We start from the raw sequence: 144,179 nt of genomic DNA on the forward strand, positions 1-144,179 counted from the left end.
GGAGAGGACGTGTCGCTACCCCACTGTCTGGGCATGAAGCCGGCTTGTGCTAACTGTGAAAGGGGCAGGGCTGGTGCCCCTCCCTTCCCACAGCTGCCTCCTAGTCCCTGGGGCCCAATCACCTGGCCTCTCCCCCCCTCCCACGCTTGGCCTTCACACTGTGTTAAGCTCCCACTGAATCACACTCCAGCCTCTTCCACCCTTGATTTGAGGAACTCTTTTCCATCCCCGTATTCTCACTGCTGTTCCCCGAGAGGCTGATGGGACAGGCGTGACTAAGCTCAATCACCCTCATGTGGGAGGGATGTTCCTTCCCTCAACCTCATCAGAGGCATTTTATAGGGAAGATGTTTACTAACTCCAGGGAATCTCCAATTCCTTAAATTTCCGGAAGTTCGGCAAACTAAAACATTTCCAAGGGGTGGGGGGCTATGTTAGAGTGGGGGATACCAGCTCTGCCTAGAAACACACCTCAGAAAAGTCCCCCCATGTAACGTTACTTTACACACACTTCCTCAACAGCCCCATTTCTAATCCATAAAATCCCAAACGCTTGGGAGGGTTTATTTTGTTTTTTTAACAACAGCACCCATAGTTGCAACAGTCATGGCGGTCACCTTGAACACTTCTTCTGTCGTTAGCTTTGTATGCGGTGCAAAACAAACATTTCAATTACACGTGACTAAGAGTAAGAAAAATATACAACTATATTTAAAACACTTAAATTAACAAGATAGTACTTTTCCATTCTAACAAAATATCATACATTCAGTTTAAACAAGAGTTAATATCCAGACACACTTTTCCAAAATACCTGATGCTACTTGAAAATTTGTGACCGTGAGGCTTTCCAAGATAGTTCTAATTAGCAAAACATGTAATATCGGAGAACTGTCCGTTTTTTTCTGGAAGACAGACATTGAACAGCTCAAATGCAAACTGATGTCTCTCTCACAAACTTAAGTCCTGTTGCTTCATGTTTCTTAATGAAACTTTGGCTATCAGCAAATCTTACAGCTTCTTTTCCCTCAGAGACAAGAATATACAACAATGACACCCCTCAGAACCACAGACTTCTCTGCGTGTAATACGCCCAGTATTAATCGACCTATACTGGGATTGTTATGAAAAGGGTGTAAGAGATCTCCACTTAAACCTCTGCTCTCAGAGAGTGGCAGACACTTCTGAAACATGCTTATTTCAAAGTCAAAGCTGCTACATGTAAAATCAAAACCAAAATGTTTTCTCCACTGGCTTTTTCAGGTCAAGAAGTTGGACCACACACAAACCCATCTGTGTGACGATGGCCACCCACCTTATCCTGCCCCCCCAACAACAATGCCCCAGTGCCTCCTACTGACCGAGACGTTCCCCACAGAGGCTAGTTTGTAGAGTGTGTCTCTGTATTCCGACTCGAAGGCGACAAGAGAAGCAGACTCTACCCATCTCCTCCCTCTGCCTGGACGAGGCAGCCCCTAAGACCCCTGGATTCATTCCCACCCACTGATTTCAACATTCTGAGAAGCGGCATACATTTTCCAAAAATTAAAAAAAAAAAAAAAAAAAAGAATCTGCAAAGGTGTCTACATAATACTGTGCATGAAAATCAGAACAGGTCGTCGACTGAGGGAGCAAGGCACTTGGGGGCAGGGGGCCGTGGGGCGTCCGGGGAGGGCGGGTTCAGTGCGTCAACAGTTTCAGGCGAGCCAGCCAGCTGACCACCAGGGACGGCTCCGCTGATGAGGACTTGGCCCCGGAGGAGGCGGGCTTCTTTTTGGTCCCTTCCTCCTGGAATGGAATGGTGGCGCTGCTGTGGAGATCCGACTTGAGGTAGCACCTGCTGCCCCGGATGTAGTCTGCGCCCCGGACCAGCTGCCTCTCCGTGGGGGGCCTGGAGAAGCGGGGATGGGGAGAGGCGCTCTCTTCGATGATCGGAGGGATCCGCTCATTACTGAAGTACCGGCACAGGGCATCCTCGCCTGTGTTCAGACATAAGACCACAAGTCCGTTAGAATAACGCTGCTAAGTGGGCCCTAAGCCAGCATGCTCACACTTCCGATGCCCTGTGATCGTGGGCCACATACCCTGCTCTCCTCCAAGGGATGGATCATGAGGCCTCGCTGATGGCCAGGCATCCCCACTAGCTGCGCAGAAAGCAGAAATGGACCGGGCCCACCACATTTCAGACTGCCTTGGCACCTGAGAGGTGACAGGCGGGCAGAGTGGCGTCAAAGAGCCTGCCCTCCTTTAACAGCGGAAGAATTCTCATAATTCCACTTGAAACCAAAAGAACAAAGAGAGAAAACTGCATAATTCTATCCCTCCTTCCCCATCTGTCCTTCTGCAATGCTTGCAGCACATACCACATGCTTCTAGAACATGGTTCTTAACCTGGAGGGTCCCTATGGAGCAACCAGAAAGGTGGGGGTGCCTTTGGCGGTCACTGTGAGTAGAAGGCAGGCACTGCTCACTTCAGTGGGTAGGGTCCAAAAATTTTAATGCTTCTGCAATCAGGAAAGACTGATTCCACCCTTGGTGCCAGGAGAACCCCTGGGATGGGCGGGGTGTTTATGAAACCGAACAGAAACCTACCATGCAAGTCAAGCATTACTTACGATTTGAGGGGAAGGGAATAAAAACAGAAATAATCTAAATATCTGCAATCACTGAAGCAATAGGTGTTATAGCCATAAAATGGATTACTAATGTAGCTATTAAAAAATGTTCTAGATAATGTTCAGCTTACATAGTATCAATGAACATCTGTTTCTTCCACTCTGCACATCTTTTTTCTGAGTGTATAATTGCATAGATTAAGAACAACTGGAAGATACACAAAACACTCCCAGTGATTACTTCTAGGTTGGGGAAGCAGATTACAGCTGAGTTTTATTTTCTTGAACCATCTAGATGTTCTTATATTGTTTTTCTTTTGTAATCAAAGGGGTAAAGTTACTTTTAAAAAGTGTCCATTGTTAAAAAGTCACATAGTGCACAGAGCTGATTGATATGAAATGTCCAGAATAAGGAAATCCATGGATACAAAGGAGATTAGCTGTTGCCAGGGGCTGAGGGAAGAAGGAAAAAGGAGTGACTGCTGAGAGGCCTGGGGTTATTTTTTGATGTAATAAAATGTTCTCGAATTAGTGGTGATGGACACACAACTCTATGAATATACTAGAAAGCATTCAATTGTACACTTCAACAGGGTGAGCTTTATGGTATACGGGAGTTAGTATTTTTCTTAAATGCCCACTGTGGAGACACCTTTCATTCTAACATGATTATACATGAAAAATGTGGAAGGTGGGACAGGGGGTCACGTATGTTTCCACTGGCTGATTTCACATGCCCACCCCCACTCCACATCTCAGTATGTAAAGGAAAAAGGCTAAATCCGAGCTTAAAGGGCTAAGAGAATGGCAATAAAGATGTTGACATTTCCAAATCTAAACATAGGACAGCCCTGCCACCTGCTGACTGCTCCACAGATTGTCACATGTCAACTCAAGGTGTCTTGGACTTTAGATAGGTGTCTTCCCCCTTTTCCACATTAGCATAATCCAGGTGACACAGTGCCTGGGTGACAAACTTCACCAAGTCCTGGGGAGGTGTCAGGGCTAATCCCTTTGAAATTTGGGCTTCCAGGATATTTTTCTTCTTTCTTCTACTATCTAAAGCGTGCTGGACTTCAACATGTCCCGGGCTTTGTTTCAGCATTGCAAAAGCAATGTTACAATGTCCTGTCCGTGCTGATATAATCATACATAAACTGGCAGAAAAAGAATATTTATAAACATTTTCCCTCAAGATTAGTGTAATAACCAGGGTGAGTTAAACACAAATTTCTTTTCCAACAGTAATTACTCTCTAACACAAGGGGGATCTGGGAGGGGGGAAAAATCCATGTCTGTTCATGAAAAATCAAACAGACTCTAATGATAAAAGTCATAAAATGTAGGGTGAGATTACATAATGAATAATTTATTTCTGCTTGTTTAGAAATTGGACCATTAATGTCTACAGCCTTTTCAGAGCACACACTTGCTAATCAGGCGATTTACAATCACTAATAAGATTACATAATCCCATCATTCCAGAAATAAGTAGGATCTGGGAGGTCTTCGGCAGGCCTGACTTTATGGATGAGAAGATGGGACCCAGAAAGGGTAAGTCCTCTATCCAGTTACCATAACTACATTTAGGAATAGGGCTGAAACTAGGGCCTGGGTCTTTCAATTCCTTCTTTGATGTGATTTGCTTAAACTTAAACTTACCTTTCCTCCCATGACCTCGAGGTCTAGCAAAAGGGTCCACGATTCCCATCCAGCTCCCATCAGCAGGCATGGACAAAGGGCGGGGCTTGCCTTTAGAGGGAGGAGAAGGGAGGTGACAGTGGATGACTTTTTGGCTTAGAGAATCTTTCCCTTTATTTGTCACTTAGACCACCAGCCCCCATATCACACCAAGCGGAAGCAGTAACGTATTTTAACGTAGGAAAAGTCTTTTAAAGCGTGGTATTCCCATAGCAAGCATTTGAGACAGGGGCGTGCTGAACTTGTGTCCTGTGGGTGTACCGAGCAAAGCAACGCCAAAGTTAAAAACTCAGGCTCTGAAAGTTAAAACGGGAACATGATCTCACCCACTGGGCCGTGATGCCAGGCAGAGCAGTGACTCAACAAGGCTTCGCTTTAGAGAGATGAAGAAAGGTCTCATACTTAGAATTTCATGGAGGTTTATGTTTTCCTCAGATTACCCTTAGAGTTGGCCAAATTCACCCAACAGTTCCAAATAAGGAAGGGGGTGGAGAAGAGAAGAACAGCAACTGGGGGAAACAAAACAACATGCAGCAACCTACCATAAGATGGTGTTTTCTGTCTCATTTTTGTGGGCAGAACGTTGGTTTCAGCTGAATACCCAGGCAACTGATCAGAGTCCGCAATGGTGAATCTCCGTCTTCTGCTCTCTTGGTCCAAGAAGGAATTTGGGGACTCAGAACCCTTGGGACCAGGCACTGGTTGTTTACTCTTGCTGAATCCTCCGTAAACAAAACTCCCGTTGTCATCTCTGCAAGACAGTGGGCAATAATGAAGTAGCTTACAAAGATCCTCTCGTACTGAAGAATTACAGGAGACAAACAGAAGACAATGCAAATCACCTTTTCCGCTGGGGGAAAGATACATGACTTTTTCAATCCTAGTTGTTCCTCAAATACAGAAGAGAGATCCTATTAAGTAAGAGTAAATGCCATGATCCTACTATATAAGGGAAAATAAAATTTTTTCCCCTATGTGTTCAAGCAGTACCATTACACCTTTGAAAAGATGGCTCTGCCCTGGCCAGGTAGCTCAGTTGGTTAGAACATCATCTCGACCTGTCAAGGTTGCAGGTTCGATCCCCAGTCAAGGCACATACAAGAGTCAACCAATGGATGCACAAATAAATGGAGCAACAAATCGATGTTTCTCTCTCTGTCTCTCTTTCTCTCTCCCCCCCTTCCTCTCTCTAAAATCAATAAACAAACATTTTTTAAAAGATGGCTCTCATTTCCCTCCCTGTGCCTCTACCTTTCTCTGAATCACCTATTTACTCCGGGAACCTCAAGTTAAGGTGTGATCTGTTCAGCCATTCTCTCATGGCCAGAGGAGTGTCTCTGCCAAGATCCAGGAAACAAGACACTTGATGTGTCATGGAGTTGGTGGATTTTGAAAATTATGTCAAAAAATACAAAGGGGCCTTGATAATCCCCAATGCAGAGTTATCTGTTTTCTGAATTAAGCACAGAAATTGGCAAAAACTTGGATCTTCAATTGCAACTTAATTCTTTCTAAATGTCAGCTTCTAATAAAAGTGAAAATGAATTTTAGGTGAGTCCAAGTTCCTAGCTGGCTCCTTTGTTTGCATTGAGTAAATTCCGTAGGTGATCCCTGTAAAAACCACTAGACAAACTACAGCATCAGCTGAGTCCAAACCAGTCTGAAGATCAGCCTAGCCTGTGTGGTGTTCCCAGTGAGCTGGCTGGCTGCGTACCCCTTCCCTGTAAATCTACCTTCTTCTACACTTTTAAACCTGGCATAAAACCCCATTCACAAAGCTTCCCTGACCCACCACTCATTCTCTATAACCACTGGCATTCTCATTCCTCAGACAGTACCCTGCATGAATAGTGTGTGTGAGTGTGTGCGAGTGTGCGTGCACACATGCCTAGGTGCCCTCCCGAGCAGACTGAAGCCGCAGTTCCTCTTCTCGCTCGCTCACTATGCACATCTCCTTCGTTCCCACCACTGCTCTGCGACCCCACACTGAGATCCAGGCAAGAGCATTTGGGTTGGGGGTTGGCTGGGTGTCCTCCCTACAGTTTCTGACAGAACAACCCACACACTGGTCACCAGGGAAACTCTTGCATTCTGATGTGCAAAGGTAACTACTTGTCTCTCTAAACACACTTAAGATCCTGTGGCCATGTGGCTCTGCTCTGTGACTACAAGGAAGACTGTTGACTACCAACCAGAATGTTCCTGATCGCCTAAGGCGACTGCTCTACGTGCTGTTATAGTGTCCGGGCAAACTGAGACTCAAAGAAAAAGAATGGCATTCATTCTCAAACAGGACATGAATTCTTCCTTTGCCAGGAAGAAATACAATGGAGGCAAATAGCTCAGCTTACAACAAAACAAACAAATGAAAAACTCCAATATAAAGTCAACTATCCCTCTCAGTTCAGTCTGAACTTTGCCTTATGAAATACTATAGCATAAATACATCATTTCTCAATTTATTCTTGAACAGCTGACTAAAACATTGGCAATTCTTTGGGAGCAAGAACTGAATCTGTTCTGTGCATGATGGTAACCCATCCCTGAGACCCGGTGAATGTATGTTGAATGCGCCAGATTCTCGAGTTTTACCAGCATTTGTAAATATGTAAAAATAAGCCTATATTTCATACCTAAACCATCCCCTATATAACATCTAGTATGGCCATCCCTGTTACACCATAGAATAGTTAAGGTAGCCATTAAGCAATGATCTTTAAGAGTTGATAATAGACACTCATATAAAAAAACATGCGTGCAAATAAATATAGCATGTCCACATTTACACGCACAATTTTTTTCCCTCCTTTTCCAAGTGAGGGGAGGGGAGATAGAGAGACAGACCCCTGCATGTGCCCTGACCATGATCCATCTGGCAACCCCCATCTGGAGCCAATGCTCTGCCCATCTGGAGCCATGCTCACAACTGAATTATTTTTAGCACCTGAGGTGGAGATTTCATGGAGCCATCCTCAGGACCCGGGGCCAATGTGCTCAAACCAATCGAACCATGGCACATACACATTTTTTTAAGTGCTATGAAGGATACATCTCTCTCAGCAAAATAAAGCTGTAAGTTTAGTTAATGTCCCAGAAATACTTATCTTCTTTCCCAGAGATGAATTTATCATGTAAATTCATTGAAATGTCATGAAACTTCAGCTTCAGGGACCCCCCCCCCCAAATAGCTCCTTCCGATATCTAGGGAGGAGCCAAAACAGTGCATTCCCAAGAATACATGCCTTTATGAAGAAGCCCTTCCCTCCAAGTCTATAAAACCAGAAGTATCATGAAACCTGGATCTTGAAGGATCCCCTCACCTTGAAGGACCACAGATTTCTCCCCAGTTTTATGGAGATAAAATTGACATAACATTGTATTAAGTTTAAGGTATACAATATAATGATTTTAGATAGATATAGATAGAAATGTTCATAATTAGTTTAAATACCATCCATTACCTCACATAGTTACCAATTCTTTTTTTCTTGTGATGAGAAATCTTAGGATTGTAAACTATCGTCACCCTCCTCCCCATTACATCCCTGGGATTTACCTATCTTAAAACTGGAGGTTTTTAGGCCCTGGCCGGTTGGCTCAGTGGTAGAGCATCGGCCTGGCGTGCAGGGGACCCGGGTTCGATTCCCAGCCAGGGCACATAGGAGAAGCACCCATTTGCTTCTCCACCGCCCCCCTCCTTCCTCTCTGTCTCTCTCTTCCCCTCCCGCAGCCAAGGCTCCATTGGAGCAAAGATGGCCCGGGCGCTGGGGATGGCTCCTTGGCCTCTGCCCCGGGTGCTAGAATGGCTCTGGTTGCAGCAGAGCGACGCCCTGGAGGGGCAGAGCATCGCCTCCTGGTGGGCAGAGCGTCGCCCCTGGTGGGCGTGCCGGGTGGATCCCGGTCGGGCGCATGCGGGAGTCTGTCTGACTGTCTCTCCCCGTTTCCAGCTTCAGAAAAATACAAAAAAAACAAAAACAAAAAACTGGAGGTTTTCATCTTTGATCACCTTTATCCACCATGCCCCATCTTCACCCCCAACCATCCACCCCCAGGATCACATTCTTTAACAGCAATTTTAAGATTCAACCCCATCACACTTGAACTCAGCAGCTTTTTCCATCGAGATCCTCGTGATCCTTTCCCCCACCTCAGAATCTCCACAAGCAGGAGGCACACACCACAAACACGGACAGGGACGCTGTCTCACCGGGGAGAGTAGGGAGTGGCTGGCGGAGGAGGAATGTACAGGTCCAGGATGGCGGGCTTCTCCTTCTTCAGCGAGGTATCCATGGTGCTCTCGGGGGACTGGGTTGTCGTGGGCGGCGGCGAGGTCTGAAACAGGAGCAAGTGCACAGGGTGGGGGTGACCTCGGGGGTTATTCTTGGTGCACACTGGCCCCTCCCTCAAGCCAGCACCACCCCTCAGGTAAACGGGACAGAGTCGTCAGAGTATTTACAGCTCTTAGCAACATTCCGCTTGTATTTTTCTTTGAGACACTCAGCATTAAAGGGGAGTTCTGAAAGACTACTCCGTGAGAAACAGAGCCTTTGGAAACCAGGAACCTGGGCTAAAAAATTCTTGCTCTGAGCAAATCACTTAAAACACCTGTGCCTCAGTTTCCTCCTCTGAAACACAGCCATACTGACAGTACCTCTTGCACAGGGTGGCAGTGAGGATGAACTGAGTTAGTGAATACAAATCTCTGCCCACACGACCATCGCCTAGACACGTGGGCCAGGAGCTCAGCCAGTCTGGGTGTGATCCTGGCTCCATACCCATAGCTCCCCTGATCCACAGACGGTGTGTTCCGAGACCCCCAGCACATCTGAGGCCTCAAACAGGACCGAACCCTAGCGATACTTTGTTCTTCCCTATACACACTTATGGTCAAGTTTAATTTACAAACTAGGCACAGCCACAGATGAACAACACTAAGTAATAATAAAACAGAACAATTATAACAATATTGTAATAAAAGTTATATGAATGCGGCTTCCCTTCCTTCCTCTCGCTCGATACATCTGCCAGCCAGTCTAGCAGCTGAGGTGGTAATTCAGTGACCAGAGGGCAGGAGTGTATGCCACGTGGCTACATTGGACAAAGAGAGGAGTCCTGTTCCGGGGAGGAGGGAACAGGAGGATGAGAGAGGTCATCACCGCTACTCGAAGGGTGAGCAGTTTAAAACTGATGAACTGTTCACTTCTGGAGTTTTCCATATAATGTTTCTGGACCATGGCTGACCACAGGGAATGGAAACCATGAGTAATTAAAGCCATGGAAAGTTAAAATGTGGGTAAGTGGGAACCGGCTGTGTATCTCTCTGAGTGAGTCACTGAACTTCTCTGTGCCTCATCTAAAAAGTAGAGATCAACAGGGACAAGAACAGAAGCCACAAAGGGCAGCAAGGAGCATTAAGTGAGATAATACACGTCACTGGCTTAGCACTCTGCTTGTCACACAGCAAGTGCACAGCCTGCTGCTGTTTTATTTAGTGTTATATACATCCGCACACACATACAAGTTAAGGTTTAAAATGTAAATTTTATACAGTTTTATTTTAATTATGCTACTGGTGTCAAAAGACCTATGTTTTTAAATCTTGTGTGAGAACTTCAATCTTATCTCTTCTCTAGACTAACGACGATAACCTTAAAGGAAGTCGCAGAGCCGAGGCGTGAGGATGTTAGGGGAAGGCCGGAGGGAGGAACCACGTGAGAACTGTGCTAGGCTCCGGGCAGGCACACAAAGGCACCTGCAACCCTACCTGGCCCGGGTGGTGATAGAAGGCCTCAGAGTGAGACAGGGAGCTCGAGTCTAAGGACTGGAAGGACTGGAACAGCCAGTGCGCACAGAGTGACAGCCCATTTTCAGGGGAGACACAGAAAATACGTCTTAAGAAGGGTGCACTTCCCTTCTTAAGACTTAAGACTAAGTCTTTAGTCTCCTGTAGCGTAATCTCCGCCTCCTGGACTTTGGCCAATAATGCATCAGCCATCAACTCTGCTCATGGTGCAATTGACAAACACCCCAGTCTGTTTATCTTGGCCAGTGTCTGAAAGCACAGCGCTAGGATCCAGGTCCTCGACCAGTAAAAGAAAAGCACACTAGAGCGTTTCCACAGACGAGGCACTCTGGAAACGACAACACCGATGATTACCTCTGCATCAGTAAGCCTCGTTTACCAGGACTGTGATTTAAAAGCAGAAGGATGACAGTGACAGGAAATCACTAATGAAGGTGACAAGAAGGAAGGAAGCTCCCTCCTAGGAAAGGCGGGCAGCCGGGCGTAAAGAACCCTGAAGAACGGCACAGGGACCGACGGGGGCAGGGGCTGGGAAAGTCGAGGGGCCCGGCATCGACTGGGGTGCGGACCCTGTGGACACCCCGACTACCTGTGAGAGCGCGTCGCACCTGAGCTGGAAAACGGCCTCTGCACTTTGAGGGCGGTTCTGTCCCTTGGTCAAAAGCAACATGGGGTGTCTCATCCCTCAGCATCACCTCTTCCCCCAAACTCCGCACCAGTGGAACGTGGCGTGAAGGTTGACAAATCCGGAGAAAAGGGAAGTGCACCCTTCTTAAGTGAATTTCCAGAGCTCAAGGGACAAACACCAGCCCACACTTGGAAAGAATTGTCACTTCGCTTCCGAACACATCCACTTAAATCCTCCTCTGTCACTTCAAACTCTGTGAGGCTCAGAGGACCTATCTATCGTCTCTGCTTTCCCGATGGCCCTTTCTTCACGTTCTAGGTCTTGTCACTGACCTCGCCAGCCGGGTTCACTGTCCCATTTCACACCTGCCACGCTGGGTTCCCTCACCCGTCACCCCAAAGTGAGCGAGGAGTGAGGTTTCCAAAGATTAGGGACCTTGTCAAAGGCCCCACAGCTTACAAGTGGCAGAGCTGGGATCTGAACTCAGAGTTCAACCCCAGAGCCCCTGTCCTAACCACTATGCTGTGCTGCTTTGTGAGTCTTTTTCCAAATAGCCCCTTACCTTAGTCTTTCACTGGACTCACCCCTGTCACCAGCCTGTCCCAGAACCACATCACCGATCACCTAGGTACACGACAGCTCCCACCTACTGTTTCTTTTGTTAGATTGTGTCATGGGCAGAACTATGTCCTCCTCAAAATCCATGTTGAAGTCCTAACCTCCAGCAGCACAGATCGTAATTCTACTTGTAGACAAGGTCTTTAAGACGTAATTCAGTTAAAATGAGCTCATTCGCTTGGTGCCTAATCCAGTATGACTGTGTCCGTACGAGAAGAGACTGGGACACAGACTCATGGAGGAAAGACCAGATGAAGACACAGCAAGAACGTGGACATCTGCATGCTATGGAGAGAGGCCTCAGAAGGGGCCAACCCTGCCCGCCAACACTTTGATCTCGGACTTCTAGGACTTCTAGTCTTCTGCATTGCGAGAGAGTAAACTTCGCTTGTCACCAGCCTGCGGTACTTTGTCATGGCAGCCCTGGCAAACTAACGCAGAGATTCATGTATGCAACAGCTGTCAACCTGTTGCCTGTGGGATGAAGTCCACGCTCTCCCCACAGCCCCCAGCAGTCCATACCGTCTCAGCCCACCAGCCCAGTGTCTCTCCTGCCCTCTCCCGGGGGCCCTGGGGGATGTGGGGGAACGAATCATCTACACATGCTTGCGGTAGGGCGATGGTGCCCGAACCCCTACGGCCCCTCTGCCAGCCAGCAGACCCAGCCGTCTGAGTCAGCCGCTACCAGCTCACGCCTGGCCCCTTCTCTGCAGACGGCCCTCCGCTGACAGCTCCTCTCCTGAGCACAGTGACGGGAGCCTGCCGCTCTGTGCTCACGCCTGTATCACAGGCCAAGGCTAGACGTGACCCGAGACACCGCCTTGCTGCCTTCCCACTCCTTATTCTGTCTCCCTTCCTCCCTTACAAGTTTGACCCGAAGCACACGCCTTCAGAAATCAGTTTCACAAGAATTTCTGTCACGGTTTATGCTTCTAGGAAACCTTGCCCTAGACACCACCCTTCCCTGATGGCATGTGTGGTGCGTGTCTAAGGAACAGCATTCGTCTCCTCTGTGGCGTGCCCTCCTTTCTGCCGAATGCCACCTAGTGATCCAGGCTCCAAAGTGCTCCCACCCCACGGGAAGGGTGCCTCCACCCCCCGCGGCTCACCCCTCCCCCCCCCCAGAGCCCAACACTTGGTCGTGTGCCCCGAGGAGCCACTCCATCAACTACCAAAGATGAGGTGAGACCCCTGTGACGTTCAGTAACGCAGTCTGAGAATCCCCCCACCCCACCCCGTCACTTAAAGATGCTCCACTTCGCACAGAGCAATGCTCACAGAAGCAGCTGGGGTGACTGCTTTATTATTTAAGAAAGAACGTGAGTCTGTGCCGTCCTTGCGTCACCCTCCACGTCCTGTTATTCACCGCCACCGCTCCGCGCACACATAAGGAACTTACGCGGGGGCGTTGCCAGTGCTCCGTGCATCACGCAGTAGCCAGCTGGATGGCTGGAGATTGCTACCACCCCTTCCGCTCGAGCATACGCCAAAAATCACTGTTACATCGAAACTGCAATCCCAATCGTATCAAAGGGCATTCAGATGTCATTGCTCTTCATTCGTGGTTTAGGATATAAATACCCAAGAATCACCCCCAAGACGGGCAATTCTATCCAATGTTTCAACAATGGAGTGATACTGCTCGCCACCATGTGGATTATTCCCACGCTCCATACCCCTGACTCAACCCCACCTGGTCTCTCGAAGATGAGTGTTCAAACCGGCCACATTACATCAGCGTGCATTTGAAACGGGAGAGAAGGCTGCGAATGGACTTTCCGCAGCCATTAGCCGCATGTGGCTACTAAACAACGGAAATGTGGCTCACGAGACTGGACTTTCAATTCTACTTAAACAGTCACATGTGGCTAGAGGTTTACTGTACTGTTCAGTGCAAACCCAGCCTGCATATTTTCATACACATAATCAGGATTACAGGAGAACGAGGCAGGCACAGACTCCTGAAACCAATCTCCTTGCCATTTTCCTCTTGGTCTTCAGAGACCAATCAGACATCTGAGCACCGTTCGTGCCCGGACACCAGACAAAGGCTGACAACACGGAACGGAAGCAGGCCGATACCTGCACAAGAGGCGGCTTCCACCGCAGGTTCTTCAGGGGCGCCGGAGTGAAGTAGAAAGAACACGTGGGGCGCTTCTTAAGCAGCAACACGACTCCTGTGGGGTTCTCCCTCAATTTCTTCACCAGGTTTTTGAGCTGCCATCCCACCTGCAAAGAAAGAAAATGAGGGGAGGGGACTCACTCGTGAATAAGGAGAAAAGAATCAAACTTATGACTGGATCTCACGGATACCAGCTGTGAGCAGATAGATACCAACAGGCTGATACAAATATGTTCATTTTTCATCACTTAAAATTAGGAAAGATTATATATAAATTGCAAATTTTAAAAATTCAAGCAAAATGGTTTTGGATTTAGTTAAAAGTTCTAGAGAGGAATATTAAGTCTCAAGTCTCGAAGCAAAACTCACCACGGTCTGCCGATTAACCTGAATGACTTCATCACCAGCATGAATCTTCTGAGATCTGTCTGCAGGGGACTGTGGAAAACAGAAACCCATCTTACTGTTTAAATACTCTCTTTCTTTCTGCTTCTATTTTTTTCTTCTTTCTTTCTTCTGTAGACAATCAGCAATGTAAATATAATTTTCTCAAGAAATACTACAGTGTGTGTGAGATCCCGGAGACTTCAATGTTAGTAGAACCCACTCCATGAGTATTTGTGTATCTATTTTATTGGTGGTCTGTTATAACAGATAATCTGTCACTTACAACAGCGGGTTCATGTCACCTACCAGAGACAGTAGGGACACCCTGTCCACATGATAAGCTGATAAAAGGCGGCACTGGATCATCTAAAAAATACCTTGAACACCTGACCTGTATAGATACTTCTCAAAGAAGACGTACAGATGACTAACAGACATATGAAAAGATGCTCAACATCACTAATCATCAGAGAAATACAAAATAAAACCACAATGAAATATCACCTCACACCAGTCAGAATGGCGCTCATGAACAAAACAACACAGAATAAGTGCTGGTGAGGATGTGGAGAAAAGGGAACCCTCCTGCACTGCTGGTGGGAATGCAGACTGGTGCAGCCACTGTAGAAAGCAGTATGGAGTTCCCAAAATTAATAATGGAACTGCCTTATGACCCAGCAGTTCCACTTTCAGGAATTTATTTGAAGAAGATTGAAAGAGTAATCCAAAAGAATATATGCCCCCTGACGCTCACTGCAGTGTTACTTACAATAGCCAAGACTCGCAAGCAGCCCGACTGCCCAGCAGGAGGTGAGCAGATGCAAGGCTGCGGGACATACACACAGTGGAATACTACTCAGCCACAAAGAGGAAGGAAATCTCACCCTTGGTGACAGCACGGATGGACCTGAAGAGGAGTATGCTAAGTGAAATAAGCCAGTGATTTGACTCCTATGTGGAATCTAATGAACAAAATGAACTAACAAGCAAAATAGAAACAGATTTATAAATTTAAAATAAATAAAACAGAGCAGACTCACAGCTGTTGGGAAAGAAGGGCTTTGTGTATGTGTTGGGGGGGGGACCTATAGGAACTGAACAAAAAAGAAAAGAAAAAGCTTATGGACACTAACAACAGCGTGGTGATCGCGAGGGGGCGGTGGGTGGGGTGAGGTGGAGGAGGGAAAGGGGCTAAACGGTGACGAACAGAGACCTGACTGGGTGAACACACCATACGGTGGACAGAGATGTGTTGCAGAACTGGGCACCTGAAACCTATATAATTTTGTTAACCAGTGTCACCCCAATAAATTCAATAAAAAAGAAAAGAAAAAGTTTAAAAGAAATTTTTAATTAAAAATAACTTACCTTTGCACCTTTATCAAAATCAATCCTGTAAAAGCTGACCCACCGTGTCACAATCAAGAGCAGGGGTCCCCAAACTTTTTACACAGGGGGCCAGTTCACTGTCCCTCAGACCATTGGAGGGCCGGACTATAAAAAAAACTATGAACAAATCCCTATGCACACTGCACATATCTTATTTTAAAGTAAAAAAACAAAACGGGAACAGATATAACATTTAAAATAATGAACAAGTAAATTTAAATCAACAAACTGACCAGTATTTCAATGGGAACTATGCTCCTCTCACTGACCACCAATGAAAGAAGTGCCCCTTCCGGAAGTCCGGTGGGGGCCGGATAAATGGCCTCAGGGGGCCGCATGTGGCCCGCGGGCCGTAGTTTGGGGACCCCTGATCAAGAGCATTTCTGTCCCTCTGTCATCCCACTTCCTTTTCGGCAATTATTAAGTTTTACTTCTACTCAACCTTGTTTTACGTGTAATCATGGTGGTATTAAATAGAAAGATGGTGAAATGAGCAACGTATTTAAAGAAAATGAATTAAAATTTTTTGTTTATTTTCAGATTGAATTCATAATAAACACATTTCTAGTATCAAAACAAACCTCCAGACTTTGTTTTCCCATATAATACTTTACTATAAATTTGCAGATATAGATATATTTACATAGGTGAGTATATAGATATAGTAATGTAATCTACTTTTCTAATGTTTTGTCCATAGTGTTCTTGCTCATTTAATTGAACTAAAATTGTTTACGATTAAGATATCTTATATGAGCAAAAGAGAAGGAAAAGATAAACTTTAGATTTTAAATGATAATCAAATGTTATCCAGGCCAAAGTATTTTATTTGTTAATTTATGTGACTGGCTGAATCTTCCATTTACAGCTATCCTTAAAAAAATTGCACCTTTAAACATGGTGAGGGCGGTACAGCAATTAAATTCAAGACGTACTTGATGAATTTTCTCATTCAACTGTTGTGACAGGCTCCACAAGAAATGAGCAAAAGCAACATTACAATGTAGAAACATTCCCTTTGATTTATATAGGTCCACAAAGCACAGGTGTGACTGCTATTTTTGAAAAACATTTCACCTGCTGCCATAGCAACCAGCAGCACCTCACCCTAGAGACTAGCATCGTGGATACCAGCGGGAGATGGCCTAACTCAAATCTCTCTTGAGGCACTTAAAAATAAATGAATCAGTGCTCCTGTTTGCTCCTGTGTGTCTGATACTTCACCCATAGTTATAGCCCAACTTTTCCTGTTCATCTTCCTGGGCTAAGGATTCATTTCAGGTAAGCTGCACATGATAAAAGATGTCCCTGAGGCCAAGAAAGTCCCTGTGTATCTTAAAAAACAAGTCCCAATGTCCTCAGTTGACTTCCCTGCCTAAGGAGTCTCATGCATTCATTTCTCAAATGTCCTACCAGGTGATTAAGAGTTGTGCTTGGCAGAACACTGGAACAGGGAGAGCTTGATACCAAAACTCTCTGGAGGGCACCAGCTCTTGCCTATCTTCACCATGAGTGGGGCTGCTGAAAAACGATGCTTGTTCTGGTTTGCAGCCGAAGGGTGATGCCCGAAGAAGAATGTATCCATTCTTCAGAAGCTAATCTAATGCCCACCTCCTCTGGGGCTGGGGAGGGGTGGGAAGTGGGGAACAGGAGGACAGATGGGATCCTGTCAAGAGTCTTGTCGAGGTCTTAAACAACATCAAAAAAAAAAAAAAGGCCAGATAAAGAATCACTAGATAACTGTTTATTCTGACCTTGGAATGATTGTGGCTTCTCAGATAACCTCAAAAAAAAAAAAAAGAAAGAAAGAAAGAAAGAAAGAAAGAAAGAAAGAAAGAAAGAAAGAAAGAAAGAAAGAAAGAAAGAAAGAAAGAAAAGAAAAACCAAAAAACACCTGGAGGACTGAGATGGCCTCTGGCATTGCGTCAGCCTAGAGTCCAAGGTAGATGAATATGGAGAAGGTCAGTTCTGTCCACTACCACCCACCACGCCTGGCTCTCGTTAAGACATTCTGACTCTTTAGTCATAGCAACCTTAAGTGGAGCTGGAAAGTTGTCTAGTAGCCGGCCCTTTCATCCAGCACGAGAAATAGACTCTTCCTCCACTTCCCTGACAAGACTCAGCAAGTGTCAGCCCATTCCAAGTCCCCAGTGAATGCAGCTGAACGTCTGAAAGAGTGAGTGGCATTCTCAAATGGATTACCGATGAGAGAAAGACAAGTTTGCACTTTTCCATCTTTAACTGGATGGAGACCGTGTTGCTCTGGGTGACTTACATACAGTTCTACACTAAGATCAACTATATCCACATAAACCCTGATTACACACTCAGTCTGTTTTCTTCTTTTCCAAGTAAGAAAAGGAGAGACAAGAGAGACAGACTCCTGCACGCACCCCAACCGGGATCCACCCGGCAACCCCTGTCTGGAGCCGAGGCTTGCAACTGAGCTACTTTTTAGCACCTGAGGTAGAGGCTCCACAAAGCCATCCTTAGCGCCTGGGGCCAATGTGCTTGAATGAACTGAGACATGGCTGCGGTAGGGGAAGAGAGAGAGAGAGAGAGAGAGAGAGAGAGAGAGAGAGAGAGAAGATGGAAGGGAAGGGGTGGAGAAGCAGATAGTCATTTCTCCTGTGTGCCCTGACCAGGAATTGAGCATGGGATATCCACACACCCAGACCAACACTCTACCACTGAGCCAACTGGCCAGGGCTTCACCCAGTCTTATAGGTTTGGTAGGAATTCTAGAAAATGTATCATTATATTTGACATTTAATTCAATTCAAAAGCAGCTTGTTGAGTCACTCACTCAACTCTTGTCTTTAAAGCAATAGAGGCGTGTATTTTGAAAACAAAAGAATCTGTGTGCCTTCTGATAGCAATATCATAGTACTTTTCACATCTGTCCAAGACTGAAATTTCTTCAAGAAGACCAAAGAGAATTTGGGACCATACAAGTCTGGTTTACTTATGCAATCACTGAATTGCTAGATGCAAAACTTCAACTATAAAAATTGCAATAACATTCACCATCCTTCTGCATCCATCCAATTCTAAAACAATGCACCGAATGGCACAGACTGTATTCCTGTCATGGTGCTGCTGAAATATATGAAATCCCAGAGACGGGATGAATGTGTGATGCATTATGCATCTTTCTTTTATACCATCCCCTGCCTAAAAGCAGAGCTACCTGTGTTGTTACTGCCTGTCAGGTGAGATGGTAGAAAAATTCCTAGTAGTTTTCAGTGTGTTCTCAATGTAGCTCAACAAAGGAGGCTTAAAGACACTACCACCTTCTACTCAGTCATCTGCCAGAACCACAGTTTATTTATAATTCATTGACCGCCTTAAGCAATGTCATTGTTTTCCTAATACAAAAATCAAGTGTGTGTCACAAGCCCTCATCAAAAATCATGCCATTTTATTTTATCAAAAGATCTAGCAGCTGAGCTCAAATGTCAACATGTATTTCCACCAGAGTAGAAAAGTAGGTACCAAATTTCTTCTATTTTAAGAAATGATTTCCTCTTGTGTTAGTTGATTAAACAGTAGGTTAATTCCATAGACACATGCTTCTTTTATGCAGATCCTGGAAGCTAGTCAAATACTTTAAGCTTCATACCAATGCCATTGAAAAGCCAGCCGTACTGCAGGCTGCAGAAGAAAGCCCTCACTTAGCTCTCCTTTCACAAACTCACGAAGTTTGAGGGGCTAAAGAAATGCCATTCATGTGGCAGAGTTCCCAAAAGAAAGATAACGGTGTGCAAAGTCCCTCACAGTAGAAACAGCTTTGTTTATTTCTGTTCAAAAGATTAAGGGGGGGGGAACCCCTCAATTTCAATACATGACAGATATTATGAAATACAACTCAATAAAAAGGACCTGTGTCACTCAAAAATTCCAAAATAGTTGCTTTGGTGACACATAAACTCCATTGAAAAAAAACAACAACAGCAGCCCACCATATTTTAAACATATGCCTCCCAACTCCAGTCCTTACGAGCGAGGGTGATTCTCAACAGCAAAGAGATCATTGCCTTTGTCTTTATGCATTAATATTTCTAGGGTGCAAAAGCAATGATTAACACAAAGGAGGGGGCAAGAACTAGGCATGGTGCACGAACAAGAGCAATAAAGGACAATTTAAATAATAAATTGACAACAGCTGGTGATGAGCAGTGCACTAGCAACAGCAATAAACAAACAGGCACCCACGCTCTCACTGTGGATAATAAAACAGCATGCACACATTTGAATGAAAAGTATGAGGACTCTGTCCAGTTTGTTTAAATATGCAATAGCTTTTACATTGAACGAACAGGTACTTACATTCTCTGTGGTTCCAGTAATCACGTGCAATCCATCGTAGGTAGATTTGATGTACATGCCCTAGAGTGAGTCACAAATACATTAACTCCAATGTCTAAAACAACAGCCGCAAGTGTGACTTGAACTTATAAAACATTAAAGGCAGTCCCTGCAGCACAATGCTCATTTTTAAGCCTCCAGAAACATTGTGGAACAAGATCCTAAGAGCCGTGAAGGGCAACTGAACAAACCGAAATACTAGTGAAAGAAATCAGAAACGAGATCTCTTTGATGCCGTCATTTGTGTACCAGGCACATCAAATTTTGCCGTAACTCTGGGGACTCGGAAGGAATCTTCTCAGTCCTGCAGAATGAATGAGGCCTTTCAAACAGGGACTCTTCTCCCCTGAGCATCTCTTTGTGGCATCACACAATACAGTCAGTTAAATTTGGTATCAGCAGTCACTGCAGGGTGACTTACTCAGGCCACTAACAACCCAGACCAGCATGTAGGAAGGAAGGTCGTTAAATAACACCACATAGGAAGTAAGCGAGAAGCCGGCACCCTTCCACTTTAAGGGAAGTATAGGACAAATACATTCCTTCCTAAAAGGCCTGCCAGGCAAACTTAGAGGTAAGTCTGCCATGTCGTCGAGGACACGCTTCTGCAGTCTGGCACATCATATATAAAAAATGTTTATAATTTTTATAGGATAGGAAAAGAGAGCAAAAAGTAGATTGGGCAGAGTAGTTCCTCGCCCTGGCATTAATACCACAATAACGCAGATGCCCCCCGGCAACCATCTGGACCCGACCTTGCCCTGCTCGGCCACCCACACGCTCTGTGATGAGGATCTCCTGAAATAGGACCCCCCCCCCTTCACGATTCTCCACAGTCCTCTCCGTTCTGGTTCCTCTCATTCTCAGAGTGACCAGCTTCTCCCCACATGTGCTACTCCTCTGCCCAGAGCGTATGATCATATAGCCTTACCATCTCATCACTATGAACCCACCGCTGGGGAGCCCTCCCTGTCCAGGCTGTTCTCATCGTCATTGACTGAAGCCGTGCAGTCTCTGTAGACACATTTCTACTTCCTAAGAATGAAGGCTTGTCGACATGTGGTTGTGTTTTGGTTTTCTATCTGGGAGCAGAAAATGCCTTGATATTCTCACGGCGGCTAGGCCCTCCTCCTTCTCCTCCTCTTCTTCCTCCTCCTCCTCTTCCTCCTCTCCTCCTCTTCTTCCTCCTCCTCGTTATCATCATCATCAACAGCAGCTATGGTAGCTCTAGCCACCAACTCCTGCACATGTACTATGTGTGCAGCCACTGGAGCTCAGCATCCACCATCTAACCCAGGGGTCCCCAAACTTTTTTCACAGGGGGGCAGTTCACTGTCCCTCAGACCGTTGGAGGGCCAGACTATAAAAAAAACTATGAACAAATCCCTATGCACACTGCACATATCTTATTTTAAAGTAAAAAAAAAAAAAAAAAAAAAAAAAAAAAAAAAAACGGGAACAAATACAATATTTAAAATAAAGAACAAGTAAATTTAAATCAACAAACTGACCAGTATTTCAATGGGAACTATGCTCCTCTCACTGACCACCAATGAAAGAGGTGCCCCTTCCGGAAGTGCGGCGGGGGCCGGATAAATGGCCTCAGGGGGCCGCATGCAGCCCGCGGGCCGTAGTTTGGGGACCCCTGATCTAACCAAACACTTTCAACAACCCTATGGAGGCAGTTACTATATCATTACTCACTTTGGACAGACGAGAAAACTGACATGTAACGAGGTTCAGTGACTTCAGGGCTGGGATTCAACACTGACACAAAGCCTAAGGTATCAATGGGAAATTTCTTCACTTAAATTTCAGCAAATGAATCTCGTGGGCTGCTTGCTTGGGGACTGGGAGGTTAGGTGTCTAGGTGCGGATCCGGGTAGCTAGACATCTCCCTGCATGTACTTTCAGGGCCTATTATTACAGAGCTTGTATGTTACTGACGAAACACTACCGAACGTTCTTTAGGAATCATTTCCTCCGGGCGGCCTCCCCTCACAGCCACCGTCAGTGCTCACAGGGACTTTCTGAACACAGGCTGTTCGGCACCCAGAGCCGTCTTTCCCTTGCGTAAACGTTTCCTAGTTCCTTGCACTGCTAAGCCCTAACAATAAAACTTTGTTAAGACAGTTCCTTCAAGGGAGGAGTGGACAGTTCCTAAATTGTATTTCTTTTTACATTTTGAAGACATAAAACATTTATCAACAGTTCAAGACGGCAAATTCCTAACTACACGATAGAAGGTGGCCTGATGTAATTCGATTCGGAATTATAGTGACAGCAATAAGGAATTACATGTATAAAATATAACAGTACAAAACTGGCTTATAAAAATGAAGGCCATGCACCCTCATCTGAAAATGTGCGTGGCTGGACCGCTTACCAGGCCTTCCCCGGGTTTGACGTTCGGTAAGTGCACCTCCAGCAGGCACGCACACTGGCTCATGACGGGGTCCGAGGTGGCCCGGATGGTTTTATCACAGATGCCGTTTAAAACCTTGACCTGGCGTTGGAGAGGCAAAAATTCAGGAAAGGCTCATTCATTAACCAAGTTTCTCTCAAGTTGCATTTTAAAGAAATGCACTTGCCCTGGCCGGTTGGCTCAGCAGTAGAACGTCAGCCCAGCGTGTGGAAGTCTCAGGTTCAATTCCCGACCAGGGCACACAGAAGATGTACCTATCTGTTTCTCCACCCTTCCCCCTCTCCTTTCTCTCTCTCTCTTTCCCTCCCGCAGCCAAGGCCCCACTGGAGCAAAGTTGGCCCAGGTCATGAGGATGGCTCCATGGCCTCCGCCTCTGGTGCTAGAATGGCTCCAGCTGTGATGGAGCAACCCCCCAGATGGGCAGAGCATCACCCCCTGGTGGGTATGCCGGGTGGATCCCGGTCGGGTGTGTGCGGGGAGTCTGTCTCTCTGCCTCCCCGCTTCTCACTTCAGAAAAAGACAAAAAATAAAAATAAAAGAAATGCATTTGACCTATTATCTTTAGCTCTGGTCAGCAATCATTCTGATAGTACTGCTCAGTGAACTCAATGGCACTTGGACTCCATATTTGCAACCTGTAGAAATGGTGCTACTATTTCAGCTTTGTTTAAAAACTGCAAGTTTTTCTATGGTGTCTCGTTTTACAACCACTAACGAGCACAGCTGGGCAGGAATCCCCTTAAGGTACTTCATGAGAATCACTGATTACAATACCTGTAATTTTTTCAGTGATTATTCATATTCTCTATATACCAAATATTGACAAGGTTAATTTTTTTTTCCTGCACCTGTTTTATTTAAATACACTTTATTTAAAGCAGTTTTAGGTTCATAAAAGGATTGAACAGTAACTGCAGAGTTCTTATATACTTTTTTTTCTGCCCAGTTTCCAATAGTTATAATGTAGTTAATAACAAGATATTCACTTATTCCATTAGTGTGTTGCATTTGTTACAGTTGATTAACCAATGCTGAGAAATGATTTTTAACTAAAGTCTGTAGTGGACATTAGGGTTCTCTTTTAGGCTGTATGATTCTAGATATACCACAGTTCACCCATTTTCCTACTGAAGGAAATCTTGGTTGCTCCCAAGTTTGGGCAATTATGAATAAAGCTGCTATGACATTCTGTGCAAGATTTTGTAGATACAAGTTTTCAATTCATTTAGGTAAATACCTAGGATTGCAACTGTTAGATCATAGGATAAGAGTATGCTTAGTTTTGTAAGACACTGCCATGCTGTCTTCCAAAATGTCTGCACCATCTTGCATTCCCACCAGCAACGGGTGAGAGTTCCTGCTGCTCTACACTCTTGTCAGCACTTGGTGTTGTCACGTTTTAAATTTTAGTTATTCTAAGTGCACAGTGGTATCTTGTTGTTTTAATTTATAGTTCCCTAATGAAATATGATGTTGAACATCTTTTCAGATCCTAACCTGCCGGCTGTAGAACTTTTATGGTGAGGTGTCTGTTCAGATCTTTTGCTTACTTTTTATTATGGTGGTGTTTTCTTACTGAGTTTAGGAGTTTTTCGTATATTTTGGATACGATCCTTTATTCGATAGGTGTTTTTGAAATATTTTTTCCCATTCTGGGACTTACCTTTTCCTTCTCTTAGCTTCACATTTCATGGGGCAGAGTTTTAAATTTTAATGAAGTCTGCCTTATCAATTCTCCTTTGGTGGCTCATGCTTTTGGTATTCTATCTAAAAACGAACTGCCGAACCTGAGGTCACCTAGAATTTCTCGTTTATTTTCTAGGAGTTTTCTAGTTTTGCATTTTAAATTCAGGTCCACGATCTTTTTGATGATGGGGACGCTCACATTCTTTGAATGCTGAACAGTGACAACGTAACCTTTTAGAGACAACGTGAGGATCCTTCTTAAACCTCCACCACGCAGAAATCACCGTGCATACATGCGGGTGTTTCCCTCAATCAGATCCATCTGACCTTTCAAAATTAAACAACCAAAACAATCAGGAAATTCCAAAGAGTGATTTTTATTTTCCCAATGGGGAGAATCCAACAAATGACACTTTTTAAATTCCTCCAATTTGTTTAGCCTCCCTATTTATGGAAAATATATTTATAGCAGATTCATTGCTAAATTCCTCAACATCAGTAGGAGGAAGGGCCTTATCAAAAGAGCACAGGCTGGCTTATGTCAAAGGAAGGAAGTGATGATGAATCATTACAAAATACTGTTCAACAGTCACAGTACACTCCCCTCCATCAGAGAGTTATTGCCAAGAATTTTTTCTTAAATCAAAATGGTCCTAAAGCGAACTTTGCAGATTGGTTTAACCCAGATTAATAGACTAGCTATTAATTTAAGTATATCTGCACACTGATAAAATGTTCATAGGAAAAAGGAAAAAGAAAGCAAAAGAGAGACCCCTTCCATATATCCAAGTTCAACACCAGAATTTTTGCAGTAGTTGGTTTTGTTAAATAACTTTTATTCTTCCCTTTCCATCTAAATTAATAGGCCCATATCCCAAAAGCCAATATTTCAAAGTATGTCCTGACCACAGTACATGTGCTTTAATTAATGTTAATGCTCACTGTTTGGAGAAAAGGAATTTTATAATAACTAAGAATGTATACTTACTATGGTTAGAACTTTATCTTCCATTTCTGCTACAAGACAATCCTAAAGAAGGGAGAAGAAGAAAAATGAAAACTAAGTATGAGAACAAAAAACTTTCAAAAACTGATGGCTTCAGCTCTCTAGGTATTTTCTGGTGTTGAGATGATCGCTGACATGTCACCCCCACCCAGTAGTCTGAGCAGTCCTGGACGGATGGATGGATGGGGAAGGGACCCAGACAGACAGAGGGCAGAGTGGGAATGGAGCAGCCATTCGACTCCTCCTAAAGCTCTCCTCAATGCTGACCCAAACCACTTATCATCCCAGAAAACCCATCTGATCGATTAATCTGAAAACCTACAAAAACACGGAGCTGAAAGCCACCCACTGCCCAGACTGTGTGGAGCGTAGTAAGCCGGAAGTCCAAGTTCACGAAACCCGACGATGGCTCCCAACTGTGACTCCGGGCTCAGCCAGCACCGGGCCAACCACCCAGACGTCTTTAGCTCTGGGCCTGCCTATAAGAATAGCTTTGCAATAACGGCTCAGCCACAAAAGTTTATTTTAAGCACCACTGAGATTAAATCAGGTATTTCTGTCCTTAATAGATGAAAAAGCCTCAACAAAACATTCATTTAACGCAGTGCCAAAAAAAAGTGGTCTTGAGGTATGCTATTAATGACATTAAATAAAGGGTTGGAATGCAAAGCATTATTTACTCAGTTCAAGAACAAAAGACTTGAAACTGTATGAACCCACTTAGCTGATTACAGGAATCACCATTGTTCTGCCCGGAGCAGCCGGAGTGAAACCACCAGGGCAGAACTCTCCCCGTTTCCCGAACCGGACTGCAGCAGAGGACGCCCACCTAGGGGGCGGGGCGCACGCAGCAGAAAGGGGGCACCCACCCCGTTCTTCAGAGTTCATTCAGCTCCATCAGGTAAGATCCCAAACTGGGACAGTCTAAGGAAAGTGCTGATTATTTTACATACATGAAGGATGTCAACCCTGTCAGCGTTTCCCTTCAATCAGAAAGTCCTTTTAGACCCGAGAAACCATGTCAACGCAATAAATTATAAAGAAAAATTAAAGAAGAAAAACTTGTTAAAAAAGCCACGTGAGGCCATGCAGGAGCGGGTAGGGAAAGAGCTGCCGAATTCTACCCTGTGTGATTTCATAATCAGATTCTCAGTGTCCCCTTAGCATTTTTTAAAAATTCTCTATGCAGAAAAGAAAATGTGAGAAACAATAATGGTTGCTTACTGCTCCCAAAATTTACCCAAATGAGAAAAGGCTTATAAAAAGAAATTTAGACATGTCTCTTCATATGCGTGAGCCTGATATAAATTCAAACTGCAGGAGCAAGCTCTGTAAAACATGAGTAATTGAGAGCTCAGAAATGCTCTTTTCCTCTTCCAATTTGTGCATGGCATGAAACTGACAACCGCCATGATGGCTCAGCCCCTGTTACCACCACTTGACGGATGCATTATTAAATAAATGTCACCTTTAGGAAAACAGAATACATACTGCAGTTCTATTGTGGTCCTATTGCAGTCTTAAGCTGCAAATGGACTAATCCTTTGTATTGGTGGTCTTTCGGTACAATGCCGAAAACGCCACGAGCACTGTCACCATTGTGCGATAATCACAGGCAGGCAGGGATCTCCTCTCCAGAAACCAGTGCCCAAGATGGAAGGTGGATGTGTGACCTCACGGTTCCCCATACTTGATTCTTTGCTGGATCCAAGATGCCTCCCCCCAAAATGGCTTTCTCGTTGTGGTGACAGGGCGATTGGGAGAGAGGAACACTCCAGCCATCCTGCATGGTCCAAGTCGGCGTGTGAAACGGCTCCCTTTTCACCTTCTGCCATCATGAGCGCGGGTTCCCACACCCACTCCTCCTGAGAGGAAGCAGCTGCAGGTGTGATTTCATGTTGCTGGGCATGAAGGCCGCGGGATGGGAAAACGGAGTCCTAGAACCAAGTCACCTCCCCATGAGCCAGGCAATGGCAGCTGAGCTTCGTCACATTCCTTGGACACCTGGGTCAGCGGACTCGGGCCAGCTGACCTGGCAGTGACCCAGCCTGGGCAGCTATGAGGTGCCCTGTCTCTCTGTGCCCTGCCTTCCTCCGCCTTCTCATGAGCTGGGGGACCTGGACAGCCTCTCTAACCTCTCCCTGCCTCTGTTTCCCTCTCTGTAAATCCGGGGTGATACTCTGCCTCAGACACCTGTTGAGGATTGTACATGCTGCATGTATCAAGCACATAGTCCACAATGGGTTCACAACCGGCACTCCAGAAGTGACCTCCTGGCTTCCTCCTCCCTGCTTTCATGGCTCTCTTTGTCTCCACTCTGTTTTCTTGGGCCTTCCGTTTCTCCCTTCTTTCCACACTGCGACTCCGCACCTGCCACTGTCATTTTTGTCTCTCACCGGTGTGATTCTAGCTTTCACGTCATGGCAGCTTTGAGAGGATAAACTGACGGTATATATTGCAACCCCTTCCCGCCTCAGTTCCCTTCGTCGGAGATGCTAGCCTGGACACTGGACAGAAGACGTGTCCGTGGGCTGGGTGCGGGCTGTAGCCAGTGTGTGCTTACACAGTGTACGGTTTCCTCACACATGTAGAATCACAGAATTTTAGACCCTTCCTTCATTTTGGAAGCCTTATACATTACTAGGGGGAAAGGGACAGAGAACGGAGAAGAAGGACCAGATGTCTGTCTTCATAGACGGGGGCGCAAAAGATAAAGGCCCCAGTGGAACATGCTTCTTGCCACTGGCAAGAAAGATGCAGCTTTTCTTCCTTCGATTCCCCAGGTAAAGAGAATGAATGGAAAAGACGGGTGTCTTCTGAAACGGTCAACAGATCTTCTGCCAAGAAGTGCAGAGAAAGATTGCACTTCGCCCGGTTGTGAGAGGGTGAGCTCAGTTTGGTCCTGCTGCCGCCATTGCACAGACATTGGAACAGACGTCAGCGCATTACTTACTGTTTAATAGAAGCTACCATTTCTAACGTGTGTGCATGAACAAATATTGCTATTTGCCAAAACACCTATGTTCTCCAACCACAACAGAAAACACATGGTCATCAAGAGCTCATCACGGTTTTTCAATCTAAGTTCATACAATCATATTCCCATATATATTTATACATTGCCTGGCTTAATCCTCAAAGATTGTTTAAATTTAAATAAATCAAAATATACCAGAATATAAAAGAAACATTTGATAACTTCCTCTCTTTAAAAAATCAAATTTGGTTCCAGAAACCCCATATAATGCAAGATTTTTATATTTCTTACAATAGGCTACTATTTCTTAAACGGGCACAGTGCTTTACATATGTTGTATTTCATTTAATCTTCTAACAACCTCTAGAGGTAGATATTTTTTTTGACAGTTTATATTACTTCTCTATTTTTCATTTTAGGTGAGTATGTAAGTGTGGTGATGAACATGCTGTTCGTAAACAAGCATATATATATGTGTGTGTGTGTGTGTGTGTGTGTGTGTATATATATATATATATTCTTTGACTTGGCATCCATGTGTCCTCTCAATGTCTTTCCCTAAGATAAACTCCATTTTTCTTCCAAAATGACCATTTTGTTTATATATTCCTTTGTGTATAGTTTTTAGATGCATGTATATATTGTAAATACAGATATACATACATATAAAATTTCTTGTTTGCCCTGTCTTTGTATTACACTTTTCCCCCATTTTTCTTCCTCAATAGTACCCTGTAGAAATCCCACCAAATCACTTGGTTAAGGTAAATATTAGCATTTCCAATTTACGGATGAAAAAAAATTGAGGTGCATTAGCTTTCAGAGACTTGTCCAAGGTCCTGGGGCTAATTAATGGTAGAGGTAGGATTTGAACCTATCTGTCTCTGATGCATATGGTCAAGGAACACCAAAGGGAAAATAAAATAAAAACAAACCACAAACAAACAAAAACAATACCTCTTACACCTCTTAAGTTTGGGTTAAATTTCTCCTAAAAGACATTCTTATCACCTTCTTTGTCAAGTGTTAACTCATTCATCTAAACATATGTTTAGAAGTCACCATTAATCATGTGAGGCTCCAGGAAGAAGGGACAGTTTGTTGTCCTTCTCCTAACATGACCAGATCCAGACCTCAACCTACCAGGGGGAGATATCTTTTTATCATCATCCAACCATCACCTCTATGGCTATAGGGAAAACACCATCTGAGACAATGGAGTGAGCCCATTCTGTCCAGACAAGCACAGTCATGCTGGCTGGAGTGCCCAAATGTCAGCTTCTCAGTGAGGGCTACTCTAGCCATGTATCTAGGACTGGAATCCACTCAATACTTCCTGTACCAACTTCTCAAACTTCACCTAACTTGATAGGTATTTTGCTTATTTATCTTTTCCTTTTCTCTCTCCCCCAGAGACTGCATGCAAATTCCATGAGGTCGGGGATTTTTTCATGTTTATTCACTGATATCCCCACTGTCTAGCAGAGCGGTAGACACATTTTAAGTGTTAAATAAATATTTATGGAAGGAACAGTCTAAATACCGACAAAGCCAATGTCAACCTGCTTAGGCAAAGCAGACTGGTCCTCTGAAAGCAAACACCACCCCTGCCTTCAATTTCGTCACTTTCCCTACACTGAATCAGTCATATAGTCTAGGACCCTTTAAATAAAACATAGAGGTACCTGTGAACCATGAGAAAGAAGATATCTACTAAAAAGCGCTCCCAGTGGTTAATTAAGCTCACATTTTTTTTAAAAACAGAGCCTAGCAGCCATTTCCATATATAGCACTCTCATGCAAACTGCATTTCAGGGAGAGGCCTGCACTAAATTACATGCCTCTTCATTGAACTGCCTGCCTGCACTGTGTTTCTGCCAGCTGAGCCAGCCCTTATAAAGGAGTTCCTGGACTCCTATTCTAACCAATAGGACTGAGGCATTTCCCATCCAATCAGAGCTGCACAACTCTGAGCAACCAGCTCTATTCTGACCAATCAGGACAGTGCCTTTTGAACCAATCAAACTGCAAGGTTTTGGAGTCTTCATTTACATGAGGACAGACCAATCAAGGACCAGGGGCAAAGACTTCTATATAAGCCAGCTCCCCTCTGGCTCAGGAGAGTGCACTTTTCCTCTCCATGGAAGACTGAAGGCTGCATTTCTCCAGCTGAGCTGAAGCAGTGAATGTCTCAGTGATGGTCTCAGTGATGTGGAGGGGAGCAGACCAGCACAGGCCAGAGCAGACCAGCACAGAGCATAGCAGAGCTGTCTAGCCAGAGAAGGCCCTGGTCCCAGGGCTGCCTCATAGCTGAGCTGTATCACCATTGAGCTGTTTGGCAGAGTCAAGTTTCCTCCTTCATTTCACCCCATTGAATTGGTGCCAGTGACCATCAGTTGACACATTCATGAGCAAAACTTTCCCATTTGCTAATTAAAATGTTTAACTTTAATTCTGACACTGTCATTTTAATTGATCGCATGTAAATTATTTTTAAAAAGTCAAACTAGGCGGCAGAATAGAGTGGGGAGAGGGAAGCAGAGAAGGAAAAGCAAGTGCAAGGTGTCAGAGAAATAAATGTCAGACATTAAATAAATGTCTTCCAGCACACATGCCAGGACTCGGTGGTTATATGACTAATGTATCACAAGTGGTATCGAACTGTTTTTGTCAAAACTATGTATCATAAAAAGGAGCAGACACTCAGAGCCACTTTGGTGGTTCTGAGCTCCTTTCTAAGAACATGGCCTCAAAAGCCTGTGGTGAAGTCACAAGCGCCTCAAGTCCAATGGCTGCTCAGACTGGACCTCAAACAGCTGCCCCATGCCCTGCCAAACTTCACTCTTCACGTTCTCGGAACGAATGGACAGACAGCACGCGGGTTTTCCGAACTGCACCTGTTACACGGCATAGGCAGGACTGAGAAGAGGATGTTTTTTCCTTGTTGCCAAATCAGCAGTGGGAACAAATGTAGAAATAGACTTTTGGAACCAGGTGCAATGTGAAAAAAGAACAGCCTCTTTCTTTTACTTTATAGCCTCAATTCAATTAAAAATATTGTACGGTGTCTGCTAGGTGCCGTGGAATATGTGACCTTAAGAGCTGATAGTCTAATAAGGAAATTTTTGAAAGTTCGGAATCTAGTTAAGTTACAGATTAACTGATACAAATCTTCGTGGCCCTAGGTCTGGCCAATGAACTGTGAGTAAAATGGACACATGTCATTTCCACACCAGAGCTTTTCTCAGTGTGAAACCCTCCAAGGTTCTTTGATCCACTGCCAGGGCACAAGAAACATGAGCTCCTGGTTGTTCCACCAGCTTACAGCCTGACCTGAGGACAAGCGGAGCAGATCCCCACGTTGACCCATTTGGACCTAGAGCAGGGGTAGTCAACCTTTTTATACCTACCGCCCACTTTTGTGTCTCTCTTAGTAGTAAATTTTCTAACCACCCACTGGTTCCACAGTAATGGCGATTTATAAAGTAGGGAAGTAACTTTACTTTATAAAATTTATAAAGTAGAGTTATAGCAAGTTAAAGCATAAAATAATAATTACTTACCAAGTACTTTATGTCGGATTTTCATTCAGTTTGGCAGAATAAATCTTTATAAAACAACTTACTATAGTTAAATCTATCTTTTTATTTATACTTTGGTTGCTCCGCTACCACCCACCAGGAAAGCTGGAACGCCCCCTAGTGGGTGGTAGGGACCAGGTTGACTACCACTGGTCTGGATAATCGAAAAATAAACTGCTGAGGTTGGGCTATTTGTTACTGCATCATTGCCTAGCTCATCCTGACTGATAAACCCAACCACCAGAGGTCAAAATGAAAAGAAAACTAAGAAGAAAAATTATAGCAAAATTTAGTTACTAGGAGTCCTGGGTTTGATTCCTGGCCAGAGCACACAGGAGAAGCACTTATCTGCTTCTCCACCCCTCCCCTTCTCCTCCCTCTCTGTCTCTCTCTTCCCCTCCCGCAGCCAAGGCTCCACTGGAGCAAAGTTTGCCCGGGCACTGAGGATGGCTCCATGGCCTCTACCTCAGGCGCTAGAATGGCTCTGGTTGCAACAGAGCGACGCCCCAAGATGGGCAGAGCATCGCCCCCTGGTGGGTATGCCGGGTGGATCCCGGTCGGGCACATGAGGGAGTCTGTCTGACTACCTCCCCATTTCCAGCTTCGGAAAAATACAAAAAAAAAAAAGTGAAGTATTCTAACATTTTAGAGAAAGTACAGGATGATTAGCTTGACTACTTTAAAATAAGAGAAGGTAATCTTTGGGGCAAAGGCCACTGGTTATTTTTTTAGGAACCATCTATACAATGCCTATAATCTAAAGGCTTTGTTCTCTCCCTAGTTCTAAGGTGGGGAAAAAAATGGAGAGAGAGAAAGAATGATACTTCAAACCTGCATGTCAACCCTTTGAAGAGAAAGAGAAAGAGAAAAGGGAGGAAAAAAAAAAACCAGATAGGAGGTACTGACCTTCTGGACTATAGTGGTCAGGTCCAAGCAAAGCTGAATGATTTTGTTTTTTGTGACTGAGAAATCGTTGATCCCTGTAAATGGCGCCCTGGAAAGCAACAAAAATTCTCTTTAAAAATGTGGAGGGGGGAGGCCTGGCCGGTTGGCTCAGTGGTAGAGCGTCAGCCTGGCTTGCAGGAGTCCCGGGTTCAATTCCCAGCCAGGGCACACAGGAGAGGCGCCCATTTGCTTCTCCACCCCTCCCCCTCTCCTTCCTCTCTGTCTCTCTCTTCCCCTCCTGCAGCCGAGGCTCCATTGGAGCAAAGATGGCCCGGGCGCTGGGGATGGCTCTGTGGCCTCTGCCTCAGGCGCTAGAATGGCTCTGGACACAACAGAGCGACGCCCCAGAGGGGCAAAGCATCGCCCCCTGGTGGGCATGCTGGGTGGATCCTGGTCGGGCGCATGTGGGAGTCTGTCTGACTGCCTCCCCGTTTCCAGCTTCGGAAAAATGAAAAAAAATAAAAATTTAAAAAAAAATAAAATAAAAAATAAAAATGTGGGGGGTGGGAGAGGAGAACCCCCTGGGATCCTACATTATGCTAACAAGCAGAGCTCCTCAACAAGCTACCTTAAATTATTCACTGTGTGACTGCTTCCGCTCAAGTAACACACAGAACAAGAATCAGAATAGAAAATAGAAAATTTTAAAAAAACACACAACGTCCCCTCAGAAGTCAACTAACTGCCTTCATACAACCAAACAACCATTAATGTTTAACCTCATGATAAAACAACTTGCCCTGGCCGGTTGGCTCAGCGGTAGAGCGTCGGCCTAGCGTGCGGAGGACCCGGGTTCGATTCCCGGCCAGGGCACATAGGAGAAGCGCCCATTTGCTTCTCCACCCCTCCGCCGCGCTTTCCTCTCTGTCTCTCTCTTCCCCTCCTGCAGCCAAGGCTCCATTGGAGCAAAGATGGCCCGGGCACTGGGCATGGCTCTGTGGCCTCTGCCTCAGGCGCTAGAGTGGCTCTGGTCGCAATATGGCGACGCCCAGGATGGGCAGAGCATCGCCCCCTGGGGGGCAGAGCGTCGCCCCTGGTGGGCGTGCCGGGTGGATCCCGGTCGGGCGCATGCGGGAGTCTGTCTGACTGTCTCTCCCTGTTTCCAGCTTCAGAAAAATGAAGAAAAAAAAAAAAACAAAAACAACTTAAGCTGTTTCATTCTTCTCTAAGCTGAGGTTAATTTGTTCCTGCTAGTCACTTCTCAATAAATAAATTCCAAAGGGGACCCGAAAACCTGCCACTGACACAAGAATAATTCCTAGACAGGTCCAGTGGAGGGGACAAGAAAGGGATAACGGTTGGTCATTTTCCTAAGACAAAGTATCGGGCCCTCCTTTCAAAGGACGGTCAAGCACGCCCGTGACTCACCGGTCCAGCCACGACAACAAGGCCTTCGCCGCACCAATGAGCTCCACCACAGACGTCAGGAACTCATTAGGGGGCTTGCGGGACGTGTTCCCATCGTAGGCTGAACTTTTCCGCCGGCTACTTATGTAGTTCTGTAAGTTGTGGGACGATGCTCGCAATTTCAGGACCAAGTTCTTCATATTGTCGGTTTCAAGGCCATAATTCTGTAATAAATAAAAGCAAGTGAAAAAATGCAAAACAATGAACAATGTCCAAAATCTCATGATAACGCAAGAGCCCACTGAGGAACCTGTAGCGGCCACCAAGCCTTCTGTCGTCCACCCGCAGTGCTGACCTCACCCACGTGGCCACAGTGACCTCCCACAGCCAGCTCCTGCTCGAGGACTTTGTTCTTGCTAGTTCCTCTTTTCAAAATGCCTCTCTGACAAAGCCTGGCAGGCACAGCACCTTACCACCTACATCCAAATAAGCCCAAGGGTCCCCCTCTTCTTTGAGGCTTCCAGAACCATCTAGAGCAAAGTTTCTTAACCTGGGTCCTACCAACATTGAAAGTCCGGTGATTCTTGGTTTGGATTGTGGGGGGAAGACTCCTGACATTGTAGAATGTTTAGCCGGTCTATACACATCAGGTATCAGTAGCACCTCAAGCCAGCTGTGACAACCAAAACTGTCTCCATACATTGCCAAATATCTCCCAGGTCACTTGCTGGCACCTCACTTGTCACCTGTCATCTCCCAGAACCACCTTATCTGCTGTTGTCTTCCTCCCTGGGGTGCCAGGTCTGTGTCAAAGGGGTGCCATGCCTGTCGTTCACAGCGGCACCTCCAGCACAGCAGACAATAAAGTAGGGATTGAACAGACGAACTTCCATCGATGAGACTGTCACACAGAAACAGACCAGTACTAACTAAATGTCAATTCCCCTCAAATGTCATTTCCGTCTCGGGAGCTTCTAACCTGTGTTCATTCTGAACCACATCCAACTTACTTGGGTGCTTCAAAAAAAAGATCAATTTCATGTGACAATATTGTCTAGCCTCCCTTGCAGAAAAAGAAAAAAAAAATGCTGCCTGACCAGGCGGAGGCACAGCGGATAGAGCGTTGGACTAGGATGTGGAGGACCCAGGTTCAAGACCCCGAGGTCGCAAGCTTGAGCGCAGGCTCATCTGGTTTGAGCAAGGCTCACCAGCGTTAGCCCAGGGTCACTGGCTCAAGCAAGAGGTCACTCGGTCTGCTGTAGCCCCCCGGTCAAGGCACATATGAGAAAACAATCAATGAACAACTAAGGTGTCACAACAAAGAATTAATGCTTCTCATCTCTCTCCCTTCCTCTATGTCTGTCCCTATCTGTCCCTCTCTCTTTCTCTATCACACACACACACACACACAAATCAATTTATACAAAGCACAAATATACCAGGGAGTTCTTTATGGTGTTTTATTGGGGGCGGGGGGGAGAGCAAGATGAACAATGTTATATAATAACAATAAGACTTTATCTTAATAAAAACTTAACTAGATTTTATATGATGTTTAAATGTATGTTGCCCCTCAGTAAAATAAAAAGTAATTTTTAAAGTTTAGATAGAAAATTTGAGTCAAGTACAAATATAAAAAAAAAAAATCTTCCAGATCTATTAACTGAAAACCCTTCCGCAAACCTTAAAAATAAACCAAAAATTTCGCGATTAAAATGAGTGCTCAGTATTGACAGAAACATTCTATCTAAACCTCACATTCATTTCCCCCCTCCCTGTCCTTTCCTAGGAACCGAACCATGATGCCGTCCTTCAGTGGAGAAGACAAACATCAAAAGATGGATTTCCATCATGGCTTTTTCAGTTCAGAGAACCAGCCTCACAAGTGAATAAAGACCCGCATGAGCCCTGGCCGGTTGGCTCAGCGGTAGAGCGTCGGCCTAGCGTGCAGAGGACCCGGGTTCAATTCCCGGCCAGGGCACATAGGAGAAGTGCCCATTTGCTTCTCCACCCCCACCCCCTCCTTCCTCTCTGTCTCTCTCTTCCCCTCCTGCAGCCAAGGCTCCATTGGAGCCAAGATGGCCCTGGTGCTGGGGATGGCTCCTTGGCCTCTCGCGGCAGAGCGATGCCCCGGAGGGGCAGAGCATCGCCCCCTGGTGGGCAGAGCGTCGCCCCTGGTGGGCGTGCCGGGTGGATCCTGGTCGGGCGCATGCGGGAGTCTGTCTGTCTCTCCCCGTTTCCAGCTTCAGAAAAATACAAAAAAAAAAAAAAAAGACCCACATGACAGAGCTTGTCCTCAAGGGCTGGTGACTATGATTAAAGGGAACTGTCCCCTCACTCAGTCAATTACTCAGCCTGCCAACTCTATCAAGAGTTCTGAACTAAAAGCAGGAAAGCCAGCTTTCTATAGATCAATGTCACCATAAATTACTCGGGGCTTTCATGACTACACACAACATTTACTTCCTGAACTCAAAGTGGATTAAATGCATGTTTTAAACCTCAATCTCCTATAAACCTATCACTTTTAATATAAAATAAAGGGGGGAGTGCAGCTTCTTATTGACTGGTTCTTTCCATTTCCACTCAATTTGCTCTTATTTTTCTTGTTCTTTCCCTAAAACAAACCATGGGACTGGAAGGATGGGTAGATATAGCTATAATAAAAAAATAATATTTAAAAGAAGAGAGGAAGGAGCAAAGTCAGAAAGGGAAATTCCTCCCCCTACCACCCCATTGCACAATAACAGGAGAACAAGAAACTGATTATACTAGCTCGAAAGAACCTCTACTGTAGAAACATAATCAGGAAAGGATTATTGACTTAGGAGTCCCACAGTGAAAGACAGAAAATGAATAATTTCTCAGAGTAGATTTGATTACTTTCACTATTCTTTTCCCTAAAACCTGTCTCCTTCAAAAATTGCTTGAAGATAAGGTATCAAGAAAATACAAACTAGGTAAGAAATGAAAAGCGCCTCTGAAAATCTATATACATACTAAAAACTTTCCACAGAGATGCCACTTTATTAGACGTTAGCCATCAGGGGTCATTTCCTGGTCTGGCAGAGAAATGATACCCGAGACAGGAGAAAAGAAAACAGGCAGGTTCTCACCCTTCTGTTAAGCCCATTTTAGGGACAGGAAGAACACTTAACACAACTTCTCTTCCACCTTCTTTTCCCATTCCTACTTGCTCTGTTTAGGAGCCAACGTTCGTGGTTAAGGAATCTGGGAGGCACAAAATCAAAACCATCCTTTTGACTTGGGTCAATTAAGTTACAACCTGAGAGATATACTCCCAGTTTTCCTGAAGGCACTGACTATGCTCATAAGCAAGGTCAGGTTGAATACTAACTGCCATATGATTTCTCCTGTATCATTTCTCCCCATAAAAAAGGATAACACTTTTTAATGTGAGCTTTGCCATGTGGCTAAATGATGAACGAGGAATAATCACAGGGGCAAGCACCCTGGGCAGCCAGATACATTACAGGTATCTCATTTAATCACACATTTCGGTGGCATCACTTAACACATGGACTAATTCTAACTTTGTTCACTTTCTCAGCCTACAATGACCTTAAAAAAATTTATCTGTTCCTGCCTTGGCCTTAACTAGGTCTGGTTGAATTGGCAAAGAAAATGGGCTGCAATTATACATTATTACTCTCAACCATACCCTCCAGCCTAACGCTGATCCATAGAACTTCCTGCAATGATGATAATGTTTCCTGTCCCCACTGTGCAGACACTGTAGCCAGTGACCACAGTAGCTATTGAGCATTTGCAATGTAGCTAGCTGGACTGAAGAACTGAATTTTATTTTATTTTAATGCATTTTCATTGAAAGAGTCACTTGTAGCTAAGAGCTGTCTTACTGAGAAGAGCAGCTCCTCCGTCTATCCCAGCTGCCCTCCGCCCCAGGGACAGGAGAAAACTGGGCTTGGACTCCAAATTCAGCCCTAGGAAGTGGTCCTGGTTCTGTCCCATAATCCAAGTCATTCTCCAACGCCACTCCAGCCGGCCAAGGTCAACGGTCACAAAGGGCGGCTTCTCTCCCGTCTGTCTACCTGTGACCGACTATTTGTGGTCCCTCTGCTCACTGGATTTGACATCTTAACCGGGACCAATTCCCTATTTCAGGTTCTTATCCATTCTGCATGCCCATTTGTTTCCAAAACTTTCCAATGGCTTGGGTTCTTCCCTCCCCCCTTTCCTTACTTCTGATTCTATTCATTTCCTGCCCATCATAACATCAACATCCGCTAAACTAAGTTTACATAAAAACCCCTTTTATGACACCAGGGCCCACTGGGGTTGGAGTCGCCGAGGCCAAAAATCACCACCAATTTATAGATACAAAGCTCCCTATGGTGGAAATGGATTAAATAGACAGTACAATTAATATGTTCATTCTAGTAATATTTACAAAGGAGGTGATCTCAAGCCTCATAGAGATTTCAGTCAAGCTCTCTAAAACTCTCCCCAACCCTGAGAAAGCGCCTTCGTTTGCAAACCCCTCCTCCGGTGACCCTCCTGTCAGAGGCATTAGCTGGCCCTCTGCACACAAAGCATGTCCAGAACGAGTCTGAGGTCAGAACTTTGTCTACAAAGGAAATGAGAAGGAAATTGTAGGAGATAAAACACAGCTTTAGGTTCTGGCGATTGTCCAGCTTTGTTCATTTCAGCCTAATAGTCTGAGGGGCAGGGAAGGGGGAAGCGCAGAGGGCGGCAGCTGTGATGTTTATTATGGCAGTGGCCGTACACAGCGGTCCCCCCGCGCCCCCTTCCTCCTTCCCCCTTCACTCTGCAGATTTCAAAGAGATTTACCTGTCCTCCCAGTCCCACCGCAAAGCTGAAAGAGACGGTGCAAAAGAGCGGAAAAGACTGAAAAGCACTGTTCCCAGAAAGCACAGTGCAAGTGAACTCAAAACATGGTTCACTGAATTTAAAAAATGCAGTTTTAATAATACACAGGACTTGGAGACGTCTTCGGGGCAGTGCAAGAACTCACGCCAGTGCCCGGCCACGGCCCAGGGAACGGCGCTGCCCAGATGCGGGGAGCGGACACCCCCGATTCCCGGGAGGTCGCGGAGGGCGGAACGTGTGCACAGAGCCGGGATCGGAACCCAGAGAGCCTGCCTCCCGGGCCGGCGCTCACACCGCTTGGCCACGGTGTCTCCCTGGTGGCAGCTCATTTCTCAACCACAAATAATTTCCCCATTCCTTTCCTAAACCAGAGCGGTGCATCTCAGAGCAGAAGACAAGGCCCTGTCCATTTTAAGCCAAAGAATATGCACAACGCAGCAAGTGTTATATAATCAACGGAGCACAGGCCGGCAATGGCAAAATAATCGGGAGCACATTCTTTCCCGCCCTTCTCAGTGACGTCATTGTATCTACCCCTGGCTCAGGCTCACGGCATGACTAACCCCGCTTGAATGCGCCCCGGCTGTCCAAACCCTGACAGTTTAGGAAACTGCATCCTTAGCATGGCACCACGACAGACAGATGTGGATGCCACCGTATGCCAGCCAGTTTATAAACACAGTGCCCTTACAGGTACGTTTAGCCCACACCTAAGAGCCAACCCCGAAGCCACGGGGGTAATGCAAGAGTCAGAACCTGGCAGGATTCACCTCTGTCACAGTCAAGCCAAACCTCAGTCATCTGCAAAATGGAACTAAGTCCACATTATTTCCCATTTAGCTACCATTTCATAGGTTGATTATTTCGAGCACAAGCATCAGTTATTTAAATATCACAAATACCTGTGAAGCATAAAAATGCTTTTCACAGTAACAAAAACAGACACGGAAAACAACCCATTTGTCATTACAATGTAGAAGGCATCTTCATTCAGGCTCATCGCCCTCCTTTTATTCTTTAGAAAAGATTTAAAAATTAGACTAACAGATTTTTCCATTGCAAGTCACACTGTTCTTATAAAGGGCAAGGTAATAGTTTAGGTTTGGGGAATCCCACAATCCCTGTTAAAGATACTCAAGTCAGCCATTACTGCATAAAAGCTGGCACAGACAACACATAAATGAACAGGCATAGGCCCTGGCCAGCTGGCTCAGTAGTAGAGCGTAGGTCCAGCCTGTGGATGTCCAGGTTTGATTCCTGGTCAGGGCACACAGAAGAAGCACCCATTTGTTTCTCCACCCCTCCCCCTCTCGCTTCTCTCTCTTTCTCTCTCCTCTCACTTTCTCCCCTCCTGCAGACATGGCTCAATTGGAGCAAGTTGGCCCTGGACACTAAGGATAGCTCCATGGCCTCTGCCTCAGGTGCTGAGAAGAGCTTGGTTGCTGAGCAATGGAGTAACACCCTAGATGGGCAGAGCATCACCCCCTCGTTGGCTTGCCGGGTGGATCCCGGTTGGGCGCATGAGGAAATCTGTCTCTCTGCCTACCCTTCTCTCACTGAATTAAAAAATTTAAAAATGAATGGGCATGGCTGTATCCCACTAAAAATTTATTTATAAAAATAGTAGACCAAATTTAACTCACAGGCCACAATTTTCCAACTCTTAATCCGTTAAATGATTTCTTTTCTTCCCTTCCTACACTGTCTTCTGTTCACGTCAACAGATCATTAATAAAATGATAATATGCTCAATGAAGATTTAAGAGAACAAAGTTCTAAAGAACATCATCCCGGTACAGAACACCTTCTCCTGAACTAACCAGTGCACAGAGAAGGTCGACAGCCTCCAACACGAGTTCCTGGTGTCCAATCCGCGTGACACCCAGCTCCTCCAGGTCCTGATGGGCGATCCGCAGCAGCTGCTCGCCGTTAATCTTCTCCCGTTCGAACTTGTGGACGTACTGCTGCAGGCAGTCGTCTAGGCCTAGCAGAAAAACAAAAGAGGCCGTTCATGTCGATTTGTGCCTTTACGCCAAGAAATCACCAATTATGCTGCACTGTTGGATCGTCTATACCCCATGTCTCCCACCTGATGGCCACCTTTCCAGTGTGCCCCCATCTTCTCATCTCAGACAGATCTTAAATGTGCAGCTTACACTATCCAAATGGATCCAGTTAGGTTACATGACAGTGACCTCCTCCATTCCCTTTCAACTGAAAGAATAAACACTAAACCCTTGATCAGGGGTCCCCAAACTGCGGCCCCCTGAGGCCATTTATCCGGCCCCCGCCGCACTTCCGGAAGGGGCACCTCTTTCATTGGTGGTCAGTGAGAGGAGCACATTGACCATCTCATGAGCCAAAAGCAGGCCCATAGTTCCCATTGAAATACTGGCCAGTTGGTTGATTTAAATTTACTTGTTCTTTATTTTAAATATTGTATTTGTTCCCGTTTTGTTTTTTTACTTTAAAATAAGATATGTGCAGTGTGCATAGGGATTTGTTCATAGTTTTTTTTATAGTCTGGCCCTCCAAATGGTCTGAGGGACAGTGAACTGGCCCCCTGTGTAAAAAGTTTGGGGACCCCTGTGCCTTGATGACTTGAAGTGCCCATTATCCATACTAGACACGTTTGTTTGCTAAGCAACTCCTCCATTGGGACCCCATCCGTCTCCCAGCCCATGGGAGTCAGCAGGCCTGTCAAACAAGGTGCTTTGCCACAATAGTTCATCTACCAGACCATATTAGGCTCTGGGATGACCATGTGACTCAAGGTGAACCAATTAAAATCTCCCTTGATATTTGCTATATGGACACAGGAGACTGAGGCTCTTTCTTCCTCTCCAGATGAAAGTCATAAAGACACCACCTTGCAGATGCTGGCCATCATTTTTCTGATTAGTTTTCTGGAAATAAATCCATGTGAGAGAGAAAAAGTAAATGCTCCAACAATATCCTACATGTCTGTCCGTTGCAACTAAAGCACATTTCTGATAAATACAAAATTCAAAGGAGAAGGTACTAGCAGTGGTACCCGAGAAAGGCAATGTTAGATGGATTAGCTTATGGGAATTTTCCAGGCCAAATGGGAACAAATCAAATGCCGACAGGGATGTACTCTGATATTTTTATATAATGATTAAAATAGGTGAGCCAAATAGAACTTGGGAATCTTTATTCCTGGACAGAGAACTTTATAGTCAACTTGTTTCAATGGTTTTGCTAAATAAAATTTACCTGAATCACTAGAACTATTGAAGCCTAATACCAAAAGCCATCTAGTGTTTTTGAACGATGAGATTTATATCAACTCAATCCCAACACAAAGGATAAAAACTCAATTTCAGTAGAACAATGCATGTAGCAGGCATGCTGCTCTCCCTTACCCGCCTCAAACACACACACACACGCACTCACACACACGTGTGTCTCTTACTCCTCGCTAAAGCTCTGCGACGTGGCTCCTCTCTGGACTAGGAAACACAGACAAAAGCTTAGCACCTACTTCTGAGAGAACTGAAGTTCATGGATCCTAAAGTCTGATGTGCCAGGCTCAGTGACATCTCTGCCCCACAAACTTTCCCGATTTGCTTCCTTATAGAATATTAAAAAAAAGGAACAATTTCCTGATAACTATTTGGGGCAATTAAATGTAGAAAGAAGAAGTAAGAAACAATTAATTTTATGGTAACCAGATGAGTTGGAATCGATCCCTCTTCCCTGAAATGACATCTGCCTAACAGAAGGGCTCCATCACACAGCCAACGAGGCTGGGGACACTGACAGAAATCTTGCTCCATTTGACCACCTGAAGCCACAAATGGTCTCCATGACATAACAGTTGAGCAGGCAGTGGAGGCCACGCAAGCAGCAGGTATTGACAGCAATGTTCCTGCTCCACCTGGCCTGCAGGGGTCGGGTCACAGCTCTGGGGCCACCCAGGCGTCTGCAGAGGGCCAGTATCCATCTGCAGCAGGCAGCAATGACAATGGCCAACAGCCAAGGGGAGCCTCCTAGCACTACAGACATGGCTAAATTAGGGCTCATGGAGGCTACCTAACCTGTCCACAGTCACGGAGCTTGTAAGATTCCAAGGAAAGGGTGCTTTTTAAGCCATTTTCTTCCCCTTCATACAGAAGAAAAGAGACTGAATTCACACCAAGGTCCATTAGACACAAGCCCCGTTCTTTTGCATCGCACCCAGCAAACACAGGAATACAAAAATTCTTCTCCAAGCATCTTCCTAAATAAGCAGCAAGAAGCATGGAATCTTAAGAGATATTTAGAAACTAGTACTTCAGATCTGACTGGGTCCAAAAACTTGGGCAAGTATAGACAAAAGACTAATTATTGTGAATTTTACCCTAAATGCCTTTGCCAGTTCTAAGCCGGATCATGAACAATATCCTCCACTCTCCCCTCCCTCAGAGGTTTTCTTCCCTTGCCTATTACGGCTGAATTGTGTCTCCCGAGATTCATATGTTGAAGTCCTAATCTCTAGTAGCTCAGAACATGACTATTGGGAGGCAATGTCTTCAAAGGGCAGATTGAGTTAAAAAGAAGTCATATGGATGGGCTCAAATCCAATATGACTGATAGCCGTATCAGTCACATTGATTGAAGAGGAGACACACAGAGGGAAGACCACGTGAACACGCAGGGAGAAGACAGCCATCTACAAGCCAAGGAGACAGGCCTCAGAAGCCAACGCCGCTGATACTATGATCTTGGGTTTCTGGCTTCCAGAATTTCAAGAAAAAATCAATTTCTATTGTTTCACCCACCCAATCTGTGGGGCTTTGTTATGGCAGCCCTAGCAAGCCCACATAAAGCGAATACCATTTTATTTCATATTCATCCACACGTGATAAACTCTTTCCTAAATGAAAACACACAAGGTCCAGTGACAGGCTGAACTGTAACTCATGTTTGCTGTACCAAGTAAGTCCATTGCTCAAAATACACGCATAAAACTGAGAGACTTGTATTAGTCTTCATGTGCAGACTAAATTAGTCCTTTAGAATTAAAGTAGAGAAACCATGTACGACAGAATTTCATTAGACTAAAATAAGCAGAAATAAAGATGAGGCCAGATTTCTCTTCTAACTAACCGTGAAAAGTTTCACTGAAGACACGGGACTGCAGAAGCAGCGTTAGCGCAGTCAGGAAACGCTGCAGACACACAGAGAAGAAGTTGAGATGGGAGGTGTGATGAGGGTTCCAGCTTGGACATGCAAACGTTCCAAGCTTGTATAATACAAATGATCAGAGACTCAGAACTGAAGAAGAGGGCACATTTCCCCGAGAAGGGGGCCAGAATCTGCTTGAGGATTCTGAAGGAACATAAATAATCTACTCTCAACTAATCATTAGATCCCCGAGATGCAGAACTACCAAGCATAAGTATCCTGTTCCTACCAACCTGAAAACAAAATCCACAGTGACCTAAGGACTTTCCCAAGGGACACATATATGAATAAGTTAGGTTTTAAATAGTGTCGCCCCCAGTTTTATTATTCCAATACATTGTGGCCTATTGTTCGGTTATCCTATTGTTTAAAATACAATTAAACATTTATAAATAGCTAAATCAAACTATTATGCCATCCTGCAGAGGAGGGACGGAAAAATGTGTGATTTCAAGTAAACTGGTTTTAAAATTTGCAATAAACCACAATGTGCCTATCTGCCAGTTCTTTGTTTTCCGTCAAGGGAACTTATAGAAAGTCTAGCAGGACTGAGAGAAACACCCAATTAAATAAAATTAAATACATTCCATTTCAATTAAACTAACCAGACAAGGCAACGGGAAAAGAATCATGAAGGGAAAGTCGGGCTCCCACGGGATGGGACCCAGAGAGAGAAGGCACCCAGACGTCCTGCATTGTCACTAGCTCTGGCTGTAAACACCCCTAAACTTCCCAAGAAATCCCAAATGCAAAAGGAAAGAAAAAGGTTTTATGATTTTAAAAAATACAGTTTTCTGATTTCCATCAGAAAATGGCAGGATCAACAATCCCAGTCCCACTTCTTGCTAACGGGGTTCCTGGCGCATGTCAATCAGCCGCCTCGTTTGTAAAACAGAGATAGTAATACTGCCTACGACACAGATCGGAAATGAAAATTAAACATTAATATGTAAAAAGAGCTTAGAAAACGGTGAGGGACATAACTCTTTCTGTATTTTGTGGGGGGAATGGAATGTGTTCGAGTCCGGATGTTAGGCAGCCCTCTCTGGGGCGGAGTGCATCGGAGGTAGACAAAGCCAGAACTGTCCGTGGCGTTACCTTCCGCGGAAAGTGCTCACGAATTTGGGGAACGGTGAACGTCACGGATTTCACCTGAAAACGATGTAGGATTTAGACCAGAACCCAGTGCCATGAAGAACAGGCTCCTTTCTGTTCCTGCGTGTTTCCCGGCATCGAGGACACAGCTGGGGCCCAACAGGACTTGGGAAATAAACAAATGGGAGCATAAAAAAGAAGCGAAAGAACTTCACAGACCCGTTTTCAGGGTCCATTGAAGCTTCTTCGGAACACACAGTTTAAATGTTTCTCCCTCGTCTAAGCCCTGCTGCCTTCCCACCGCACGGGGCTACAACCCCTGTCCCCAGCCTAGTCCAGACTGGCCTGTCTGGCTTCTGCCTGCCTCCCCAGCCTCCTCCCGTGCCACAGCGCACCCCCAACCACTCTGCTGGACACCAGTTACACCTGGGGGTTCAAGACCTCAAGCTCCCTTCCACCTCACGACCTGTCCACGTGCTCCTTCTAATAGAACTGTCTTGTCTCCTCCTCTCCGTCTCAGCTCACGTATTCCCTAGCAGGGAGGCCCTGGCCGATCCCAGTATGGAGAGGAGCCCCATAACCTCTGCTCTCCCGTGTGTCCTGCTGTCTTCCTTCACGGGACTCGGCGAATCTGTGTGTATTCATTCACTGTCCTGCACGCACCTACCTCTGCCCTTCTCCAAACCACGGGGCTGCAGCCAGGCCTGTCCTGACTGGTCGCCATCACACCTCGTGCATCACAAACAGAGGAGGTGCTCAGTACTGGCTGGATGCAGGAGCACAACAGCAAGCTGAAGACCACAGCTTACAAGCTGCAAACCGATGAGGCCGTACGGCCCCTGCAACCTGTCAGTGATTCTCTTTGTGAACCTGTCCAACCCTCCCTTTCTCCACACCTTACACTGCGGGCAGGCGGCAGAGGAAGACTCTTTAAGGGTCGTCAACACAAGATTCCCACAAGGTTGCCATAATCAGAGCTTGAGACCATGTCAGCCCTAGTTCCTGGAGTTATTAAAATACAGCTTTCTCCTTGTTCTCCAGAAAGCCCAGTTGTTACTATACTCTAGGAGGGGCCAACAGGTGCCCCATGTCCTGTGCTGAGAGCAACATTACTCGCATAAGTTCTCTTTTCCAATGAAGTCACCTTTACATTGTGAAGTAGGAAGAAGTGCGTGTGGGCCTGTGGCTCTAAGTCTTTCCAGCTGTGTGACCACGAACAGACCACTGCACCTGTTCACCAAAGTGTGAAATGCAGGGGCTGGAAAGAGATCCCGGGGACCCACCAGCTGCACGTCTATGAGGCTGCAACCCTTGGGCACTGCCTTCCTCCTCCCGTCTCCAAATTAGTAAGGCACCATCATCCCCAAAGCCCTGTTAACAGAGAGGTCAAGGGCTCAAATATCAAAGCCAGCTCCCATCAACAGGGCAGGTAATTGGCTTGTGACAAGGAGGACTTCTGAGGTTACACATTCTAAGATCCTATAGGCTCAGAATTAGAGCAGACTGTTAAAGATTAGATTGTTTTTGTATCCTACTTAACACAAGCACCAGGTCCTGCACAGGCTCAGCTGGGACTGACTCGGGATTCAGAGCAGTCAGAAGAGAGGACGAGGCAATGTCTGAAGGGCTGAGTTACTAAAATATAAAATGAAAATAAAAATTCCACACTCAAGAAATATGCACACTGACATACAGTACAAAGTTTTAAAAGTACACTAACGAAGCCAAAGGCCTGAGTGAGCCCTGAAACCCAAGGTCCCAGCGTCCTCTGCAGAGCTGTGTCCGGTACAGGAGCGACTGGCTGCAGGTGAAACCCCAAGCAGGCGTGCATTTGGTGGAAAAACAGACGACTTTCGGTCTTGGCCCTGCAACATGGATTGCTTCCAACCATGACGAACGTCTTTAATGCGAAACACAATAGGAAGGATACAGTTTACCAAATACTATGGAGAAGAAGAAACTGCACCAGTTCTGTGTGACCCAAAAATTAACAATGAACTAGAATTTGGGAGAAGAGATATATGAAAGGACACGTGTAATGATGGCAAATGGTTAAATGTCAGTGACTGCATGGCAGCCACCTCTAAAACTGAATGTGTAGAAACCTCTGCATCTTCCTAATGTCCCCACAAGCGTGGACCGTGGAGTCCCACATTGGAGACAAAGAAGTGAGTCGGCACAGAGAGGGGAGGTGACTTGCCCAAGGCCACACAGGACCGGGGCCCACAGCTGGGGGGGACTGGCCCAGGGTCTCTGCTCCTCACCTCCAGACACCATCTCTCCACCCTCTCGTGCAGAATGTTCATGGATGTCCCCTCAGCTGACCTAAGGAAAGGAGGGTTTTAAGTCACAGGAAAGTACACTAGTTATTAGTGACTTAGTTTGCTACCTGTGATCGCCCTCAGAAATTTCAATGGTCATGTAAAGACAATGAGAAAATTAAGAAACTGGTGACACCAACTCCTACTCCGGTGGCATATTATCCACAAGTGTCGGCAGGATCTGATGTCCCACAGTCCTTAGTAACTCCAAAATACAGGTAAGATAAATTCTATCTCTTCCCCCAAGAAATCTGGATAGAATTCCTTTGTGGCTCTTTCACTTTTGAACGTAGGTCTAGAAACTGGTTCCATTCGCCAGTGGTGACCACAGAGGACAGTGACACACCAATAAAATCAGCTGCCTTTAAAGGATTAAATATTAGTAGAATTCACAAAACTCTCCACCCATAGTTCCCAAAGATACTTTCCAAACACTTGAATTGAGTAAGAGACAGTGTGTTTTCTGTGTGCCACAAGCATCCCCCGCAAAAGACAAAGGCAGAGAGAAACAATACTACAAAAAAGAGAAAACAAGAAGCAGCTAGCAATGCAGGTCTGGGCTTTTCTGTATATCCTGAGGCTACGGGAAAAAGGGCAAACAACCCATCTGTGGTTTGCTCCCAAAGCAGAGAACAGTCCAGTTCACTCGCTCATGTGCTGACTTGCACTGAAGCACCAACAAATACGGAGGGGGCGCTTCCCTGCAGAAGCGGGGGGGGGGGGTGCCACAAACCCGAGACATACGGTAAAACGGGAGGGTCCACCCTCCCAGAGTCGGGGCTCTGGCACTGCCCTCGGAGCATGAACCAAGAAGGTCCTGAAAGAGACCTGTGGGGAGCAGGGAAAGGACTAGTGAAGAAAGATGCGTGAAGCTGTTCTCCACCACGAGGACTTGTTTTCACCGAGAGCTAGAAAATGTGGGGGGAGTGCTGCTCCACGAAGAAGAGTTAACCAAAGAGAGAGCAAACAGGGTCGGAATGCAGGAGGCAGGAACAGGACAGCGAGGAGGGAGGGGAAGCTTTGCGGAGAGTAAATGCCGCTTCTATGGGTACTGTGCTTCCACAGAGCCTTGACAGTCACTACCGAGACTGGTCTGTAAGGGAAGCAACAGTCCTGACACCTTTCCATGGGACCTCCAACCCCACCCTCACCAAACTCCCGCACCACCACCCCAGAATTCAACGATATCTGGCTTCATCTTTTCATTTGTCTGTTTCTTGTCTTGGAGAGGCATGGCATTACCAACAAAACAAAAGCTTTCTCCTTGGGAGGTCTAGAAAAAAGGATATTTTCCCCTGAACGAAGACTTCATTCCATCTGAGCCAACTTCGATATATATATTTAGCATCAACTAGACATAGCCCTCCAGCCCTCATGGGAGGAGGGGGGCTTACAAAAGCCTTCAGGGATTCCCATGAGACACATGGTCAATAGGTGGACACGAGGCAGGCCAACAAAAGACGCCGTTTTCTTATGGTCAACACATCTGTTTAGCCACCCGAGCAAAAACCATAGGTCATATTCCTAAGAGGGAATTTTGCATGAGGCTTTGCCTCACAGGAAAATCACACATGTGGAAATAATACTTTTCTATTGAAAAAAAGTATTTAATTTGAAATTTTTATTTTTATATTTATTATTTATTTGCACTATATATAACATATGTGCATATACACATACACACATACACATTCTGCCAAAAAATAGAAAATGACGTGTATACAGAAGAAGACTAGAACAATGGTTTCATTCAAGTCTCACAATTTGATCCTATATGGAACACAGGAAACGCTAAGGACATGCACTAAATGTTCACCACCCTAGAAAAGTCTTTGCCTGGTCGCCCTTCTCAGGCACTTCTGGTCTCAACTCAAATGTCACCTTTCAGAGAACCGTTTCCTGTCCATCCAACCTAAAAAAAAGAAGAAAAAGTCCATCTATGTGTCAACTGATAGTCACTGTCACCAATTCAACACCAAGAGAAACCCTCATTTGGGGTGTGGCGAAGAAGAAACTTTATTCTGGGCAAACAGCACAATTGTGGTACAGCACAGCTAGGGGACAGCTCAGTCGGGTTACGGCCCGGCTGTGGGACAGCACGGTGATGAGCAGCAAAGGCTCTCGGGCAAGGCCCCAGCCCGGCTCTGTTCCGCTCTGCTCTGCTCGGGTCCAGTCCACCCTGCTCTGCTCTGTTCCGGCAAGAAGTCTTCTGTTTGCACTCCGCCTGTGGAATGCAGTCTGCAGTCTGCAGTGGAAAGGGAACTGCGCTCCCTGAGCCAGAGCATAGCTGACCTAGACAGAGAGAAGTGTCTACCGTGGGTCCCTGATGGATCCATTCTTATGCAGATGTGGGTCCCTGATGGATCCATTCTTATGCAGATGAGGGCTCCAAATTTCCCAATTTGATTGGCCCAAAAAGCAAGGTCCTGATTGGTCTGGATCGAGGCACTGTGATTGATTGCTAAAGATGCTAATGGAGTTATTGCTGCACAGCTCTGATTAGACAGAGAAAGTCTCAGTCCTATTGGTTGATACACAATAACAGAAACTTTTTTTTTTTTTTCTGAAGCTGGAAACAGGGAGAGACAGTCAGACAGACTCCCGCATGCGCCCGACTGGGATCCACCCGGCTCGCCCACCAGGGGCGATGCTCTGCCCCTCGGGGGCGTCGCTCTGCCGAGACCAGAGCCACTCCAGCGCCTGGGGCAGAGGCCAAGGAGCCATCCCCAGCGCCAGGGCCATCTCTGCTCCAATGGAGCCCTGGCTGCAGGAGGGGAAGAGAGAGACAGAGAGGAAGGAGGGGGTGGGGGTGGAGAAGCAAATGGGCGCTTCTCCTATGTGCCCTGGCCGGGAATCAAACCCGGGTCCCCACGCCAGGCCAACGCTCTACCGCTGAGCCAACCGGCCAGGGCTCCAGAAACTTCTTTATAAGGACTGGCTCAGCCAGCACAACACAGTGCCGCCAGGCAGCTCAGTGTAGGAAGGAAGGAAGGAGTTCAGGGCAAATGGCAGACAGTTTAATGCAGGCTTCTCCCTAAAGTGCAGCCTGCATGAGAAGCCCCAATTCAGAAACAGCTGCTAGGCCCTATTCTTACCTTGGAACCCAGTTAGCCACAGAAGCCCTTCTCAGTAGGTATCCAAATCACTTCTACCATACTACCTTTTTATTTTCTTCTTAAAGCATCACTATTTGAAATTACTGTGCTTATTAGGCTAATGGCCTCCTTTTTGTCTCCTCCTTTTAAACTGCTCCATAAGAGTGAGTATCCTTGTCTGTCTTATTACCTACATATCTCCAGTCCTGTAAACAGATTCTTGCTCAGTGCAGACACTTAGAAAGTAATTGAAGGAATGAAGAATGAATGGATCTACACACTCCAAAACAACCAGAGGGCATAATAAAAGAACGAAAACACAGTGGACATGTCAGACAACCTGCCCGGAAATCCAGCCCGGCTTCTTACTGCCCTGTGTGTCCAGGACAGTTTCACACCTCACTCTCCTTAACTTCAAGCTAAAATAACATGAAGGGCTGCATTTAAGAGTGCTTTGTGGCCCTGGCCGGTTGGCTCAGCGGTAGAGCGTCGGCCTAGCGTGCGGAGGACCCGGGTTCGATTCCCGGCCAGGGCACACAGGAGAAGCGCCCATTTGCTTCTCCACCCCTCCGCCGCACCTTCCTCTCTGTCTCTCTCTTCCCCTCCCGCAGCCGAGGCTCCATTGGAGCAAAGATGGCCCGGGCGCTGGGGATGGCTCTGTGGCCTCTGCCTCAGGCACTAGAGTGGCTCTGGTCGCAACATGGCGACGCCCAGGATGGGCAGAGCATCGCCCCCTGGTGGGCAGAGCGTCGCCCCATGGTGGGCGTGCCGGGTGGATCCCAGTTGGGCGCATGCGGGAGTCTGTCTGGCTGTCTCTCCCTGTTTCCAGCTTCAGAAAAATGGAAAAAAAAAAAAAATTAAAGAGTGCTTTGTAAATTGTGAGATACCCTATTATTGTTATTAAAGACATCTGAGTCAATATTTGTAAGTGGCATCAGTGAAAGGGTAAATTAGAATACAAATAAGTGAGTTAATCTGGCAAGAGTAAACTTTCTCATCTTCAACCCCATTTTGCAGCTCTGACCTTGGCCAGCTGCCACTCAAGTATGTGACAATTTGTTTATAAATTATAGTAGAAAGCACAGTATAAAGACCCAGGTTCAAGTCTTTACTCTACCATTCAACTTCTTTAAGTCTCAATTTCCTCTGTTATACATGAATTATATATGAGTAACCTACATATTTTAGCATACTACTATGAGGATAAAAACATAATGTTATGCTTTGCATAGAAGGATAGAAGCCCCCCATGTAGGTCTATGTTGGAATTCTGATTCCAAAGGCCACATGGGCACCACTGGATAAAGCACAATACTAATAACAGAAGGGTAATGGCAGAAGTCCCATCCCATTGCCCACGGTGACAACATGAAGGCTTCCATGACCACATTAAGACAAAATTCACATAGCAAAAACTGCACCCTTTTAAAGTACATAATTCAGTGATGTTTAGTATAGTCAAAGTTGTGTGACCGCTATCTAGCTGGAGAACATTTCCATCATCCCAACAAGAAACCCTGTACCCACGAGCAGTCATCCTCCACTCGCCCCTCCACCCAACCCCTGCAACCACCAACCTACTTTCTAGCTCAATGAATGCGTCTGTTCTGGACATTTCGTATAAATGGAATCATACAGTACGTGACCTTTGCGTCTGGCTTATTTCACTTAGCACAAAGTTTTCAAGGTTTATCCACGTTGTAGCTTCGTTCTGTTTTATGGCTAATATCCCATTGCATGGCAATACCATATTTTTTAATCCATTCATCAGCTGATAGACACTTTGGGTTGTTTCTACTTTTTGGCTATTATAAATAATGATTCTATGAGCATTCGTGTACAGATTTTTATGTGAACATATGTTTTTAATTCTCTTGAGTATATACCTAGAAGTAGAATTATTGAGTCATATGGTAACTCTATGTTTAACTTTTTGAGGAATTGCCAAACTATTCCCCAAAGGGACTGCCCCATTTTTCATTCCTACTAGCAATTTATGAGGGTTCCAATTTCTTCACATCTTCAACAACACTTCTTATTATCCATCTTTTTGATTAGAGCCATACTAGTGGGTATGAAGTAATATTTTATTGTGTTATCGGATTTTAACATCCAAATTTTAAACAGGCTCTCAGAAATAGAAACCAAATGCCAGATGACAGGAAAAAATCCAGATTACATTCAAGAACCAACTTCACAATTTTGCTAAATTTGAGTGTCATTTTTACTGTTATGTACTTAATTTTTAGAAATCAATTCATTATTAGTTTTTTAATCACTGCTATAAATTAGTATCATGTGTCATAAATAGAAACTATCACAAACATTTATTTATTTATTTATTTATTTATTTATTTTTAACAGGGAGGCAGACAGGGACAGACTAGCAGTAAGGGAGAGAAATGAGAAGCATCAATTCTTCATTGCAGCATTTTACTCATTCAGGGCTTGCTTTCTCATGTGTGCCTTGACTAGGGGGCTACAGCAGAGCTAGTGATCTGTTGTTCAAGCCAGTGACCTTGGGCTCAAGCCAGCGACCACAAAGTCATGTCTAGGATCCCGTGCTCAAGCCAGCAACCCTGCGCTCAAGCTTGTGAGCTCATGCTCAAGCCAGTGACCTTGAGTTTTCGAACCTGGGTCCTCAGCATCCCAGGCCAACGCTCTATCCACTGTGCTACCACCTGGACAGGCACATAAATATCATTTTAAAGAGCAAAGTTAGCTGGTTGTAATTGTCTCCCAGGGCCTACTTATTCATGCTAAAAGGGAAATTGCAAATAACAGGTGCTGAAGAAATGCTAGCTACAAAGAGTCTTTCCTTGGCCTGGTCAGACAATTTAAAGTCATCTCGAGAACTGCCACCAGGTTCCTCTCTTTGGAAGGCTGCTGTAGCATTTCAGGAAACACCTTTCCTGAAAAAAGAACATCAGAAAAGGATTGATGTTCATTACCTAGTGATCATTACCTGGGGCGGGGCTGGGGGTGGGGTGTTAAAGGACAATGGCCTAGATAACTGTTACATCTTGGTAGCCTGCTGCACATGGCTAGTAGTATCCCTTCTTCATGTGCAATTTTCCAGTAAAGCCTGACCATGCTCTAGCTGCAAGCACCTGGCTCTTCAAGTTTCAACAAAAACAACTTTCAGAGCAAATATACATAATACAGATTAAAGTAAAGAGCACCTGCCTTCGGGTAGGCAAGCCCAGACAGCGCGACCTGCAATGTGACAAGGCGCTGGATGGGCTTGACAGGCAGCACTGGCTCGGAGGGTAACGAAAACACAACGCCTGATTGTGATCAAATACTTCAGCCTCCCTCACCCAGCCCAACACACACGCACTTATTCACAAGTTAGATAAAACACAATCAGGGACGGCCTATTTGGGCATCTCCAGATTTGAAGACTAATTATCATCTGTCCTCATCCAAGCTCAATAAAATACTAAGTAGCATCTTACGTTCAAGAAAAAGAGTGAGTGTTAAATGTGAAGGTATTCCGTTGACTGGTTGGTAGGACACGCCTACTGGGCCCTCAGCAACCACACCCCTTCCAATGGGAATATTTCTCTGGCTCTCCACACTAAATCCTGCTTACTATGAATTCTGACACTCTGCTTTCTCTTCATAGCACATCTCACTTTAAAATTTAATATTTGCATGGCTGGCGTCTGTCTCCTTTACATGACAAGCTCTGTGAGAACCGGAGCCAAGATGGCTTTGTTCATCTTCACACCCTCAACATCTAGGACAGTTCTTGGCACAGAGTGAGTCTTCAGGAATCATTTGTTAAACGAATGAATTCAAAAAATATCAAAACTGTGTTCTTCAGCAGAAAGGTTGGCCATGTTTAGAACAACCACCAAGAGTACGTTCAGAAAGGCAAAAGGACACAGGGCAGGAGCTCTCCAAGTTCTCCAGTTTCCTGTTAATGGACCACAAGCCAGTCCACCCCCACAACAGAAGCCTGCCTTTCTTCTATATCATTTCCAAACAACAAAGTCAGATTCTTGAGTCTATTGAAAAGCTGTTATGGAGTTTCTGCTGGTCGGTGGAGGAGGAGTTGGTGACAAGGGAGTTGGTGACAAGGGAGAGAAAAAGGCAAGAAAACTGAAGTTTTCTGGGTGCCTGGAATGAGTCGCATATTCCTTATTTAATCCACCATAAGCCTTTGTTATCACTCTGATACAACTGAGGTTTGTAAAATTTAGCAACTGGCTCAAAGTCACACGGCTAATAAGTAGTCAAACAGGAACAAGTGTCTAGTTCTTTGTAAGTTGAATAAATTACACAAGTGCCATAGAGAACATACAAAATGGAATAGGCCTAAAAGAAAAAAGTTAGCTGAAAGAGGCATTATAATAGAACCACTTGTAAAAGCTAATGTTTATTGACCATTTCCCACATGGTAGACACAGGACTAAAGCATCTGACACACTTCATATAAACTCTAGTGAAGTAAGCATTACTATTCTCCCCATTTAACAGACACAACCAAGGTCAGCTCATTGGTAAGTGTCTGAGGTCTGAGCCCCAGGCTAAAGGAGGCAGCAGGAAAGTACTTACCCCTTCCTCCATCCATCCCATCATGATTCTGGGAGAGAGTGGCATAAACTAGAAATTCAGAGAAGAAAGGAGGAAATTATGCCATACATACATTTAGTAAGTGCCTACTGTATGTAAAGACAATGCATGGAGTGTGGTGAGCAGAGACAGACAACACAGCCCCTGCTCTCTTGGAGTTTATACGGATGGAAGACAAGGGAGATAGAGTAGGTCTTAAGAATGTAGGGTCTGGAGCCAGGTCATCTGCATTCAACCTTGATAAGTTATGCAGTCTTGGGAAATCACTTGATTTTCCTGTGCCTCGGTTTCCTCCACTACAAAATGCCAAGAATAATAGTACCTCTTGGGGCTGTTATAAAGAAAAAGGGGCTAACATTAAAAAAAGACCTTAATACATACCTGGCACACAATAAGCACAAACAAATATTACCTATTATTATGCTCAGAACTAATGAAAAACAAGGTTAGACAGAGCAGGTATGGCCAAATCAAAGGACTATGGAAGGAGAGGGATTTCAGTAGCATCTGAAGAATGTGCTCAAAGGACAGTGGCTGGCTAATATTAGGGATTCTCTAGGTCAAGCCTCTGAGCAATCCACGTGAGAGAAATGAATGGGAACCATGGCATCACAAGAGAAAGAAATGAAGAGACAAGACAGGTGACAGACTAGAAATGTCACATGAAAGGCAAAAATTAATCAAAAATGACACCAAGAGTTTGAACTAGACTAACTGTAAGAATTCAAAGTCTAACCAGACTGAAAATGGCAACATAAAAGGGTGAACAGATCTGAAAAGGGAGAGAAGTGTAGGAAGATGAGGTAATGCGCTTCCTCCTGCACCTGCTGTGCTGACAGTCGGTGAGTCAGTAAGTGGGCACAGCCTGTGGGCACCAGGAGGCTCCAGACGGGCCCTGAGTAAGGACTGATCCAAGAAAATTACCATTTACTGGGCACACTCTAGGTGTCTATAGTACATGGTCAAATGCAGGTCCCATTTATTCTTCCAAAGAGTCAACAAGATCAGTCTTATTATCTCCCTGCCTTTTATGAGGGAGTTGATGTTAGAGGGAAGAAGAAAACTGCTGAAGATGACATCCCTAGAAAGTGGCAGAACTGGTCCTGAGATGCAAGTGCCTCCAACCCCAGAACCCATTGTCTTCCCACCGAGAGGCTCAGGGAGAGAAGCTGGAAGGCTGAACAAGCTCTCCTGAGAACAGAACACACCAGAGTTACAACACACACCTGGCCCTTCTCCACGCCCCCCCTCCTGGACATGGTGCTCTTCCTGGCCAGCCTTCCCTCGCCTTCTGCGATACAGCAATTGTACTCATTTCTCAAGATCCCACTAACCCTCCCCTCCCATGAACCGCCCCCTCCTCACAAGGAATTGATCACCAACTCCGTAGGCCCTGTGGTCCACACCACCTGCCAGGCATGCGCAGACATGCCTGAACTTGGGTACGCTGAGCTGGACACCTCCTTAGACACCTCTGCCAAACAGGGCTGGCCCCACTGCTGCCTTTCCGGGGCCTCTTCCCCTCAGCTCCATCCCGGTCATCTTGGAAGCTCTCCTCTCAGCTGCTAGGCCAACCTTCCAGAGAGGATGACTCTTGTTCAGCCACAGGCTGTGCTCCTCACTGTGCCCTCAACAAATCCCAGGCACCATAGTTGATTCTCTTCTTTTACTTCCTCTTACAAACTAGAGATTGAATTTCTAGGAAGATGTCCAGTAAATAAGTGTTACTTTCAGAGATGATAAAAAACAAACCTTTAGCATAGTAACACTTCCAGTGACCTCACCTCGCACACCTGGGAATCCAAAGGTAAAGCCAAGAAGAGTCTTCTAGACAAACAGTTCAAGAGGTCTGGGGTTTTTAGGCGGGTTTTTTTTTTTCAATCTGCAAACTCAGCAGTGCCAATAGAAATAATATTACAATTTCTCTTCAGATGTGGATGATGTAATATTAGGAAGAATTGAAAAGTATGAGTCCTCTTTCTTTGAAATGTTAAGCCCATGTGATAAAGCACATTCACCAGACTTACACAGGACTTCCCATACGGAGCCTCACCCAAAGCTTATTTGCTCTCATTTTAGAAAGCAAGTAAGCTATTTTGTTTCCCAGCCTTCAGAGAGACAAGCTGAGTAAATCCAGGAAAGGCACGCCGGGGTATGCTGGCAGAAGCACCTGCTACCTACACATCTGGATCACTCACCAAGGCAGTCACCAGTGTCAGCACCCCAGCCTCACGGGCATCACGTGCTTCAAAAATTAAGCAAGATTCATAGAATAGGGACTGCACTCTGTTTATGAACACAAGAAAGTAAATAATTTGTTTTGAAAAGATTTCTATCTAAAATGAATGAAAAATTAAAAAACAAAATTCAGGTCTTAAAGTGATAAAGTACGGTTATCAGGAGAATGTATGCATGTGGAACAGTTCAAGCCCAGTAAACAGGACGATATGACCTACCATTTATCTCAGAAGAACTGCAGGGTGTGTACTTTCTTATCTTTTTTTAATTTTGCAGACAACCTAACTGCAAGACACAAATAGGTATGACATCAGCTGCCCTGAAAACTATTAAAACCTAGATTTACATAAAGAACCCATTTGCTATCAAAGCATTCCATGCATGTCAAAGAAAGACAATTAATTGGGATTTCTCAAATCTATTACTGAACTGTCAATAAATGAAGAAAATGATCATACTCATGCCCCACTTAACAGGGATCTGTTTCAAAACATGCATCATCAGGCGGTTTAGTCTTGTGTGAACATAGCGCGCACTTACACAAGCCTGGCTGGGACAGCCCGCTACACACCTAGGCTGTGTGGGACAGCCGGCCACTCCTAGGCCGCAAGCCTGCACAGCATTACTGTACCAAACAACACGAGGTTGAATCAAGCACAGGAGAAAATGCTTCATTCAAGAGACGCGGTAAAAATGAGATATCCGAGGCTGCTGCTGGCATAACGTGGCATGCTGTTTTAGAGCAGACTCTTTTTATATAAGTATAAAGAGTATACCCTAAAATAACAATGAAATACACAGTATAGTACACGCACAAACCAGCCGCAGAGTCATTTATTACCATTATCAACTACTATGTCCTGTACATAATAATTCTGGACACTGCCACTTGCAGGAGTGGCGGCCACAGGAGGGATTACAGCAGCTTGATGAACAAGCACGTGAGTGACGCACTGCACTACAACGTGACAATGGCTTCAGCATCACTAGACAATAGGAACTTTTCGGTTCCATTATGATCTCACAGGACCACCACAGTATATGTGGCTTGTCACGGACCAGAAAACATCATTGTACGGCACATGCCTGGCTGTGCAACGTCATGACATCGTGACCTCTGTTGGAATGCCTGGGCAGCTATGGGCTTTGTAGAGTAGGAAAAATAATTCTCAGAGCTCCTCTACCATTTTTAGTACAATTTTAAAACATCTCCAGTAAAAGGAGGTGGATGCTAGCTATTGATAATGAACCAAGTCAACAGAGCTTGGGCCCTCGTCCAAGGTCACCGAGGAGGGGCACCTCTGACACACCTCCTTCCCTGGCCCCCCACGTGCAACAAGGGCTCCCTTCCAAGAGGCTCATCTTCGGCTGCGTGTGCGTGCATCCTCCTCTCTCTCACACCCAAATATACTTATGTGACCCCCACCCCATGCTGTTAGTCCCTTCTGAAGGCTCCCCAACACTCAGAGGATGAAGTCAAGCTCAGCAACACTCAGCGCCGACACCCTGAGGCACCGGGGATACGGTCACCCCAGAGGCAAGTCCGTGCTCTCACGGGGCTTCCATCCGAGTGACAGGACACAGGCGACGAACACACCGACCTGTGACAGGTCAGGCGCTAGGAAGAAGGCTGAAGCAGAGAAAGGAGATAAAGAAAGATCCTACTCAGAGAAGGCCTCTCGGGTGAGGGACCAAGACCGCACGGCATGCACCGGCCTCCCAGAAGTGGCCCTAGGCTTCCTATCCAAGGTCCTCACCTGTCTCTCTCCCTCCCGCCCTACTGCTCCAGCCCCTCTGAGTTGGGGTGCACTGTCCTAACAACCCTTGCTGCTTTTCACCTCACCGTCATGCTTCTACAATGCGTCCCACGCTCCTATCTGACCGGGCAAACCACCTCCTGATCCTCCAAAACTCACCTGAAGCCTCTCCACCCCGTGGAGGCCTTCCCTGGCCCCAGCCACACCATCCTCCAGCCCGGCACGAATCATCAATCCCCCTTCCTGCCACCTGGACCATGTATTTTTATTCACGTCTCTGACTCCGTAGTAAAATGGAGCTCCTTAAAGGTCAGTGTGTGACCCTCAGCCCTTTGTCCCCAGCACCTGGTCCTTCCAGACAGCTACACCTTTGGGGATTCAGTTAACGCACGGATGAAACGCACGTCCTCTTTTCACACCATCTTTGCGATCAGCCCACGAGGAAAGCATAAACTCATGAATGCCCTTTTATTTAAACTGTCTTCGCAAAAACGGACTCTTTTCCCGAAAGCTGCATGTTTTAAAAGTCCTTTTGAATTTTTTCCCCTATAAAACGATCTTGACACCCAGCCATGCGTCATGGCACATGAAGCAGCTATAATTCTGCAGTTGGAAAAACATTATGCTGTGAAGGAAGAAACCCTATCTGCCAAGACACTAAAAGGATTGCTCAAGATATAATGAGAATGTACGGCTGGACGCAACGAAAGCAGCTTATACTCTCTTTTATAGCCTGGGATCCTTTTCACAAAACGTTCTTTTTTAGGAGGATAAATGATTTAAAAGGGGGGAGGAACACACACTCTTGTTTGGCTTTACTTTCTCTACAGCTAAACTCTGGACCTTTAAATACTCGGCCTACACCTTCCCCATCCTCACGGGATTCCAGCAGAAGAGCAGTTGGAAGAGAATGAAGAAAAACAAAAAAACGCAGAGACCAAGACGCAAGACACGGCTCTCAATAACAGAGGAGGCACGTTTAGGTTACGCAATTCTTCATTCTTCCTTCGGTGCCGATTCCTCTACCACTGTTTTAGTCTCCGTTTTGTTTTCAACATGGGGCACCTCAACGTTTTAGAAGGGTAAGCCTCCCGTTTCAATGTAAGGATGCTGGGTCCAGAGTCGGGGGTTAGCTGCAGGAAGGTCAGCGAGATCTCAGGGGGACCAGCCCAGGCCACACGGCCAGCTGTCCCTCCTCAGGCCCAAACGACAGCGAGGAAACTGAAGACCCTTTCAAAATAACAAAGGGAAACTGCAGCACAAAAGAAAAGAGGGGGAAATCGTTTCCATATTTCACGTAAACACAGATCTGACTGCAGCCCAGAGGAATGCATGAGTCAAACAAGGGCTGACAATGATTACCGCACAAATCGCGCTCCTGCTAAAAATCCACGCGAGACTGTACACCGCGGAACTGCCGCGACGGACCCCCCCCCCCCAGGCGTTGGTGTGCACCTATTTCAAAACGGCATTTTTAAAAATATCATGTCCTTTCCCGTGGGAGTCTAACTCTTTTGGTTCCAGAGGAAGCACCTGGAAGAGACTTTCAAATGTAAAACTTGTGCCAAAGTAATTCAAGACAATGTCCTTGTAACTCACTGTAACTGTATACAGTCGGTGCCCCGACTCCTTCGCACTGTGGTCTGGGTTAGTTCTGCCCCTGCACAGATCCGGGTCGCTGCAGCCACAGTGATCGCGATGGGGGAGGAGACAGGGCAAATACAGCACCGCATGGCCGCAGCTCCAGGAGGGTCATTTTGGGATAAGTAAACTTTCTCTTGGTTGACTGTCAGCCACAGAAAGTTATCCCTGGTGAACAGGGATGAGAACCAAGCACCCAAATGTCTGGGGCCAGAGCCATCTCCTTTCATGACAAAAGAATACAAAAGAAAAAGAAATAAAGAACTCAAAAGTAGCTTTTTCTGAGCCTTTTTATATTCCCTAACATGACCTGGACACTCACTCCCATGTCTCAGGAATCCTCACAAGAACCAGATGAGATAGATAGATAGATAGATAGATAGATGGATTTTTTTTTTCATAATTTTCCTAAGTGAGAAGCGAGGGGGAGGCAGAGAGACAGACTACCGAATGCACCTGACCGGGATCCATCCAGCATGCCCAGTAGGGGGCGATGCTCTGCCCATCTGGGCTGTTGCTCTGCTGCAACCGGAGCCATTCTAGCACCTGAGGCAGAGACCATGGAGCCATCCTCAGCACCCAGGCCAACTTGTCTCCAATGGAGCCTTGGCTGCAGGAGGGGAAGAGAGAGACAGAGAAGGAGGAGAGGAGAAGGGGTGGAGAAGCAGATGGGCACTTCTCCTGTGTGGCCTGGCCAGGAATCGAACCTGGGACTTCCACATGCTAGGCCACACGCTCTACCGCTGAGCCAACCGGGCAGGGCCCAGATGGTATATTTTTAGCCCCATTTTGCAGATGAGGGCTCTGAGAGGCGAAGTGTTCAAGATCATACCACCAGGAAGCACTGGGGTGAGAACTGTCCCCTCTGTCCCAGCTGGCTCTGCCGTCTGGGCAGAGTATGACTTCTCTGGGAACGTAAAGCCTCCACACATGTGTGTGGGGTGGAGGTGGGGGAGGAAGGGGTCCCTTGAGCAAGATGGATATAGAGAAACAGCTGTCTGCTCGATTTGTGCTCTGTGTGATCACATTGGCTGATGCTTAATAAATCAACGAATGCAGAATGTAAATGTAAGTCTGAAGGACCCATATTAACCCTTGAGTGAGCATGTCCCTAGTGTCCACTGTCAAAGAAGACTGAATTTACTGAACTGTATGTAAATGAGCAATTTCACGTCCAACAGAAGATACCATGTTCTTAACGTCCTTATGACCCACAGCCCCAGCATCCTTGAAAGCCAGACTAAAATAATGACCTTCCTGTGTATGCGCCACCATAGCTAGAGATCATGATTTCTTCATAAGGCCATGACATAGGCCCACATCCTCAAGAAATCCGAAGGTCCTTCTAATGATGCTCATCTGGCAACAGTGAGTTCCAACAAAAGGTCTGAGTAGCTGACCATGCAAGTCCATCTGCCCTCTGGGATGTCCCTCGTGAAGGCAGCAACTGGCAATGTGAAATATAAGAAGTGTGATGCCTTCAAGAACAGAGAAGACTAGGGGAATGAGCACGGATTGCCATGTGCCCTTCATAATTACATCATTTTTTAAAGACATAGTAATTTTATGCACGCCTGGGTTATTTTTAAAAGCTGACCCGATCACCAGGTTCTGATAGCTTTGAAAGCGCTGAAGAAAGAGAATGACAGCAGGTGGCCACCACACTGTCAAGCTATTAAGGCGCCATCTTCCCCCTTTGTCTAGACAACGTGCGCCGAGGTCATAATGACAGCATTCCACTAGCAAGTGCTGCCCCTGGGAGGACTGCCGTCGCCCTTTGGGGAGCAGCCCCAAAGGCCCGGGTCTCTTAGGGTTTGGCCAGCTCGGATACACAAGACGATTTTTATCAGGCTGTCATCAAATGCTTCCCATGATGCCAGCAGCCAATAAATGTATCAAAACAATGACCTGACCCATTTCCTCCTCCAAAGGGTTTCCCTGAATCAATTCTGGATCCCATTTCTCAGCAGTAAAATGCAAACAAGTCACCTCATTCTTGATCAAATCTCTCTTGGGCTTTGTAAAATTATGAAGCAAGCTTTGGAGCAAGATACAAGTCCGCCTTCTTTTCCTTTCTCAGAGATCTCAAAGACCATGTATCAGGCCACCTCTCACTTGGGTACGATCCTGGCATAAGAAAAGGCTACAGGCCCTGGCTGGCTGGCTCAGTGGTAGAGCATTGGCCTGGCGTACAGGAGTCCCGGGTTCGATTCCCGGCCAGGGCACACAGGAGAAGCGCCCATCTGCTTCTCCACCCCTCCCCCTCTCCTTCCTCTCTGTCTCTCTCTTCCCCTCCTGCAGCCAAGGCTCCACTGGAGCAGAGTTGGCCCAGGCGCTGAGGATGGCTCTATGGCCTCTGCCTCAGGCGCTAGAGTGGCCCTGGTTGCAACAGAGCAACGCCCCAGATGGACAAAGCATCGCCCCCTGGTGGGCATGCCGGGTGGATCCCGGTCGGGCACATGCAGAAGTCTGTCTGACTGCCTCCCGGTTTCCAACTTCCAACAACAACAAAAAAAGAAAAGGCTACAAATTTGTTTAAAGCAGAACTAGAGCCATGGTAATAAACTATCATAGCAAGAGACCAGTTCTCTGTCATCAGGCTCACCCAAGAGGTCCTGCCAGGCAGCCTGCTGTAAAATACCCCCAACCTGCGGCTCAGCACCAGCATGGGGGGGCCAGCACCCACTCCCGTTCCCCCCCCCCGTTCCCGTTCCTAAGACGCACCTGGAATTTCATACAGCCATTCTTAAATGACCAATAACGCGAATTAAGTTTGTCTCAAAACCACTCCTAAAATGTTTGAGGTTTAACTAAATAGAGTGATGTGGAAAGATCTTGAAGACAGTATTAAATGTTAAAAAAAAAAAAAGTAAAAAAAAGAACTGTGGGTCAGATTTAAACTCTGCTCAAATCCACTTATATGAATGAAAATAATTAAGCATAAATATGTATAGCACTTATGCAAATGCCTAGGATGGGTTCTGTTAGGTGCTCACACCCACCTCTACAAAAGAAAAATTAAAATATTTTAATTATCTATAACTAAATATATACTTATATCTTTATGTAATGATTTTATTTGATAAACTTTGTAATGTTTTATAATGCTTTTACGATGTTTAAGTTTTATTAAAAAGGTAATTCCTGGACAAATAAAAGTAAAATCAGCGGGCAGCTGAGACAATGGGAGGAGGGGTAAATATACGAAAACAAATCCCGTCCCCATGGTCCCCGAATGTGCAATCAGCAAGGACTTTCCATTAACGCGCTGTGCTGACCAAGTTGCTCCGTGAGGCCGCATTTCTGCCGGCCACGTGAGAAGCAGCTGTTTCCTATCACCCGTTATCTGTTTCCTCCAAGGCCGTGAAAACTGAAAGGAAGTTCTATCTGGTTCCAGAAGCCGAACGTGTAAAACTGCACCCACACAGTCACCCCGATGGCATCCTGGAGGTAGGGCGGGAAGGCTCCAGACAGAACCCTCTTGCCTTTAGATTTCTGAGTGCAAGGCAGAGCACTATTCCTGAACCTTCCTTCTGATCCCACCTCAAAAGTGGACCCTCCGGGCACATGACAAGCCACACTCATCACGACAGCAGCCATCATATTCAAAGACTTTAACATTAGCCTAACAGAAAACAGAGGATCCCTGGTGAACTCTCGACACCTCTTCCCATTCTGCAGCAGGCTGGGGAAGGTGAACAATGTGACTACAACCTAGTGACTTCTGCAACTGGCCCTGATCCCGTTCCCAACCTCCCCTCCACACTGCCGCTGGACTGTTCAGTTTCCTACAGCTCTTCACCTAGAAGGCCCCACCTTCCACCCCGGACTGGTTGGCAAACTCCCCTTTAACCTTTAGAACCATCCTCAAACAACTGACCCTACACACACACACACACACACACACACACACACACACACACACATGCCAGAGAGCATTCTGTGCTCCTCTGAACAACTCCCAGACCTGCAAGCATGCCCACTCTGGAACATACCACACCCCACTGTGTAATACCATGCTTAGTGTTGGCATCTCCCCACCAGACTGAGGGCTCCCGATCACCGAGGGGCCCACGAAAGCCGACCCTGAGTCCGGTACTGCACAGATGCTCAGCAGGATTACAGGGCTGGGCCGCTGCACAGACGGGAAAGGGGCCATGGTGCCCACGCTTCTGCCGGTGGGTGGGACCCACGAGGCCATAAGTCATATAAGATCTGGGGGTAGGGAACCATCAGGGTGAGGCTGCGAAAATATGCTGAACTGGGAGTCTGGAGAACTGAGTTCGAGTCTAGCTCCCATCTCTATGTCTTAGCCATGGAAATCTCTGGGCCACGGTGTCTTTATCAAATGAAACAATGTGCTCATTCAAAAGAACATGTACTGGCCCTGGCCGATTGGCTCAGTGGTTGAGCGTCAGCCTGGCGTGTGGGAGTCCCGGGTTCAATTCCCAGCCAGGGCACACAGGAGAAGCACCCATCTGCTTCTCCACCCCTACCCCTCTCTTTCCTCTCTGTCTCTCTCTTCCCCTCCAGCAGCCAAGGCTCCATTGGAGCAGAGTTGGCCCAGGCGCTGAGGATGGCTCTATGGCCTCTGCCTCAGGTGCTAGAGTGGCCCTGGTTGCAACAGAGCAACGCCCCAGATGAGCAAAGCATCGCCCCCTGGTGGACGTGATGGGTGGATCCCGGTCGGGCGCATGCGGGAGTCTGTCTGACTGCCTCCCCGTTTCCAACTTCGGAAAAATACACACACACACACAAAAAAAGAACATGTACTGTATTGGGACTTGATCAATGGTCCCCAATCTTTTTTGGACCACGGGCCGGTTTAATGTCAGAAAATATTTTCACAGACCAGCCTTTAGGGTAGGATGGATAAATGTATCACATGACCGAGACAAGTGTCAAGAGTGAGTCTTAGACGGATGTAACAGAGGGAATCTGGTCATTTTTTAAAAATAAAACATTGTTCAGACTTAAATATAAATAAAATGGAAATAATGTAAGTTATTTATTCTTTCTCTGCGGACCGGTACCAAATGGCCAACAGACCGGTACCAGTCTGCGGCCCGGGGGTTGGGGACCACTGGACTTGATGATCTAGGGCTATCACCTCAAAGTTATAGTGGAGGGGGTACCATGAAAATCGTAGTGCCGGAACCACGGCCCTAGGAGAAGTCGAGAACTTCCCCCCTTTTCCGAATACACTGGCCACAGTCTGGGTGAAAAACCTAAACAGGACTAGCATCTTAGCACTGCCAAACACCTGACATTTCTTCCCTGTAAGGACTGTAAACTGTCTGGTGTGAATGAATCAGAATTATACCTATTTTTTGTCAGACTAGCAAAAAATATTGTATATTTTTTTGGTGTGTCACAGAACTTTAGTAATTACTTTATGTGCGCTATGCGATGGGAAAGGCTGAAAACTGTTGATCTAGAAGAAAGTTTCTTAGGGTAGAAAGGGCATCCTTTGCCTATTATATCAAGTATAATTTTCCCCGACACCTTCCTCCAAATAACACGAATAAAAGTGTGTAAATAAAAATAAACTACTGTTATCTCAACTGAGAGAAAGGCCTCTGTGGCAGATTTAAGGAGCAAAAGACACTGACAGCAAAGCCTGGGTCTCTCCGGCTTGTAAACAGACCATAAATCAGCCCCAAGGCCGGTGGCTGCTCCGGGCTGGCTGTCTCAGGCCTCCGGAGGTGGGGGTTTAGCCTGACTCACCAGCCCTGCTTTCTTAGAAAGCAAACTCGCCAGTTCCAAGGAAGACCGTGCTGCCGCTGAGCCTGGATCTCAACCTTCTCCGAATGGCATTGTCTCTGAATTCTTTCAGCTTTTAAACCTGGTGTTCAAGTTCGAAGATGAATGGGATCTCAATGATACTGTGCGTTAATCCGTTCATTACGGCTCACATCTCCGCACACAGAGTTCTCCGGCTAGGACGCCGTTGGGGGGGGGGGGGGAGGTACAGATATTCTACAAGTGTATTTTTAAAGTAGTACATCAGCATAAAATAATTAGGCCAATATATGTTCATTTGGAAGTGGCAACAGAACAGTGATTTTCAACCGGTCTGCCATAAGAATTTGTACAATATGCACTACCTGACTATTTCGTCAGGGGCACTGACCTCTTTTCCTTTAGATAGTAAAAAAAAAAAAAAAAAAAAAAAGACAACAGCCAACACAACAATAGCTGTCTGGTGTGAATGAATCAGAATTATACCTATTTTTTGTCAGACTAGCAAAAAATATTGTATGTTTTTTGGTGTGCGACAAAACTTTAGTAATTATATGTGCCATGAGATGGAAATGGTTGAACATTGCTGACCTAGAAGAAAGTTTCTTAGGGTAGGAAGGGCATTCTTTGCCCAGTACAGGTTTATTCAGTTTTAAGGCACCTGCCCTGTATCAGTCACTGCTGAAAGCCTGTTCCTGTTCGGGAAGCAGGCACACACGGGCTAAGGTATAAAAACCTCCCCAACCCCCGGCATCGGCTCAGAGGTGCCTCCTCGTCTATTCCCTCTATAGGTAAGCAAATCAGGTGAACTCTTCAGCTTTTCGCTAACTCCCCACTCCTCTCCACACAAGCATCAGGTGTGAGTCTTGCTCAGAACCCAGGTGTGCTGTGAGCAACTGAGGGCAGGTTTCACCTTGCTCCGGGCGCCTCCTCGAGACCCATGGGGTGTCATTCTTTCTCCCCCTTGGCACGTGGAACCTAAAGGCCTTTGAGAAATTTGCAACTTTCTGTGTTTCTCAACTTGAGGGAAGCGACTCTGGTGACTACAGGACAGAAGCAATCTCTGTGCTGAGAGCTATTCCCACCGTGCGGACAGAAGCACATCTTACGAAATAACTTCTTGGCTCCCGAGAAGAAACCGGGCGGGTTTCCTTAATTGGGCTTGGCAACACCGAGCGCCTTCCGTTGGGGTTGATGGGCCAGATGATGACAGAGGACTATTACTCAGTGGAGTATGTACTACACCGTGGACACACCCAAGGATGACTGTCACACCCACTAGCTATCCAAAGCCACAGAAAAGCAAGAAATGTCATAAGTTGTGGACATGTCTTTGGTGACAACCTTCCCTCTTGACATTTAACAACTGTACTCTACACATCACTATTAGCCTCCACCCAGCCTCAGAACACTATGTTAGTGGACTAACCAAGGAGAGAGGTTTAAAGAATCATCCACATCCCAAAGAGGCAGGATTGGCATCTCCGCTTTTCAATGTAGTTTTATATCAACATACTCCCCCCAGAGCATGTGACCCAACCTTCTCTTTACCATTCTTCACAGGGCTTGTAATTTACCATTTGTAAAGGGCAGGATATCTTTGTTTAATTTGAAACTATTCTGTTGGAAACCTGGGGTTTTTCCCCCCAGGATATCCCCACAGTCTAAGCAACAGGCAATAGCTGGATTTTCATTAAGCACCAACATGGACTGTGGTCAATGTTTCACTTCATTCTCTCACAGCATCCTCAACATAAACCTGAAAGGTTAGTACCAGTATGACCCCCAAATTTAAAAATACTCTAGCTAACTAAACAATGTACACAAACTGGCCAACATCACGTCTATCAGTGATAAAGAATCCAAACCCAGACAGCCAACCCTGGTCTTAACTACTAGGTAATATGACAGCGAGCACAAATGTTTAGAATGAGGAATGGCCCACACACAAACACACAAAGGGTATATACAGCTGAGAGAGAGAGAGAGAGAGAGAGAGAGAGGGAACGTGCAAGAAAGATATGAATGAATGTATGAATATATTTTCTTTCCAAGCAAAATCCTTAAGAGAAAACAATTACTCCTCCATTTCTGGCAGTTAACTACATGCATATGCTCCTACCTTCATCGAAAGCACTCACATCACTGAGAGCCACATTTTACCTTCCGCCCTATCAAGTGTTCACCAAAGACTTTCACTGCACAGCCTGATCCTATTTTGAGTAGATACACAGACACCACCCCTAACCATCTCAAATGCAAATGTTAATCCTATCATTTGGCTTTGGGATACAAATTCTCTTTTTTATAAGAGGTAAAAGAAAATATTAACTACACATAACAGCAACAACAAACTATTCCTTACATCTCATTGCAACAATATGCCACTTTCGTTATGACTTTAGATTTATAAAAAGCAAATAAAACCAACAATTACAGTAATAAGATCTATGGTATGCAGTCTACTTTGCGAAGAAAAACAGTTTTATAATGGTTTTATAACATTATAGTTATATAGTTATCTCCAGGGATGATAATTACCTACCTTAACCCACAAAATTGTTTTCAGTTCTTCTGAAAATGGCAATTGAAGTCATTGTAAAAGACTGGTTTCCCTGCTTTGATCACTTCCAGGAAGACTCCTGCATGTGCCTCCAACCACCCAGCAACTCCCCTCTAGGGCTGATGCTCAAATCAATCCAGCTATCCTCAGTGCCTGAGGCCAATGAGCCACTGGCTGAGGGAGGTAAGGAAAGAAAGAAGGGGAAGGGGGAGGAGGAGAGAAGCAGATGGTGGCTTCTCCTCTGTGCCCTGATCAGGAATCAAACTCAGACATCCACATGCCGGACGGATGCTCTACCACTGAGCAAACCGGCCAGAGCCCATTCTGGTGCTTCTTTAAGAAAAGATGAAAGAAAACAAAACCACCTCGAAATGTGAAACAAACCCACTGATGCAAAAAGAAATCATAAAACAGAATGTCAAATTGCTACAATAAACAGAGAAGGATGTTAAGTTGATCAAAGTAATAGCTATAATTGTCCTCTCCTCCCAAGGGATCATATAATCCCAAGTTATGGTGTTGGAGGAGAAAAACTGGCTGGCGTTTGTTTTTCCTTTTTTTTTTTTTTTTAATGGTAACTGTTAACAACTAAAATTCTACCTTGTTCAATTACTTTAAAAACCACATTCCCGTGAATTATAATTGCGGCCTGCTGAAGATAGAAGCTTTCCCAGAATGAGTGTGTGTTTCCCTGGGAATGATGTGACAGCCGTCAGCCACGCACAACAAGCTGGGAAACAATGCGAGCGACAGGGGGGGGGCGGCCACGCCCTGCAGAGGTGGGTTCTTATGTCGCTGCTTTTCAGCCTCCCATAATCAAGCCCCATTAGTTTTAAGTATAATCTGTGTGTTCTTCCAGAGTTCAGGACCTCAGAAATGAGTACCCTCGTGGCTGCTTCTGGAACTGGTATAGTAAGTATGATTCCTGTGGCCTGGGTCTAAACTGTTCGAGGCCAAGTGTTTTTAAGAATTAAGGAGGAACTGCAGCACACTGAAAGCATAAATGAGGGGAGGGGAGGCCGGTGGTCCTACGTGCTTGGACATCCTTCTGATGTCCGGGGCGGAGGGGCCTTCCTAAACCATGTGTGATATTGCTGACCACTCTACAGAATAAATTCCTACAAACATTATGCTACACTCCAGCTCACCCACAAGAGTGAAGGCTCTGAACACATAGAGACTACATTATATACAGTGAGCTAGAAACAGTGATTAATCATTAATCAGCTACTGGCAGCACGATTACAGATGATAACACACACAACACCCCCAGAGCAAGGCGTCACCTCCAGGCACACCCCTTCCGCACTCCCTTCCTCTGTCCCGGGCTATTCCTCTCCATCCCTCCCGGCCCCCTGTCCTCCCCACTGCCAGGCAGCCCAACTCCTAGCTCCTCTTTAATTCAAGGCCATGTTTTAGCAAGTTCCTTATGTTCCCTGATGCAAAAAGTCCATTCAGTGTCACATTCCACAGATCAAAAGGAATAAAGACCCAGGAAGTCAAGTTAATTTTTTCTTTTTAACGAGTTTTTTTTTTATTCTTTTTTTTTAAGAGAGAGAGGAGAGGGAGAGAAAGAAAGAGAGAGAGAGAGAGAGAGAGAGGAGAGAGACAGAGGGAAAGAAGGGGGGGGGAGGAGCTGGAAGCATCAACACCCATATGTGCCTTGACCAGGCAAGCCCCGGGTTTCGAACCAGCGACCTCAGCATCCAGGTCGACGCTTTATCCACTGCGCCACCACAGGTCAGGCTCAAGTTAATTTTTGTACATGGCCTTGACTTGATCGTTCTCCTTGAGATTCGGCAGTTCCCCTGCCTTAGAATGACTCGTTCACTCGGTGTTGAAAACCCACTATAATGCTATGTTCCATAAAGAGAGGCATAGCGCCTCCTTAATAGAACCCTGAACCAAATAACATAGGAGTCTCACAAAATACATACACATCTATGTGTAGCATATGTGTATGTGTCAGTATATATGCAATATGTAGATATAAACGCACACACACACTTCCTCCACAGAGGACGGTCACTCAAAGATATAAGTCCTACCGTGGTTTCCATCTGCACGGGGGCACACACCAGGCCCTGGAGATCGAGGCTCCTCTCCACACACCCACTCTCCAGCTTCATCTCCGTCCACTTCGCTTCATGACAGACATAGCACAGTCAAGTTCTTTCAGTTGCCCATAAATGCCGTCCTCTCTCTTGCCTTCCTGTTTTCTGACAAGTATTTTCTTTTCCCTACTCTACACCTGACTACCTCCTCCTCATCCTATGGGTCTCAATTTGGATGTCACTTCCTCCAGGAAGCCCTCCATGCTGCGCCTGTTCAAATCTGAGTTAAACTCCTCTCTGCACTCCTAGAATACCCTGTAACCTAAACGCCTGTGGACTTGTCTGTGTACTCCACTCGATAGAAGGTACCAAAGATACAGGGACCCTTCTGTTCACTGCAACTGGAAGAGACATTATAAGTGACTGGTGCTCAATTCATATTTGATGACCTATGTTTAAAGTTGACTGGTTTATCTCTATTTGCACCAATTTTTTTGCTAAGAAACGGCTTCCCCCTAGGGGCTATAACAGATATCATATGCATGTGATTTCATGGCATTCTAAATATTTCAGATAAGTCTTACAAAGAAGGTAAATCAACAGCAACAAAGAATTCTTCCAAGGTTTTGGATCCATCCATAACAAATCTTTTCTGTCTAAATAGCTAACGTATGGAAGAACACAAAACTCAGGTAGAAATCTGTTTACACTCATTCCCAAACAATAGAGTTGAGAGAGAGAATTCCTACCGAATAACTCTCTCCTCTACTGAAGCCACAATATACAGTCATTCACTAAATGAATGGTTATTTTAGTATTTTTTTTCCATAGATTTGAGAGAGAGAGAGAGAGAGAGAGAGAGAGATAGGAGGGGCAGGAGGAGAGGGGGGCGGGTATCAACTCTTTGTTCCACTTGGTTGTTCCATTTAGTTGTGCACTCACTGGTTGCTTCTCACATGTGCCCTGACCAGCGATGGAACCTGCAACCTCAGCACACAGAAACAATGCTCTATGCTCTACCCACTGAGCTCCTGGCCAGGGCCTAGCTTTGTTACTATTAAAATTAAGAGAGTGAGCCTGACCTGTGGTGGCGCAGTGGGTCAAGCATCGACCTGGAATGCTGAGGTTGCCGGTTCGAAACCCTGGGCTTGCCTGGTCAAGGTACATATGGGATTTGATGCTTTCTGATCCTCCCCCCTTCTTTCTCTCTCTCTCTCTCTCTCTGTCTCCTCTCTCTAAAATAAATAAATTTTAAAAGTTTAAAAAATAAAAATAAAAAGAGCGAGTGCAAAATCTGCAGTGTACTGTTACCCAGTCCCAATTTATCAAATATTTATCAATCAGTTCTCTATTTAAAGAGTTGACTATAGATTTTAAAAAATTAAATAAGATGCATTTGGTACAGGTCCTACTGAGAATAAAACGGTGCTGTGTTCATTCACAAAGGTGCTGTACGACTGGGTGGTCTCAGGACGTCAACTCCCCCTCTCCCATCTGTTCCTGAGTGTACTCTGACTTTGACCCCTTCAACCCACCAAAACTACCCCATCAAGTTCACCAATGTCCCCCACACAGCTCAGTACAGTGGTCACTGCTCAGCGCTCCTCTGGTGGCCTAACAGCAGCACTGGCCCAGCTGCTCACTCCTCATTCTGGGGACATTTCCTCACCAGCCCCCAGGACACCACCCTCTCCTGGTTTCCGTCTACTCACCAGAAGCAGCTTCACAGTGGTCTTGGCTGGTCGTTCACCTCCCAGACTTCTAAAGGTTGGAACACCCGGATTTCCTGTCTCCCCGCGCTCCCTCATCTGGTGACATTATCCAGCCTCACAGATGTAATATCCATGCATACCCCAATGGCCACCCAATGTCTATCTGGTCCCAACCTCCCCCAATCATCCAGGCACTTAAATCCAATGACCTATTTCATTTGATGGATTAACAAGCATTACAAATTAAAAATCTGGTATTCCCTTCACCGTCTCCTCCTGCACACTTCCCCTTCCATAGAACAATCCTCCCAGGCCGAAAACCTCACAGGTATCCTCCCACACCAATCCACGCTCTCAGGAACTCCTACTGGCCTCTCAGAATACCTACGTGGCACCTTTCCTGGTGGCCATGGTTACCACCTAGTCCAAGCAGCATTGCCACAGTATCGGTCTTTTGTTTTTAATTTTTTTTATTCTTTAATTACAGTTGACATACAAATATTAAGTTAGTTTCAGGTGAACAACATAAAGATTAGACATTTCTATAACTTAAGAAGTGATCACCCCGATATTTCCAGTGCCCACCTGACACCGTACAGAGTTATTACAATATTACTATGTTCCCTGTGCTATACTGGACATCTCCATGCCTGTTGTATAACTGACAGTTTGCTCATCTTAATCCAGAGCATCTTAACTGGTTCCCTGACTCCGCCTTTGTCCCATCAAGTCTTCTCAAAAACAGCAACCATTGTAACCTCAAAATGTAAATCTGATATCACTCCTTGGCTCAAAACCTTCCAACGGCTCCCCAAACACCAAACTAAAGCCAAAACAGCTCGAAGGATCTCTAAGGCTCCGCACCATCCGGTCTCCCTCTCCTCTTCGATTTCCTTCTTTTCCTGCTTCTTCCTTTTCGCTCACTTAGCTCCTGCCCCACTGGCCTCCTTGCTCCTTCGGCGTGTCCACAGGCATTCTGTCTCAGGGCATTTGCACCTGCTGTTCCCTCTGCCAAGAACACTCTTCCACAGGTCAGCTGCTTCGCTCGACCAAATCTTTCCCCAGTCACCCTAGTTAAACGACATCCCCTCTCCCTTCCTGCACCCACCTCTGGGCGCTCCCCACCGCATACACCGTTTCTTTGTGCTACGAATTCTCCCTTGTGCCTGTCTACCCCCCTGAAAGCCCAGCTCCAGGAAGATGGGAACTGCTACCCGTTTATCCTCTGCTGTTTCCTCAGCTCTTGGAACGGTGCCGTACCACCTTACGCACTCAATCAATACCTACTGAATGAATACATGGTGACTATCAACTCGCGCCAAACTCGGTAAAATTATCAGTCCACAAGTCACTCTATTTAACAGACTGAGGGCGTCAAGAATTAGAATATCTCTCCTAATGGGTCCCAGTGACACACCCTTCATTGAGAACTTCATTTCCAGAGCTAGAATCAATGAGAAAGACAGGTAGCGTCATTTCAAAACACCAGATCCATATAACTCATATTCATTTAAAAATCTTAAATGAGAAATTAGCAAGTGTTCATGGAAATGTCACCATGCAAAGCCCTGGGAAAGATTTTTTCTTTTTCTTTTTTTTTTTTTTAAGAAAAAGTAATCTACCATCTTATAGCTGATTCTATTAAATAAAGAATCATGTTACTATTAATTGAAGAATCAGGCTAACTCTACCTGAGGAAAATCACAGGAGAAATCACATCTCTCTCTAAGGACTGGATGGGCCAATGATGACTAAGAACACGGGCCACATCATGCCTGTTGAGGAAGTGCCCGCCACCCTGTCCCTGTCACGCCAAGCCCTTGAAGAGCCCTATACATATACATCCTTGGCACTATTCCGGTCAGGCCTGCGACCCCCCCACTAGCTTTGGGAACCCAAAGGAGGCACTGGTCTCAGGGAACCTGTCTTCCCGCCCACATAGCAACCTGTCCTCCCAGCCACATAGCAACAGCGGCCAGACCTGTTAGCCAGACTGCTTATCTCACTAAGACTCTGGGATGACTTCAGGATGTAATTTGCACTTATCAGCACTAATTTTCTATCTCTACGGACAGGCGGCCCCGATCCTCTATTTTATTTGCTGTTCTCTTGACTTAGAAAGCACTGTGCAGAAATAATTCTGGGTGTCATACTCATGTATATTGCATCACTTCACACTCAAGTGTGAGGACCTGGATTTCAGCTAACACTATCTATTTTAACATATTTCATGTGCCAAAGCGCATGATATTTACACCTCATTAAAACATGAGACTATCACAGGGCTGCCGTGAGAAAGGGCACTTTTCCAAAGGCTGTTTCTTAAAGAGTTTAAATCAGGCAAGATGTTGGTACCATGCAAGATGGATCACCGACTAACTAGAACGGTTTTTGAGGTTGGTGCCTGTAAGGTGGGCTAAGTCTTGACCCCGCAAAGCAGCTCCTATCAGAAGTCAACACATTTTTAATGGTCCTGCCGTGCTAAGGCACTGAGGCACGAAACCTGGAAAGTAGGCCCCTTCTCACACTCCAACATTCAGAACCTGCTCCGACTTCTGGCCTGCTCCTGGGCCATGCCTCTCACAGCACTTCCTCCCTCCTCTCTTTCCCAAGGCCTCTGTTGCAGCTCAGACCTCTTCAGCTCCCACCAAGAGCTCACCCCACATGCTTCCTGGAGCTGGTCTTTCAGCCTCTAGTCACCCTTCCCCATTTCGCACAGTTTTACAGCAATCTGCCTCCCTTCAAACCCGAAGATTATTTCCCCACTATCCGGTGAATTAAGAATAAACTTCCTAAAAGTCAGTGGCTCTCAAATTCTGGTTCTCAGACCACCGAAAATTCCTGTTTTTACACAGAAGTGTAACTCACAGTGGTCTGCTGGGTTCATCAATTTAGATGAGTATTTCTGGCTTAACAATACATGCATGGAGTTACACATTACAATTTTAAAAATAACAGAATTAGTTAAGTGGAAAAATAAAATTATAGTAATAAACTTATTTACCAAATAGTTGATGAATTACTATATAGCTAGCTCACTGTAGTCACACCTTGTAGGTACGTTTCTCACTTGGACAGATAACATCTGATCACAGCTATCCACAGAGGGAAGTGACCAATAGATATATTTTGTTTGTCCTAAGACAAAAAAACAACAACAAAAAAAAAAACCTATGGACAATTTTCTAAAAACTGGAGAGTGTCATATTAGAAATCCAGATTTTCGGCCCTGGCTGGTTGGCTCAGCGGTAGAGCGTCGGCCTGGCGTGCAGGGGACCCGGGTTCGATTCCCGGCCAGGGCACATAGGAGAAGCGCCCATTTGCTTCTCCACACCCCCCCCCCTCCTTCCTCTCTGTCTCTCTCTTCCCCTCCTGCAGCCAAGGCTTCATTGGAGCAAAGATGGCCCGGGCACTGGGGATGGCTCCTTGGCCTCTGCCCCAGGCGCTAGAGTGGCTCTGGTCGCGGCAGAGCGACGCCCCAGAGGGACAGAGCATCGCCCCCTGGTGGGCAGAGCGTCGCCCCTGGTAGGCGTGCTGGGTGGATCCCGGTCGGGCGCATGCAGGAGTCTGTCTGACTGTCTCTCCCCATTTTCAGCTTCAGAAAAATACAAAAAAGAAAAAAAAAAAAGAAATCCAGATCTCCAGTTTTATTTGAAAACAAGAGAAAAATCAGAAGACCTAGAAACTATATAGATCCACAGTCAGTAGAAACTGAGCAATAAATGTGTCTTTGTATTTGCCACAGTCTCTACCACTCCTTATTGTCCCACATGCCCCACATTTTACTTTCTGACATTGCACCTGGCCCCTTGTTGCAAGTCTCACTGCCATTCCTGGTCTTCGGCCTTCATTCCTATAAGTATTGTTTTTATTTTGGACTCTCAGCCTTTGTCAACTCGTGGGAGTTCTCATTCTCATCTGATTAAAAGTCCACGTACTCAGACAAAAGAGCTTTTTTACCTAGTGTTGCAACATATTTGCCACTCTGAGTATTTCTCTTTTCTGCTCTTTCTCCCCTTCACTTCTCTTTGTATCTGCTTGCAATGTTCAAAGCCAAAACCTGAGTGCTAAGTGAAAGAACATTATCTACTCCCTCTCAAAATGAAATGGGGGCCAGGGGGTTACACTCTGCCCCTCTATTAGGACAAGGTCTGGAAATCCCACACAAAACCTAAACAGACTTGAAACATTCCCCTCCTTCTGTGTTTTCCTGGGTCTGAGTGCTCACAGAGGAATATAACCAAAGGATCCCGGGCCTGGGGTGGAGCCCCTGGGAATAACAGCTTTAACCCTTCTCTGCCCACTCTACAGAAAGGACAAGTACAGACGTATTACTCATCCACTGAAACATATAACAACCGTCCCTACTGGAAAACTTCTTCCTAGTCAATCACTATTATGAGCTACAAGCCAACTGTAGACAGGAACGATGGAGGATAGTCTGACCTACGCCACCTATTCTGTACTCTCCACATCACTGGTATAGACCACTGGTTCTAAAGTTCAGCCAGTACCAGAACCGCCTGAGGGACCTGTTAAGACACAGCGTCCTGGGTCCCACCCGCAGAGTTTCTGAAACAGCAGAGGTTCTGATTCTGCGGGTCTGGGGTGGGGCCTGGGAATTCACACGCCCCAGTTCCCAGTGATGCTGACACTGAAAAAGTAAGTTCAAGCACAAAGGCGAAAAGATGTTGGGAGGCACCACATGTGTGTGGCTGGGAAAACGTCTCCTGAAAACCTCAGTTTCAAAAGATCAGGAATCAGCTAGAATCGTTGTACTACCCTTAGTAGGTGCTCGTTAGGCGTCCCGGTGAAACGGTGCCCAATGAGAGGGAAGAATTTCTCCACTTCCAGAAAGGGTCTTTCCTTACAGGTCAGCTTTTTCAGCAGAGTCCTCAGTTTGGCTTAGGGCTGCCTATAACCAAATCACTCTATACCGTTTGTCTCCAGACGTCTTACTTGCAAGGAATATTCATGGTGTTTTTTTTAAATAGTTACTATAAACAATTGTTGGCTTTAGTACTGTCAGTCATTTCCACAAATGCTACTCTCAGTCGTGTCATCTGCTCGTGGCTAGTTTAAGACGCCAGTTGGAATTCATGTTAAGACGGTGCTGACAACTTCAATAGGTGTTACATTACCGGAAGTCTGGTCCACTCTCCACATTAAACTAGCTTTCCTCTATGGCAAAGATCATAATCCAGGCAGTCCTTAGGACACTGTCATATAAAATTACTCTGAGAACAGAAAAGACTATTCAACGAACATGGGTTGGTGTTGGTAACGCAGACACACGTGCACACACAATCTACTCCTCAGCCCAAAAAGCACTGAATTTTCCCGCTGCTCCGTATCTCTGAGAATAGGAAATGGAATGTTTCCTTTCACTAAAAAGGTTTTCCTCAGGAAAGCATGATTCAGATTATCATAATCACGGCCTTCCCTGGTAGAGAACACGTAGGGGGTTTTCCTAAGGGGGCTGACAGATACTGTCCCTGAGGTGGGGGCAGGGGGACTGGGCGTGGGCCGTGAGAGGAAGCTTCCAGGGTATTCTAAGCCTGCTGGGCCTGCACTTCTCTGCCACCCTCTCCTCCCCTCCTGTTGAGAAGTGACACATTGTTTAAAAATGTGTTCAACTCTTACCTGTTGAAAATTTCTCAAAATACCATCTGTTCAACCAAAAGTCCTGGTGGCCGTATTTACTAATGCAAAACAAAGACAGTCTGTCAGTGGAGCAAAATAGCTCCAATCAGATCTATCTAGCCCTTCTTCTCCTTCACATCCTTTCTGACGTTTTCATATAGAAAAAGCCTTTCTAATTTTTTTCCAATCGACTGATCCTCATTCTAAGGAGCTGCTTTGCTCTAATAAACACGACTGCCTTTGCCCCTGTGATCCCAGGTTAAAAAACTGTTCAATCAGCCATTTGATGTCAAAGAAAACAAACTAGGCTAAGTCCACTTGCACAAAAACCCTATTCATAGATGAATAAACAGCTTCAGAAACTGTAGCTCCCAGCAAAATGTGCCAGCAAAGAACAATGACGTGAACAAAGCATGTGAGTGCGGAAGGGAAGCCCGCTGCTCTCTATTCTCAGCGACGAGAGAGTAATCGGGATGAGGGGAGGGCAGGAGCGCTCTTAACACTGGCCGGGAAAGAAAAATATAGACATGTATGTCTCGCTCGATCCTAGTTTCAAATATAATTTTAATATTACTGGGACGTGAAGTTATCAATGAACCAACTGTACCTAGAACTTGGGTTCTCAAATGCGGGGCCACCAAGTTACGATCATCTGCAGAGCACCACGATGCCTTCCAGCTGGGTTCCCCAATTCATTTCTGCCCCAAGAATGCAAATCAGATCGAGTCACTCTTCTACTTTCCAAAGCAACCAGAAAAAAATTGCAAAGCCTGACCAACGTAAGCCTCTACACAGCCTGGGCTCTGTGTGTCTCCCTAGCCCTCTCTCCACCCGCTATCACACCATAATCCTTGCTCTCTGTCACTCCTCCACGCTCACTCGCGCCTCAGGGCCTTTGCACTCCCGATTTTGCTGCCTACGGTGCTCCTTCTCCTGACTTTCTACTGGCTGGTTCCTTCTTGTCATCATACCTCAATGACATCTTCTCAGAGAGTCATCCCTGACGACATCACCCAACAAAGTCGCCCTCATCCCCAACACTCGCATTTGTGGAGGTAATGAAACTCTGCTTGTACTACCAGGGTGGAAACTGTCATGACCGTAAGTGTTCCCCCTAAGCCCTTTCCCAGAGAGTTATCACCAAACCTTCCTGCGACCCCACCTGCATCTCAGACACACAAGGCCCCCAAGGGAAGTGACAGGAAAGTCACAAACAATGAGAAGACAGAAAACCGAGTTGATTTAACTTGCCTACATCCCAATAAAAGGGAGGATGGACCTGTCCCCGATTTTGAGTAAGCCTGTGAAAGGTGACTACCAGCCAGACTTCGTATTGATACCACAGTAAGTTTTTGAACATTTATATACTGTGTATTATGCAAAGTGCTATCCCCATATGACCTCTTTTAATTCTAACTAAAACCCTGTGAGTTGGTTATTATCAGTCCCATTTTACGGATGAGAAAACTAAGAAAGGCTTAGAGAAGATAAAAGGCCAGGTCCAAAACACATAGAGTCCTGCTTAAGTTGTGAAATTAAAAATAAATAACTAATAAAAGTTAAGGAAAGGTAAGTGTCCCATGAGTGTAAATCCTGAAGGAATAATCGGGGAACACACAAGTCAGAAGCCCTTTGAGGCGGCCCCTTCCTATACTTGTTGATTCGGAGAGAAGTGGAGGCACCCACCTTGGCCAGAGGAGAATCTGAGGCTGAACAGAACAGCGGAATAGAAGCCTGTGCAGTCTGGTCCCGACTCCTGGCCTTTGACCTTAGACAACTCATTTAACGCTCAAAAGCCTCAGTTTCCTCATCTATAACGAATACTGTATGTGCCTTTGCTGTGCTTGGAATTGTAAAAAAAGTCAAATGGGAACAAATATGGAAGAACTCTGCAGGGTGCACGCAAATAAACCCGCTTTATTCATTTAAAGCCTAGATCAAGAGCAGAAACGAAGAGTGAAAACAAAAGGCCAGGCGAGAACACGAATGTCCCAGAGCTAAAACACAGCAGGCTCAGGGGTCAAAAATTGAGGCAGAGGCGGGGGTCAAAAATCGAGGCAGAGGCGCAGAAGTGCTGAGACAGAAAAGAGAGGCCTCCCACCTCTACGCAATGCTGTGAACTCACAGGGGAGCATACAGGCGAGGCCTGAGCACACAGAGGTCACCCCCAATCTCCAAGGACACAGCACTGAGGCACCTGGCCTCAGGACAGCCATACTTTCAAATTTTGAGAACTGCCCTGGCCATTTATTCCAGAAATTACATTCAGTGTGATTTTCCATCAGCAATAAAATCTTCCCACAAAATCAGCTAAGTGTGATGAACACCATGTAGTCACAGATGACAAAAGAGTGTGACTGGCCATCTCATTCTCAGAGTCTACCTGAGGACCCTGTGGACAAGCTTCAACCAGAGTGCCCAGTGACCACCCACAATGCCCTTACTACTTGTCTTGAATAAATGAATGAATGAATGAATGAATGAATGAATGAAAGCTGTTATGAGAACTCTTTAATGTCCTAAGAAATATGTAGGAAATCTCAGGGGAACTATCTAATTTAGTTTGCTGAGAATTATCTGATGTTGTTGCTAGGCCGTGCTTATAAATCTAAGCACAAACCCTAAGATTGCCTCTTTTGTTTTAATTAGTGGCCACGCCAAGCATCCTCAACTTAAGTGTCAACACTGAAGAACTGAAATAAAACAGATTGAGCCATGTCGGATCAGAGAGCAGGACCTCCCAACCAAGTGTGAGAACGTGTGTGCAGCTGCGTGCTAGAGCAGTGCGTCTCAAACTGTAATGAGTACACGGGACCACCCAGGCTTTGGCGGAAATGCAGATTCTGATTCAGCTGGCTGGTCACGCTGTGTCTCTGACAATCTTCCAGGTGACAGAGGTGCCCAGCCATGGACCAGGTGCCAGACAGAGGTCAGCCATCAACAGCAAGAGCCAGACCTAGTTCTATGTTCACTGGAAGTCCAGTGACTATAAGAAAAAGGTTGAGAAAACATGTTTTGAAGGTTCATGATATTGGCAAGGGGTATCTGTCACTCTGTTAACCTAGACACCTTCCTGACCAGCTGCAAGTCCTGACCCGGATCCTCTGAGTGGTGGTCAGATGGCAGGGAAACTCTTTGACCCGACTGGTGCCCCTGAATGGTAGGAATCTAGCAGACCTAACTGCTTGGAGAGAATAATTTACGTCCTGGAGCTATAGGATAAAAGAGGAGAGGAAGCAATAAAAACAAGCAGTGGTTATTTATTGGAAGCCGACATGAGATCACAGTCAGGGGTGGAACTTGGACATGAACCCAGAGTCTGATTCCAGAGCCCACAATCTCACCACTAAACTCCACTGCCTGGCCCAGGCCATGTGACGAAGTGACAGAGAGAGCAGAGCACTGAAGAGCACCAGCACTTATAAATATGGGACCCGGAAAATTCTCCCTCCCTATGTCTGTCACTCTGCTTTCCTTTCTTCGTCTTTGATGTGGGCTCATAATGGTTCGTACACCTCATTGGTCTACATAAAGCTCTTAACCCAGGCTCTCACACGATAAGTGCTTCAGTGAGTGTTTTTCAATTATTATGATTAAGAGAACTTTACTGAATTATTTGAAAGGCAAGGTGCCATGAACTATGAATGAATTGGACTTACAAATACCTTGCTGATATATACCCAACACGTGGGGTAAGATACACACACCCCCGACGACTCTCCTCTACTGATATCAGCAACTCACAACATCAATGTGGGGCAGGTCGAGTCCGCTAGGTGTGCCCCCGGCAGGACCCTCCTGAGAAGATGGAATGAACCTAAGCGCCCGGGGTCAAACTCTGCTCTGTCCCTTCCCAGCTGTGTGACACTGGTCAAGGTACTTAACTTTTCTGTGCCTTGGTTTCCTCGGCTGCAAAATGGAAATAATAGTTCCTATCTTGAGTGGTTGTACATTATTAAATGAGCTACTACTTGGCTGAGACCTGTGCCTGACACATTATGATAAATTGGTGACACTATAGCGAAAGATTAATACAAATAAATAACAATAAAAAAATGGATGAACTCATTAATTCTGTAGACATCAGCCATTCTCCTAATGTATGCATCTGCCTAACAACATCAACACGAGCGCAAGCTGTAGACTGAGGTCAAGTTTAGCTAGTCCTGAACCGAAAGCTTTCCAGTTCTCATAATCACCGCAGCCATACTCAGGCGATACCAAGAGAGGCAAAGTCTACACGAAGAGCTGCTTATCAGTAGGATGTATTTATAAAATGGGGGTTGGGTAAAGAGGTTAGCCAAGACAGCTAAAAATAGTTCTATAAGCAAACAAGTTGCATATATCAATCGTTCATTTAAAAGTCAGTACTTTCACATCACTATTATGAGAAATATTCAAATAATGTGCCATGCGATGAGGGAGCACGTAGCCCCTTGTCATCTAAGAGTAGCCACATACTAGCTTCTTTTATCTTCTCTAGATTCTAACACAGACAGTATCCAGGTCATTCTATGAGGCTGTGTTTAAGGGTCCAAAAGGGCACAGGCATTCTGTATAAAGTTGCCACGTGCTAACCACAGGTATGTAACCTAATCAGTAGCCAATGCTCTGGGCCCCAAGATACTGAAACACCCATAATCGCTTCCAGGTCAAAAGAAAACTTTCCGTGGCTGAAAGCAATCTTGACTGACCAAGTCATAACGTCAAGGCAAGTGGACACCAAAATCATTTTATTCTGCTCTTCCTTTTCAATGCTAAACAAAGATAACAGGATGTGAAGTTGCACTTCTCTCCCAATCCCAAGAGGAACCAAAATAAATAAATAAAAGACACAAATCTCAAGGGTGTGAAGATCTCACGCCATAATCTTCCTGTGTGCCTGTTAGCATTTTTCTGGTTGTACATTATCAAGTAGGCTGGCAGAGGCTCAGGAAAGCCAGAGTGATATGCTGTAACCCTTACTTTCCCGGGGAACAGTCCTGGGTGATAGAAAGGTAAGCCACAAATGTGGGCCACGTGTACAATTTTTTTAGGAGCCCCATTTTAGAAGGTAAACATAAACAGGTGAAGTTCCCTTTAGTAATAAGTTTTATTTAATCCAATGTTTCCAAAATACTATTATCTCAAGATGTTGTAAGAATTAAAAACTACTGAGGGGATAAGATACATGCACATGCCACGTGTACTTGACACTTACAGAATATCCTAATTCTGACCAGCCACATTTCAAGGGCTCAAGAGCCACACGTGGCTACTGGTTACCATATCGGATGGAGCAGCTCTCAAATTCAAAGAGTGCCGAAATAATCGATTTCTTAGGTTGCCTCTATGACAGATATAGAGGTAAAACAGATCAACCAACTCAGCCTGGGAGTGTGGCTAGCTAGGGAACCTGGTAGTATCCTGAATGGGCGAACAAGCCCCATTTCAAAAGAGGCTCTGGCTATTTACAGCTCTTAAGCTGATGTTTTCTACCAAGCACTGACAATGCTACTTACTTTTTTACCCAGTGCACAAGTATTTGTTGTTTTCATCTTCTGTTTAAGTAAGAGCCTCAGGGCAGAGTGTATTATCCCTTCTGCTTCCCAGAGGAGCAGGAAATAGTCAGACATTCTCCCCTGACCCATTCCATACATCCCAACCCACGTGGTCTATGCATAGGGCTGGCATGAGAAATGAGATGCAGAGGTGATGGGTGTTCAGTGGGTCCAGCCACGGGTGAGAGAGTCTGAAAGATAACTTTATCTTACCAGTGTTACCTACCTCACGGGCTTACAGTGATGACCAAGGGCAATAACAGAGAAAGCTCTTAGCAAACTGTAAAGCGCTATACAACTCTAGTTATTATTATTGAGAAAGGCCATCATTTCTCACCTGGAAGAGCAGATAGAAAAAAGAAGAAAAAAGCAGTAACTTGAAACAGAGATGCTGAGCTGGAGGTGGGGGGGACAGAAGGGATCCGTAAGGGACCCATTAAAATATTAGTTGTTCTTAGCGGGCTTCGTTCTCTCAGAAGAGTACAAAGAATACCCTTTTTCTCCAAATCTCGGGAGGGAGTAAACAGCGCAACATCTCAGGGTACAAGCTTCTACCCCTGGTCAGTCTCCCATCGCCACCTCTTCCCACTGCTTCCCCTCATCCCAAATCCAGCATGACTCAGGTCAGCGGTTCAAAACCGATTTCTTCTTCCCAGCTTTCACTGTGGCCTAAACAGGCAGCGCCCCACCGGGGTACTGGCAAAAGTCACCGAGTTCCCGGGAGTCTGGCTCAAGGTTTCTCGCCGGCGCGAAAGCCTGAGCGTTGGCTCTGGTGCCAACCTCTCACTTTCTCCAAGAAAAACAGAGGCTGGGCGAGCGGCCGGCCGTAGTCTCCCTATACCTGTCCAACCGCCCCGTCATGCCTGCGACTGCCCCGGGCAAGCGGCATTTACGAGGTCCGAGGGGAGTCACCCACACAAAGGCTCCTTGTGCCCCGCGCTACAGGACCGGCAGCCGGGCACTGCACCCAGGAAGGACAGAGGGGGCGCCCCCCAGTCCCGACACCCGCACCCCCAACAGAAAGGCCATCGCTACTCTCTAGTTTAAAGATGGGGTGTCCCTCGGCTAGCCACAGCCCGCACCTCCGGAAGCAGGCACAAGAGCTGGGGGCGCACAGGCCACTCGGAAGAAGTTTGCATTGTCACCTCGCCTGCAGGAGGGACTGCGCCCCCCTAGCCCAGCTCCCGCCTTCCCGCTCGCCCCGGGGAGGGAGACACAGGGTCCCCGTGCTGCTTACCTCTAGTCCAGTCCACCACTTGTTTGGGGCTCCACTTGGTCACAGGTTCCATGGTTAAAGGCTTCGCTCCCAGCTGGGCTAGATCCTGCGGTGAAGTCCTGCTGCCTGCGTCCACTGTCCTTCCCGGGAGGGCGCGTCCCACGGCTGTCCCCGCGCCCCGTCAAGGCTGCATGGCTGCAGTCACTGGGTCATCCCAGCACAGCGCAACCGGGGCAGCGCGGTCCTCTCCCGGCACTCGGGGACAGCCGTGCGGCTGCTCCTCCAGCTGCCACCGTCCAGCTGCAGACCCCCTCCTCCTCCCTCCGTCGCCGCAAGCCCGATACAGTTGCTGCTCCTGAGCGATCGCAGCTGCGGGGACGCAAGGCTGAGACTCGGACCGCCCGGCCTCCGCTCGGAACGGAACCCTCCTGGCCGGCTCCTGCCCGCCGCTCCTCTGCGCCTACGGCCCGGCCACTTCGTCCGGTCGCGGCCGCGCGCTCCGCTCCCGCTCCGGCTCCTCCTCTCCACGGCGTGCTCTCCCGGGGTCCCCTCTCCGCGTGCGCTGGCGGCCCGAGCCTTCCCGCCCGCAGGTCCCACCTCCCGCGCCTCCCTCGCAGCAGCTCTGGGGCCCGGAGTGGAGCTGCGCCAGCGCTCGGGTTACAAAGTTTCAGCTCCCGTCGCTGCTCGCGGAATAAAAGAGGAGGCGGGGCCGAGGCCCAGCGAAACTCGTGGGAGGGTGTGGGTCCGCCCGAAACTGGGGACTCGGGTTACTTTCCCTGTCGGAGCCCTACGCTCACACTCCCCGAACGTCCCGAACGTCCCGGGCACTTTCCTTTTCAAGGGGCGGGTTGTGGACCCTGAGAGCTTCCTGGAGAGCCCTGGTTTGGGTGAGGCCTGGGCCCTATTGGTAGCAGGACAGTCCATCTCAGGGTGAGCAACAATACACTCAGAGAGAAAGAAAAGAAAGAAAGAGGGTGTGCAGGTCCTGTTCATTTTAAATTATTTGTATTGCTATAGCTCTGCAATGAAGCCTTCCTTATTTTAAATTTCTTATGGTAAAATTAGTTTATATTTTGGAAGACATAGTGACAATTTACACTCACTTCTCTTTGAATGCTACTGCAATTACTTTGCCGCCAAAAGGAGTCATAATAAATTGGTTATATATTGCCTTATTATAATATTCATATTAGCAAAGTGAGCCAGTGCACATTTGGATTAGTCATGGATCCTGAAGAGAAGCAGTCAGCAAACCCCCTCTTCCCCCCCCAAAAAATAGCATGTGCACAATTTCAGCAACTGACACGAGGAAGGAGGGCCCTTCTACATTCGTGGGACTCAATCTGGGGCCAGAGCTGCCCTTGATCTGGGGGGAAATCCAAAATTGGGATGTTGACCTTTGTTCCTTCAATCCTCCCCCGCATCTCCTCTCCAGACCCAGTAAGCTCTACCTCGCACTCAGATTCTTTCTGTACTTAACGATTCTTCCATTCAGTTATCGTTAATTTATTCGCATCACCTTTTGGAGCCTGTTAAACCCTTGAGGGAAGACCCTACCAGATTTAGAGCTTTCTCTCCTACCACCTAGCTGGTCGCACCTGATACGGACTCCAGGGTGCGGTTGGTACTTATTCATTTAATAAATATCTGTGAATGCCTCCTATGTGCCAACCACTGAACTCATTAAATATTTGTTGAATTAGTGTGATATGTACTGTTTATACAGGTTTATTTGGATGCATGTGTTGAAAACTACTGCTAACAGCAAGCCTAAGCATCTGTTGTATAGTGTAATGAGCTAGAATTAACAGGATGAAGAAACATTTTAAAAGTAAAACAATATCAGACTGACCTTCCATAAAACTTATCAGTAAGACGAATCACAACAACACAGATATGCAGCTGTGTGTGTGTGTGTGTGTGTGTGTGTGTGTGTGTGTGTGTTTAAGCAAGAGTTATTGGCAGACCAGGAAACTTTGCAAAGGTAATTATAAAATTCCTGGTAGAGTAGTTTTCCTTAAAAAAAAAGACCTTTAAAACTTAGTCACAGCCTGACCAGGCGGTGGCGCAGTGGATTGAGCATCAGCCTGGAATGCAGAGGACCCAGGTTTAAAATCCCAAAGTCGCAGACTTGAATGCGGGCTCATCTGGCTTGAGCCAGACTCAACAGCTTGAGCGTGGGGTCACTGGTTTGAGCGCGGGATCATAGACATGACCTCATGGGCACTGGCTTGGGCCCAAAGGTTGCTGGCATGAAGCCCAAGGTCGCTGGCTTGAGCAAGGGGTCACACAGTCTGCTGTAGCCCCCAGGTTAAGGCACATATGAGAAAGCAATCAATGGACAACTAAGGTGCAGCAACAAAGAATTGATGCTCCTCATCTTTCCCTTCTTGTCTATGTGTCCATATCTGTCCCTCTCTCTCTTGCAAAAACAAAACAAAACAAAAAAAACAAAAAGAACAATAACATCAATTGTTAAGCATCTTTATGGTAGGGAGCAGGACCTTTACATTTGTCACTGGATCCCCTAGAAAAAGTACCCAATCCTTTTTAATTAAAACGTTTAACTGTTGATTGTGTTGTGTGCCCATCACCCAAAGTCAAGTCATTTTCTGTCATCATATATTTATAAATTTGAAAGTAGCCAATCTTACCCACACTTTGAGTTACAGCACTCATTGTATGTTTTGTCATTTTTAAAAAATTATGATGTGTGACCACATGATTTATCTCCAAACCAAGATATTCCTGAATATGAAAGAGGATCTTTCAATACCTTCACTGACATAACATGAAAAATTTGGGCCATGTGGTCCCTGTAATTACAATTTTGCCATAAGAATTTTACTTGATGTTTTCACAATGCTTTCAAATACATTTGCATTAGTCATTACTGGAAAGGTAAAAGCTAAAATGCAAGAGTTTGCAAAATTTTACCCCACTGAGTCACTATACTGTCTCTACTCGGTACTAAATACATCATAGCTAAAGAGGAAGGCCACGCTAAGATCTCTAAACAGAACACCAATTAACTATCTAAATGAATTAGCGTTCTGTTTACACTTCAAGTCCTGAAAGCTAATTATTATTTAAATAAGGCCTTCTATTTTAATTACAGCTGTTAGCATGTGAAAGTTTTAGGAAGGCCTGCCCTCCCGGTCTGACAGGCCAACTTGCAGACATCCAAAGTCACTGGCGGCATACAATGAAAGCAGAATCTTAGGTAAATAGCTTTGGAAATCCAAGCGCACACAAAATGACCATTTTTGCTTTGCTGAGTTTTCGGCTCTGCTCGCTGTGACCTGTCGCTATGCCGTTGACATTGCCCCTGTGTAACTGCAGCTACGCCATCTTCAGGAGCAGACCCCTCACTGGCACCTCCGTGTTTACCACAGTTCCTGACACTTAAACCTGGAACTGACTAAATCTTTTTTTTTTTTAATTGACTTGACCTTGTAGAAGAATGGGTACTAGAGCACAGGTCACTTAGATTTTTCTTTTCAGCTTCCTGCTTCCCCCCCCCCTTTAAAAATGTATCAGAATGAATATGACATTCAGACCAATTAACTCTACATTGGAAGATCAGTCACCTAACCTCCCACTCTCAAGATAACCCATAGCACTGAGTGTGAAGACGTGTCAGAGAGGATGGTTTCTAATAAGGGCATCCACGTCCAGTAGAATGCTAAGTGGGCAAGTGATTGGAATCTATATTTATTGGGAGCAACCGTATTATACTGGCACATACCATCTTCCTCAACTCAACTCCTGGTTGGAAACAATGACGACATTTGGTGGGTCCCCAGGAGTGGTGGCAGTTCCTCCAGTGTTTCTGAAGATCACTTCCGCAATCACGACTTGTCTTGGAGCAAGGTCGAGCACTTCACATCATCCGTCACAGATAGAGAAAATGAAAGCAGTCCTACCATTCCCGTTGTGGAAGATCCATGTGACACTGCTTAACAAAATTATACGGGTTTCGCCCTGGCCGGTTGGCTCAGCGGTAGAGCGTCGGCCTAGCGTGCGGAGGACCCGGGTTCGATTCCCGGCCAGCGCACACAGGAGAAGCGCCCATTTGCTTCTCCACCCCTCCGCCGCGCCTTCCTCTCTGTCTCTCTCTTCCCCTCCCGCAGCCAAGGCTCCATTGGAGCAAAGATGGCCCGGGCGCTAGGGATGGCTCTGTGGCCTCTGCCTCAGGCGCTAGAGTGGCTCTGGTCGCAACATGGCGACGCCCAGGATGGGCAGAGCATCGCCCCCTGGTGGGCAGAGCGTCGCCCCTGGTGGGCGTGCCGGGTGGATCCCGGTCGGGCGCATGCGGGAGTCTGTCTGACTGTCTCTCCCTGTTTCCAGCTTTAGAAAAATGCAAAAAAATAAAAAAAATAAAAAAATTAAAAAAAAATTATACAGGTTTCAGGGGCACAACTCCACAACACATCATCTGTACACCGTGCGTTCACCACCCCAAGTCAAGTCTCCATCCATTAGCATTTATCCTCCCCCCTCCTCTCCTCACCTCCCCCCTCCTCTCCTCACCTCCCTCCTCCTCTCCTCACCTCCCCCCTCCTCTCCTCACCTCCCCCCTCCTCTCCTCACCTCCTCCCTCCTCTCCTCACCACCCCCCCCCCACCCCCCCGGTCAATCACCACACTGCTTCTTCTGACTTTGGGTCTCCTCCTGTATTCAAGTAATTGTTTCCAATCAATGAAATATTTTCTCAGTACTTGTAAGACAGTACGCCAGGCACAAGGAGGAGTCAGAACACGTGCCAGTCTCCCTTATAGGTCAAAGGTGTCATGTGATATCGTGGGGGGGAGGGACTTTCTTCTGTGGTCTTCTGAGAGAGGAGAGAGGCTGGGAGACCCACACAAGGAAAGGCTAAGGATGGATGTGACATTCTCATCCTGAACCAGTCTGTATTTTATTATTTGTTTCCTTTGAGAACTAGGGATGGAGCATTTTGGATCAGTGGTTATGACTAGAATTTACTTGATAAACACAGGAGGAGCAAAATTTAAGCAAACTTTTAAACAAATTATTCATCTGTACAGACCCAGACTCCTTCCCCAGTCCAAAACAAAATTAAAGAAAAAAATGAATAAGTAAAGCAAACATTAAACTTCATCTCACACTCTAAGATTATCATTTTCTTCCCATCACATTGCTTTTTTACTATTTTCAGATCATTCAAAGTTACTTAATATTTTCCTCATATATAATTAGCTCATATGTGTCTCTTACGTTATCTTTGATCTTCAGAGCGACCCATTCTTATCTATGCCATCACCTCACTGCAAACTCATTGGTTAACTAAATTATCCAGGTGGCTGATGACCCTGTCTTTCCCTGAATTCCATTTGGTCTGAATTTTTCACACCATGGTAATGTAATTTTCTTCTTAAATATGCCAGGTTTCCTATCAGATAATTCAGATAGAAAGTCTTCATTTTTTGTGTATTTGTTTCCTTAAGTCTCACAAGCGCTGCCCTACTTATCTGAATTCTTTTGATCATTTAGTCACTGTAAAAAAGCCACCCTCCACTTGGAAAGCTGATATTTGGCGGGTGTTTTTACCGAGCCCTATCTGTATCAATGTCAAGCAGGTAAACACTCAAAAACCTCGCCTGCTTTAAATCAGACGTAGAGAAGCAGATTAAACTTTTCTAACACAATAGGGTAGCATTGAAACTGGTAAACCTCATTTTCCAGAATGTATAGCTGTGTCTTTGAAGAGTCGTCATAAGAGGCAATTACTCACAAAAAAAGGTTGAGCTCCCCTTTTTGCAAGCGTTCAGACAGCTGACAAAGAAAGGTGCACGTTATAGACGAAGAAAGAACAATCAGGCCTACATTTCCCCCACGGATTTATGATACTTTCCATGCCTGCTATCAAGTTGCAGTGTCCAAAGAGAACAAAGTGCCCCTGGTACCAGTTGTTCTCATAGTATCCATTTAACTTCGTGGCGCTCCTAACCTTGGGAACAAGCACACATAATGCAACTCCATGATTTTTGTTTCAGACCTACGTTCCACCCATACCAATAACAAGACAGAAAGAAAAAATTGATGAAAGTCATTCTGAACCTCAAAATAAAACCATAATTGAATTAGGCCAAGTAAACTTGTAGCGCGAGAAATAAAACACAGGTTTGAGTATCATGAACACTTCTGCTAGGCTCAAACTTGACAAAATTTCTCTGAGGTGTTAACAAGAACATCAAAATAATTGTTTATTTACTATTTTTGTGTGGTTTGCATTTAAGTCTGGCCTAACAGAAATATTTTATAATGCCATTCTAAATCAAATAGAATATATATGGATATAATTAAGCAGTTTTTGAATGCAGTCTTAAAGATTTTTTTTTTCCCTTTCATTACTTGACTACAATTGCAGAAAGAGGACAATTTCTTCTGGTTTTATTATATCAAGGGTAGTTAAATTCTGCAGCCACTGCTAATCAACACACGCACAATTTCACTAACAGCACATTTACGCCTCCCATTTGGGGGTGCTTAGACATTTGAGCCTGTAATAGGACCCTATCCCTTAATTTTCCACTAGTATTTGGAAACACTATAGTCATTTGGGGTGGGAGGGTAAGGTAGTAAGAAAAGGAACATATGAGAAAAGCAGGAAGTGTTTCAGTCCACTTCAACATCAAAAGGGAAAGGATGAAAATTAATACCAATCAGTGTTTTCCTGTAGGGAGTCAGCTGATTCCATAGGATTTTAAGAGCCCTCCCAAAGGTCTAATTGAACAGGAAAACTCACACTTGTTGCCAAAAAGTCAGCAAAATGGCTGTTGAAACCCCTAACCAGCTTGCAAATGATAGCAACAGTGATTGTTCTACAGGGTTCGTTCCACTCTGGAAAAAAACTCCCGGATCGAATCTCTTTTTTTCCATTTTGAGTTCATATAAGTTTTGCTTTTAGTTACAGACAAAAGGGGTTATACCCATTGGCTTCCAGTTTATCCTCCTTCTCCTGAGCGTGGTCCCAAAGAAGCAGTTGTGGGCTGGGGGTGGGGGGGGGAGCGATCCCCGGAGCTGGAGGAGCCTGTTTGGAGGCCAACAGAAAGCCCTTCGGTGGCTAGGCTCGTGACACCTGGGTCCCAGGAAGTCCCTGCTGCTGGGTGAAACAAGGAGGGTCCCGGTATACGACACCGACACCGGGGAGTGAGTCAGCAGGCCGCTCTGTCCTGCCCCACGTGACATCCCCTGTGGGTGCGCACAGTGGGCAGCCCCGTGGATCAGGAAACACGGAGAAATGCAGTGAGGATGCTGGCCTCACCTGTGAGGGCCCAGCCTACGCTGCCAGGAGCTGGGTTTGCCTTCGGTAACACCTCCTCTTCGGGGACACCTCCTCCCCCTTTGTGCCCAGGTCCAGGAGGCTGGGTTTGCCTTCGGTAACACCTCCTCTTCGGGGACGCCTCCTCCCACCTTGTGCCCAGGTCCGGTGGTTAGATAACGTCATCTTCGCTAGCTGAAGAGAGTCTTCTTCCCAGAGAATTCATGTTTTAAAGGAGAACGCTTTGAGGTTCCAACTAACTGGATTATCCCAATCTCTTAACTAGTCTATAACCGGCCGTCTAACCTGGAGCAAGTCGGCTTCTGTGGGCCTATATATTTACATTTTAGGTCCAGTGGAGCTTTAATAACCCTTCTAGCTTCAAAATTCTCCTTTCTAGTCAGGAGACATCAGCTGTTGAGTGCCACAGAGGAAGAAGGTCATTTTGCTGGAGGGACTTGATGTGTTCCGTTCTGTCTGCTAAGTCCACAGAGCTCAGCGCGGGGTTGTGGAGCCTCACGTGCTGGCATTGGCGTTGAGAATGGGAAGTGGGACAGCGATCAGCGAAGAAACAGAAGATTCCAGACTGTGTATTGCTTATAGATTTTAAGATAAAAATGAAGTTATGTGATTCATCAAAGGCTATCAATCAGGTAATGATAGCAAATCATACTTTGGTTATCAAACTGAGGGTTTCAGCTCTGTCAGTATTCAAATAAAATGAATGAAAACATCACATCGTGGAGAAGTACTCATTACTATTACTAGTCATCAGAAGCCAACTCTGGCTCTCCTTGAGGGTGTGGCTCCCCGAGAAAGAAATGTCACCTGAAGTGAAATAAGGTGCCCCAATTTCATTTAGGACCCAAACTACTAACATTTCCATCAAACATCACCTTGCCTTTGCCTACACCCAGAAGGTCTCACAGGCAAACACTGTTTGAAAGTTCACCCCACTGGACGTTTTTTTACAGCTTATATTCTATTTAGTTCTGTGGCTCTCATTCCCCCACACACACACTTTTTTTCCCCTCAGATGATAACACAGCCACCAAATGACCTCTAATTAAATGACCATTTTAAAAGAGTGAAAATCTGTGGGTTTGTTTTTCCAGGGGAAGAAAAAAAACCATGTACTAGGAGTTTCTTGGGCTAGCTGTGTCCACATCCCTTCACTAAGGAATGATTCAAGTCATTTCATCTGTCTGGGGTCAAAACCCAACTAGCTATAAAGTTTCTCCCAGCTCTGTGCCATCATAAATTTAACTGTTGCAACACTGCTTAACTTGTTTAAAAATCAGCTTAAATACATCTGAGGTGTGCCTGCTCTACCCAAAAGAATTTTCAGGTCCTGGCTGGTTGGCTCAGTGGTAGAGCGTCGGCCTGGCGTGCAGGAGTCCCGGGTTCAATTCCTGACCAGGGCACACAGGAAAAGCGCCCATCTGCTTCTCCACCTCTCCCCCTCTCCTTCCTCTCTGTCTCTCTCTTCCCCTCCTGCAGCCGAGGCTCCATTGGAGCAAAGTTGGCCCAGGCGCTGAGGATGGCTCTGTGGTCTCTGCCTTTGGCACTAGAATGGCTCTGATTGCGGCAGAGCGACGCCCCAGATGGGCAGAGCATCGCCCTCTGGTGGGCATGCCGGGTGGGTCCCGGTCGGGTGCATGCGGGAGTCTGTCTGACTGCCTCCCTGTTTCCAGCTTCGGAAAAATACAAAAAAAAAAAAAAAAAAGAATTTTCAGATACAAAATGTCTCTGTAATCAGCACTGTTTTTTTGGTTTTGTTTTTCATTTTGCACCCATTGTATAAACTCTTTCTGAAACAATGAGTTCCTGTCCCCCTCAGTCCACATCTCTGTTCAACTAAAAACGTCTCAGGGATTCAAGGAAACTAAATGCCTCAGCAACGCAATGGGAGAAAAAGGGCCTCTTTGACACCCCTCTTCTCTGTAACATCCAGTTCCATCAACAGCTTCTGTTTAGGGCAGGATCTAGGAGCAGAGATGAGATCTCCACATAACAGACAAGGTTAAAATATGACTGTCTTTTATATAAATTTTTCTTATTTCTTCTTCTGCGGGCACTTGCTTCTGCAGTTATTTGCTGTAAACGCGGGAACAATTCAAAGAATGGTGCTATCTCCAGTTACTAATTAATTTACTAAGGAACTTAACAGCATTCCCTTCTGGGAAAAGGGGGCCTTTAGAGTTGACAAGAGCCCTTTATCTTCAAAGGTCCAGAGGCCAAATCACTGTCAGTCTCCAGTAGCGCTGCCATACTTTTAAATCTCCCTAAAGGCTCTGCGTGGAAGACTGCCCAAAGGGGAAGGACAGTCATGGAGAAGGGTTGAAACTGGTGAGTTCCAAGTTCACTACTTCAGTCATTAAGAGATAAGCCCTGGAAACATCATCACACCTGGGCCACAAAGCGGGGACTTCTCACGTGCTCCACTCAAATACACAAATATGATAGCCAAATAGCCAAAGAATCACTCCTTCACCCACGGGTCTCTTTAAAAGCCCAAGTATTTTCATTAGTAGAATGCTACGATGGGCAGACAACACAATCAACAGTTCAAATGCTGTAGAGATGTTTCCCTGAAACCTCTGTATTCTTATTGATCAATGTCACCCCAGTAAATTTAATTTCTAAATTAAAAAAAAAGTGTAAGGGGAAAAAATAGAACCCTAAACAGTGTTGACAACATAGTAGCAAAGCAACCAAAGCAATAAAAGTGTCAAGCTCAAGAAACCTAATTTGCAATGATTCTTTGTCCAAAAATAGTACTATCAAACAATAAAAAAACCAACAGCTGTAAAATAAGGTATTATATACTAACAAACGTATATAAAATATGGCATAACTAATTTTGAAATATCTCTGAAATGTACCATTCTATTTATTTCATATATTTGTAAATGTGTCAGAGTAATCAGGATAGTTTTTAGAAATATTGATACATGCAAATTCTATGATATCTCCTGTTCAAGAGGTAGAAACTCAATTCCCTTTCCCTTGAGTGAGTTGCTTCTAACACAATGCAGCACAAGTGGAGATGTGTGATTTTGAGACAATGTCTTAAAGGGCACATGGCTTCTGCTTCTTTCTCTTGAGTCACTCCTTGTAGAGGAAACCAGCCTCCATGTTGTGAGAACACTCAAGCAGCCCTGCAGAGTCACACACGTGCTGGGGAATTGAGGCCCTTGCCGAAGACCAGCGCTGATGTGCCAGCCATGGAAGCCAGCCGTCTCAGAGGCAATGCTTCAGTGCCAGGCCGCCTCCAGCTAACTGTGGCTGTGGCTGGCATCTTAAGACCCTGAGCTGAACCATTAGCTAAGCTGATCCTGGGTCCCTAACTCATGGAAAGTGAGTGAGGCAATAGACATCTATTGTTTTTAGCTATTAAATTTAGGGGGGGAGGGGTAAGTTCTGCAGCAATAGATAACTAATACAGAATATTTGAACCATTTCTACATTAAGATTTCTATCACATAAATATATGATATTTCACTACCTCAAACGCTATTAATTTATCCATTGTCAATCCCATCCCATTAGAATGTGTGAATTGCAAGAAAATATGTCTATGTTTTGTTTAGTGCTTTGCACTTACAGTGAAAAATGATACATGGCATAGAGTAGGTACTCGATAGACATTTCTTGAATGTTGAAATCATTTCATGAATTTGTCATAATCTCTATCAGATAAAGAGTGGAGGATGAAAACTTATCAATTATTGTTTCATCAGTAGTAAACTAAATAAACTTCATCAAAGGGGCTAAATGTTAACAATATTTAGAGTAATAAGACAGTTATATAGATACAGTATCTGTAAAATTTATTTGTTGACAAAAGGAAAAGACTCAGCTGGAGATAAAATTCTATAATCACCCCGTTGTGTTAACCAACAAACCTGTAATGTGAACAGAGAGTTCTATGGAAAATTAAACAAAGATCAAGACAATAATCAAGTACACACACACACACACACACACACTCCAGAATCGGGTGCGGGAGAATGGATTAAAAGTTCTCACAAGTATGTGATGAACACTATTGATAACTTGAAAATGTTGATAGGCTGTAACATGAGTACCATGTGGTAAGTCTTCTGAGAGCCAAAATAAATAGTCCAGTGTTCGCTCTCAGCACTACAGAGCCGGCTGCCGTGCACACTAGGGAGCCAGATGAGGCTGTCAATTGGCTTTCTTTGTTGTGGCAGCTTTCTTACTTGCATCTAAAGATCCATATAATCAATCTAATTATTTTCCACCCGTGTCCAAGTGATTCCTTCTCTACTAAATTGACTCTTTGTTCAAGTGGTACAGCTCCTCTGTCCTCTTGCAGGGCGGTCATTGTCTTTTTACTTCCTTTGTACTCACTGGACATCAGAGAAGTGCGTGGCAAGTGCCTAGGCTGTGTTTTGCCATTGAGGTCCGAGATATCTTTAAAAAGTCTGTGCCTGTCAGTTTGACAAGGAGTGGAGTATCTACTACATGCTCCTATTGTTTTAGGTGAGGTAAATGAAATCATATTTTCTAAAAGAAAATAAAACCCACCCCACACAATGCCGTAGCAGACAAGATCATCGCATGCATCTTGTGTTAGGGAATTGGGGGATTGTATATTAATTCAACTCTGCTGGCCTGAGTCACAGAGCCGGAAACTGTGGAAGTTCAGGGAAATCAGAAGCAGATAAACATTTCAGGAGAAAAGTTTAATGGCTGGTCTCGTATTGTTTGTGTGAGCTAAAACCAGATTGGCTTATATGTCCTGAGGAAAATAATCCCAGAAAATAAAAAGAGCAAAAGGGAATAAACAGAGAAAAAGGCACATGAATAAGTCAATTACATTAAAGAAAAAAAAAGACTTCATAATGGGATTCCACCTTTAATAGACAAATGATGACAGATTCTTTTTGAATTATTGGCACCTGGGAAAGAATTACTGTTGTCAGGTGACCTTGTGTTTGGAGGAGGAGACAACGGGGAAGAGGGATGGGGAGTGTGTGTGGCCAGGCAGGGACATATTAGCCAGTCAGACAACAACCACATTTCTCCTTAGTTATTATGGAAATTCAAATACCAATAAAATCATGAGCCAGGTGCAAAGGGCTGTCAACCAGAATACTGAGAGGAAGGAAAATCATTGTAAAACAAAATAAGATGCTGAAATGTAGCATTAGAGGCGATCAGAACTTTGTCTCCTAATACAAATGTGAAGCGATGACAATAATAATTCAAGTGTAAAGTAACAGGAATAATAATAAACACTCCACTTGCATGCTGCCGCCCACCCCTCTCCTAGACTCCATAGCCCCGCAGTGCTGTTCATATGCGTGCACACATCAGGCCCTGGGCTGGCGTGGGCACACAGCTGTCAACCAGGCAAAAAAACCATCTCCTTGTAGCTTACTTTTTAATGTGGAGGAGACAGGCCATACATAAAATTCATAATGAAAAAAATATATGTGTGTGTGTGAGACAATTCACTGTTAATATTTTTTCACATTAAAGAAATATCTTTTTGCCTGACTGGTGGTGGTGCTTTGATTAAACATTGATCTGGGACACTGAGGTCCCAGGTTCAAAGCCCCAAGGTCTCCGGTTTGAGTGTGGGCTCATCCAGCTTGAGTGCAGACTCACCAGCTTGAGTGCAGGAGTCACTGGTTTGAGTGTGGGATCATTGACATGATCCCATGGTTGCTGGCTTGAGTCCAGAGGGTGCTGGCTTGAAGCCCAAGGTCACTGGCTTAAAGCCTAAGGTCTCTGGCTTGAAGCCCAAGGTTGCTGGCTTGAGCAAGGGGTCACTGACTCATCTGTAGCCCTGCGGTCAAGGCATATATGAGAAGCAATCAATAAACAACTAAAGTGACGCAACTACGAGCTGATGCTTCTCATTTCTCTCCCTCTCTCTCTATCTCTCCCTCCCTTTCTAAAAAAAAATCAAATCAAAATATATATATAACTTTCAATGAAATTTTATAATGGGGGGAAGTATTTGATTTTGACTCACATATTTACCCTTTCCTCAAAATTCTCTCACAAGGAGTGAGGGAACTGAGGCACTCCTGTCCTCACAGCTCTCAGTCACGGGCTGAGGACTGCTCCCAGGGGAGTGCTAATTCTGAGGCACAGAGCGGGCTCCCTGGGCCGGAGAAAGCCTTCGGACACAGGAACGGAGACGCTGGCAGCAGGTCACGGGCCCAGCTTGCCCTGAAACGCTAAAGCTGGGGCAGAGGGTGGGGCAGAGCTTGGTGCAGTTTATAATTATACAGGTGGCACTGTATCGTGCAGCACTAACGGGCACACTGCGGACGGGGCGCTCCTGTGGTCTGCCTCTCCCTACGAGGGGACGGCGTGTGTGGAGCTCGGGGGACATGGCCATCTGGGACCCAGGACACCCTTTTATGCCATGCTTTGAGTAGCTGGAATCCCAGAAGTCCTGCCAGGGAAGAGTTGAATTTTCTCCCCCAACTAAAAATATGTTGTTCTAGCCCTCAGGACCTCAGAGTGTCATTTGGAGATGAGGTCATCACATAGAAAATGTAGCTGGAGCCCTGGCCGGTTAGCTCAGCGGTAGAGCGTCGGCCTAGCGTGCGGAGGACCCGGGTTCGATTCCCGGCCAGGGCACATAGGAGAAGCGCCCATTTGCTTCTCCACCCCTCCGCCGCGCCTTCCTCTCTGTCTCTCTCTTCCCCTCCCGCAGCCAAGGCTCCATTGGAGCAAAGATGGCCCGGGCGCTGGGGATGGCTCTGTGGCCTCTGCCCCAGGCGCTAGAGTGGCTCTGGTCGCAACATGGCGACACCCAGGAGGGTCGCAACATGGTGACGCCCAGGATGGGCAGAGCATCGCCCCCTGGTGGGCAGAGCGTCGCCCCCTGGTGGGCGTGCCGGGTGGATCCCGGTCGGGCGCATGCGGGAGTCTGTCTGACTGTCTCTCCCTGTTTCCAGCTTCAGAAAAATGCAAAAAAAAAAAAAAAGAAAAAAAAAAAAGAAAATGTAGCTGGAGTGGTAGAGTAGGCCTGACTCCAATAAGACTGGTGTCCTTATTAAAAGGGGGAATTTGGGCACAGAGGCAGATGCAGGCAGAGGGCAGATGATGTGGAAAAGGCCCCCGGAGAAGCTGGCCACCCTTTAAGGACAGCGTCTCAACCCGAGCCATCTCTGCTGGAGTACACCAGGTATTTCACTGGTGTCAGACAACAACATTTTCATGTTGTCCTTTGTTCATCAGGCCAAGCAATTGGCTTCTCGTATAAACCTAAGCAATCAAAGATAGGTATCTTCAGATCTCTTGGGCACCAAGAAGTAGCAGCTGAATCTCAGACAGACACTTGAGATGTGGCCACTAAGGATCGAACCCACGCGATGGGACGGAATGCACGCAGTAAGTAATCACGTGCGCAGTAAGTTAAGTAGGAAGTGAGTCATGTTGTCAGTACAGGAACACGCACAGAATCAAAACCAGAGGAGTCGGAACTTACAAATGTATCCTAGTCCAGCAGAATAATCAGGAAATAAGAGGTTTACTAAAAATAGATGATTCTAAACCCAACACAGGGATGACAGAGCCAAATGAAGCACATTCAGACATAAAGACGGAAAAGGCCAGTTCAGACTGGGGGCCTAGAACCAGGGACTCTGCATTAGGCTGAAGGAACATGGACCTACGAGCCGGGAGCAGGTTAAAGTTGACCGAGGGCAGGTGTGAGCTACAGCAGTGTGACTATGGGGGACTAGCATGATGTGAGGCAGAAAGATAAAGAGATGCAGTCAGAAACTGACAGTAATCTAGGCTTTTAAATGACCCCTCAATGAGCAGATCACAACTGTAATTGCCTTACTATATTCATATAGTGAAACTTCAGAACCACCCAATAAAAGAAAAATTAAAGAATGACTATTGGCTTTCAAAGTAAGCATTTGATATATGAAGTCATGATAATTATGATAAAAAAAATAAAAAGAAGTAAAACACTTGGCTTCTTTGGACCAAGAACAAGATAGTATTTTATTTTTTCATTTAATAATCCTGCTAATCTTATGAGGTACATACTATCAGTAACTTCAATTCACAGATGAAAAATGGGGATTACACAGATCAAGTCACTGGGCAAAGTTATGTAGGTAGTAACTGACTAAGGTGCTAAGCTAAGTATTTCTAATTCTAAAGGTTTTTGGGATTTTTTTTTCCTTTTGTTATTACTACTTAACTACTTCCTTCAATTGAGAAAGTAATACATACATCTGGTTAAAAAAATAGATCATGAACTATAAATGGGTTGATAGCTATTTTTCTACCCCAGCTATTCTGTTCCCCTGTCCTTACCCCAAAAGAACCACTATTACCAGTTTTTAAAATATTCTTCTAGAAAGTCTATAAATAATCTTATACTCTTTATTTTTAATGCAAATTGTAGCACACAGTATTCTGCCCCTTGTAAAGCTTTTTGCTTAACCACTACACAATATTGTTTATTTCCAAAGGTTAAGCTCTTCTGATGATATGTAAATGATGGAATTTACAAGAAAGAAAGGAAGAAAGAAAGAAAGAAAGAAAGAAGAAAGAGAAAGAAGGGAGGAAAGAAGGAAGGGAAGGGAAGGAAAGGAAGGGGGAAGGAGGGAAAGAGGGAGGGAAGGAAAGAAGGAAGGAAGGAAGGAAGGAAGGAAGGAAGGAAGGAAGGAAGGAAGGAAGGAAGGAAGGAAGGGAGGAAGGGAGGGAGGGAGGGAGGGAGGGAGGGAGGGGGGAAGGAAGGAAAAGAAAGAAAGAAAAAGAAAGAAAGAAAGAAGAAAAGAGGGAGGGAGGGAGGAAGAAATCACATATAAATGCTCAGTAGCATAGTCACAGAAAGACAATCTACAAGTACACCTGTAGATAACCAACATTTTGGGGTGATTTAAAAGTGACTAAACTATTAGCAGTGACCTCCTAGGTCCCTTTAAGCCTCATCATGATGATTTAGAGTAGTGATTATCAAAATGTGGTTTGGGAATACGTCCTGGTCCCTAACAACGTGTCAGGTGCTCCACGATTTCAAAATTATTTTCGTAGTAAAACTAAGATGTTATTTGTCTTTTTCTCAGTGGAGCGTTCCAGGGGCCCGTACATGGCGTGTGATATAGCAACAGACAGAATGCAGACACATTCAGACACATGACATAGAACTCAGCTGTCTTTTGTTAAGCCAGATATTGCAAACATCTGCAAAAATGTAAAACAATTCCGTTCTTCTCATAAATTCTTTTTGTTTGGTATAGTTCTTTTTTATTTTAAAATATGTTATTTCAGTCAACACTATTATTGCTATTTTAAATGAATTATGAAGAAATATTTCACAATTTTCTTAGTTTTAATTTCCATTATGGGTAAATATTGGTAGATATGCCTTACATAAGCCCATATGAGAACTCTCTCTAGGGTTCTCAATAACTTTTAAGTGTACAGAGATCCTAAGGCTAAAAAGCTTGAGAACCATTGATTTGGTCATTTAGGGACATGCTTATTACATTATAAATAACATAAACTTGGTTCTGCTTGTAGAAAAATTATCTGAATGTGGAAGGTCACAAGGCGAGAGTAAGAAGCAAGAGAAGTTCATGAGAAGAACGCCTGCCCTCTAACTGCTCAGAGTGGGCCAAGAACATTTTATCACCTATTAAAAAACAGATTTTTTTTAATTCCACAGAAAAGCAGAATGAACCTCTCCGCTTTTTTTGAAAATTAGAAAAGAGCAGAATGAGCAGGGAAGCGGCTCGCTATTTAATCATCTCTGGTAGAATGAAGACGTTATAGGCGACGGCAAGCTATAACGGCAGAACGCAGCCGCTCCTGGTGAAAGAGAGCCCTAAGCGCTCATAGACACGACACTCGATGCCAGGCGCCCGCACAGCTGAAGGGTCTTCGCAGTCCCTTCAAATTTATTAGAAATGGAATGCGATAATATGACTACAATGAAAACTGTAGGGATTTCCAAAAGTCGGATAGTTGTTTGTTTGTTTGTTTGTTTTTCAGGTGTTAAAATTGCAGCTAAGAAGTCTTGCTGAGATGAAACAGTGGACCCTTGACGGGGTCCCCATTCGCCCCCGTGCACAGCTCTGAGCTCGGCTGCACTGGGGTGTGGATAAACCCATCCGACATGGCAAATTGGGGGCTTATTACCATTGCTGACCTCCACAAATCACATCGACGTAGAATATTCATAGTAGGCTTACCCTGCAGTAGGTGGGGGTGTCAGAGGTGGCCCCGACACCCTGTGTGTCCTGAAGTGGAGCCCGGTTAGAAGTCTGTGGCTCCCGTGGCTGGGCGGGCAGTCCTGGGTCAAGGGTCCATGTGGTCATTACGATGGGCCCTTTCCTTCCTCCCTTCCTTCCTAACTCCTCTCCTCAGCACACCTGATCCATACTGGAGGGTTCAGGGGAGCCGCCCTTGATTAACTTCAGTGGATCCTTTTATTCCTGCGTGACCAGCCCTGGACGTGGCCTCCCTTCCCTCCGACGGTTATCTTCTTAGCCACCTACCGTTGGGACCCACAGTTCTGACTTGCTGCTCACTCCCTTGGACCCGGGGACAGGGAGCATGGTATGGGTTCAAGGACGTAGGGAGGACTTTGGTTGGAGATAGAGGAGGAATGCCACAGAAGGCAAAGTAATCCCAAGTACTTGTAGTAAATGCATTTAGGTTTCATGGTGATAATGTCAGATAGGAATGGTCTGTGTGACGGGGAACATTCTGAACTAGTTGCAAATAAGGCAAAGCAAGAAATGAAGAAGCTGTGTTCTTTTTTAAACCTAAAAATATTACAAAATAAAATCAAAATCTGCTGAACAGATTTAACAATAATCAATGATAGTGTTTAAGCAGCAAATCCTATATGTATTAAGAAGCTAATCAAGCCCTGGCCAGTTGGCTCAGTGGTAGAGCGTCGGCCTGGCGTGCAGGAGTCCTGGGTTCGATTCCTGGCCCAGGGCACACAGGAGAAGCGCCCATCTGCTTCTCCACCCCTCCCCCTCTCCTTCCTCTCTGTCTCTCTCTTCCCCTCCCGCAGCCAAGGCTCCATTGGAGCAAAGTTGGCCCAGGCGCTGAGGATGGCTCTGTGGCCTCTGCCTCAGGCACTAGAATGGCTCTGGTTGCAACAGAGCCATGCCCCAGATGGGCAGAGCATCTCCCCCTGGTGGGCGTGCCGGGTGGATCCCAGTCAGGTGCATGCGGGAGTCTGTCTGACTGCTTCCCTGTTTCCAACTTCAAAAAAATACAAAAGAAAAAGAAGCTAATCAGTGAAATGAGTCATTGTTGTTGTGTGCATTTGTTCATTCACTTTTAGTTTTTATTTTTTTATAAATACATTTTTATTAATGTAAATGGGGTGACATCAATAAATCAGGGTACATATATTCAAAGAAAACATGTCCAGGTTATCTTGTCATTCAATTATGTTGCATACCCATCACCCAAAGTCAGATTGCCTTCTGTCACCGTCTATCTAGTTTTCTTTGTGCCCCTCCCCTCCCCAATCCTCTCTCCCTTCTTCCCCCCACCCCGTAACCACCACCCTTTTGTCCATGTCTCCTAGTCTCGTTTTTATGTCCCACCAATGTATGGAATCATGTAGTTCTTGGTTTTTTCTGACTTACTTATTTCACTCTGTATAATGTTATCAAGATCCCACCATTTTGTTGTAAATGATCCGATGTCATCATTTCTTATGGCTGAGTAGTATTCCATAGTGTATATGTGCCACATCTTCTTTATCCAGTCTTCTATTGAAGGGCTTTTTGGTTGTTTCCATGTCTTGGCCACTGTGAACAGTGCTGCAATGAACATGGGGCTACATGTGTCTTTACGTATCAATGTTTCTGAGTTTTGGGGGTATATACCAAGTAGAGGGATTGCTGGGTCATAAGGTAGTTCTATTTTCAGTTTTTCGAGGAACCACCATACTTCCTTCCATAATGGTTGTACTACTTTACATTCCCACCAACAGCGAATGAGGGTTCCTTTTTCTCCACAGCCTCTCCAGCATTTGCTATTACCTGTCTTGTTAATAATAGCTAATCTAACAGGTGTGAGGTGGTATCTCATTGTAGTTTTGATTTGCATTTCTCTAATAACTAATGAAGATGAGCATCTTTTCATATATCGCTTTTAGTTTTTAAATGAATTTCTTCCACATTCACACTTTTTTTTTCTTTTTTTTTTTGTCTTTTTTTTTCCGAAGCTGGAAATGGGGAGAAACAGTCAGACAGACTCCCGCATGCACCCGACCAGGATCCACCCGGCACGCCCACCAGGGGGCGACGCTTTGCCCACCAGGGGGCGATGCTCTGCCCCTCGGGGGGGGGGGGTCGCTCTGCCGCGACCAGAGCCACTCTAGCGCCTGGAGCAGAGGCCAAGGAGCCATCCCCAGCGCCCGGGCTATCTTTGCTCCAATGGAGCCTTGGCTGCGGGAGGGGAAGAGAGAGACAGAGAGGAAGGAGGGGGGCGGGGTGGAGAAGCAAATGGGCGCCTCTCCTATGTGCCCTGGCCGGGAATCGAACCCGGGTCCCCCACACACCAGGCCGACGCTCTACCGCTGAGCCAACCGGCCAGGGCCACACTTTTTTTTGAGCTATTTTCTGGTTCAGTAGATTTACTTTTAAAGGACATTTAGATGACAGCAAAAATCGATGCAGTGAACATCAATTACAAGAGTCTTTTGGAAATGATTTATAAAGTCAATCTGTGAGTTAAGAACAGAAAACAACAACAACAGGTAAGGCAGAAGCCGAGGACTTTGTAACAAAGCCCCGTGCAGACCGTGTGCGTCAGGTGGGGAAGCAGAGCAGACACTCAGAGCTGTTCTGCATGCTGGGAGGACCAGAGAGATGCCAACAGTTGGCAAGCCGTGATCACTGGCAGAGCTAAGACTACACAACCTTGTGTCCCAGTAGCAGGGAGGACAGGAGTTTGGGAAACGGAGAAATGCTTCACTATATCAACTAGCTTCAGGTGAGGCTTCTCAGAACGTTTTCCATCACAAGCACTCAGGTGTGGCCCTCCTGAGACCACACTGGGACCTGAGACGCCGTTAACAGCTCTGGGGGTGGAGGAACAGAAAGGGAAAAAAGGTTTAGGATCAATTTTGTTTTTGCTGTAAGGTTAAGTGGATGTATTTAAGATCTTAGAGAAGGAGTAGAGAGGGAAAGGTGGAGTGGAGGAGGGGAAGGAGGGCCAAAGAGGAGAGATGGGGACAGAAAGAGACTTGACTTGGGTTGGAGGCTGCGTGATGGGGTGTTTAGAGGGTGTTATAGTGAGTTGTACACTTGAAACGTGTGTGGTTTGGTGAACCGTGTCATCCTAATAAATTTTTTAAAAAAAGGAACAGAGAAAGCAAGCTGCTAGCTGCAGTATATGACACGCCACCATTGTTGTCGAGGAAGTAAACAGGCTAAGTATGAAATAAAATTTTCTCAAGATGATCCAAATTTGTCTACTTGAAACACACAGGGATTAATATTTTTAGACATTACACAGTAGTTTAGAGAAAGAAATTTACTTCAAAATTATTGTCTCCATATTGCTAAAAACTGGGAGCAAATTTGTCTAATCCATGATTCCTAAGGTGTCTCGCTGAGGTGTTAAGTTCCTCTGGTGTATTTATTTATTCCCCACAGACCGAGGCCTCTTCCTTGGCTTTTAAAAATCTCGGCCCTACAAGAGTAAGAGTTTCTTATAATCATCCGACCATGGACCTCATCTCACTTATCTACAGAGATGATGCCTGTATGACATGGTACAAAGTGTTATATGGTCAATTCTTATAATGCTTAGTTATGAATTTTCTTTTATAAGTATTTTAGAGTGCTTGTCACTCAAAAATCCTATTACTGTCCCACTTACAGGTGAGGAAACCGAGGCTCAATGAGGCTAAGCAACGAATGCAAGTTCCCACAGTAAGAGTTGGGCCGAAATTCACACCAAGGTAGGGTAACTCCAGAGCCTGTGCTCTTAATGACTTCACAGCATGCCGGTCTCGCTGGTTTGTTCAGCTAAAACTACACTGAGTGCCTGTTGTGACCCAGATGGTGTTCCAGATGTTGGAGACAAAGCAGTGACCGGGCAGCCCAGGCCTGGACGCTCTAGTGTGGAGAGTCTGGAAGTCTATGGGGAGAGGAGGGAGGGAGAGAGGGAGGGAGAGAGGGAGGAAAGAACGAGGAGTGGAATTGCCCACTGATATGGTAACTCCAGGTTAAACCAGGGAAGGATGTGTCACCCGTTTCCCTAAACAGCTGCAGCTTTTTGCATTCATTAATAAAACATGTAGGTTCCAATTTCTCTGCATCCTTGCCAACATTTGTTACTATCTGACTTTTTAATATTATTGCCCAATTTTAAATTTCTGATATTTTTCTAAAACACAACCACTGTATGTCAAATATCAACCAACTTAAGAATAGAGAGAGAAAGAGAAAAAGGAAGGAAGGAAGGAAGGAAGGAAGGAAGGAAGGAAGGAAGGAAGGAAGGAAAAGGAAAGGAGAGGAAAGGAAGAATGAAAGAAAGGAAGGAAGGAAGGAAGGAAGGAAGGAAGGAAGGAAGGAAGGAAGGAAGGAAGAAAGGAGAAAGAGAGGAAGAAAGAAGAAAGAGAGGAAGGAGGGAGGGAGGAGGGAAGGAAGGGAGGGGGAAGGAAGGAAGGCAGGGGGGGAAGGAGGGAAGGGAGGGGGGAAGGAAGGAAGGAAAGAAGGAAGGAAGGAAGGAAGGAAGGGAGGGAGGGAGGGAGGGAAGGAGGGACGGAGGACTCCTGAATTCTGGAGAGCTAATTAAGCCCAAACCAGCAGCGGAACTTGTGTCCGTTTCCATGGAGAGAATGGGGGCCCAGGCGCTCAGTGCTCAGGACACACACCAGCTATTTTCAGGCCAGTTTTCCAGATGGTCTTGAAATGATGGATCAGGCTACTTCGCACTGCAACCCCCTCCTTCACACATCTTCCTCCCTGCTGTGTCTGCAAAACCAGGACCAGGTAAAACACTGTTGTCCAGTTCAACAAAAGTCCACTAAGGGGAATGCGTTCATTTTCTTTCTTCCCTATAAATTTGCATTTTACAAAGGTCATCATTCAATAAGACAAAAGCAGATGCCAGTGCATCAGATCTTTGCCCCAAAAGAAAGTCACCTCTTTTTTTAAGTGGCTTACATCAGATTTGGGGTCATTTTTAAATGAAAGAATTGTCAAGTGATAAATTATTTTATATGGGGAGTACATTTCATATTTTAAACCTCATTTTTACTTTTTAAAGGACAAGTTCCAATGTTTGGGAGTGTTCATTTTAAAACCTGGCCTAAAACAGTGTGTAACAAGAAGGGGTGCATCCATTTAGCAATTAGATCGCAGATAGTACAGAATAGCAGTGTGGCATCTAAAACCACAGCGTAGGGACCTCCAGGAACACCGATTCCTGCAGGAAGCTGCCACAGGCAGAGTGGTGGCTCTGCAGCAGGAAGAGGAACTGACTGCACATCTGCACGGCCCCAGTTTTCTTTGTGGAACCACCTCTACCTCCGTAAAACACCAGGCATATTGTATTCAAGATGGAGAAATGACTAACGAGGGATTAAAACCATGGCTTTGTGCCATTTTCACGATGAAAGAACATCAATAAAATGCAGCTGAAAAAAATTCTTTTCTTGGCCCTGGCCGGTTGACTCAGTGGTAGAGCGTCGGCCTGGTGTGCAAGGGGTCCCGGGTTCGATTCCCAGCCAGGGCACACAGGAGAAGCGCCCATCTGCTTCTCCACCCCTCCCCCTCTCCTTCCTCTCTGTCTCTCTCTTCCCCTCCCGCAGCGAGGCTCCATTGGAGCAAAGATGGCCCGGGCGCTGGGAATGGCTCCTTGGCCTCTGCCCCAGGTGCTGGAGTGGCTCTGGCCGCAGCGGAGCAATGCCCCAGAGGGGGCAGAGCATCGTCCCCTGGTGGGCGTGCGGGTGGATCCCGGTCGGGCGCATGCGGGAGTCTGTCTGGCTGTCTCTCCCCGTTTCCAGCTTCGGAAAGGTGCAAAAAAAAAAAAAAAAATTCTTTTCTTGCTTTTTTTTTCTGGTAACTGAAAAATTCTTACCTAAAGAATTCTTTAGAGATAGTGGTTATATGAAATTTTTTCATGATTTTTTTTCTCTCTCAGTGCTTCGATCTTACAACCATTTTTTTTCTCATTGGGAACCCCCACTGACTCCAGTTTAAGTAAATCGGGTTTGTTTTGAGAGCGGCTCCCATGGGAAGGCACTCCGGAGAAGCCCACAGTGCACTCAGGATAGGAAAGTTCTTCCACATTTCCCTGTCGCCAGATGCGTAGACCGTCTCGCTTTCCTCTTCCAACACCTGTGACTTTCAGCATAATACCAGATTAATATCATACTAAAATAACTTCTGTTTCTCATTAAAGAGCTCACAGAACTCGGTTCCATTAATCCTACGTCTCCTGGCCCCATCCCTTCCAAGTGTTAGGAAAGTATGAGACTGTTCAAGTAAGAAGGTGCAGGGTTTTCTGTGCAGAAAAAGACCTTGTAGGATCTCTTCTAGACCACTAATTCTCCAACTGTGGTTCTCAGACAATCTGCAGACTTGTTAGAAATGCAAATGATGAGGTTCCACCTGAACTTGTTGAACCAGAAACTTGTGGGTTGGGCCCAGACAACCCGTTTTTAACAAGTCCTCCAGGTGATCCTAATGCTTGGGAAATTCTGAGAACCTCAGATTTTGGCCAACACATTCAATTGATAATTGAGGCATCTAAGCCCCAAATCATTAATGTCTGAATTGGGATTCAATTCTAAATCTCTTGCGGACTTCAAGGGTATGGAATGCATCGAGGCAAATTCCAACTCCTTTTCCCCTTGACTGTACTGAGTTGGGGGTTCCAAAAAGGCTGGACTCAGCAAAGAGATAACTGTTTTCAAAATTCTGCCCCCAACCCCCTTTTTTCCCTTCCTCAACTTATAGAACTTGTTAAAACAGGCCGAGTATGGAATTCGGATGCTTGAGAATCCAGAGCTGGTGGGCCTCTAGCATTCACAGCTGGGTGCCCTCAGACAGATCACCTCCTCTTCTGCTCACATCTCTGCAGAAATAAGCGAGTTTAGTAGATTGTATTAGAATTTAAGATTATCCATAGCTTAGACACTTCATAATTCTCTGACCCTGACTTCTAAACAAATGTCCTCATTGTCTCTGTGCCAGATGGGAAAAGAGTCCATTCCCTGGTGGCAAGAAAAATCTAAATTCCCAGTGCTTTGGGTTGACTTTCCCTCCATTGTAAGGCTACAGTCTTTAAAATAAGGCATCGCTATCATTGCCCAAATGTCAAACTATGTTGAAGTTGTGATCGTTAAAGCAGAATTTAAAGCATGTATCATAAAACTAATCAAGAGAAGAAAATTGACCAAGAACACTGGCTATGTTTCCCCAAGAATGGAAATTTACCGTGCAAATATGTTCTGTCTGAATTAATATTCATGTAGTTTACTCTGTGGATTGAACTATAGTCTAAAAATAGCAAGAAATTAAATGTAATACTTGAAGCACATAGTATCATAATGTAGGTTAAAGCATTGGCAATTGGCAAGTACAACTGCTTTTCAGTTTGCTCATGCAATATCATATGCTTATAGACACGGTATTTAATATCATACATAGGCACCATTATACAGCTACACAGAACAACTTACAACTTCACTGAAACTGAAGGGGAACAGCCCAGAAAGTGGAATGATCTGGACTGCCAAAGAGAGTCACAGCGCCAGTGAGAGGAAATGACATGGTCCAAGGAACGCGTTCACACTGACCTCTGATCAGATTTGCAAGAGTCTGTGTAGGACATCAACATCTGGAGCGTTGATGTATTTCTTAGACTTTAGATCAGGAAGAGAGCGCCACTAATACCCATAAAGTGTCTTCATCTCTTCTTATGACTCTCCCAATAATGGCTATTTTACAGGAAAATTTCACCCTTTTCAGGAGAGACCCACACAGCTACATTGGTGAAGCTCTCTTGCTTACCCATCAGCGATAGATTCTGTTTTCTAACTTAAACACAGGCCTACGGCCATACATTCCTTCTGGATTTCACACTTCTGTGTAAGAAAGCTTTCTAAAGGACAAGAACCTTAACAGTTAGATACCAGAATAAAAATGTTGCAAGCGTTTAAGTTAAATTTGAAAGTATGTGAGAAAAAGGAAAGGAAGAAAAAAATAACAGTACTTCAGGAAATATCACAAGTTGCTTCATTAAAACAAGCTACAGCAATTGATAGAAAAGAAAAACTGTGGAGTCAGTATCACAACGAATTCAATTAACTTCTTTCATTAATAGCTCCATGAAAATATTTGTATATTTTGTTTTATTGTCTTATAGACAGAAAAGAAATACAAAAGAAGTTTGTCGTTTAATGACTTCATCCAAACGTGGTGGACATTAAAAAAAACAAAAGCACAATATTTTAATGGCAATATTTTATATATTTGTCGAGCAAAGGAAACTACAAAGAAAACAGCAGGAATTTTAAGTAATTTTTAGCATAAGAATATGATATGCTTTCAAACTATGTTTTTAAATGGGAAAAAATGAACTGGGTATTCAAATCTATTAAAATATATCCTAATTGGACCTTGAGCCATAAAAATTATCTACCGGCCTGACCTGTGGTGGCGCAATGAATAAAGCATAGGTCTAGAACGCTGAGGTCGCCCGTTCGAAACCCTGGGCTTGCCTGGTCAAGGCACATACGAGAGTTGATGCTTCCTGCTCCTCCCCCTTCTGTCTTTCTCTCTCTCTCTCTCCTCTCTAAAATGATTAAATAAAAACAATTATATATCAAAACATTGTATACAGTGACTATTTCTAACTCTTTCTTATTGAATGTAACCAGATTCTGTCTCTCTATAAGGAGGACCTACATATGCACTGAACCTGGAAGTGATTGGCACAGGCTCCCCCCACCCCAGTGCCATCACTTCCAAGGGAAGGTCAGTTTAGAGTCTTCAGACTGGACCAGACCCAGGTCAGTTTGGGGGACGGACAGGGAAGGCTGCGTCCCTCACGAGAGCCTCCTCCCTGGCCTCTGCGGGGACAGCTCCCTCGGGTAGCGTTTCCTGTCAAGTCTTGTAATTGTAATGTGACTTCTGTTTTTCTTGGATTCAGTACAGAGAGACTTCAGTTTTGGATGAAACCGTTGGCTTAAGAAAATACTTCAGGGGGGGGGGGACATATCACTGAACACAGGGTGAGCAAGGACCTTAGAAGCTATAGTTCGGACCTGTCCTCTCCCCGCCGGCTCAGCGGGAGCTCTCTAAATGTTACTGCTCTCCTCTGAGCCCACCACGCTGCCCCTGGGCCCACTCCTAGCCCAGGCTGAGAATTCCCTCCCTCCTCACCAGACAGAGCTATCCTAGGGAGGGAATCTCTCCAGCTTCCTCTGCCCCCTGCGAAGTCTTCCCCATCCCCATCTGCACAAACTACGGCCTACCGGCTCCCTGTCTGCAAGGTACCAGGCATCACGCCCGGCCCGCAGAGCCTGTGATCTGATTTAATCCCAACCACACGCTCTGCTCTACAAGAAGGCTCAGAGCAGAGCCGTCCAGAAAGCTGCCGAAGTCATGGACCGTTTCTTCCATCATGTGTTCCTCCTCTCTGTCTCAAAAGAAGCATCCCATAGTTGGTTTAAAATTGAAATTTGCTAAGCAAGTAGAACTTAATGTTCTCAGTGAAAAAAAACACACACAGAAAAAGTAAGCATGTGAGGTGATGTGTGAGTTAGCTCAACGGGGGTCCTTTCACAAGGTATACATATCAAATCGTCCCTACTCTTGTAGTTGGGTACAATTTCATTTGTCAGTTGTACTTCAATAAAGCTGGAAAAATAAAATGAATAAAAAGAGGCATTCCTATCAATTCTTAGGCACACACCTGTGCGCTCTCCCATAGCACCTGCCACCTCTGGTGATTTCTTTATGAATTACTCCTGTGACGTCCTTTTATTTCGAGCCAGTCTTTCCTTTAACCTCCTGTGATGGCTGATCTTACGGTAGAACATTATTTCTGGGTGTGTCTGTGAGGGCGAATTCTTGCTCTCTCTTCTTGAACAAGGACATGCATCTATCTTTTCCTGTTATCAGACATTTGAGCTTCTGGTTCTGTGGCCTTTGGATTGAGACCAGGGCTTAAACTAGGGCAGGAATTCACACACCCCCCCTTCACCTTTCTGTTCCTTTGGGCCCCCATGGGCTGGGCGATGTCCACCTACACTGTGGAGGGAGGGTTTCTTTACTCAGCCTGCTGACTCAAGCGCTAATCTCTTCCAGAAACCCCTAGCAGGGAGGGCCGCTCACCTGGACATGTGGGTGGCCATCTCGTTCTCTTCTCAGCACTGTGGCCACAGCACAAGTGTCTGTGCAGAGAGGTCCTGGCCTCTCAACATGGCAGCCCCCTCCACCGCACCCAGCTGGCTTGTTGTTCATAGTATTTGCCGACATATGAACATGTTATACGTGTTCTGAGTCTATGTCTGTCTCCTCCACTAGAATGGGGACCCTCTGGGGACAGGGTTTTAGTCACTGCTCCCTCACCCTCTCTTCCCCCTAGTAAAAGTGTCTAGTACAGACTAGCTCTCCAATGCACATTTTCTGAGAGAACATGTTTAACCCATTGGCTCACCCCTTTCGGCTGCCACACAAACTCATGTTTCTCTGCCTGAGACGTCCTCTTCCCAGTGGGAACTGCACTGCCCGTTGCCTTCCTGGATTTCACCACCGAATTTCCTGAAGGAAGTTCCTTTCTTCCGGTCACACCTCAGCAATGGCAGCTTTGCCTCTGATCTGGTCCCTTTATTAAAACCGCACTTCAGGTCCTGGTGGCAAAAGCCAGGGGCCTTTTTCAAATTCACACTTGATCCAACTGCTTTGTAGCCTTGTCTTTTCATCTTTGTATCCCCAGAGCCTTGTTCTATCGCCGGCAGGTGATAAGTGCTTAGTATGATATTTGTTGAGTGAATTAATTGATTCACAATTTGACTCAGACTATCATATCACATAAAACTCTCTCTTCATTTGCCTTCCACAATATTGTCTTGCTTTTTTCCCAACTGGCCACTTTATTAATATTCTTCTTCTCAATCTTTTTCTCTTATTATTATTTTTTTTATTTTTCAATTACAGCTGGCTCAGTGTCTGCAAATCAATTAATATACCACAAAAAAAAATTAAGGATAAAAAAAACATGATCACATCAGTAGATTCAGAAAAAGCATTGACAAAACCTAGCACCCATTTATGATTAAAAAAAAAAACAACCTGTCAGCAAAGGTGGAACTAGAGGGAAAAGACTGCAACATAAAGGTCACACACGACAGACCCACGGCCAACATCATACTCCATGGTGACAAGCTAAACACATTTTCTTTATGATCAGGAACAAGACAAGGATGTCCACTTTCACCATTTTTTGTCCTTTTCATGGGCCTTTTCCTTGTCATTATATGTTCTTGCCATTTACCAAGGAAATCTTAACCTTCTCAATAGCTTCATTTCTCTCTCATTGTGACTCTTCAGCCTGTACTTCCCGTCCCAATCTCCCGCCTAAATTCTGACTACACACCCCCAGCTTCCCAAATAGGCCTTGATATTGACAGTGCATAATTATGTCAAGTTAAACCTGTCCAAGAAGAGCTCATAATCACATTCCCAGTTCCGAATCTCCTCCAATCTCAGGTGTTAGCCGGAGGCTCATTCAATCAGTTGCCCAAACTTGGAACTTCAAAATACTGTCTCTTGTTCTCCACCGACTTTGTAAAACATTAGAGGCAGAAAAAGGTGGGGGTGGGGTGGGGGTGGGGGTGGAAAAAGGGAACTGAGAATTTTGGACTCTACTTTATACCATTACCCGTCCTGCAAGTGTGCAAAATGTTTCACGCACTGCAACTGAGATGTGCAGACAAATGTGATTTCTTTCGTTCGGCCTGTTTCCTAAGTCTGCTGAATAGAAAAACAAATTAAGTTCATATTCAAGTCTGCTGAAAGCATAGTCTAGTCCAATAATTTAAATAGACCGTGTAGGAAACGCCAAGTCCCTTTCGGGGAAGAAATGCTCAGTCTCTCCAGTGGCCTCCCTGTCTTCTGCTTCTTCCTTAAAGTGTTATTCCGGTTGTCGACAGAGGAAACGTCGAAACCTGTGGACGTTTATGTGAGAGTTTATCTGAGTTAAACTGACAACACATCCCGGGGAGCAAGCCCTCAGACGCTCCAGAGAGTAACAATTAGGCAGTTTATTTTATACATTTGAAATGAGGAGGGAAATTAGGAAGATGGGGTGGAGGTGGGAGAAAGCAAGGTGGGGATTCCACTGCAGGCTATTCTATTAACGAGGCTACGTGCCCTGTTGAGGGTGGTTACCGCCGCTGTCAGAGGTGTGTTAACCTAGATGCACAGGAACAATGGGCCCGGCTTGCTTAAAGCAAGGTGAACCTTTCCCTAAAGAAGTTACATGTGTGGGGCGTGGCTACTTACCAGGACCTGCATGGTTAGGAGTTTATGATCAGATCGTCTTGTGAGGTGATTTTCCACAGAAACCCTTTTTCTTTTTTTTCCTTTCATAAGGTGTACAGGAACCCAGATGTGGGACAGATCTGTGTCTGAGGTTTGGGGAAGACACCGGGGTTCTCAGATCTGCACAGCATGGTCCAGAGTTCCTGGCCACCCTTGGTGTCGGTGGAGCCTGTGACCGGGTCCTCTCGGCTTGGTCAGGACCCGCAGGGCTCCGTGCTGCCTCCTCCTCACTGTTTCCCCAAGCTGAGTGCGCTGGGCCCCCCTTGCCGGCTGCAGGTTGTCTGGCCTTGTGGCCTTGCCCCAGAAACCCTGTGGCTGAGTGAGCTTCGTTTCCACGCAGGAGCTGAGGCTGAACCTCAGAAAGTAGCCACCCCATCGTATTTTTCTGGGGCTGCACCTGAGGGCGGTTGTGGCAATGGCTCCCTCCTTGCTCTTGGACGCAGGTAACCCACTGATGTAACGGGCCCCGCCCTCTTGAGACTCAGGACTGACTTTTGGCTGTTCTCACCCTCCTTGCCGTCACACAAACACCCCCGTCTCCCTTCTCCTCCCCACCAGCCCCAGGGCCAGAAAACGGGTGGACTTTTCTTTTACGTCCCCCCATGTCCCTGCTGACGCCGCCTCTAACTGGAGACAGGAGTCTCTCCCTCCCCTGCACCGTGGGAGAACGCCATAAGCCCACTTCTCCCAGCTAAGTTGTTGGTATGCTAACAAAGGAATTAAAAGAATTTGGAAAATATTTTCTCAAGACAGCCTCGCAAGCCTGATATAAATTAAAGCTGATGAAGTGAGCTGTATCCAGCAGGCTGAGGAATTTTGATTGATCCTAGGGCGATATGAGGAGCGCTGACCACCGCTGTAGACTTGATTGTATGTTTTCTTTCCAAGACCACTGTGGCAGCAGTGTAGACAGCAGATTAGATGCCAGTGTTTCCAACATTTTGCACCCATAGAGCACATGGACAATGGTAATACTATCAGGCACAACTGGGGAACAGAAAGAGGTGGCCCCTAGCCTGGTCCAGCTGTCATGAGGACTGAAGGGATGAACCCACCTGGAGTCCACTTGTGGTTATCTGTTGATAAAGTAGGATGTGCAAGTCTGAAAGTCAGGAAACCCTCTAAAAGCTTATTGCAATATCTTGCAAGAGATGGTAGTAGCTCTGGCTGGCAGGCGATATGGGGAGAAATGAATGGACTTGAAGGATGCTAGTGAAATAGAAGGACACTGTGTTTGATTGGACAGCAGAGTAATAAGTGGTTCCAATTCACAGAGATTGGAAGGGGTTTCCAAAGCCGTGGAAAGAGGTTGATGTTCTTGCAAAGTGTGAAGGAAGATATTTCTGTGGGGCAAAAGGCGTTGCTGATAACATTACATAGAATGTTTTCTAAGTGATATCATGTTACGCAACCCGCCCATTATACAGATAAGAACAATCTTACTGTTTACTGAGTACCTCTTATTTTTTAGGCAATGATCTAGTTGCACAATAAATATCACATTGTTAATTCACAGATAACGCTGGGAGGTAGCTGTTATTATTTACAAGTGAAGATCTGGAATCCCTAAGACATAAAGAACTTGCCTGGACAGTTCAGAAATCCAGGCTCAGAGCCAAGAGTCAGATCCCGACCTCTCTGTTGCCCAAACCAGTGATTTCCCCACTCTATCCTATACCTCTTTCAAGAGAATTCAGTTTAGTTTTAAAAGTTACAAATCTGTGTATATTTTACACCTTCTAAAATGCTTCCATTTTATGCCCAAAGTCGTAGAGCCAGTTAATAGTGAGCCAGGATTAGAACAGGGGCCCTGCCTCACCGTCCAGTTTTTTCCCATGTCCTCTGCCTTTCCCTTCCGGAACCAAGTGCACATCAGGAAACAGGAGACGGCATTTTGTTTGTGAGCCATGGAGGCCCCAGGTTTTAACTCTGCAGCCCCCTGCCTACCTCCGGAACCTCCCCGCCTCCGCTGCAGCGACTCCGGGAGTTCTCAGCTCCATCCAACACCCTCTGTCACAGCACCCCCACGTTTAGTGATGTCTAGAGTGTCACATGGAGGTAAAGAACAGGGATAGGTGGACAACTTCAGATCTTCCCGGAACCAGTTCATTGGGGACTCCTACTTCGTTGACTCTAGTTCTTAAAAGGCAACGTTTTAAGATTTTGAAAATCATTTTTGCTCGATTCCATTTGGACCTGATGTCTCGTCCTTCCAACGGGGAGAGTTATCTTGTGCCTTTCACAAGATATAAGATAACTCTCCCCATTACTAAGGGTGCAACATCCATTTCACACATGGCCAATCTCCGGAAGTCGGGATGATGTCATTTCTGGGTTCATCTTAACCATGCCCTAGCCCTAGGGGATTGACTCTGTTCCCTCCTAATGAGAAGTCAGAGCTTCCACCTGGGTTAAGATATGCTGGGTGATATGATTTCACTTCAGAACCATGACATTTCTAATGCATGGCGGGGGGAGGGGCTTATACTAACTTTAAGCTTCTTAGCGATGTATATTTTGGGTATAAACAAATGCCAACCTTACCACCAGCACTGTCAAATTCCTCAGATGCCTTTGCACAATTAAGAGAACTAAACTGATGCCAGGTAATTGCATGGATTAATGTGTAATCCTGAAGAGCAGCAGCACCCTGGCGAGCGAGCAACCCGGCTTCGTTCCTGGTGGGGGGCAGGGGGGCCAGTCAGGTGGTGCAGGGCGGGGCAGAGGACTCCCAGAGCATAGGCTTTCGCCCATGTGAACGAGCCTGGGTGAAGAGTTAGGGTTTTAGTGACTGAGGGTATCCAACGCTGCTGAGTTCAGCCACAGCTGGGTGCCCCGGGAAACCCCCTGCGGCCCCAGGCTTGGCACTATGCCAAAAGCGTTCTTTCTGAGAGGACAGAGGAGACAGTATCGTTATGAAATTTCATCTAGGGTTTAAAACTGGCATCTGATCCTACAAGTATCACTATTTATTTTCTGGGGCAATAAAGTAAAATAAAATAAAATGTTTTATAAATATTCTGACCATGTATATGTTTAGCAAGTCAGAGCAAAAGAAATGTAATTATCGCTCTGATTGAGGTTGTTCTACGTTTTACAACTGAGGAAGGGCTCTATGAAGTAAAAATTTAATAAATAAAGAACAGTTCCCACATTGAAAGGCAGGTTAATATAAGGGCAAAAACAGTTACCAGTGGGTAAAGCAGACTACATACAGCCACTGAAAATAACCAAGTAAAAATGTTCATCTTGGTGCCCTATGAGAATTTTTAGGTCCCTATGGAAAACGTCCACAGACTAATAGGCCAGGTTTACGGCTCTGTGGGTCTGTTTCTTCCCTCCTCATTCTATGTGTGTCCCTTTGGCGATAAGTATTATTAATATAAAAAAATTTTTAAAAAACTGGGATGAATTGTTTAGTGAAAAACAAGTAAGTTACAGCTGTCTTCATACAATAAGAAATTAATTTTGTTAAGGTTTCTAACAAACAAAACAAACAATATTTTGCTTAGAGGCACGCACTTGTAAAATACACTAATATAAATATTTTAAATAGCAAGGAAATGCATATGCAGTATCCCTTGCTTTGGCATTAGGTGAAAGGGCAGGACCTGCTTAGGCACAAAAGGTAATTTCAGGGGTGCTGGTCAAGTTCTAGTTGCTGTGTTAGACAGCAAGTTCATGGATGTTCATTTTGTTAAATCGAAGTTTCTTGGTGTGGGGCCACCACTGGTATTTAAGAAAAAAAAAAACTAAACTAAAAAGCTAAAAACGTACCAATGATGCCAGTGTTTACTCAGGTTTGAGAACCATCGAGCTAAACTATTTGTGTCTGGCCTTTATTGGCCATCAAGTTCATCGCCAGGGAAGTGGAGGCCAACCAGGCTTAAAGCTCTAGGCACCGACTGTCCAGCTTTGGTCCAAGGCCCCAGTGGAAATGTCCTCTGCTCATCAGAAGGTTGGCAGAGGTACTGAGTGCACACTTGCAGCGAAGGCATGGAACTGTCTTGCCCGCCTTGTTTCTTCGCATCACGTGGCTCAAAGTGAGGACTTGATGGGAGGAGGAGAAGGAACGGGACAGGTTGGTGAGCCATGTCCTCAGGAACAATGTTGAGTATCAAAGTGTCATGTCAGGAAAGAGCCAGCAAAGGTAGGACCCCAGGACCACGACCACTAAAGCTTTGTGACAGTCAGCTTGTCAATTTCCATATGGGGACTAACAGGGAAATCCTGAAACAAACACTTGGCGGGCCTGTCTTCAGGCTAACAAAAATAAAATGGGGGTATTTACTTGGGACGCAGCAGCATGTTGTAGAAGAAGAAAAAAGTCAAGGCACAGCGTGACTTGGGGACACTTTAAAGAGCTGTTGAAAGCATGCTGACTTGCTGGAGCTTGTTGTTGGGTGGAGCAGAGAGGCTTACCGGTGAGCAGGTCCTGGGGGCAACATGGGTGTTCCGGAGCTGACTCTCCCGGCCCTCTGAGGACAGCGCCGCGACCACAGCTGGGATGGGATGGAGGGTTGGAGTATCCCAGAAAGCGCCATCATTCTCCAGGGGGAATCGGGGAGAGCAGGGACCTCCCTACGGTCACGCAGCCTTCACCGTGCTCCCGCCCTCGGGGTCTCGCTGCCGCTGGGCGAGCAGCCATGGTGGAAACCATCCAAGATCTCAAATCACCAGACATGGAGAAAAGGCATTTTGAAACATTGGGACAGGTTTGAAGCCAAAAGTCATGTACAGTTCACACGTTCACCACAACAAACTCCCGCCAACTACTTAGGGAAGCATTTAAGAAAAGCGATTTTGTCCTTTTAGGGTTTCCCTTATTCTGTAGCTTCATGGCATTGATATCTATATGTATTTACTCCTTCCTGACCTAGCTGCTGCTGACCTCCCCAGGTTCACCTTCTGCCTCCAGCTCTGGGCACACTGACCGCTGCAAATTCCCAAAGACCGCTTTCTTCTCCCCCTCCTGTGACCTGGCCATTGCTTATTTGTTCAGTAAGTTTCCATCACAACACTCCGTCCTCCAGAAAGCTGTCCCTGACCACAAGCGGAGTCGCATGCCTGTCCCCTGTCTTCCTTTAGTGCTCAGGGCCGGATGGATCAGCCATCCCAAACTGCTCCTCTCTCTGCCTTCAGCCACAGGCTCTTTGACTAAAGCTCCTTAAAAATCCAAGACCGAATCTCATTCACTGTATCTATGGTGCCCAGCACAGCAGTTACAATGTGGTCAGTGTTCAAGAATATTTGCCTTCATGAGTGATTAGATGAGGTTCTTTCTTGTGAACAGCAGTTTGCCAATGAGGGGTACGGCGTGCGAATGTGTGTGCATGTGTGGGTTTGGCATGGGCTAGAATGGGGGTGAACACCTGCAGACCACCTAGTCACCATGTTGAATGTGGTGGAAAGAGAGTGCTCCAAACCTCGGTGGGAAAGAAGAATTTATTGGTTCCCGTCATTCTAGGGGAGGAAGACTGGAGGGTGAGTCTGACTCACAAGTGACTGAAAAAGAGATTCCAACACAGGATTCCCATTCATTCTCTCTCTCTCTCTCTCTCTCTCTCTCTCTCTCTCTCCCCCCCCCCCGCCCCCCCAACACACACACACATCTCTGCTCTGGATAAAATAGGTGGGCTTTCTTCAAATGCTGAGTGAGACGAACAGGAACAACCACCAGAAACACAGGGTTCACGTCTTCCCGCCACTGCATAGAAAGCCTTCTTTTCTTGGTCCTAATTTTTATCCTGGACAAGGCCTCTCTCCTGGCTTCTGTCACACGCTTCCCTGCATTTACTGGGCTGACTACGGTCCACATGCCCCTCCCCCCACCCCTTACTTTCTCTGTTCTCTCATTCTGGTACACCAATTGATTTGCTTTTTATTTTTCTCCTATTTCTTATCTCAGTGTCAAAGTCTCTTCTACAACCCATCATAACTTCCAAGAGAAGCTCGACCGAGCATTTCTATAGGCCTTTGTGTTGTAGTATAAGACAAATATTTAGGATTGAAAGTGTGAACACATAAACAGTAAATCAAGTCAAATGAGGCCATTTCAAACAACCCACTGGTTTAAACATGTACAGTTTAGGGTGTTGGAGCAGGTTTGCTTTAGTTGCTCATGTCTTAAGCAGCTGTCAAAATAACATTTTGTGGCGGGCACTTTCTCGGATCAACTTTATTCGATGACATTTTCAGGTCTCTCTGGGCATGCCAGCTGTTAGGTTTGGGGGAAAAGCATCCTGTAATTTGAGGACACGTCAAAACCAGAAGGCATGTTCGGTTCATATTTCAGCATCAATTAAATTGCTGCCAGGAAGTAGAAGAGCGTCCAGGAAAATTTCCATCAGGTACCAGAACTCCGCAGGGATGGCTTTGTGATCCAGTAACCGCTTTGTGGATACAATGAAGGGAAATGACCACTAGAAGAATAACATCTGGACTTGTCCAAAGGCATTCATTACTTCAGACCTGGGCAATTTAAATGTCACGGGAGTGATGATACCATCGTTTTTGAATGTGTTTCCGTTGAAGTACCGAATGAGGCTGGAGCCAGTGTCATTCTGGGTGGCATGGAACATTGGCTCTGGCTCTGCTAACATCCTGGAAAAGTGATCTTTATTTTCTAGTTTGTGTTTTTATGACTGGCTTAAACTGTGTTCTGACTTTATGGGCCACAACCTCAACCCCCCAGAAACAAAACAAAAGCCCCCAAGCCCAGTACTACACAGACCAGCTGGCCCTGTGTCTAGTGGGAAGCGAACTGGGGTGGACTCACGTGACCCTGTTTCCAGCTGGCTTCCCATTTGCTACATATGTGAATAATGTGGTCACAAGTCCTCTGACCTTGAGTGTTCTCATTTATTATACGGGGATAATCACACCAGCCTGACTCACAAGGTGAAGGCCAGGAGCATTAAGATAGCGTATGTGACTTCAAAGTATGAGAAGTGTAAGTGATCATTTTAAGTGGACAGGCACGTGTAGGAGAGGGGAGGAAAAAAAGGAGAAATAACAAGTCGGACCTGCCCAGTGAAGGCAATTCTCACCGCTATTTCTAACAATTTCAAGATAGATAAAAAGGATACTTGGAGAGTACCTTCTAGGAAAATTCTCTTGATGCCTGTTGTCTGTATTAAATATCAACGGACCCTGACTCGTCCTGCTGTTTCAGACACACACTCAATCCAATGCATGTTCCCCCTGATGCTTTTTTACAATCCACCAAAACAACAACAACAACAACAAAAACACTTGCCAATCTTTAGAGACAACTCAACCACAGCCTCAACGAATCAGTCAGCTTACAGAAAACACTGTAGGAAGAAATGCTACCTGCCAATTTTCAACTGCTTGGCAGTGTGCAGAGAGTACCCTCAGGGGCCCGCTGAGCACCTGGGGTGACTCCCATTGGCTGAGAGATTAGGTAGCTCAGACAGGTCAGAAAAGGGTGCTCGCGTCATCTGTCAACTGTCAGCCGCTGGGGTGACGGGCAGCGCATCAAGCAAGGTGGTTGCCCAGGTCTGGGGAACATGGCCACCCAGTTTCAAACCAGGTACTAAAGAACTGATCTTCAATTCTCCAGAAACACAGAAAAAGATTTGCTTCCTAAGTTATAATACTAGTCAAGCCAGAATTATATTTATTTCTTGTTTGTCTTTTGGTAACTAAAACTTAATGTCTTTGACAAGGGTGGAATTAATTAATTGATAACTGGTGTTGATTATGTCCTTAGGAAATGGGACATAACCCCTTAATTATGTCCTTAGGAAATGGGAGAAATAATGGCATCATTACATTCTGTAGCTGCTGCTGGGGACCCAGGTGAGTTAGTGGCCAAGCGGGCCCCAGGATACAGCCCATCAGAGATAGAATATCAGCAACCCTTCACTTAAAGGACCCACACCCTCCTGGCGGGACCCAGCTGCTGGAGCCGTAGTTCAGCTTTGGGGTGGAAGACGGAGATCAGAAGAAGGTGACAAAATTAATGTAGTAGATATGAAAAACAAACACAAGCTGTCTGAATACGAACTCAAACTCCTTCACTCTAACTCACCACTCAATTTCCTATTGCACTCCCTGCTCCCTCCCTCAACGACTGCTCCCTTTGACTTGAACAAGACTTCACCAGGGATAAAAAAAAAAAAAGAAAAAGTAAAGAAAAGAAAACGTCAGCAGTGGGGATGAGAGAGCAGCCGCACAGTGCTGCTGGGTTTGGGGGCAGGGCGGGAGGGTTCCTGGACCGTCTCAGGAAAACGGTGCTGCTGCAGGAGACAAAGGCTGCACGGCTCAAGTCCCACCTTCCTCATTCCCACCTTACTATCCAGGAGATGGTGGACAAGTCACTAAACGTCTCCAAGCGTCACTTTCCTCATCTATAAATAGGAGTCTGCAAATAACAGTATCCGTCCTAGCAGTGTGTGTGTGTGTGTGTGTGTGTGTGTGTGTGTGTGTGTGTGTGCACCCACGCACGTGAATATTAAATGAGATAGTAAATAACACTCAAATTTACTATCAATAATACTCAAATTTACTAACAATTATTCTTGTTCTTGGGTCTTGTTCAAAGTCTAATGGACTTTGTATTTGGGAGTTATTCTTTAGGGTAGAAAACAGGATATTTGCAGAGAGTTATGGTTTTCATAGCTTCAAGAAAAGTGCTGTATTAGAAGAGGAAAAAAATCAGTATTGGCTTTTGTAGAGAGCTCTGTATCTCAAACAATCAGCTTCTTATTCATGGTCCAGTTCAGTAAAAGTACACAAAGTCCTCGAGACCTGATAATTAAAAATACAGGCTTCTTCCTAAGGTTCCTTTTCGTCATTGAGTCAATATTTGGGTGGTCCTTCAATTGGCTGCTTTTGTTACTTTATATCATCTTTCTCTGAGTCAGCCATACCTGGGGGAAATCTCTAAACTAGAACATTTGTTGCAACTCTTGTCTTTCTTTCCTGTTCTGGTTTTAATGATGACACACTATTATTCTAAAGAAACCTTTCATAAACTGAATATTGTTTCAAAATCTGTTTATTTACATTTCTGGTGGACCTTTCTGGGGTACACTGTGTTCCGTAGGAAACACCTGTCTCTCTAGGGTTTTCATCACTGAGAGGCAGTTGACTGCAGACATGGCACGCCTGTGTGCACACAGATAACTCCCCACCAGGGACCTGCCCATGCAACGGGCCTGGAGGGACGCCCACAGCCGTGTCCTCAGCAGAATGATGCAGAGGTGTGGTCCGAACAGAAATGCCTCCAGGGGTTGCACGAAGAGCGTCTGTTTGTCCAGAATCTTCAGTAAGGCCCTGGCCTTTTGGCTCAGTGGTAGAGCGTCAGCCTGGCGTGCGGGAGTCCTGGGTTCGATTCCGGTCAGGGCACACAGGAGAAGCGCCCATCTGCTTCTCCACCCCTCCTCCTCTCCTTCCTCTCTGTTTCTCTCTTCCCCTCCTGCAGCCAAAGCTCCACTGGAGCAAAGTTTGCCCTGGTGCTGAGGATGGCTCTGTGGCCTCTGCCTCAGGCGCTAGAATGGCTCTGATTGTGGCAGAGCGACGCCCCGGATGGGCAGAGCATCACCCCCTGGTGGGCGTGCCGGGTGGATCCCGGTCGGGCGCATGCGGGAGTCTGTCTGACTGCCTCCCCATTTCCAACTTCAGAAAAACACAAAAAAGTACAAAAAAAAGAGCAGAATCTTCAGTAAATCGGCGATGTTATAACCCTGGGTGCTATAAAGCGAGCTTGATTCTTTGAGGGGTGCGCACTTTGGAAGTTCTGATTAATCAGAACATTAGCTTCCCATTGACATGTCTTGTTTTCATGACTCTCCTTTGTGAGAAGTATCTTGAGAGTCTTTTCTGTTTCACTAGCATAGATCTAGCCTTCACATACTGAACGACAAGTGAAATCCTGTTTTTAAGATCTAGACTATTTCACAGAAGCCAAGGATTTTAGACCAACACAAAACTACCAAGACCACTGTTCCTAAAGTCAGAGGTAAACCTTCCCAAATATAAACCAATGCTCATTATATATATATTTGTATTTTTCTGAAGCTGGAAACGGGGAGAGACAGCCAGACAGACTCCCGCATGCACCTGACCGGGATCCACCCGGCACGCCCACCAGGGGCGACGCTCTGCCCACCAGGGGGCGATGCTCTGCCCCTCCGGGGCGTCGCTCTGCCGCGACCAGAGCCACTTTAGCGCCTGGGGCAGAGGCCAAGGAGCCATCCCCAGCGCCCAGGCCATCTTTGCTTCAATGGAGCCTTGGCTGCGAGAGGGAAAGAAAGGGACAGAGAGGAAGGAGGGGGAGGGGGGTGGAGAAGCAAATGGGCGCTTCTCCTATGTGCCCTGGCCAGGAATCGAACCTGGGTTCCCCGCACGCCAGGCCGACGCTCTACCGCTGAGCCAACCGGCCAGGGCCAGATATATATATATTTTTTTTACACTTGTACATTATTAGCTTTTAATGGAATTAGTTAACTAAAACTCTTTAGTGTGATTGTTCAACTCTCTGATAAACTGGAGAAGCACTTGATAAGAAAATAAAGTGACTCTCTAATTTTAAACTGATGTCACTAGCAGTGGAGCTGGAGCTGGCCCCAGCCGGCTCATGAGAACCATGTGTGTACTTTTCTTCCCAGTTCCACATTTAGTGCCCTCACATTGGGAGCTTAGAATCAGCTATGGTGGAAGTATTTACACCACGGAAATGGGCATATGCTACAAATCAGACAGCTGGATGTTAAACATTTACAGTCACATCCCAGTTCTAAACCTCCTTTGTAAAGCTGATCCCATGTGAAGCATGTTGACCACAATGAGGCTGTCTGGACAGAGGCAACAAAAAGATATGTAAAAATTAACGGCCACTTAGGACACAGGAATCATCAAGTCTTGGAGGTGGGAAATCAAAGCTGCCTACTGAAGGAAAACCATGACAGTGAAGGCTGAGCTTCATGTGTGTATATGTGGGGTTTTTACATGTAAGGCTTGTCTTGTATAGCTTCTCCTGCTTAATTTTATTTGATTTCAACTCACTTTTCCAGATACTCTCAATATCTTATATTGGATTCTGGTAAGCAATATCTTGATCAACCTGCTTAAGAGCACTTAGTAAACTAGAACAAAGGTTGTGGCTACAGAAGAAATACACAACTTTAACAGACAACGAAGACATCAGAATTGTCAAAGGTTTTGCTTACATTGTTTCAGCCATCAGTTCAAATGGAGACTGCAGCCAAGAAATCAAGAGATGGCAGAGACTCAGAAGGGCTGCAGCAGAAGGAGTGGGAAAGAGCACCAAGAATATAGATGTGTCGTCAGAGACCCAGGCTGAGATCAGCCACACCCTCGTTTTCCCAGTTACTCTGTACAGATGTGAAAGGTTTTTTTTGTTTTTGTTTTGTTTTGTTTTGTTTTGTTTTTTCATTTTTCTGAAGCTGGAAACAGGGAGAGACAGTCAGACAGACTCCCCGCATGCGCCCGACCGGGATCCACCCGGCACGCCCACCATGGGGCAACGCTCTGCCCACCAGGGGGCGATGCTCTGCCCATCCTGGGCGTTGCCATGTTGCAACCAGAGCCACTCTAGCGCCTGAGGCAGAGGCCACAGAGCCATCCCCAGCGCCCAGGCCATCTTTGCTCCAATGGAGCCTTGGCTGCGGGAGGGGAAGAGAGAGACAGAGAGGAAAGCACGGCGGAGGGGTGGAGAAGCAAATGGGCGCTTCTCCTGTGTGCCCTGGCCGGGAATCAAACCCGGGTCCTCCGTCAGATGTGAAAGTTTTACAGTGAAGAAAACTGATAGGAAAAATCATTGGTCCATGTGAAATAAGGCATTGGAGCAGAGCTGTATGGAAACCCTGGACCACCAGAAATATGAACAAGTGAGTCCTAGAGCAAATGAAGCCTGAAACATCATTGGAAGCAAAAATGACAAAACCGAAGCTGTCCTACATCAGGCATACCACGAAAAGGCAGGGGTCCTTGGAAAAGACAGTAACGCTGAGGAAAAGAGAAGGCGGCAGGAAAAGAGACCAAAGAGGCGATGGACGGACGCTGTGAAAGAAGCCTTAAGCTTGGGTCTACAGGACTGAGCAGGGCTGCTCAGGACAGGACATGGTGGACGTCACTCATCCATAGGGTGACCAGGAGTCAGAACCAAACCAGCACATGTAACACCAACAAAACTATAAAACCCAATAGAAACGTTGCTAATATTTTTATGCAAATTTGACATCTATACCATCAATACTAACATCGGGACCATTGACAAAGTGTTGAAAAAGACAATGTCTTCGCTTGAGTTTCCCCGAGACAAAGACTTGGAGGCAGATAGTTTAAAAGGTGATCCAAGGAAGCCAGAACAGAGCAGCCGGCAGAGTGAGGGGGAGGAGGAAATGGTCATGAAGGGAGTTTAATGAGCCACTGATGACTGCACAAGCCGTCCTGTTGGAGATGCTGAGTAACTGTAGAAGGTACAGCATCGTCCCGCTGACTCCCTTTCTCAATGGTTGAGGGCTGCCCCTGGGACTGGAACTCCCCAACGACTTCTGAGAAAGCCTGGTGCAGAAAAGCAGGGGAGGCTCTCTGCACGCGAGGCGGCCCAGCATCACCTGCACAACAGGGGCCAGCTGCGGGGGGGGGGGGGATGGAGGGGCGGGGAAAAGGGGGGCAGGGAAAGGGGGGGCTAGGAGATGGGGCTCTGGCGCCATGTATCTGCTCCAGACTGCGTGGAGGAACATGTTTTGGGAATTAATTCGATTAATCTTTACTAATTTATTTATTAATTGCTCAGCCATCAAATAGTTACTAAGCAAAAAAATTAAAAGTTACTGAGCACCTGATGTTCCCAGGCAGTTTTAGTGCTGAAGATGAACCAGTAAATGAACTTGATAATTTATCTTATGGAGAAAGATTTGTTTTTTTAATATTTTATTTATTGACTTTACAGAGAGGGGTGCGAGATGTACCAGCTGACAGTTGCTTCACTTTAGTTGTTCATTGCTTGCTTGTTGTATGTACCTTGAACCTGGTAAGCCCAGGGTTTCAAGCCAGCGACCTCAGTGTTCCCGGTCACCGTTCTACCCACTGCGCCACCATGGGTCAGGCAAGATACAGATTTCTTTTAAATAGCGAATAATATAATGTAAGTCAGTGATCTGCACTGGAGGAAAATACAAGGTTTTGGTGTTTTGTTTAGTTTTGTTTTGAATGCAAAAGGAAAAGGATTAGTAGGCAGTGGACTTCGAGTAGGGCAGGGAGTGTTATATTTTTTAAAATTTTTTATTTAGTCGATTAAATTTAACAGGGTGTTGTTGGTCAACTAGAGTACATAATTGAGAGAAAACATCTCCACATCATTTGGACAGTCGGTTATGTTGTACACCCATCACCCAAAGTCAAATCATCTTCCATCACCTTATATTTGTTTCTCTTTATGCCCCGCCCCCCACCCCGTCCTTCTTCCCCCTCCCCCTGGTGACCACTGCACTCCTATTTCTGTCCATGAGTCTCAAGACATGGAAACAACCAAAGGGAGTGTTATTTCAGAAAGAGTGCTCAGGGAGGACTCTCACATTAGTGAATCACCTGAGCAGAATCTTGCACCAAGTGGGAGAGGGGGCAAGAAGGTGGCAGGGAGCAGTCTGTCCAGGCAGAGGAGACAGACAATAATGGGTGTGACTCAAAAACATTTCTGGTGTGTTAAAACACTGGGGACAGGGGCTGGGTTAAGCAAGAGACCCAATAACAAATGAAAGGGAGGTGCTCCCTGCCCGGGTGGAGCTTGGAGGGTACTGGGAGGAGACTGACGTTAACTTAAGAAACAATCATACAAATGAAAGTAAATTCACACGTGGTGGCAAAGACATCGTCGGAGTTGTGTTTTCAAATGATTAACTGATTACTCCAAGGAGGGAAAGGAGTCCAAAAGCTTGGTGTCCGTCAACCGTTTGATACTGTTCGTTGCGTGATGCCTTCTTACTGTCAAAGATCTGGACACAGCCCTGGGTGCTGGGAGCGTTTCATGATAATCAGCTCCACCCTAGACTTCCCATGTTGGTTTGTAAAAGTTGAAACCACCTGTGCCCTATCCTCCACCCTGCGTGGAGAAGTCCCCGGGAACGTAACCTGAAACTCAGAGATAGTACTGATTTCCAGTGTCGTGCCCAAGAGCACTGCAGATTCCAGAGCCAGTCAGTGTGCAACAGGGGAAAGAACACAGACTTGGACTGAAACCTGTTTCAGGCCAGCTTTGATAGTCACTAACTACGTGGCTTTAAACAAATTATTGTAGCCTTCTAAGACTCAAATGCAAAAGAGGCAATCATGCCTACTCAGAACAGTATGAGGATTAAATCAGATCATGTACATAAAGGATCTAATTCATAACAGTCTGGAAAATGGATCATTACTATTATTATCATCACGTGGAACACGTGATGGAAACACTGTGTTTGTAGTTTTTATTTTCCTAAACCACAGACATCATTAACATAGAGCACGCAGTTGAAGCTTAGTAAACAAATAAACAAACCGAAAGAAGCTTTTAAAAAAGAACCAACGGACCAGTTTAGTCCAATTATCCCAAGCCATGTAGCTAGCATTGGTGAGGAACTGTTGGGCGTAGGGAGGAAGAAGCACCATAGAAAGTAAAAGCCAATAAATAGCACGTGGATGACTTCCTGGAAAAGTGTTTCTTTCCAGCGCTCTTGTCTGAAGAGATGTTTGACTGACAATGAAACACAGATGCTGCAGAAGCCTCAAACCCGGGACTGACATTCCACAGTGTCCAATCACAAAAGGGGAATCGTATTCTGATGACCCCGTAGGAAGTCCTCATTAGCGCGGGAACACATGCCTGCCATCTGTCAGGGGAGGTTGTAATCACATCGTCGACCCTCCCCCCCACAGCCAGGCCACGGAGATCACAGGAGCAAGCACGCCCTCTCAGTCCCAGGACTGGGACCACCCTCCAAGTGAAGCAATTCACAGGTGTGTCTGGGTTGACTCCAGGTCACTGAGTCTGACACAGCTATGCAGAAACCTCCCGCGACGCTGAGACGTTCGATCCCAGGCGAGGCTCCCACCCCAACAAAGGAAAGCCAGGATCCTTCTCTATCTCTTAGGCACCAAACTTAATCACATGTAGGCTAGACTACAAGCAGTAACTGCAACTCCAAAAGGGAAGTGAAAATTGGAAATAGAATTGAGAGCAATAGCTTACTGTTGTCTGATCAGAAAAAGCAGCAGCACATACATCCCATTCGGATGTGCAGGCCAGGGGTCAACAGACTTGTCACACTTTGGGTCCTTTCAACAGACCACCTACTCTGCTCATCGTTTCTTACAACAGCAGCAAGGTCTACGTGTGTGCCACGTGTATATGTGTGTGGCGCCGTGTGGCTGACAGAGCACTCTGACACACATGATTTCATTATCATCCTTATGACAACCCTATGAACAAAGTTATCGGTGTCCTTGTTTTGGAGTTGAGGTCACTGAGCCTCAGAAAAAAAAAATGAAGTGGTTCACCCCAGAACCCATATGAAATGGATCTTGGGTCAGGGATTTGGACTTGTGGTTCCTGACCCCGAGGGCCTTTTGTGTGTAGCAGATTCCTAGAGTCGCAGATCCTTAATTTCTGAATATCATCCCCTAGTATTATTGCGGCTGTCAGTGGAGAGTGGAACAAAGAGTATTTTGCCCGTGGCTCCGAGCTGGGCTGCATCCGAGCGTAGGCAGCCCACAGAGCAGTCCAAACAAGCCAAGTGGTCATCAACCCTGAGTTAGAGTACCAGACCTCAGGAAGCGTGCTTTGAAAGTGGAGTCTCAGCCAAGCCAGGAATTTCCCAAAGCCCAGGTGATCGTGGGCATCTGAGCTCTGGAATAGAAGAGGCCTTTTTTCTCTCATTCAGTAGAGCCAGCAGCGTGGGTTGAGCAGTATTATTTGAAGATCTCTTTCTACCTATTAAGAGAATTGAAGCAAATCATCCAGACTTTGCCTGAAGGTCTGGTCTTCAACTTTGGTTAAACATTTTCTCAGAGTAAAATCTTTTAAGCATAGAATTTTGACCAAAATGTTTGAACATTTGCTCCCGTTTTGTAAATTCCAAGATTCCCATATCATGTTTTTCTTGTTAATAGAAATGAGTGACCTGGAAACTATCTTAACAATTTTAACGGATGTGTGGGTATTCCTTGGGTGGCCACAGTTTCTCTGCCATGAACCTGAATAAACATGTAAGCTCCATGATGTCAGTAATACTTGTCACATACACCACTCACATGTCCTCAAAACCTGGCACACACTGAAAGCTGAATGAATGAATGAACTGTGATGATATGAGAGTATTTTACATTGCCTTTTGGCAGAAAGATTTGCTTGTTTGGAAGGCAAATTAAAAAAAAATTCCCTCATTATAAAGTAAAATGATTATCTTAATAAAACAATATTAAGTATCTCCCCCTTTATCTGATACAGGAGCTGCAGCTAAGACATAACTTACTTATTGCATTTCCAATAGCATGTAGGCTTCAAAATTACGACGTGGTTATGCACACAACAAACAAAATAGGTGACATATGAAAGGTACTAATTACATCAGCCATTGTTTCCAATAAGAGCCAAGGATGCCCCACCATTGTCCTCCAGAAGGGATTGTGGTCTCATGTGCTATGTGACTTTTCTGTAAAAAATGACCTGTTTATATTATCTGAGCTCAGAACTTAACTGCATTTCAATTCTAAATACAACATTTTCCCCTCCATTTTAACATGTACAGAATTCTCTAGGAATGCCAATGTTATGTGATTTGAAGGAAGATTGAGACTTGCTTAAAAATTTGCCAACAGTACACTGTCTATTGAAGAAAATTACCATCAGTGCTTATAGTATTAGAGGCACCAGTTAGAGAGCATCTATGTTTTTGTAACTGTTGCAGTGAAGTGATACCAAATCAACATGCAAATTTATGTATTTAGACTTTCACTTCTGTATATGAAGTATTCATGGCTATAGGAATTATTCCTCTGCCATTCACAAATTGAAAACCGAACAAAATACAAGAAACAACTGTTTGCAGACATAGGATAGCTACAGCGCTGGCCAGACCGTGATCCCTGAAAGGAGAGATCAAATGAAGTGAGTGCTGTGTTTGCCCCAGCTCACATAGCACAGAGGCAGTTTCCAAGCCACAACACAGAGCCCAGCAGGCTCCCTGAGTGAAGGAGACAGAGACCAGAGTTAAGGAGACCAAGGTGGCTAGAATGTGTGAGGCAAAGCACTGGCAAGGAGGGAGTTGCACAGAGAAAAGAGTTCCCGAGATCTGCAAAAAGGGTTCTCTCATATGTTTAACTAAATACTGATGGTAAATGTGATAACTGATAGGAAAAAATATTAACTTGGATTAATAGCAATTAGACACTACAGAAGAAAGATCAGTAAATTTGAAGCAATAGTTTCTCTCCAAAATGAAGTACAAAAAGAAGAAAGACTGGGGGAAAAAATAAGCAGAGCATCAGTGACAAATGAAACAACAACAAGTGGTCTAAAGAATGTATAACTGAATACCAGATGGAATGGGTAAAAAGAACAGAAAAAAAAATTAAAGAAACAATGGCTGAAGTTGTCAAAATTTGATGAAAAACTACACATTCTCAGATTTAGGATGCTCATGGAACTCAAATAAGCATAAACATAAAGAAACAAAATTAAGGAACATCATAAAATCAGTGATAAAGAGAAAATATGGGCCTGACCTGTGGTGGCGCAGTGGATAAAGCGTCGACCTGGAAATGCTGAGGTCGCCAGTTTGAAACCCTGGGCTTGCCTGGTCAAGGCACATATGGGAGTTGATGCTTCCAGCTCCCCCCCACTGTCTCTCTCTCCTGTCTCTCTCTCTCTCCCTCTCTCTCTCCTCTCTAAAATGAATAAATAAAATAAAAATTTAAAAAAAGAGAGAGAAAATATGAAAAGCTCTGGAGTAGGAGTTGTGGAGAGACACTTCACATACAGAGGAACAGAAGTAAAAAATGACAGCCGACTTCTTGTCAGAAACTTTGTAGGCCAGAAGACAATGGAGCAATGTCTTTAAAACCCTGTACTAAAGAAAAATTAAATATGTTCTATCTAGAATTCTATACCTGGAGAAAATAGCTTTCAAATCTGAAAAGAAAATGAAGACTTATTCAGGTGTGCCAAAGCTGAATAAATTCATTGCCTGAAGAATGCACTACAGACAATATGAAAAGGAAGTCTTTGACACAGAAGGGAAATGATACCAAATGGAAATGTGGATCTGCATGAAGGAATGAAGAGCCTGAAAATGATCAATGTGTGGAAATGTGTATCATTTTTTTCTCACTTAAATCTCCTTAAAAGGCAATTTATTGTTTAAAGCAACAATAACAGAACATAGTGCACGTAAGACAAAAATAGCATGATGTATGACAACAACATGTAAAAAACAGTAGTACAAAGGACAGGAGGAAGAAAATGGAGATGCACTGTTGTAATGTCCTTACAGCATATGTGTAGGGATGTAACAGTATCTGAAGGGAGTTGGGATAAGTCAACAATGTACGTTGTAAACCTTGGAGCAACCACAAAAAATAAAGTAAAACACTACGCATAGCTTATCAGTCAGTAAACTCATTTTTAAAATCTCAATTAATCAATTAATCCAAAAGAAAGCAGAAAGCAAGAACAAAAGAGGAACAAAAACCAAACTGGACAAATAGAAAACAAATAGCAAGATGATAGAGTTAATCCAAACTATATCAGTATTTACATTAAATGCAAATAATCTAAACATGGCCATTAAAAAGCAAAGACTGTCAGATTAATAAAAGAGCCAGACCTAACTAAGGTGTTATCTGTAAAAACAAACAAAAACCACTTTAAATACACAAAAAAGAGGTAAATTAAGAGTAAAGAATGGGAAAAGATATAACACGAAAACATGAAGCAAAAAATGTTGGAGGAGTGTACATGGATCATTCTCAAGAATTGACCATATGTTGGGCCACAAAAACAATATCAGCAAATTCAGAAAAATTGAAGTTGTACCAAGCATATTTTCTGATCATAAAGCCTTGAAACTAGAATTCAACTGCAAAAAAGAGGAAAAAAATCCCACAAAAATGTGGAAACTAAACAACATACTTTTAAAAAATGAATGGGTCAAAGAAGAAATAAGTGCAGAGATCAAAAGATATATACAGACTAATGAAAATGACAATACGACATATCAGAATCTATGGGATGCAGCAAAAGCAGTGATAAGAGGGAAGTTCATATCGCTTCAGGCATATATGAACAAACAAGAGAGAGCCCAAGTGAACCACTTAACTTCACACCTTAAGGAACTAGAAAAAGAAGAACAAAGACAACCCAAAACCAGCCGAAGAAAGGAGATAATAAAAATCAGAGCAGAAATAAATGAATTAGAGAACAGAAAAACTATAGAAAAAATTAATAGAACAAGGAGCTGGTTCTTTGAAAAGATCAACAAAATTGACAAACCCTTGGCAAGACTTACCAAGGAAAAAAGAGAAAGAACTCATATAAACAAAATACAAAATGAAAGAGGAGAAATCACCACGGACACCGTAGATATACAAAGAATTATTGTAGAATACTATGAAAAACTTTATGCCACTAAATTCAACAACCTAGAAGAAATGGATAAATTCCTAGAACAATACAACCTTCCTAGACTGAGTCAAGAAGAAGCAGAAAGCCTAAACAGACCTATCAGTAGAGAAGAAATAGAAAAAACCATTAAAAACCTCCCCAAAAATAAAAGTCCAGGCCCTGACGGCTATACCAGCGAATTTTATCAAACATTCAAAGAAGACTTGGTTCCTATTCTACTCAAAGTCTTCCAAAAAATTGAAGAAGAAGCAATACTTCCAAACACATTTTATGAGGCCAACATAACCCTCATACCAAAACCAGGCAAGGATGGCACAAAAAAAGAAAACTACAGACCAATATCTCTAATGAATACAGATGCTAAAATACTAAACAAAATACTAGCAAATCGAATACAGCAACATATTAAAAAAATAATACATCATGATCAAGTGGGATTCATCCCAGAATCTCAAGGATGGTTCAACATACGTAAAACGGTTAATGTAATACACCATATCAACAAAACAAAGAACAAAAACCACATGATCTTATCAATAGACGCAGAAAAGGCTTTCGATAAAATACAACACAATTTTATGTTTAAGACTCTCAACAAAATGGGTATAGAAGGAAAATATCTCAACATGATAAAGGCCATATATGATAAACCATCAGCTAACATCATATTAAATGGCACTAAACTGAAGGCTTTCCCCCTTAAATCAGGAACAAGACAGGGTTGTCCACTCTCTCCACTCTTATTTAATGTGGTACTAGAGGTTCTAGCCAGAGCAATCAGACAAGACAAAGAAATAAAAGGCATCCATATCGGAAAAGAAGAAGTAAAGGTATCACTTTTTGCAGATGATATGATCCTATACATCGAAAACCCCAAAGAATCCACAAAAAGACTACTAGAAACAATAAGCCAATACAGTAAGGTCGCAGGATACAAAATTAACATACAGAAGTCAATAGCCTTTCTATATGCCAACAATGAAACAACTGAGAAGGAACTCAAAAGAATAATCCCCTTCACGATTGCAACAAAAAAAATAAAATACTTAGGAATAAACATAACAAAGAATGTAAAGGACTTATATAATGAAAACTATAAACCATTGTTAAGGGAAATCGAAAAAGATATAATGAGATGGAAGAATATACCTTGTTCTTGGCTAGGAAGAATAAATATAATCAAGATGGCTATATTACCCAAAGCAATATACAAATTTAATGCAATTCCCATCAAAATTCCAATGACATTTTTTAAAGAAATAGAGCAAAAAATCATCAGATTTATATGGAACTATAAAAAACCCCGAATAGCCAAAGCAATCCTAAAGAAAAAGAATGAAGCTGGGGGCATAACAATACCTGACTTCAAACTCTATTATAGGGCCACGACAATCAAAACAGCATGGTATTGGCAGAAAAATAGACACTCAGACCAATGGAACAGAATAGAAAGTCCAGAAATAAAACCACATATATATAGTCAAATAATTTTTGATAAAGGGGCCAACAACACACAATGGAGAAAAGAAAGCCTCTTCAATAAATGGTGCTGGGAAAACTGGAAAGCCACATGCAAAAGAATGAAACTGGACTACAGTCTCTCCCCCTGTACAAAAATTAACTCAAAATGGATCAAAGATCTAAACATAAGACCTGAAACAATTAAGTACATAGAAGAAGACATAGGTACTCAACTCATGGACCTGGGTTTTAAAAAGCATTTTATGAATTTGACTCCAATGGCAAGAGAAGTGAAGGCAAAAATTAATGAATGGGACTACATCAGACTAAGAAGTTTTTGCTCAGCAAGGGAAACTGATAACAAAATAAACAGAAAGCCAACTAAATGGGAAATGATATTTTCAAACAACAGCTCAGATAAGGGCCTAATATCCAAAATATACAAAGAACTCACAAAACTCAACAACAAACAAACAAACAATCCCATAAAAAAATGGGAAGAGGATATGAATAGACACTTCTCCCAGGAAGAAATACAAATGGCCAACAGATATATGAAAAGATGCTCATCTTCTTTAGCTATTAGAGAAATGCAAATCAAAACGGCAATGAGATACCACCTCACACCTGTTCGATTAGCTGTTATTAGCAAGTCAGGTAATAGCAAATGTTGGAGAGGCTGTGGAGAAAAAGGAACCCTCATCCACTGTTGGTGGGAATGTAAAGTAGTACAACCATTATGGAAGAAAGTATGGTGGTTCCTCAAAAAACTGAAAATAGAACTACCTTATGACCCAGCAATCCCTCTACTGGGTATATATCCCCAAAACTCAGAAACATTGATACGGAAAGACACATGCAGCCCCATGTTTATTGCAGCATTGTTCACAGTGGCCAGGACATGGAAACAACCAAACAGCCCATCAATAGATGACTGGATAAAGAAGATGTGGCACATATACACTATGGAATACTACTCAGCCATAAGAAATGATGACATCGGAACATTTACAGCAAAATGGTGGGATCTTGATAACATGATACGAAGCGAAATAAGTAAATCAGAAAAAAACAGGAACTGTATTATTCCATACGTAGGTGGGACATAATAGTGAAACTAAGAGACATTGATAAGAGTGTGGTGGTTACAGGGGGGAGGGGGGAATGGGAGAGGGATAGGGGGTGGGAGGGGCACAAAGAAAACAAGATAGAAGGTGACAGGACAATCTGACTTTGGGTGGTGGGTAAGCAACATAATTGAATGACAAGATAACCTGGACTTGTTATCTTTGAATATATGTATCCTGATTTATTGATGTCACCCCATTAAAAAAATAAAATTATAAAAAAAAAAAAAAAAAAAAAAAATGTTGGAGGGACTGTATTAATATATGTTGAAGTAAATTTCAGAACAAGGAATAAAAATGGGCCATTTTTAAATAACAAAGTTGAGAATTCAACAAGAAGACATACAATTTTAAATGTTTAAGCACTAAATCATGAAAATGGAAAGCACTGAAAGAAGTAAAATAATTTGAGATTTCAATACTGTTTAAAGAAACAGAAGATTTAACAACACTGTAAATACAGTTGTCCATTACTTTTTCTAGAATACTTCACCCAGTCATAGAACAGTCACGAAGATAAATTATATTCTGGGTCATAACACAAATGTACTTATTTAGTTCTTATTTCAAAAATGCCATCTATAAAGCCAAAGTGTGGGAAATATTCAGTTGAATATTGTTCTTACTTATTTATAAATGTGAATGTATTCATTGTAACAAGACGCATCTACTTCATTCTATCTTCTTGTATAGCAACGGAGAGTTTTATACTGAATTGCTTTTTATGTTTTGTTATGTATAAGACATCATATTGAATTGCATAAAATTTGTGTGTAAATTACCTTAATAAATTTTGTGACAGAGAAATGACGATAACAAAGTAGTCATAGGAAGGGGCATTGAGGACAATGGAGAATAGAAACACTTGTTGCAAGCAAATCAAGGAAGTATTGATGTTCCTTTGGTCTGGTAGAAAACCGAGCAATGAGGTGGGGTTTCTCATATATACAGGCTCCCAATTTCTTCTCCTTGTCAAAATGATATGCTGAGGTAGATCACTATATGTTTTAATTTTATGTGCAAAAAACTCTTTGTTGGCCCTGGCCAGTTGGCTCAGTGGTAGAGCGTTGGCCTGGCGTGCAGGAGTCCCGGGTTCGATTCCTGACCAGGGCACACAGGAGAGGCGCCCATCTGCTTCTCCACTCCTCCCCCTCTTCTTCCTCTCTGTCTCTCTCTTACCCTCCCGCAGCCAAGGCTCCATTGGAGCAAAGTTGGCCCGGGCACTGAGGATGGCTCCATGGCCTCTGCCTCAGGCACTAGAATGGCTCTGGTTGCAACAGAGCGATGCCCCAGATGGGCAGAGCATAGCCCCCTGGTGGGCATGCCGGGTGGATCCCGGTCGGCGCATGTGGGAGTCTGTCTGACTGCCTCCCCGTTTCCAACTTCAGAAAAATACAAAAAAAAAAAAGAAAACAAAAAAACTCACTGTTGAAAGGAATTGTGAACACTATAAATGCAATATAAGAAAAATAGAAGACTGTGGTGTCGTTACCATCTTAGACATGAAAATCATTTTCCTGTTAATGCAGCTACAATTGTAGCTAATTTTTCTAGAAGCCCCATCATATGGTTCATATCACATTTATGGTTTATACGTTTGTTTCCCTTATGTAAAAGAAGTGAAAAGATTTGAGTTTTATATTTAACCAAATGAAAATTTTGCATCAACTTATTCCTGTTATATTTTATCTCATTGACTTGTGAACTCTCCTTCTAGTCTACTGAGATAATTTTGAATGTTAATTCTGATGAACTTCACAGGATTGTGTCTCAGCCCCCAGTTTTGTGTCAGTGGTAAATCTGATTATCGTCTTTAGGCAAGACGTGAAATGTCTTTGACGTATTCACCATTCACGCTTTTTAATCAGTCCGTATTATTTCGCTGGAAGGCTCCAATAAGTATATCTAGCACTATGGATTCTGACGCTAGGGTCTCCACAGTGCAGCTCACTTAAAGTCTGAGTGTCTGTTGTCCCTCAGCTGTGCACCCAGCACCCTGTACACTGAGGCTGGAAGTCTGCAAACCATGTTCTTCAAACGCACTCATCGGTTCTGACTTGTTAGATCTGTCAGAAAGAAGCACTAATCTGAGGCGGAGAGACACCTTCTGTTCACCAGCAGCCACTGGCACTTTGGTGGCAGAGGATAGCAGGGTGAGGAGCTACATGGCAGCAGCCCAGGAAGTGACCCCTTCTGTAACAACACCAACCTGGTAGGGAAGACCTCTTCATTTGATGCAGAAGCCCACGGTGCAACTTTAGGGGGAGGCTCGGGGTTGTGGGCTCAGATCAGCCCAGGGATATTTTCAGCTTTCGATATTAGGTATCACCACTGCACCTTACTGCCTTTTGGGTGCCTTTCTTCATTCTTTGTTCTTCTGGCTCTCCTAATGCATTTGAAACCCACTCCCTGTGATAAATGTGCTCGCCTTGGAATACCTAGGGTTACTTCTGCTTTTCTGTTTTAACTCTGATTGATAGAGTGACTTTTGGACCACATTCTCAAAACCATCAGTTTCTCAGGAAAAAAAAATTATATATATATACACACACACACACATACACACATATTGGGCAATTGCAACATGTCAAGTACTTTGTTAGGCACTGGAAATACAGTCAAATCCATAAGATATAATCCTTACCCTAAAAGAGATTTCAGAATGGCCAGAGAAGAAGAAAAGTAAATAAATGGTTACAGTCATTACATATATGTTACATTATAAATATGTGTGGAATTTGGGGCATAGAGAAGTCCTAGCTAAGTAAAAATGGCTAACTTGGGAAGTGGAGCTGGAGTATGTGCTGCTGTGGGACATTTTGAAGGTAAAGTAAGACAGACATAGATGAAGGGTATTCTAGGCACTTGTAGCAGGTGTAGATACGAACAACCAGGATAATTTTGGGAACGTTGTGTTCTGAATAGCTAGAGTTTACAGGCATATACAGAGTTAGGAGAACAATGACCTAGTGAAGATCCTCAGTCTTTCATGGACTGCAACTCTGTTTCAAATCCATGGTCGTGTGCATGTATTCTGATATCAACTCATGGAAAGTTTTTCTGAAGAAGTTCTTTAGAAAACATACTAAAGTACATTCATTTATACTTGTGCATACACCATTAGAAGAGCCCCCTCCCTTTCCCTCTCCTTCTCCCCCATCTGCCCCCTTCCCCTCCTGCAGCCAGTATAGTTCAATTGGTTCTAGTGTGGTCCCAGGCACTGAGGATAGCTCCATTGGAGCTCATCAGCCTCAGGCATTGAAAATAGCTCGGTACTCGAGCATCAGCCCTAGATGGGGTTGCCAGGTGGACAGTGGTCAGTGTGCATATCTGCCTCACTATCTCCCCTCCTCTCACATTAAAAAAAAGAGAAAGAAACAATTGAAAGTGCAATGGCAATAGGGTAAAAGAGGTATTATTTTAACTACAGTATTTCTTAAAATGAAGACTTTTTCATTTGGTTAGAAATCCCTTCAGGGCAGAAACTCCATTCATTCATGCAACAAATATTCATTGAGAGCCATGTTAGGAATGCCAGACCCATTCAGGTGGTTGGGAGTAGAAGAATTTAATTATAGAACAAAACAGTAACCTTAATTTATATCTAGTCTAGTGGTTTGCAAGTCTTTGGGGGGGAGGGGCTTTACAGCTCTTTCATCAAATGACAGTTCACATAGAAGTCCAAAAAATACAGGAGAAGTAGGTAAAGCTGCCCCATTGGAACAGGTACTGCGGGGAGCTGAGAGTCCCTGCAGCCATGCCTCTGCCCACCTGGTCCCGAAGGCTATCCGCAGTCGCACCAAGACTTCAGAGAGCACAGCTTGAAAACTGCTGATCTGCGCAACCCCTCAGATAATCACTGAGAACTAAAGAGATGCAGAGGCCAAGAGGTGCGTTGGGCCACGCAGCTGCAGAGGGGTGAACCCACCCAGGACAGAATCTGTGACGATTGAGGTTCACGGGCTCACAGAGTTAGGGTCTAAAGGTATTCGACCTTCAAACCTGGCCAAAAGGAACCCAGGTATATACAAGAAAGTAAGGATCTTTCAAATTGAAAATATAAAATATTTTATATGTTGTATGTCATGTCTGAATGCTTACATTCATTTAAATGTTTTTCTCATATTCATAAATGTGAGAAGAGCTAATAAAAAATATAATATATTGAGCAAAGAGGTTTTTTTAGAAACTATTAGAAAAACCAAGCTAGGCCCTGGTCAGTTTGCTCAGTGGTAGAGAATCAGCCTAGGTTTGAATCCCAGTCAGGGTATACAGGAGAAGCACCCATCTGCTTCTCCACCCCTCCTCCTCCCCTTCTCTCTCTCTCTCTCTCTCTCTCTTTCTCTGTCTTTCATCCACTCCTGCAGCCATGGCTCCAATGAGCAAGTTGGCCCTGGGTGCTGAGGATGGCTCCATGGCCTCACACCAGGTGCTAAAATAGCTCGGTTGTGGAGCAACAGAGCAGCGGCCCCAGATGGGCAGAGCATCAGCCCCAGACGGGGGTTGCCGGGTGGATCCCAGTCAGGTAGCATGCAACAGTCTGTCTCTCTGCCTCCCTGCCTCTCACTTGATCAAAACAAAACCAAACAGAAAAACCAAGCTAGTATTTCATTTGATGCATGAGTTATTGGTGGATAAATATACCATTTCTCATTGGATCCAGGGAAAATTTAGTAGATTTAAGGGTTACAAAAGTTGTTGGACACGTTTCCTGTTCAAATGTAGATGAAGTGGCATCAAAATGTAAAAGCAGTTAAAAAAAAGTTTATTATAATATGATTAGAGGGTTACTTTAAAGCTATGCCCATGTGCTGAAACTTGCTCTGTGAAATAACGCTTCAGTAAAATTTTAAGTTATGCAAGCACATAAACTAGAATTGCAATTATATGTAATTGACTTTGCCAATATAATTGAAGTGCACGGCCTTACTATATAATTTAAAAATCTGTACACAATTAGTTTTGTATGATCTTTTTTATCTCTTTATACAATGCTATACTTCTCTAGGTTAGGCGAAATCTCAGCGCCTATTACTAAGGTCATTTGTAGATAAGTACAGGTCTCTGACACCCTTAATAAAATATACGTCCCCTTGCCATTCTGGCTCTTGGCCTTGATTGATTCAGCAACAGCTCTAGTTAAGAGAGCCCAATTGTTTCTTTACTTAGAGAGAAACTGTATTCTTTATAATTATCTGCACAAATCACTGTAATCCTTAACCACAAAGCATTGATTAAATATTCCTTTGTGCATTTCATAAAGAAAAGTTTCACAAATGAGTATTTACTACCCCCAGAAAATAACTTAAATGGAATACATATTATCTGCCTGAACTTGTCCATCCATATTAGCCAAATCTTTAATGTCTGTAATTTCAACCTGGATTCTTGGAATTTTAACTAGCAGTTCCAGGAAATCAAAAGATCTTGACGATCATGGGGAAGAGATTTCCTGTCTTCTTGCCAAAAGTTGACTTTCTAACAATGTAACGGGATCAAATAATGACTAGAACTTGTAGTGTTTATTTTCACTGTTTTTTTTAAAGTTTCCTTTTTTTAAATTTATTTTTTAATTTAGTTTGTTGACATGGTTTCAAGTGTCCCAGTCAATGTAACAGCCTTCACACACCACGTGGTGCTCCCCCATGCCCCCTGCAAAGTCTCTTTCCACTCCCACTTCCCCACCTCCACCCCCTTCCCTCTGGCGATGGCTCCACTGTTGTCTGTATCTGTGTGTTATGTGTGTATGTTTATTGGTGAATCACTTCACCTTCTTTGATCCAGTCCCCTCTTTCCCCTCCCCTCTGACAGCTGTCCATCTGGTTCCCTGTGGCCTTGCCCCGGCTTCTATTTTGTTTTATAGTGTATTGTATTCATTAGATTTCACATGTAAGTGAGATTACACCATATTTGTCTCTCTCTCTGCCTGGTTTATTTCTTTTAGCACAATAATCTCTAGGTCTATCGATGCTGTTGTAAAAGGTAAGATTTCCTTCTTTTTCACAGCAGCGTAGTATTCCATTAGCACACCTCCTTCAATGATTTTAGTTGATGTTAATAAGGTCATTGTCTCACCAGGCCGTCAGGATGGGCTCAGGAGTCTCTGGCATTTGTTTGGTGCTTTGAAGGAGTTGACACTTTGCAGCTTGTGTCTTTTTCATCCACTTCTCCTCCTACAAATTAATACTCTCTGATTAGCAACTGCTCTCTCTCTTACTTGGATGCAGGGTTTCATGCAGCCATATTTTATCTGTTGGGTGTGGTCATAGGCCCTAGATTATCAGGAACAGAGATTTTTTTTAGGCCACCTTAGGAAAAATGAAGACATCTAAAGATATATGGGTGCCAGAGCTGAAAAGCTATGTACTCTGTATTTTCTAGAAACAGTTTTAGATAAAACTACTCTGGTTGGCTTAGTTAATTACTATCCTCATATGAGGCAAAGCCTTCCACGTCTGGCAATGGGTTGAATACTCAGTCCTGGTCTCATCAGAGGGAGCCCCTGCACAGCTAGAGTTAGATACTGCTTCATTAAGGAGGGGACTGTGTCCAGGGTAGTTTCCATTTCTATGTAAAACAACAACAACAAACAAAAACACCTCGTGGCAGCATGCGCTATAATTAATCTGTCCAGTATATGATTAATCAGAAGGAACACAGGTGCCCTTGGTGGGCTAAGGAAGGATTTCACAGAAGCCGAATGCTTCCTCCTGGTTGCACACTGGACTGGTCATTCCTAAACTCTGGGATTCTACAAAGGAAAGCTTTGGCAAAACTCAACCCTGAGGTGCTTTGAAGCATGTTATGTCCAGAACCCTCTTCCTTTGTTCAGTTACCCATTTGTATTTTGAGTAACTGATTTGAAATTTTTGGTCTGAATATTGTAGCCATCTCAAATTCCATTGGCTTATCTGTCTGGTTGAAAATAATTATATTGTGCAGCTAATAACTAGACCAGACTGCTTAACATTTTCTCCTACAGTCAGAAAATCCAAGGGAAGTTCTCCTTGCTTTTTCCTAGCCTTCCAGTGACATCAGTTTGGGGAACAGATTGTACAAACCTTACATCTTGATTCCCAGCTTTTGGGATAAATAATATTTTTTTTTAAAGTGTACCATTTGAGCATATGATAATCACCGAGGTTTCAGAAAGTTGAAAAACAGTAAGCCTGTGAATGCCTGAGCTAGTTTTAAGAGAAAAACCTAGCAACCTGGGTTTTTACAATAGCAACTCACCCTTA

General features: G+C 45.0%; 1 protein-coding gene across 2 annotated transcripts; it reads right to left on the minus strand.

Moving 5' to 3' along the window:
• Positions 1–683: 683 nt before the first annotated feature.
• Positions 684–85,014, minus strand: CNKSR3 (CNKSR family member 3). 2 transcript variants are annotated; one of them, XM_066248508.1, is made up of 13 exons: positions 84,880–85,014; positions 40,291–40,454; positions 33,620–33,822; positions 32,213–32,300; positions 24,731–24,772; positions 22,018–22,137; positions 19,593–19,652; positions 13,857–13,925; positions 13,448–13,594; positions 8,524–8,648; positions 4,859–5,067; positions 4,278–4,367; positions 684–1,891 (listed from the first exon to the last, which is right to left on the minus strand). In XM_066248508.1, the coding sequence occupies exons 1-13, from the start codon at positions 84,929–84,931 to the stop codon at positions 1,698–1,700; spliced, it is 1,563 nt and encodes a 520-aa protein (XP_066104605.1). In that variant the 5' UTR covers positions 84,932–85,014; the 3' UTR covers positions 684–1,697. The 2 variants fall into 2 exon arrangements, with proteins under 2 accessions (XP_066104605.1, XP_066104604.1); XM_066248507.1 differs by having other exon boundaries at positions 684–1,979.
• Positions 85,015–144,179: the final 59,165 nt, after the last annotated feature.

Source organism: Saccopteryx bilineata, chromosome 12 (genome assembly GCF_036850765.1).
Source record: "Saccopteryx bilineata isolate mSacBil1 chromosome 12, mSacBil1_pri_phased_curated, whole genome shotgun sequence".
NCBI lineage: Eukaryota > Metazoa > Chordata > Mammalia > Chiroptera > Emballonuridae > Saccopteryx > Saccopteryx bilineata.

What these genes read in the sequence shown, in the direction of transcription:
- CNKSR3 (XM_066248507.1), bottom strand. Translation starts at nt 84,931, where the DNA reads ATGGAACCTGTGACCAAGTGGAGCCCCAAACAAGTGGTGGACTGGACT. An exon ending in AGTGGTGGACTGGACTAGAG is followed by an intron (nt 40,455 to 84,879) that starts GTAAGCAGCACG and finishes TTTTTCTGCTAG; the next exon opens with GCCTAGACGACTGCCTGCAG. An exon ending in TGACCACTATAGTCCAGAAG is followed by an intron (nt 24,773 to 32,212) that starts GTCAGTACCTCC and finishes TCCCTTCTTTAG; the next exon opens with GATTGTCTTGTAGCAGAAAT.